Genomic DNA, 144,179 nt, shown 5'->3' on the forward strand with positions numbered 1-144,179 from the left:
TATATTGCATCTAGTCTTGCAACGTAAACACTGTTGCATGCAGGATACACAACATATGGAGTTAGTTTGTATGGCATAGTAAATGGTATGGTAATATACAGTATGTTTGTTTATTTATTAAATTCTTGTTTATGTTAGCAGTGTACCGTAACCAGTAAGTTATTATCTAGTAAACAGGGGTTTTATTTTGAAACTAGATACCGGAAGTTGTATAATTTTGTTTTGATATTATTGACACTTTGAATGATTTTCAACGGATATCCATACAGGTGCGCCAGGATATTTTTTGCGTAATTTGCGGGCGGCATAAAATGCGTGTTTACTGTTTGCATGCATGCTGTCTCTCGTTACAGGCAGTCATGCGCGTCCAAGGCGAAATGGCTCTGCACCTCACACACTGAAAACCGTGCAACTGGGGCATGCATTCACTTTGACAGAGCGGACCAACAAGCTGCTGTAGTCTGTAGATCCACGGGAATAAAACGACGTATTGGCTTTCTGCAATAACAGTGGATTACTGGAGCTGTAGGAGGTGGGTTTGAAGGAAGATTTCAGTTTAAATGATACGGGGAAACGTACAAATCACAGATGTGAAAAAGCAGGTGCGTTTCGAGATTTTGCACCTCGGTTTTTTTTCTTTTGCAATCTGATTTTCGGCCGGAGCCTGTGAAATGCAGCCTCTACCTGAGAGATGTGTGGCACCACAACTGCAGCCTACAGGTCTGTATCGCCAGAATCAAATCACACTGAAACAATTTGCATGCCATGAAAACATTCAGTATGATGAGTTATAGTAGTGAGAAGCAACATACCAGGCTTTGCATTTACTGCACTTGAAAAGCTTGTGTTGAAAACGTCTGAGTTCGATTCTGTCTGCTACGATCATGACAGCCTCTTGCTATTTTTGCACACTGCTTTGTCCCCTCTACACAAATCTGATGACAGTCACTATTATTTTGCTGCTGAAAAAGCTCGTATACATTTTTTTGTCAGCGCACTGTATGTAAACAGTATTGCCTAGAGGCGACTAATGGGACTATGTTACAGAACTGTTTCAGTTTTGTGTTATCTCCTATAAAGCAGTGACTGACTGTTAAGACATAACTCATGGGATTGATCACAGCATTTGTTTACCAGTGTGTTTCTGCTCCTTGTCTCTTGTTTAGAGAGCTTCTCCTGTCTACCTGCTGCTGATCTGCTATGGTCGGCTGTGGAGGACTAAGACTGTCACCAATGCAAATCTCATAATCATAACCATCATCATCACCATCATCATCATCCACGTCTGCCACTTCAAACACCAAGACACAAGAGGCCAGAGGCTGCTTTTGGCTGATCAAAGAGCCAGCAGTCACAAAGCACCTGTAGACCATGACTCCTGCAGAGCTGCCTTTCGTGAGAGCAGCATGAGATAATCGAGGAGTACCATACTAATAGCTGATTCAAGCCTTATCTGTTTGGCGGTGATGACAATGTTCCAGTGTGTCAGTTGACTGACAGTTGCAGTGCTGTTCTAGCGTGGGACATAGCCAGTAGCTGAAGCGCAGACACCACAAAGGAGATGGCTCGTCCAGGATCAGGGCTGCTGGTACCTGTCAATGGTCTGGGATACCCTCCTCAGAACCTTGCCAGGGTGGTGGTCTGGGAGTGGATGAACGAACATGGCCGCTGGAGGCCCTACAGTGCCGTGGTTTGCCACCATATTGAGAATGTACTGAAGGGGGATGCTCGGGGAACTGTAGTCCTGGGGCAGGTGGATGCCCAGCTCACTGCCTACATCATCGACCTGCAATCCATGCACCAGTTTCGACAGGACACGGGTAGGAGATGTGGCATTTAAAAGTCAATGTACATGGATGTCGCTAAAAGGGGTTTCAAACAAAGTACAGATAATAAACACAATAGTCATCAATAAATGTTTGGCCTGTTCATCAAGCAGATCAAATATAAAATAGGTAAATACATTTATTTTATTTCTGTGTGCTCACCACAAGTGATATAATATACTGTTAACATTGGAACTGATTGAAACAGAGCAACCCTTGTTTTGGTTGCTACACAGATCTTATGTAACTTTCAGGGGAATTAATGAGTCTTGAATGTCCCGTCTGATTTGGTGCTCTCGTGGATAAGCTACTGGTTGTGATTTGATGCGTTTCAACAAACTGGACACAAAAAGAACAAGTGTAGCAGTGATTTACTCATCCAGGAGTGTCTTTATGCGGCTGCTCTAATGACCTTCCCAAAGGTCACAATGTTGAAGGAGCTGTGCATCATTCATCAGGCAGATGAGCGCTGTTGCTCGGTGCGACACTCCTCACTCTTTCTAAGTGTGGCAATCACAATAGTGGTTAGTGATAAAGGGACTGTGCTCTTCAATCATCGATTCACCTCAATTTATTTCCCTCAACATAATGGAAAGAATATGCAGTTTATGGAAAAATCTAGATATATATTAGATATTGAACCCCTTCCACCACGCTATACTGAGTGGCGATTCAAAAGGGTTTTATGCCGAATATGGGTTCTGTAGTAGAGCATGGGACCAACATTATCTTGAGTGAGGGAACAATTACTTCTGGTAACGGTAGTAGTATATTACAAGTTATAATACCATGTCACTTTGGAGTAAAATCCTCCCAGCACAGCCTTTATTTGGTGGACTATAATTCTCTGTGATGACTGCTACCTTTTTTAAAACTAGACCAGATGTTTTTTTTGCCGTGCTCCACTGAAGCTAAACACACTTTCTGTTCGTCTTTGTGTGTGTATTAACCTCCCTGCTGTCTCAGTGTTTGAAGCAGAAGTATGGAGGAGGTTTAGACATCTGGAGGAAGCAGCATTGGACAAATCTCAACTGCCTGAATTATTCTTCTATGTCTGATTCAGCTATACATCACTGTGTAAGAGTCAGTTATAAATCAAGCTAATGATTGTTATCTCTGTTAGAGGCTTGATGAACAGGTGGGGTCTTCAATTAAAAAAACAATGTCTTATCACCTCATTGATTAAATCCACAATAATTGAGTCAAACTCTCTCTGTAAGTCAGATACAAGTCTATGTTTTTGAAGGCGTTCTGTAACATTAGAGCGTTACAAGAGGACACATAGGATATACAAAAGGTGACCTCACTATGCATTAATCTGCATTATGTCACGTTTGATTATTTTGCATTGCATCATTTACATTTGCATTTGTGATTTGTGAAATAACGGTCAAAATGTAATACATTGTTAAAATGAGCAAAAATCCCTACAATTGTAATAAGTTGTAGTCATCTATTTGCCTAGTTGTTACACTGCGTGTGTTTTTATATTAGCCCGGCAAGTACAGATGGGCGTTGCAAACTAGCTCACGCTATACATTCTGTGGTATGTGGCTTTGGGCGAAGCCATGTACTTGCTCCTTTTTAAAATAAATATGAACAAAAATTAATGGTCAGACTGTTTATAAAAAAAAAACATGACATTATTCAGTTCTCATGTAAGTTGGATTGCATTGCTGTTGAATTCATGCTGTAGAAAGAGAAAAACAGACACAATAAATGAGACCCCTTAATTATACATTATCAGAACAATCCCAACATGTAGAAAGTATTTTTGTATTATCCGAAGCCTACAATATTTATAAATAACAGAAGTGCTATATACTAAAAATCGTAACATGTGTGAAGGCAAATAAAGGCATTGGAAAGGCTTTGAAACCATATGTCAAGAAAATTGATTGACCAATTAATGAATGGGCTATAGACAGCATACAGTATAGCAATAGATATATTAGTGTTTTCAAGACATTTTTTTCCTTTTAATTTTTGAAATGATGTAGATGGGAGCGGTTTTATGTCTGCATGACTGTCAGGAGAGCTGTAGGTGTTTTCCCGTCTGATGGAACAAAACACAAAGCTTCAGTATGTCTGTGTTCGACTGGCTGTGAGATGAGCCACTGAGCCGTTTGTCAACCATTACCATGGCGCTGAGGCTAGGCCTGACGTTTATCGGTCCTCATTGTGCCGTTCAGTGTGTAACATTCCCCCTCGGCTGGGATAAACCTGTCACAGCATTGCCTGACAGACAACAGCCCGGACACCTGCTGCCTCCTCTTCATCCTTTTTCCTTTTTCCTGTCCCCCAAATATGGGCTGACCTCTACCAGGCCGCAGCCATCGATCCAAACTAGCCTAGCTTTCAGGCTCTAGGGATGTTTACCGCCTGTTTAAACAAAGGGCATCAGTGAGTTTGTTTAAACATGGATTGTGATGCATCTGTTTCACTTTGGATGTTTGTCGCCCACCATGTCACACTCTCTGTTGAAGGCCCATGGAGTGTCCCTGCAGGGAAACCCCATTTTGTTGCTGCGCCACTTATATCGTCCTCTGAGGCTTTTTATTGCTGGAAAGAGGGTTGAGTGTGCTTGCTGTCCCCTGAGTGTGGGTATCTGTCCTTGTTTGTGTACATCTGTGAGTTTGCTGATGACGGTGCTGTGGCAGCTGTGGTGTTTGTGTCCTGTCCCTGCAGGCTGTGTTGGGGTGCCCTGTTCCTCGTGTGGGTTTGGGAGGAGCTCCTGTGGGTGGGAACCTCGCAGACTCACTCCAACTAATGAGAACGGAGCAGTTACAGTTTATCTCCATGGCTCCCTCTAATCAAAGTATCATGACGACAACGCATGCACCACAAGGCGATGCGGCAGGGTCTCTGTGAAAAGCCACCTAAACAAATCTTTATTTAGTTGGCTCATAAACACAGGGCATGGGTTTCATAATACAGCTACTGGTGAAGCACAAAAGTATATGGCGAAATCCTGTACCCCAGTGCTTTATATATACAGTATGACTGAAGGCTTAGAGGCGTATATATAGTGTGGATGAATTTCTGGCTGAAGGCAGGGAGAAGATTGGCTCTGAGCCATGCAGGATCGATCTGTTTTCCTCCCCAGAGGGGCGTTTGAACCTCTAAACACTGCTGTGGACTGATCCCCTTTCACTACACCCACTCCCATAGCTAAACACATGGGCTTATCTGCCATCTCCATCATATACCAACACTTGTGGCCTGTCTGATGGATTCCACACCGCAGCTATTGCTTTTGCTGCTTGGCTTTTAAGCATTTACCTCTTATGTATTTTCTCTCATGATGGAGAGATGGCACAAAGCAGGGGGACCAGCAAGTAAGCATTCATGAAAGATACCTAACAGCTGCGTCATCCAAAACATGAGTATTATTCTTAAATGAAGACAGGTTCTGTTTGCTACTGATGTAGTTCTATAGTTATGTTAATGCTAGAAGACACAACCGAATAGAAGTGACATTAACTTACAGCGTAATGTGAACATACATGTGTAATTTGTGAATTGATTGACAGGTGAAAGAGACCAAATTTAGTTTTTTTTAATTGACCCTTTAATCGTTGCAAATGTGTGCATTGATGTTATATTAACTTAAAACTTAAACCTTTAATGTTTGACTGAAATTAAGATGTATTTTTGTTGAGAAATCTGGGTATGTCCTTGTATGTTGTTACTCATAAACGGATTTGGCTCAGAATTTTGATAGCAAAAAAGGAGTGTTTTTGGTACCAACAAACAATATTGGTTCTGTAATCTGATTGGTTCAATACTTGCGTGGGTGGGTACTAACAACATCAATTAAGTTTCAAACGCCAACATTGTTATCTATTTTCAAAGTCCTACCTTATATTTGTGAATGTGTTTTTTTTAAAACAATTTTTCAGGGGGAGTTTCAGTTTTGACAGACGGGTTTTTGCCGTTACAACTGGAAACATCATGGAGAGAAAGCAGGTTATCAGCAGCTTCTACACCAAATGTTGTTGCAAGTTAGGCTAAATGGCTTCCATTCGGCATAGCCTGTAAGCTTCTAATCGGGAATAGACTACAAATGTAAGATAATTGGTCCTCTTAGATGTTTATTGTTGTAAACAGACTGTGAGATTACTTCATTAAAAAAGTCCTGACTGCACGCTACATGCTCGGCGCCATACAGCAGACACAGCGTCATGAAGTATCAGTTATTGCAGGATTCAATTATTTGTGGTTAAGAGTAAATGCAATGTGGGCTTTATTTCCAGAGAACAACACCTCTTTGATCAATGTTTGTTAACTACAGAAGGTTTACTTAATGTTTTTGAGTAACGTTTGTTAGTAGATCTCAGTTTACTGCTGCCAAGGGAAACAACATCCCAAAGTGTATGGATGATTTGATTTCAGAAAACTATTTCATCCTTATTTGAAAAATGGAAAAGAAATAGTAGCAGTCTCATAACATTTTCTTACAGGAGACAATGGTACAGTTTAACTTAAAATCACAGAAACAGCATGTAGTGTGTCTTATACTTTCTTGTGTTTGTGTTCCGAGAGTTGCAGGGGCCATTACAGTTGCTCGGTGCTCAGTGTTGTGAAATGGCCCATGAGTGACTGCACAGATAACCCCTATCAGCGGCTGTTTGCTGCTGTGTTACCGGAGCAGGGCTTTGTTTGTTTTGGTTCCACAGGCGTGAGAACCTCCTCTCCTCTGGCCCATTTCCCTCGACTAACAGCCCTCCCTGACTAATTACATTGAAAAACCCCAGAAAACATAGAGTAGATGGTCATGTTCTCACGTCTGTTTTGTGTTAAGCTGAAAAGCAACAGTTGCTGTGGTTGTGGTTTGCATACTGCCTGGAAACTTGCAGAGCATAGAGAGTGAAATGCTGCACATTGTTGAAGAGGGGGGTGCTTTAGGTGTACTTGTTTAATGTGTGTGAGTATGTAGTAAATGCGTGTGGGAACTGTTTTGGTGGTCTGTGGGAGGAAGCTGTAAAAAGGATTCCCGCTATGTACGTGCTAGAGGTCAGGTGCTGTATGCATCAGCCCTCAATGTGAAATCCCACTTGCGTCAGAAGAAAGCCGAATGAGCAAAGAGTGTAGCCTGAAGGCTCTAAAGTGTAGATTTAGAATAGAAACGAGAAGGAATTCAAACGAGACGGAACCAGCCGCTTTGATATATGTCTACAAGTGATGCACATGTGCTCACATCGGCAGCACTGTGATGTTTGCTGACACACTGAGCAGTTATATGTTCTTTATTACTGGCTTAGATATTGTAGGACTGCTGTTTGTGATAAATATTTATATAGATTCAGAGGGGTAACTATTCTTGTATACTGTATATAGACATTTAGAAGTACAAAGGATGTTATGAAATCCAATTTGTTGGTATCTAGTAAGTGGCAAATTCTAAAAATATGACTGTACTGGACCGACAAGTGTTTTAGTCTGCTGTTAAAGGCCAGAGGAGGAGGAAGAAGAAGAACAGCTGCCAGCACAGAAAAACATCAACACTTTAAATGGGTGCACATTTTTTTGTCATAATTGTATTTTGTGCCCCTACTGAGACATGTTTACACCTCTTTTCGCCCTCTGTCTGAAACCAGCCTCTTCCAATTGGTTAGCTGGTCAGCTCTGTGGTGATTTGTTAACTGCTTAGAGATATCCCGCCCCTTAGCCAATCACATACAATGTGTTGGAGCTCTTGGGGTGGATTATGAGAGGTTAATAATAATACATTCACATAAATCCAGATTGCAGTTCAAACTGAAGTACATATTATTTGCTGTTTTTTGTCTTTTACAATGGTTTGTATTGAGAAATTGAGAATCATGGAATTTCCCCCTATTTGTTACATCGTAAATGTATTGTCTTTCCTAATTTTACTCAGTTACGCAGTTCACTTCCGGACCTTATCCTCAGTTACATGTTACAATGATAAACAGACATGGCGTATAACGACCAAGTCATTTTTCTCTTCTCTAGTCATTATCATAATTAGTTAGTGAAGGACAAACAGAATCACAGTGGTGCTGAACCGAGGCGGTGCTAAGGTGTCGCTGTTCACAGGGGTCCATTATAGCCACAAGCAGCTGGCTGGATTCCACTTGTCGGCAGGAAAGGGATTGGAGGGGCGCTGTGGAGAGGGAGGAGGGGGGGAGCTGACAGAGGTGAGGAGAGAAGGGGAACAGAGGGAGAGGTGGAGCGTTGTCCTGATGGAAAGTGACAGTCAGGGTGGAGGGAGGGATAATAACACTGAAAAGACCCTCAGCTGTGCACATTCCCCTGCACCAACAGCTTTTGTCTTTGTGCTGTGAAGCATCCCATCCAAGGCCTCAAAGTGTGCTTATTTAATTGTCTCTAGACATATTTGTGTCAATTATCTGACTAAATATATACATATAGTATATTTCACAAGCTACCAGAATAATAAGTCATTTAAATGGTCTGGCCAGCGGCCAATGCAATACCAGATTCCTACATTTCTATGCAATTTAGCAAGACAATAACATTTTACTCAAACAATTACTTAAATGTCTTGAGCTAAAAAAGAAAAAGCAGCATAATGACACTTTTCAAAAGTATATTTTTACCTATTTTGGTCATTTTCATCATTGTTCAACCTGTACATTATTTTGGAGACAAACAGCACAAGAACCAAACACTATTCGATTAATCAAACAGTCAAAAGCAATTTGATCCTTTTTAATCATCATCCTGGCTGCGACATTTGTTCTTATAGGGTTGTAGTGCTTTGGTCTGCTCTGTGCACATCCTTATTGCTTTACAGTGATCAGCAGGCCTCTGGCTGCCTCCGGCGTTGTTAGCAGAAGCGTCTCTCCACATTTCCTTTTAACTTCTGATCCAGCAAGTCACCACTTTTAACTTCTAAAGTGGATATCATACTCTTTTATCAGGAAAGCGGCTTTAAAGCTGCTCTCTGCGCCGCTTCCTTATCAGGCCGGTCTGGGAGGTCAGTGAGATCGTAAGCTGTCGTCTGCCTCAGGCGGCTGCTGCTGCTCGGATAGGAATGAGGCATCATCCCTCAACTGTTTGAGTAAACTATCTTTCGCCTCCCGGTTACTTGTATTCAAATGTATCTCACTATCTAGGATCAAATTGTCAAAGTATTCTCACACTTATCTCCTACTAATGTGATTTACTTGGGTTAGAAAAAATAAGCTTTATAGTGCACAGGCTTTTCGGTATACAAACCAGATGTAGCTGTCATTTTGAAATGGTACAAACTGTTCCCGCTGTAACAAATGGGGTGTATTTCATCTGCAGGAGTGTGTGGTCTAACATTTACAGAAAGCATGGTTTGACAGAGACCAGAGCTGCACTGACGCAACTCGGCTGCCTGCAGTTGCATCAACCAACATCTCCCTTGATCAGGCATAGCGAAACACAGAAATACAGCGCAAGACTTTCTGTTATGGTGTCAGCATTTTTTACTCATTTTATTAAAATAAATCCCCATAGCCCACTTTAGACCCATAGCAGCATGATAAATCGCGAAAGCCGAAACTTGGATATCTTTTTCAAAAGTGTCTTTGTGCTAAGTCTTCATTGTTCCAGTGTAAGACGCTGTGGTAAAAAATATCTTCATAAAGTCTGAAGACACAGGCAGGAGTCACATCTCTGCTATGAGCCAGTTACTGAAACACTCCAACAACCAAAACACAACTTTATTTATTGGCCCATTTATACATACTTTATTATATTACATGCAAAACAAATACTCAATTAGCTTGGGAAACAAATGTTTCAGCTTGAAAGACCTTTACTGCTTACTATGCAACGTTTTTAGCCATGCTAGTGTAACGGCTCAACAAAAAAATCAACAACTACTTAAAATCTGATACCTTTGGGCATGGGGAGCTACAATGCAACAGACGGCAGTAATATCGCCATGCGCCTCCTCACTAAGTGAAGTGATATCGTTACTTAATAAAATGTTTTATTTATGAATTTGTAATCTCAATGAGTTTTTTGCAAGTTCAACAGTTCATATGGATTACTTGATCATATCTAATTGTTGTTCTCAAAACCTCTTGAAGTTTCTTTTTGGAATAGTTCCTCCGTTGACAGCAGCTCTATTTTGTATGTATCTTACCTACAGTAAGCATCTGTCGCAGCCCTAGCATCAACTGAACTGTCATGGTTTATGGTTGGTTGCAGTTGTCAGATTGGCTTCTTGTGTTGAATTCATTGCGTTCTGAGTGCCAGGTTACAGGCTATTTGGTAAAAAAAGGAGAAGGAGAAATGGGACAACGCATGCATGTAACACTGGTGCACATTCCCTCACACACTCTGACTTTTAAGAACAATCACTTATTTGTATTGTTTTCTGCCAAAGCGCTCAGCAGAATATCAATATGAGTCTCACACCATCTTGTTCCTTTCCCTTTGTAACCTGTAAGTGCTTCTAAATCACAGCTCCTGGTGAGAGTCCAAGTCCTGTTACGGGTCAGCGTGAGGAACGTCCTGCAGTAGCCTGTGAGGTGAAAAATATTAAACAGATGCTCCTGGCAGACGCCCCACTGTTGCTCTCAGAGGAGCTGCTGACACACACCATCACTCTCAGATTTTTCTTTATTAATGAGTGCTCGCAAACTCCCCTAGGATTTAAAACACTTGTGTGTCAAGGTGAATTTTTATCAGACTTCAATGGTAATTACTTCTACTCTGTTCTGTCCTTCGTATGGCTGCATTGAGTTAGACATTATCAATACGAAATATAATACAGTGAATGTCACCTCAACAATGTCTTTAAGGTTAAACGGTACATTGTTCGGAGGTTGGAAGTATGAATCAATTAATAAAGAAAATCTTTAAACTTACCAGTGACATGTCACCAGGGAGCGTGATACCATTGTTATTATTCCAGAGAAGCGCTCAACAAGAAGTAATTGTAGGAGAAAACTGTGTTTCATCATAAGCAATAAAGCACACTTGAGCAAAGTACTCGCATATGAGGTGAATAAAGTAACCTTCCCATCACCAGGACAGCGTGTGTCCTCCTCACCACAGACTGTGGTCTTTGCTTGTTCTCATACCTCAGCTGCTGTCATGTGAGAAACAGTGCAGGAGTCTGGATACAACTGTCAGATCAGATGCATACTTTAGTGTTTCAAAATATAAATAAAAAGAAAACCAAAAGATCCCCTACATGCATAAAAGGTTTCCAGATAAGACAAGTTGTTGGTTTGGCTCATACTGTATACGTCCGTGTTAAACTTAGCACACTTTTCCTCCTTCTACAGATAAATGTGAAAACAAACAACAGCCTAGAGAAGCTGAAACATCCAAGAAAGGTGAAAATAAGGACTTTAAAGAAGCAACACTACAGTGTAAAAATAGTCAGTTACAGTTAATAATCTAAATCTGAAAAGTAACTTGGAACAACATTTCTAAAATAATTGTAGGGCACTAAGTATCGAGTAGCACAATGTAAAAATACAAAGTAATGTACAATTACCTTAATTTTCTACTCAAGTACAGTACTTGGGTAAATGTACTCAAGGCCGGCCCTCGGCATAGGCAGCATAGGTGAATGCGGGGGCGCCGGAAATTGGGGAGAAAAAAAAAAAAAAAGTTAGAAATTTAAAAAATATCTTTTGGGAAATTTCATGAGAACGCAATTTCCCGATTTTGGATCAACAAAGTACATCTTATTATCTTATACTAACAGAACTATGCCTATATTGCGTACAGCACCCATATGGTCGAAAACCAGAGGTTTATGTAAAGTAGTTCTTTTTTGAAATAATGGTTTTAGTGTGCAATTATTTGTGTTAATTTAAAAATAAATCAAGCGCCAGCCCTGAATGTACTTAGTAACATTCCACCACTGCTTTAAAGTCGCATATGGTTTACAATGGTTCCCAAGTGTGTACAGATTTAACAGCACATAACAGAAGAAGCACTACTTAAAATCCTTAATCTACTGCATTACGATCTACTTCCTTATATTCCAGTTTCATGGAGAAAATGTTCCACACTCTGATTGTTTCTTGAAAATATGGTTTGAAACGCTGCCTCGGGCTGAGCTTTAGATCTTTGATGCAGTCTTTTGGGTGGTGTTTCACTTTAGCACCAATAAGCCCATCCCTCCCACTGATGAATGCAACATAAATTGAATTTCAAAGTTGACCTTCCTCTGTTCTTCAGTAATTAAGCCTTCCCTGAAAGTTATTAATGATGTATTCACCATAGTTGCATATGCATTATGTATGTTTCTTGCAGCTATAATAGCTTCGAGAGCATGAAGTAATCCGCTTGAACTGATTCTACGACATAAACAACCCACAATTATGATTCATTATCAGTGACAAAAAGTAGAGGTGCATGGTTTCGCGTGACAATATCGTTCACATTTCAGCAGCTCTCTTTCACAGAACTGACGACGTCTGAAAAAAGGATTTGTGAAATTTGTTTCTCTACAGGCTTTGACCCCCAAAGTCACTGTACCGCTGCTATACCTCTGCAGGCTTTGATAAAGCTCATTGGACTCATGTTGAGGCTTTAAGCTCAATAAAAGCTTTTTTCCAACAAGGACAGGGCCCTGATTTTATTCCAACCTCTGACATTTAGCCTCAACAAGCACGGTTTCATGAATATCCTCTGTTCCTCTTAATAGATTCCATAGTCAAATGTACATCAAACAAATACATCATTCATAAATAATTGAATGTTGAGTTGTTAAGTGAGCTATTAAAGGGGTCCTAATATTCTCATTCTCATTTTCAGGTTCATATTTGTATTATGTGCCTCTACTGTGACATGTTTTCATGCTTTAAAAAAGGTCTTTATTTTTCTCATAATACCTGTGCTGCAGCACCTCTTTTCACCCTCTGTCTGAAACCAGAGTCCTGTCTGCTCTGATTGGTCAGCCGGCCGGCTCTGTTGTGATTGGTCATCCGTGTAGAGATGTCCCGCCCCTTATTCTATCACGCACAATGTGTTGGGGCGCTAGAGTGTTACATAGTCATGTCTCTATTTTGTGTGTGGGAGAGAAACTCTCTTGTCGGGAACTACGGGATTTTAGCCTTTGCAGACCATTTACATGCACACAAACCTATATCACACACTACAGGAAATGGAATACTTCCACGAAGCATAATAGGCCCGGCTAGCATAAAATAAAATGAATGTCTCTGAGTCCTTATGCATTTTGTAGTTCGGGAAAAAAGAAGAAGAATGATTACACTTGCAGGAAAAAGGTCTAGCCCTAATAAAAAAAAAAACGTCTAAGGAAAGTAGAACACAATTCAGGAGAAGCAGGTTTTTGGTACAATAAAATACATTACTCTGCAGGGTGGTCTGGTGTCCTCTGACCTCTCTCACATCCAGTCCACTTATTGCTGATCAAAGCTGACCAGTGTAGTCTGGCCCAGAGTCAGTTTACTGTAATGTAGCCAGACGTTTCCTCTGATAAGACCTGACTGCGTCTGACAGCTATGAATTGGTTAATGAAAGCCCGTCCCAGCAATCTCATATACTGCATGCTATTCATCTCAATGAGTCAGACTGCTTTTAATTGTCAAATGTAATATTTTTCCTTCTCTGTGCCACACACAAACAGCCTTGACATTGTGTTGTCAATTAGTCGACAATTTGTAACATTGATTTTAACTAATTATTCTGCTTTGTACAGAATATTCTTTAATACCTAATCCACATATGTTGTGTATGATTAGTATACAATATCCACCGAATCAGAATTGGTTTTATTAACAAGTAGGTTTTCACATACAGTATGAGGAATTTGCTTTGCTATACGGTATGTGGTGCATACAAAGACACAGAAAGAAGCATACATAGCTTCTAGGCCTACAGCTTGTATGGCTGCGAGTCAGAAATGAATGATGTCTAACCTCACAGTAAGAGTTTGGGATGGGGGGGTTGAAGCATAAAACCGTCCTCTTTATAGAATTGACCTCGTAACAACACTTTATGTAATATCACCGCAATAAAGGTATCTAATGGAATTTGGAAAACACATCTTATGGATGCTATAAGTTACACTTTCCCTGGCCTTTTTAAATGAGATAAGAATAAGATAAGAACTTTATTTAACTGGATTCCACCCCTTTTCCCTTCAACAACCAGAATCCATTACTGCCTTAACACTATATATTTCATCTAATATGCTATTTCTCGCACACTTAACCTAATTAATATCCTACTTTAAAAAACGTATAGCTGTAAATTGGCCCTTGTTTAGATGCTTCTGTGACAAAAAAACCTCCCAAATTGGTATCAATAAAGTAAATCTTATCTTACCTTATAAACCCTCACTGGGGAAAGATATATATTACACATTGCAGTGGTTCTTAAAAAATGTGGCCATTGCAATTCTTTTAGGATGTTGTTTTTGCTAATGAAAGATACTAGTAATAAACTTAATTCATCGTTTGTCTTGAATTAATTGGGTGTCAGAATTATTTATCACATGATTCATAAAACGATAATTGTGGTTCAAATGGAAGGATTTTTTCTGATTGAAGACATCCATTTTGGCTGGATTTATTAAATATTGCGTTCAGGCTGTGTATAACAAAATGCAGCAGATTATTACATACATAAGTGCTATTACATTATACTACTATCCATATATAACATCTTGTCTAGTTATCACATAATTAAACCTTAGTCTGTCGTCATTTGATAAATGTAGTTTGTGTTCAGTCATGGTGCATTAAACACACAGCTGACCGTGATTGATTCATGATTCAGTCATGTAGCGGTTAGCGTTAAATGTATGTGTGGCAGAGGTCATCTCATGAAGAACACGTGAGCTATTCCTCTCCTCTGACGGACATCAATCTGCTTTCCGCTAAGCCGGCAAAATGGTTTCACTGATGTTCTGTCATGTGACGTCTGACAAGATGTATCGTGTTGTTGTCACAGATGGTGTGTGTGTGTGTGTGTGTGTGTGTGTGTGTGTGTGTGTGTGTGTGTGTGTGTGTGTGTGTGTGTGTGTGTGTGTGTGTGTGTGTGTGTGTGTGTGTGTGTGTGTGTGTGTGTGTGTGTGTGTGTGTGTGTGTGTGTGTGTGTGTGTGTGTGTGTGTGTGTGTGTGTGTGTGTGTGTGTGTGTGTGTGTGTGTGTGTGTGTGTGTGTGTGTGTGTGTGTGTGTGTGTGTGTGTGTGTGTGTTGCAGTGTGTGTGTTGCAGTGCGTGTGTGTGTGTGTGTTGCAGTGCAAGGTCAGCTATAGTGATGTGTTGGGAGTCATTTGGAAACATCACAATAACAATATTGATTTTACATTAATGTCATACACTCATCATCTGCAACAGACTAATGAAAAGGTCAAGTAATACAAAAGCATTACTTTGTCTCCTTGTAGAAGTAAAAGCCAATTGTAAAACGGAAACATTTTGCCACAACAATTTCAGAAAGAATAATGGATTGGTGATGTAATGTATAACGTAAGTAAATACTCGAGCTCTGTAAAAAAATGGATATTAGTTTACTTTACTTTAGTACTTTCAAATGATGCTACTTTTAATCAACTACATTTTGTTGGCAAATTGCTTGCTTGCTTTTGGTACTTAAAGAGCATCTTGCAGGTTGTTTTTTTTCCTACATTTATGCTTAAACTTGCTTGAAAATTACAATTAAAAAAGTGAATGTAGGATTTGATATGTTTTACGAGACATAAGGGCAGGACTTCAGAGGGAAAGGAGCAATTTTGAGCTCTGCTCTTAAAAACGGCTTTTTTTTAAGGTCATACGTCAAACGCGTCATATTACATCACACAGGGGACACATCTCCGCTCTCTCACTGCGGGTATAGTTAGTAGTTGCGTTGTGTAGAGCGGTTGTGTTTTAAGGAGCTGGTATTTTTTGGTAGTTTTACATCGTATTTCACCATTTGTAATCATGGTGCAGTATTGTGTTTGTGCAGGTTGCACAAATACCAGCCTGTCAGGACATCGAGTCCACAGTTTCCCTCACGGGAAAAGGACCGGAGCTAGCGTTCGTTCCTGGGTGCGTTGTGCATCCACCTCCCTGCAGCACATACTCTCCACAGCTTTATCAGGAAACCATATTACTTCTCTCTCCCCCCCCCCCCTTCGCTGCTCTCTCTCTCTCTCCCCTCCGGTACACGGCACCGTAAGACGTAGTGTGGAGTTGCATTAAGTAACGCTGTGGTGGCTGTACTGCTCCAGCCGTCTCCTTTGTGTTTGTTTGTTTCCCCCTGTCTGTGTTGTTTGTGTGTGCGTGGTGGCTGTCACTCCTGGCTCCCGGCTCAACCTCCACTCACCTGCTGCAATCAGCTGTGCACCCTCCCCGACTACACACCTGCTTTCCATCGAGCCATTTATAACGACATATCAACGGAGGCTCCACAACCTTTCTCCGCCAGATCGTCAAGTATCAGCCGTATCTCGCGTTTCCCCTCCGGTACACAGCACCGTAGTGTGGAGTTGCATTAGGTAACGCGAGATACGGCTGATACTTGCGCATTAGTTTCTGTTATGGATCAGAATCAACAGTCCTGCCAGTAACGTTACTATATTATCAATGCTACTTTAGTTATAGCCTGATATATGATGGCTAACTTCACAATGTTGTGATGTGACGTTAGCTAACATTCTGTAGCTAACGCCGGTCACTCACCAAGACAGCTGCCCAGTTCTCCACTGGTTCTCCACACACCACAGCTCAATTTCTCTCCGATGGCCGTTATTTCTTCTAATCCTTGGCTGCTCCTGGTCTCATAATTATAAGGTTGTGGTCCGTCATATGCATTCGAATATTCATGTTCAACTTCTTCTGTGTCCAAACTAGCATTGGGATCCATGTTTATTAATACGTTACACCGGCCGCTCTCCCCCTTGTTTCCCCCATGTTACGTCACACGCGGGAGGTCACGTGCCGAGGCTTTTTTATGCGGATGTGAACATTTCTTACAAAAACGACGCCAGATGTCACTGTAGTGTATATTTCTGTATATATCTTTTTGAAAATCTAGTGTATTCATCATTTTCCTACACATTTATTCACAGGTGTCTTTAACCTGGAAGTTGCTCTTTAAAGTATATTTTTATTGTATCATTTTTTCTCTTTTACTTAATTACAATTTTGAATGCACTTCTTTTACTCATAACTGAGTATTTTAAAGACTAAATGAATACATATTTTTAAAAAACAGCAATCAGAACTCTTTTTCACTTTATGATTTCATATCATATTTCCGTTTTTCAGTCTTAATGTGGTCAAAGTCTGAAGAAAGGCACCAAACTGTAGCAAGTGTAATTATTGTTTTAAAAAAATCCAGTAATGAAAACGAGTCAAAGCTTTCTTCCTAAAGAAACAATATAGTTTGTACCAACCACATTCTGCTTCCTCTAATGGTCACCAACCTTTTTAAGCCCAAGATCACCGACCTCGGCCTAGGTGAAAGGCGAGATCTACCTATTGCAGAATTGAGTGAAAAAGACGGCCCAGACAATGCTTCCAATTTGAGGCCTTTTATATAGGCTAATTGCATCTGAATTACTGTTACAATGAAGGCTCCATAATCAGCTCACGGCATATAGGCAGTGGTAAAGTGCTATAGGCTAGTTGCACAAGATGGCGTCTATCAACTTCCGGCGGCTGGGTGTGATCCCGAGTACATCCGGTCTTCGCCATCACTCACTGTACGGAGGCTCAGTCATTGGTAAAGAGTTGCGTGATTTTCATTCAAGGCACATACAGAGGGTAAATTCAAAGTAGTACATTCACTGACATGGATATGGCGCCACCTTGTGTCATGTTTACAAAGAAGATTATTGGCATTAGGTCTGCAATACAGTCAATCATTATCCTGGTGATTATTTCGCTTATTTTCCCTTCAAAGAGCCATAATTCCCATCACTAATTGCTGCCCAGGCTTGCCCATGCTTTACCAGCGGTCCGTTCTGGTAGTTGACCAGGAAGCAAGCCACATTGAACAGCTCCTCAATGCTTCCACACGCAGACAGTGGTATGGCTTTGTCAAATAGTTTGTTCTCTTTGACTCTTCTGAAGCACCTCTCCACATGAACCCTAAGCCTGGGCAGCAATTATTGATGGGAATTATGGCTCTTTGAAGGGAAAATAAGCGAAATAATCACAAGGATAATGATTGACTGTATTGCCAGACCTAATGTCAATAATCTTCTTTGTAAACATGACACAAGGTGGCGCCATATCCATGTCAGTGAATGTACTACTTTGAATTTGCCCTTTGTATGTGTTAACTAAATAAAGTTGTCTTGCCTTGAATGAAATTCACGCAACTCTTTATATTAGATACTTTGTTTTTAAGTGGCGATGGAGATTATTGGTTGACCCTGCTTTAAAGGACTTGCTAGCCTACCACTAAACGACTGCAAATTATTAGCATTAAAAAACCCTGGACGTTTAATTTTCGTTTTAAGCATTGTTTTAAGGTGTAAACGTATAATTTTCAAATGCGCGTTCTCGTGACAAGGGGTGCATTTCACGCCGGGAGTGCATAATTTGGCACAACACCGGTGTTATGCATGCCCACTGCACCTCGCAGGAGCACGCAACAGCGTAAAGCAAAGACTCCCAGACATTTCAATGATTTGTATGGCAAAGTTAGGTCTGGAAACGACATAACGGCATAACACCGCAGCCCTGCTGCGGGGGAAACTTTGGCGCTGTTCTGTGTTTGTTCTAATCCGTCAAAAATGACGGCATGCTTTCAGATTTTTCCGTCATTGTTAAAAAAATCCGTCATAGACGGAATATATTCGGTTAACGCGACCTCTGTGTGTGGTACACTAATGTTTCATTTCATTTCAAACCTTTATTTATTCAGATTGGTCCCTTGAGATCATAGATCTCTTTTACAGGGAGACCTGCAGCAATTTAAGTTCAACATGAAACATAAAACAACATAAAAACAAACAAGAGGATATCATACAACATATTTACATACTTATTAATATTTACAAATACCCATAGTTTCAGAAAGCATTTCACTTAGACGTGCTTTAAAAACATTCAGAGAAATAAAATTGCTCAATTTCAATTTTAGCTGTAGACTGTTCCAAGCAAGTGGAGCTGCGCACATAAAAGCTGTCTTACCTAAGACAGTCCTTACTCTTGGCACATCTAACAAGACTACATCATGCGATCTCAGACAATAGCTGCTTGCAACTTTCTGCTTTATCAGTGAACAGATATAATACGGGAGTTTTCCCAACATAGCTTTATAAATAAATGTGTACCAATGACTGAGCCTCCGTAGAGTGAGTGATGGCGAAGACCGGAAGTACTCGGGCTCACACCCAGTCGCCGGAAGTTGATAGACGCCATCTTGTGCAACTAGCCTTCAAGGGGGGTCCGGGGGGATGCTCCCCCGCGAAGATTTTTTTTTTAAATATTGAAGTTGAAAGCATCAATCTGGTGCACTTTGATAGCAACATGAAGAGATCTATGGATACCTCTCTCAGCACCCATATGAAACAGAACTGTAAACAGATTTTCTTTTTCTTTATGGATATTTTACAAATCACATTAAACTGTATTCTTGTTTTACTGCCATATAGTAGGCTATTTCATACCTGTTTTTCATTTATTCTCTTATTGTTTGTATAACTATAATGATCATATGAAGGTGTGCCGCGGAAATAATCTTTTGAATAATTTGTGACAAAACTGTTCTAAACACTCAAGAGTCCTTTAGCTCACCTGAGCCCCTCAGTCTGACAGGAGAGGACTCTCCTCCAGCTTGTTGTGGAAACAGCTCCTTTTGTCCGTTAGTGCAGGTAGCTAACCAGATGCTAACATCATGGTCCCCGCTAGCACCGGTCCCTCTCTCCCTCACTCCCTCTCTCCCTCTCTATCACACTAAATGCGCTATCGCCACACACACACAGAGCCGAGCTTGAATGACACAAGCACACGTGTATTTCCATGCAACTCTCTGATTGGTCTGGTGTGTTGCCTCTGTTGCGTTCACTGAACACGGGAAATTACAGTCCTGCCGTCATCTCTTGTGTCATGATGAGGTTCACGTAAAGCACGGTTAATGTATTATATTATTGAGGTGTCTCAAATATACGTCAATCAAGTGGCACCTGCTAACGGGGTGGTAAATGATAGGTTTACATCTAAAAACGTATTTTTCAAACATTATTATTTTTATTTTATTTTTATTTCTTTTGTTACTTTTTTTTTAACGGTCCGCGATCTACCCGTACCACACTCGCGATCGACCGGTCGATCGCGATCGACTGGTTGGCGACCACTAACACAAGTGTGATCATAGCAGTTCTTCACCTTAATAACGTTGGTACTTATTACCCTCTCTACCTTTATAGTGAAAATGCTTTAAATTATTGATACATACATCATCCATTCATCATTCATCATCACATACATCAACTCTGTAACGCATGCATCTTATTTTTACATTTTCAAATCCAGGGACAATTCTTTTTAGTTTTTATATGTTGTGCAGTACATGTTCTGCAGTATTTATTGGCAGCGCTGTGTTCGAACTGGACTGCTGCCAGGATAAGAAACTCTGTAGCACCCAGGCATAAGAAGTCATCTCTTGGCAGCTGTCTGAAATTGGAAGAAATGTCGTGATAAAATAAAAAGCCTCTGTAGTGCACAGGGGAAATCGGGCAAGAATCCCAGGGAATTAGCAAATGTTATACCTCAGAAGGAAACGTTAAACATGTTGTCAAAGGCGGCATCAACCAAATAAGCTGTCAGTGATTTTAGCTTTGTCCGACAGCAACCCATATCTGCTGTCTTCAAGGCAAAAATTGCAGGGTTTAGTTTTTCCATGTGTGAAAGTGACTCCTCTGCTAACAAGAAACCTGTTTCCTTGTAACCCTGACACCTCTCCTTGGCAGAGCTGCCCTGTGGCATGTGAAGCCAAGGCGTGTGTGTGTTTGTGTGTGTGTTTGCGTGTGTGTTTGTGCCACCTACTCCCTTGCCCTGATGACAGCCCTGCATGGTGCTGACACACTAACGAGGCATACCTGCTGCACTTTATGAAGCTGAAGTGGTGTGAAGTGGATGCAATTGTGCTGCGAAACACGCAGAGGCAGACTCACCTATTCAGCCACTTCTGGTGTTCTCGCACATATACTCGTACACACACACACACACACACACACACACACACACACACACACACACACACACACACACACACACACACACAGTAATTACACACACAAAGTGAGTCAGAAAGCAGCCCTTGGCAGAGCTGCAGCTCCTCAGCTGAGCGCGGTCACGACAGCCAGCAGCGAGTCAGAAGGTTGTTTCAGGGTCTGTTGCTTCACTGCAGTGCAGGAGTTGGCAGGTGGACAGGACTAAAACTTCATTTTCTCAAGATTTCTTCCACTCTGACTTTTCTTTGTGACCCAAGTAACTGAATACTCTGCATAAGTGCACAGTGACTGGCCAGCTCCTATGTCCTGGGTGTGGGAGAGTTGTGTAGAGTTGAAGGGGCTGGGGGTGAGGATGGTTGCAGTGGGAGTTAAGCCACTTTCCCTCACCACCACTTTGTCTTGCTGGCAGCAAAACTGTATTAGCGGGGCTTGTTTTACTGCAGTGTTCACTTTTAAGCTCGGGCAGAAGTGAGACATCCTCTTTTTTTATTGTTATTTGGCAAAAAACCTCCACTCATCACATGCCTCCTTCAGTACTCCCTCCCTCCTTACTCTTGTACTCCTCCCAGTCTTTCTCCTTGATCCACTTCACCTTTTATTCTCTCATCCCTCGTCCCTTTCTTTTCCATTCCTTCTTCCCTTCATCCTTTCATCCTTATTTTTGTCAATTACTGTCCACCTTCTTAACTCCCATTCAATCCCCTTTTCACTTCCTTTAACTGCACCTTCCCTGTATACTTTCCTTTCCTCAATCAGTGTCCCCCCTGCCTTCCTACCCCCCCCCCCCCCCCCCCTTTGTTCATCCATCACAGATGCCGACAAAGAGATCGAAGACTTAAGGGAATCCAAGTCGCTATTCACTTGTGTAGCTCATTATAAAAACTGCATTATGGGAAAACCAGTCTCATCTCTGTATAGAAAATGAGCTTTAATGTGTTATTTTTTTGGAGTGGAGCAGGGGGGCCGCAATATTGTTACGTATAATGCTGTTAAACCAGCTTAATGCCAGCCTGTCATCCTCATTATTAGGGTCTGTGATCTCTGGGTATCTATTAATGAGCAGATAATGCTCTTACAGATCTCTCCGACTTTGATGTTCAGGTACAGTATGACAACGCCTTTTTGAGAGCTTTTCACATCTAAAGCCTCAGTGGTACAAACGTTAAAACGAAAAGTTCACTTCTTATCATATTCATATATGCTTTGTTATCAGATATGTTTTGAGCCAGATGTGTTCTCCGAGTCTGTGATACATTTTTAAACCGCTCTGCAGTATTCTGTCTCTTCATCATGTCTAATAGCCAGCTCGGGTGCATTGTTTGTGAAGGCCTTTTTGAGAGATGAAAGTCCTTTTTTCAAGCTATCCTCAGGGGTTTATGTGAAACATCAAACGCGCTTCAATTATTTTATTTCTTCCATACTGTAGAATGTATTAGCATATTCATCATGTGTTCACTATTCATTTGTAGCATATTGTGAAAGCTGTATGATGATCATTTATAGCCTGTGCCTTCTCTGATGCTGTGCTGCTCGGAGCTTTGTAGGTCTTTTGTTAGAACAAAAGTTGATCAACGTCAAAAAAAGGCATCTTGTCACAGAATTACTTGTTGGAAAGCCCGTTTTGTTTTTTTATGAATTATGAAGCTTGGCAGGAGTTGAGCCAAGATGTATGCATAATACTAAGAAATGATTTGACAAGAATTAGATGGGACCCTGAATTAAAACGGATCAAGGACATGCATTTGAGGAGAAGCTTGTTTTAGGTACAGAGACAACAAGGTCCTGTTTTGATGACAGATTAATTAATTTCTTTCTTTATGTCTTCAAAACAACAGTTTGTATTACTCAGATACTGAATAACAACTCTCGTAAGTTATCATTGCAATGATTGTGAGGTAAATTAATAAGCCTTCAAAAAATGTTTGCCTGCATGTTAATGACTGTCCTACGTAGCTCCTTGGGAACAGCGATGTTTGAATGCAGTACATAACGAGTCTCCTAGCCTGCTCACAATTACATACTGTAGCTGCATGATTTTGCTAAGCATTTATAAAGTTTATGACGCTCACCATCTCAGTTTAACTTGTTAGCATATGGTAATTGTGTATAGGTCTGTCAAAAATGAAGTTCTAAAATGCAAAATTAGGTTTGATGTCATTCAGAAACAGTGTCTCCTTTTAGATTACAGGCAAGTTGATTTTTACATATTAAAATGTCCTGCTCAGTTTGAATATTTGGCACAATTTCAAATCACTATTGTTTCTTTGTCATCGTTTCATTTAAAAAAAGAATATAATCCTCTTTAACAGGGGAGTGGGAGGACCTCTCTGCTTATGTTACTTGAGGAAGATCAGTGACAACATAAACAATAATAAAGTTATGAAAGTGAGAGTGAGAACAATGCTTTGGGTATACTGTGCCGTGTTGTTTGAATAACAGAGAGCCACTGAAAAAGGGAAATGTGTTTCACACAAACGACAATCTGTGTCTGACTCTACTGGGCTATAACTCAAGCAGGAATTGATGTTCCTGTCTCTGCTGTTATGAATCTCTCTTTGTTTGAATGGGTAAGAATTATTTATCATTAGTGAGTCTAGAAAGAAGCCCTTCACTTCAATAAAAATGTACTAGACATTCATGTCTAAAAATTACTGTTCTCGCATACTGAGAGTCGAATTCTCAAATGCGTTGCTTAGGTTTTATGGCCATGAGAAAACTGCACAAATGGAACAAACAGAATCTCTCGCAAATGGTGAGTTGTATTTAGCCTCTCGGTTCTCAGGGCTACTTGCACATGTTTAAAATAGGTAATATGCATATATTTAGTTTGTTTGATAGCTAAATAGATACATTGCATCCCCCTTAATTGCACTGTTGCAGTTCCGATTACAGCTGTTAATTTTTTTTGCATGTTTAGCCACTATGTCTCCACATATTCTCCCTCATCAAAATCAAACTTTCCACTAACAGTGATGCACCACTCATGATTTAAATAGCCGCAATTAATAAAGTGTGCATTGCAGCCATGCAGTAGTGCTGAAGTGACTGAGCATTGCACTTCCATAGTTGGGGCAATAGAGTGGTGCAGTGACGCGTCCTAAAACCCGGAAGTAAGTTAGCTTTTTACTACTTCCGGTTCCCTCGACAAAAAAGCAATGCAATTTCTCCATAGGATTTTGGAAAATAGCTCGAAATAAGTTCTGTGGTTGACACACATTTAAGACACGGATCACGTTTTGTCCTACGACATTAAATACATCAGCAGTGACCCCACTGGTGATTTTTGAAGAGTTTACGTGTCTGAAAAACGATGGTTGTTAACAAATGGCTGAATAGGACTACAGAAATTGTCGAGGCCGTTGTACGTCATTACACCGAACACGTAAACAGTAAACACTCCCGCTAAGTTTCTTTTTCCCCGTGTTCTTCTTGAAAGCAAGTACTCCTGCAAACTGTTAAAACAAACGCTTCAACTTGTACAATTTTGAATCTGTATTTTTGAATATGGATCTTAAGTTGGCGTGACGTTGAAGCAGCGACCCTGCTGTAGTTCGTTTAGCATAACGTTAGCATTTTGCTTCTGGCGATTAGATTTACGATTTAGAAAATTATAAAAGTAGGGTAGACATGTGGAGATTATCCGACTGAACAAAACGTGATCAGTCTCTTAAATGTGTGTCAACCAGACCTTATTTCCAGCTATTTTCCAAAATGCTATGGAGAAATTGCATTGCTTTTTTATCGAGGGAATCCATGCGCAGCTTACTTCCGGGTTTTAGGACGCGTCACTGCTCCACTCTATAGAAGAATTCCAAAATTCAAAGCAACAGACTTTGGGAGCAATCCTTCATTTCCCATGATGCAACTCTTGCATTACATCCTCCTAACCCTGGTCAGGGTATGTTCATTATTATACAACTGTGTTCATAGACTCCAAAGTACTCCTTGAGATGAGTTAACTGAACTTCTGCTGATAAATCTACTCAGTGCCCCTGTAATCTTATTTTTGATGAACAAAAAATGTAAGTACGTTTTAAAGCAATAATGTTAAGTATTCATATTCAAGCAGCTTCTTATGTTTTATTGCGGCTTTAAAGGTCACCTACTGTATTGTGCAAAATCCACTTTGTCATGTCTTTTATACATAAACATGTGTCCCCTCTGTGTAAAGAGATTCTGAAAGTTTCAGGAAAAAATATTTGCTCAGTTTTTGTCCTGATCCATTTATATAAAAACCTGTCTGATAATGAGCTGATCAGATTTTGGCCACTTTATGATATCATCATAACGATTTATTTGGCTTGTGTAACCATTAGTAACCCCAGGGCCATCCAACCCTACAGGCCGATCATGCAGGGCTCATCTCACAATGTCGCTTGGGGCCCCAAGTTGGCCAGGGACGGCCCTGAGTAACCCCCCCACTTTATCACCTGAATCTCCTCCTAGAGCACCATTGAGTTCTTTTGAACCAAATATCTCTCAGAGGGGCGTGGGGAGTGGCTCCTTATTTTCATCTAAAGTAACAGACAGAGAATCGGCACTTTTGAAACAGGGCTGAAACAGAGGGTTTTTTGGGATGCTACAATGGGCGATCTGTTCTGTATTTGGAGCCAAACACTTCAGAGACATGTTTTGTTTATATCTGAGACCTATAATAAAGTCATGAAAGACAGTATAATAGGGGACCTTTAAAGTCTTCACTCTTCAAACATCAAGTCTTTTTTTTTTTTTTCTGTTCTGTATATGCAGCATCATGTCAGACGTCTGCCCCTTCTCCATCAGAGACCACAGATTAGCTAGTTTTAAATACTGCTCAGACAGCATTGAGCCGTATAATGCTGGACCTGTTACTGGCCTCTCTAGTTCTGTAACGAAAAATGCAACACTAAGTTTTAATAACCTGAACGCATCCCAGGGGAAATTGATCAGGCTTGTTAATTATAAGGATATATTACAGATCTTGATGTGTCATTCTCCTCCTTCCTTTAGTGCAAGGTGATGTGGACCTCTTATTCAATGACGCAGTTTTCTGCTCTCTGTCCAAGTGTTGAGTGTTTTGTGAGCGCAGGATGGGGATCAGTGAGTGACAGAATGGAAAATGTGAAGAATAGCTCAGAGAGACAGTGCTGGTGAGGAGCCAGGAGACTGTGGAGAGCGAGGGGAAAGCTGGTGTCAGCAGCAGATGAGATGAGCGAGCGGAGGAGGAGTTGACTCTGATGGCGCTGTGCTCAGGGAAAGGAATAGTAGGAGCGTTCACATACAGTCAACCCCCCCCCCCCCCCTCTCTCTTCTACCCACCATCCTCCTCTCACTACTCCCAGCCCCAGGGACAGCTTCCATGACAACAAAACCTCCCCCCTGTGTTTCTGTGAGAAACAAAGGCTGTCTCTCACGCATTAGCAGTGGCTCAGGTATTACCTGTGGTGGACACACTACGCGGTATTCAACACTTTCCATTACGGGGGTTTCCATCACATTTTCCTGTGTGACCACAGAAGGGTTGGTGCAAGAGAAACACGCACATCAATAACCTCAGATTCAGACATGATTTACCGCTCACTGTGTGAAGTAGCTTCACTCCAAAGATGAGTTTTAGCTAGAGAGAAGTGGATTTATTCCATAAATGTTGATGCCACAGTTTGATTTCTATTTTCAAATCAGTTATTTTATTATTTAAATGTGCATACAAGAGAAGATAATATTACTCATGTGTAAAAAGAAGAGTGGCGTTGTTTTTTTTAAAGGTAAATTACTGATTTGAGATGTTGCCAATTAAACAAGACACAACATTTCAAAAATTTCAAACCATTCCTTTATCCTATTTTAGACAAATTGGCTAAGCTTTTAACAAATCAACCGTTTATCTCACTTTATTTTGGGAGTGTTGTTTTGTTCTCAGATCTAAGCACGTGTTTTACTGGATTTTAATATATAACGATAGAAATGAAATTCACAAAAAAATGCACAATTTTATTTCTATTTTCCTATCAGTTATTTTATTATTGTAATGCAACATAAAAATGAAGAGAAGATATTATAAATCATGTATAAGAAAGATGTGTTTAGAGTCTGGAGTTCCTTTTTAAAGTTAAATGACTTGGTCAGGAAACGCTCTGTATCTTGTTGAAAAAAATACAATATACTCTTTTATTGCCCCTTGTTAACAGTTCTTAGAAAAGCTTTCACCAGAATGAACTACAAAGCATCCATTTGTCAATCTGCTATCTTTCCCTCCAGCAGGCCTCTGAGGGCAGTCAAGGATGTTAAAAGTTAATGTTGCATGTCCTTCCATTTAACAGAGTGATTCAGACAGAGGAAAACAAAACTATCAAGGTTGGAGACTGGCACGGCTTCATGTGGAGAGCCGGCAGCAGGAAGTTTTACCCCCAGCTAAGATGGGAGAGGGCAGCCATGCTCACCCTGACCCCACCTGGCCCTGTGCGACAGCGGGGTCAGAGTCCCACTGTGAGACCTCTGACGGGCTGTACATCACACAGCTCAGCAGAGGGAAACACGCTGGAGTTGGGCAAAGACAGCTGGAGGACATCGTGGGATAGAGAGGACAAGGGAAATGAGGGGAGGGCAGGAAAGATGGCTGCTGAAGGCACACAGGGTCTGACAGGAAGTGGCCACTCTTGCTAAGTTTCCTGCTAGGAAGAGCGTTAAGGGTCACAGGGGGAACATGAACCACTCTGCCTTTTTGGCTGTGGCAGTATACAGCAGTAAATTACAGCAGAATGAGAGGCAGTGTGCAGCGTTTCAGGCTGAATGTTTTGAATATGACTTCCCACATGAGGCCCCAGGACACGTGTGTTGTTGTAGCCTTTGCCTTTTCCTCTCAAAGACCCTGATCCGCAACCTATACACTCCCTGCAGAAGAATGCATGTGTTTAGAGAAGAACTGTAGTTTGTTTGAATGTGGGTTTTACTTTGGACATCATTTCAATTGGTTACAATAGTTGTGTACTTGTGTTGAGATGGAAACCAGCACCACCCAAGTTAGCCAAAACATATTTAGAAGATGAAAACAAAGACTTAAAGTGACATTACTACCAAAACTGTACAATGTTAACATCCAGCTTATTTGGATGATAATAGGTGGGTTTGTTTGGTTTAATTTTCAAGGAATAGCTTGACTTGTAGGAATTGTGATAGGAGATGCTTAGTTTAAAATAAGGAGTGTGTGTGGGGGAGAAACTCCCTTTGGATAACAGAAACCTATAAAACACACTACAGGAAAACCCCAAAATCATGATGGTGCCCCTTTTTAAGAATTAGTTTGCTAGCACCTATCAACATGTTTATCTCATTTGTTTATTTGATACAAACACATACATGTAACAGACATTTAGCAGATTAAACAAGACACAAAATCAAACTATTCCTTTAACCTACTTCAGCAATGTCCATTTGTCGTACTTTATAGTAGGAAGTCACCTTGTTATCCGATCTCAGCAATTGTTTTAGTTAGTTAGAATTTATTAAAAATATACTAAACTAAAATTGTCGTTAACAAATACATTGCATTGTTGAGATATATCATATGAGCATTTACCTTTTATGCTTAGTCCTTGAAAGCCTCAGTTTGTGCCCTGCATGTATTATGAGCTAGAAAGCTGTGGATATTTGACGATCTTTGAAAAGCCCTATAAAAGCGTTGTTGGTTTCTCGCACAACAGATGTATTTTTAATCCAGATGGTCAGAGGAGTGTTTGAGGATTCTAGAAATACTTTTATAACGGCAGTAATTCTTATAAAATGACCTTCTAGGTTTTTCAAAAATTGCCGGGTATTTATTTTTTGGTGGAAAATTGGGTGCTTAGCTCTGTGACTCAAATTGAATAAGTAATATAGGGGAGTCACAAACCAGATTTTTTCTGTTAATGCAAAGCCCTGTCCTCGCCTCACTTTAACTACAGCGGAGAAATCTGGCTGCCAAACACCCATCCCTCCGAGCCCACTGAAAATCTTTCAGCTGAGCACATTTCATGCGTCAGGCTCCATCAGCACTCTCATGAACAATTACCAGTACTAATAGGCTTTCAAAGATAGAAACTGTTTATTTCTCACCACCAAAGTTAAGATGTATAAATTGACGCCTGGGAAAAACACATCTTCACATGTTGAAACATTTATGAAGCTTGTGTTAAACCTATTAGCAAGACTTTGTATGGCTGTGCCACCATTGATCACGTGGTCACAGAAACATGCAGCCATTCGGAAAGTGTTGCATCTAATGCATCCCTCAGGAGCTGCAGGGATAAAGGGTTCAGACGTGTGGCTAGCTCTCCAACGCTACGCTAAAAGCACAGACCACATCATTGACTATCAGGAAATCAATGATTTTGTGTTTTATTCTGAAATCCATTTAGGGAAATCATTATCATTTTCATTATCATCCTCCAAGAAATCATGCAAGCAAGCCATAAGCAGCCATGGCTCAGTGAGCAAAGGTGTGTGTGTGTGTGTGTGTGTGTGTGTGTGTGTGTGTGTGTGTGTGTGTGTGTGTGTGTGTGTGTGTGTGTGTGTGTGTGTGTGTGTGTGTGTGTGTGTGTGTGTGTGTGTGTGTGTGTGTGTGTGTGTGTGTGTGTGTGTGTGTGTGTGTGTGTGTGTGTGTGTGTGTGTGTAAAAATGAAATTAGTCGTCAAGCCGAGTCCTTTAGCGGCAGTCTGCACCACAGCCTCAAGGTCAGACTTACTGATTCTACTGATGCATTTTAATCTCCAGAGCAAGCAGCATGAGGGGTTACCGCTGCCCACAGACCCCTCTACTCTTTTCAAAATCCATTCACACACTCCCATCCCTCCATCATCACCCTGGTCCTCCCTGGCAGGAGAGTGTGCATTTACCCGTTAAATTAGGTGGGGGAAGGTGGGGGTCGGAGTGCCTGGATACCCTTGCGGTCTTGCCGCTGGGAGATGGATAGGCGAAGGCGTCCTGATTTCCCATGTGACTACGGTAATTGTGTTATAATGGAGGTGGGAGCTGAGTGGCCGTCAGCAGAGGGACAAAGGTACAACCCACTCCTTCATGTCGCCATACAGAACAGTTGACTGCAGACTGAGGCAGAAGGGGATTGTGGGCATGATGTCTGTGGCCGTCGCATGCAGCTTAATAGACACTCGGAGCGATTTTCCTAGCGTGTGCACACCAGCTTGTTGCTATGTATTTATCTTCTCTTTTTTTTGAGCCACTGACTTACTGCTACAGTTTGCAACTACATTCCCTCCGGCAGGTAGAGAAGTGTTACACCTTGTCTTCATCAGTTGGTCAATCTGCTGTCTCAACACTTGTTGGCTCAGTCATTGGCAAGTCAAATAAACCGAAGCAGCATTAAAACTGCATTTTGCCTCTGGCTAATATCAACAGAGTTTAATCTAATGATGCCTTTTTCCTAGTGATCATTTACACAATTATTCATTTACACAATTATTTGTCAAGTATAATGAAAAATTCTAAGCACGTTTACATTTGTTAGAGTTGTATGTTTTTTCATAGTTTCTTGTCCATGGATGTCTAAAGGGAACTGGACACAGCATCGGAGGCGGGACTTATTCATTCCTATGAAAATTGCTCAGTGGCACATGAAGCTTAAAATGGAACGACTGTAGATTCAAACCCAAATCATCCGGGGACTTTTGCCCATATGCGTGCGTACTTGAGCTTTCCTTATGCCCGCCTCCAATCTCCCGCTCTCAGCTCAAGTCAAATGAATGGAGAGTGAAAATAACTCTGGTAAACTTGTAAAACGTAATGATAAAGCAGCTCTAAAATTGTTCATACTGGGTGGTTAACAATGTTAGTCAATGGGAAAACGTTTTTTTGGGCCAAACTGACGTAATGTTCTAGAATGGAAGTGTAGAAACACCATTTGGCAACTACGACAATTTGCTTCAACGGCTTGCACTCTTCTTTGGGGCTTGATTTTGACTCATCAAATTAGAGTCATCTAATTTGCAACTAATAGAGAAATCAATACAATAAATGAAATGGGCATTACACTTATTTTACACGTGAAGTTACGCTTACTATTTCAGCTTGAGCTTGAGACTATTCATTTTACATTTTAAACAGATTTACAAACTGGAGGTTTGTCCAGTACCTTGTTTTGTTGTAGCTTGACCCACATAAGAGACTCAAAGTTCATTTAATTTTTTGGTCTGTCTCTTGAAAGTACTCAGACTTTACGAACGACAAACTAAATGGTTTAATTTAACTTATAATGAAACTCATAATGAACTTTCAAAATGAGAACCATTTCCTGTGGACGGATCAGTTAATTGACCTGAATCTGTAAAGCCAGCAGAGGTGTCAAAAGATGCAGAATAAAGAAAATCTGGTCTAAAAAATGATGTTTATTCCTCCTCACATTTATCATTTGTGATCTTCTGTCCTTGCAAAGTAGCTGACCATAACAAAAGCTTTTTTTTTAGATTGTCCTCATTTTTCACTCTCTCCCCTGTCTTTTGTTTTAGGCACGATGAGACCAGCGCAGAGAAACTTCTATGAGCCGTCGTCCGCCCCGGGGAAAGGCGTGGTGTGGGAGTGGGAGAACGACAGCGGTTCGTGGACGCCGTATGACATGGAGATCTGTGTGACCATCCAGAACGCCTACGAGAAGCAGCACCCCTGGCTGGACCTCACCTCTCTGGGCTTCAGCTACCTCATCGACTTCAACAGCATGTGTCAGACCAACAGGCAGAGTCAGCGTAAGAGACGCCTGCGGAGACGCATGGACCTGGCCTACCCGCTCATCATGGGCTCTATCCCCAAGTCCCAGTCATGGCCCGTGGGAGCAAACTCCGGCCAGCCCTGCTCCTGCCAGCAGTGCATCCTGGTCAACAGCACGAGAGCCGCCTCCAATGCAATTCTGGCCTCTCAACGGCGTAAGCACTACGGCGGGACAACAGGAAACACAGGCGCTATAGGAACTCTCACTGCAGTGCGGCAGAGCAACACCTTTGCTGGAACCACCCTCTGGTCCCCGACATCCGCCTCCTCGGGCCCCAACAACAATAACATAAGTACTGGAGGTGGGCATGCCAAAGCTGAACAGGTGCTGTTGCCACTGTCCTCTGCCAACTTCCCCTGTTCCCCCGTGATGCCCACTCTTTCATCCGCCCATGGCCACCACGCTCTCACCATCAACGGACAGAACAACCTGAACCGGCCGGGCACACAGCGCATTTCCATGAGCACTGCCAGAGGAGCCGTCCCACCAGGGTAATGACAAACAGAAGCATTCATACCCCTTATCTTCCACTTTGAATGGAGTATGCAGTGGCCTGTTACTTGTTATAGCACAGGCATAGTGTTCGGATTTGGTTGAATTTCCAGTTGAGCTGAGGCAATAGGAGGATATAAAAAGCAAAGACAATCTCTGTTTCTGCTTTTCTGCTTCACAAAGCTTTAGTCTCTTTGTGTCAGGAGTATTGTTCTCTGTCGTTTTCTACGTCTCTCTGCTGGTTTATGATACATTTCGTTAACATATGGATCATTACAGCTGCAGAAAAAGCCTTGGGTCCAGTTGATTTTAAAGAGGAAGAGCCCTTCTTTTCACATGTTCGTCTGCAATAGCGACTGCTCCATAATGAGCTTATGTTGGCCCCAATAGGCGTGAAATACTGCAGCTCTTCTATATTATTCCCTGGCCTCTGCTTACACATTTCTTATTATGACACCATGCTGTGGTGGTCATGAAGAAAATGACATTGTAGGTTGAATATCTGGATCTTTGTGTGTGTAACTGCGTCTTTTGTTTTGTGGTGTGGTTGTGTTCATGCACGGGCAGGCTCTGGTGTAGCTGTGGAAAGCTATTTGCCATGGAGGCAGAGCTACACTGGGGAAGAATGAATAATGGATCAAGGAAAAATGGGAGCTTCAGCTGAGCGCTGTGACCTCAGAGCGATCCAGCGAAAGGAGGAAAAGAAGTGTGTGTAGCGTTGTAACCGATACTTCAGTCCTTTATCCTGCTTTCTTTTACTAAAATAAACCACTCCTGATCTAATTTGATTCCATTTTGCTCGCACTGCTCATGGGGAGAGACACACTTACTGCGTGTTTGAATAATGCCGTCCTTCACCCAGGCACACATCCTTTTACTTTCTGTGGCCTCATTCTGCGACACTGAAAGGAAACGTATATGATTTTGCTCTTCGTAGCAGGCCATGACCTTGTTTTATACAGCAAGCAGGTGGGAAATGATGCAACTTTGTGCCTAAAGAAAACCAGCATGGGAGGTATATACATTTTCTTCTTTATTCTAAGAAATAAGTGAAAGCTTGAATGTCACTTTTTCACACAAAATGTTTTTTGCGGACACAGAAAAAGCGAGGCAGAGGAATAGACTGGGGGTGAGGTGGAGTGTGTCAGTTCCCAGGCGAGTGGCTCGACATACAGGATGAGTGTGGTTAACATTCACACACACAACAGAACATGAGCTCACACACACAAAATGAAGTGAGAAAAAAAAAAACACAAGTGTGCTCAGGGCCGATAACAGAGGAACCCACACAAAATGCAAAACATCAGATCTGTTTTTCACACACCAGAATAAAACGGGTGCTGGGTGCGAGAAAGGTATTTGGCATCTATGGCTTGTTTACAGGAGTTGATGTCACTGCTTTAGATACACAAACCACCATACCATTTACATTTCTTTCATAGGATTGATTTCATCTGCCCATAAGCACAATCCATATGTTTTTTTGACTGTATCGTTGGAGACTACATTTCAAATATTGATGTTTTTATTGTGTGAAGGAACCAAAGGGTTTCGGGCTATTAATGGTGTTTCATGCATCTGTCTTGCGTGAACTGATATTAGAAGTGGCACCATCTGCTGGTTTGTGTAAACACATCAGTTTATCTTAATAATGGGTTTGACACAGCCCACTATATAACACCTGCTTCTACAGGACACCTGCCATAAACCGAGGACCTGTGAAATAAGGTCATGTGTAGTCAGACAGATACAGGCTGCTATAGATTATTTTTGAATTATTCAGTTTACATTCTATTAACACTTGTGTGAAACAAAGGCTATGTTTAGTAGGGCTGCAACTTCAGATGTTTTTCAAAAAGCAGAATATTCTCGATGTTGATGATAACATTGAGTGATGAGGAGTTATTATATTCATTTATAAGACTGTTTGAAAGGTAAAGAAGCATATTATGAGGGTGGATTGAACAGAAATAATGTAACAAGATCTCTGAGCTGAGACGCTGCGCTGTGCTGTCTTCAGGCAACAGGGCACGAGTGTGTGTATGAATGTGCACGCTGTCATTGGATGTGTTTACGAGCTTCACTCTGCTTGTGTTAAGACAGCTCGCCTGAGTGTTGGCTGGAGGGCTGTGTGTGAAGTTCATTATCCCTCAGTGGGCAGCTCTGGGGCTTACCACCAGATACAATTAATATAAAAAATGAATTCATCAATCATGTCAGCTCATCAGGACCAAACTGATGTAATTTAGAATCATTGGTGTCATTATTGCTTAATTCTCGGGACATTTCAGGAGGTGAAAGAGCATTGGCCATGTTGTAAACCCCCCACAGTGCAGCACGTATAGGGCTTTCCTCTGCCTCCTGATACTCGCAGCAATATGCAATTAAGCCCTCCTGGAGTTCTCTGCCTCCATCCCCCCTCTTACTGTCTTTATGGTGCATAATAAACAGATGAGGAGATATAAGACCTCCGTCAGCACATTCCTAACTAGGCCTAATGTAGTCTCTATTTGGGGAATCACATCCCTCCCGGTCTGATTAATTCCTCAAGGCAGGCTGGAGGTTCCCCCAGGATAGGAAGGAGGAAATAACTGAAAAAGGACAGCAACCCTCGTGCCCTGACCTAGCATGGGCCACAATTAAGGTGGTTTTAATGAGTTAGGTGTGAAGGGGTTGGATTCAACACTTAATTTGCATTGGTTTTAGGTCAGAAATGGCAGCGTTTGACCTACAAAAAAGCGCCATAGCAAATGGTAATTCCTCAGAAGCACACTACTGTCCACTTGTATAGGTTTGATTGTGGCCAGGCTCGGAGAAGGAGAGACATTTGAGTTGGCAGAGCAAAATAAATGCAGAGAGGATGATGTTTAGTCTGGTTTTCCAAAGGAGCCCTGTCAACGCTTGGATACTGGAAAGGTCAAAAGGCCAAAGGTCTGCTCTTGTTTGCACTGACGTTTTGGTAATTACTCATGAGCTAATGCAGCCTGCTGTTTATGATCAGTGGAGACCTCCGGCAGCATACTTTTAGGAACTAGATGATAAGTAATGACAATGGATTTTGATGCACTCCCAATAATTATGACGGTATTTTTAGACAAGAATTATGTGCGGCAGACAGCGGAATAAGCAACAAGGGGGAGGAGTTTAACCGTTGAAATAATCCAGCATTAGGATTGTCAGTGTCAGAGTGTGTGAAGCTGCTTCAGGCACAGCCATGATGGAGAGGGTCATACCTCAAGGTGCACATTTCTAAAAGCAAATTAAGAGAAAAAGGTGCGCAGAATTAGATGGAGTGGAAGCTGCTTACAGGTTACAGGTCGACTGGCTGGTCATGTGTTTACAAATAATTCTGCACTGTAAAGATAGGTAATCACGCTCTTTACAGAAGTAATGAAGAACAGCCAAAAAGCAATTGCCTGCAAGATGGGGATGTATTTGTCTTCGTATTAAAATACACCATAAAAACAGAGTAGATAAGTATGTTAGTTTTTGCTTTTTTGGTGGATGTGTAATCAAACAGTGTGTAGCTGTTTCATTAACATTGCATATTTATTGTGCGATACACTTGCCGGCTCATGCCAAGATCTTTGCCAGAATTTGAAAGCAATAAAGATGAAAAGCATTTTCCTAATTAATGTAATGTTATGGAACTTTGACAAATCCTCCGTGCTGTGTGCCTATAGGAGTGTGTAGTTTGTGCAGTGTGCACACGGCACACAATGAGATGGTGTTAAGGGCTCTCATGGTGTGCTGTCTCATTTCTTCTCCTAATGAAAATTATTTTTGTTTGATCACAGCGCTCTCACTGAACAAGCTTAATTATACATGCGTTCATAGAGGGAGGCGTCATGTGTTTTGATTTGATTTAGGCCTAAGTGCATGTTTAAATGGAGGAGGGACTCTCCCACTGGGCTTCACCTAATTTGGTTTTAATGAGTATCAGATGCCGCTTTGGCCAATCCCATTCTACTTCTGATATTCAGGTTTGAAAAGGTGTTTGGCACTTGCTCTGCCTTAAAGGAGCCCTATTACGCTCATTTTCAGGTTCATATTTGTATTTTGTGCCTCTAGTGTGACATGTTTACACGCTTTAATGTTGAAATAGGTTTTTATTTATCATACTGCCTGTGCTGCAGCTCTTTTCACCCTCTGTCTGAAAACAGAGCCCAGTCTGCTCTGATTGGTTAGCTGGCCATCTGTGTTGTTATTGGTCAACCACTTAGGCTAAGGGGCAGGACATCTCTATCATGTACAATGTGTTGGAGCGCTAGCCAATAGAAGCGAGAGTGTATGTAGTGATAAGTAAATAAAGGAGTCCAATGGAGGCGTTTCAGGCAGGAAGGGGAAATGTGAGTGAGAGATATAGATTGGTAAATAGATATATTATATGCTTTGTTTATCTATCTTATATTGGTTTGTGTGCACACACCAGGAAAGAAAAATCCCCAAACAGCATAACAGTCCAGTGTAAAAATGTTCCTCTACTTTTAAAACCAATAAAAAAGGCAAAACTGTTTGTTTAACTTAGTAATGTATCGACTAGTTGGTTTGAGCTATAAGCAGTTACTGCAGTGGGGGAGTTCACAAGTGAATTCCTCTACTGCGGTTGAGGGTGTGAAATCACTTGCTTTTGTCACTAAAAATCAAACCTGTGTCAGTTTCACATCTTGAATTCAACATTTTGATATAAGGTGTTTGAAACAACAACAAATCACCGTGCTTTCATTTGTTTCCAGTCTGACACACGACAGGAGTCAGCTGATCTTGCTCTCTGGAGAAACAACGTGGAGAGTCCCTACCAAAGGGACGATAGGACACATCAGCCTCAGCTAGGCCTCGCGTACCTTTCCCTTATTGCTTGCACTCAGCTAATTGAAGGGCTTCCCCTGGCGCAGGAACAGAGGCTCCGAGGCTCTGGCTAATATCAAAGCAGTCTCTTGATGCGGATCTGTGAAACACCTGAGCGCTGCAGGGCCAAAGATCTCAGTCCCTTCATGGTCAGAGAGCAGAGAGATTTAGAAGTATATGTGGAGATTAGTTTGTGTGTGTGTGTGTGTGTGTGTGTGTGTGTGTGTGTGTGTGTGTGTGTGTGTGTGTGTGTGTGTGTGTGTGTGTGTGTGTGTGTGTGTGTGTGTGTGTGTGTGTGTGTGTGTGTGTGTGTGTGTGTGTGTGTGTGTGTGTGTGTGTGTGTGTGTGTGTGTGTGTGTGTGTGTGTGTGTGTGTGTGTGTGTGTGTGTGTGTGTGTGTGTGTGTGTGTGTGTGTGTGTGTGATATACTGAGATAAATTGCTCAGTGAGCAGTGCCCCATTTACACAGATAATTTCATTTAACTTTGTTCAAGTTATGTTTAAAAAACGTCTCAGACCATCTGCGTAAAGGAATTGTTTGGATGTTTTAAAGAGTGGTTGTATGAGGTACTTATCCACAGCCAGTGTATTCCCTACAGAAGATGGTGGTCTGCTAGCCAGATGTTAGTTTGCTATATTCTGTGACTTTGAGGAGGTCGAGATAACACTCTAAAACAGCAAAGTCACACAATAACACAAACTAATTGACTTGTAGTAGACCTGCAAGTTGTGGTTTCGTTTTCTTATACATATATGTTTTTAGATATTTACTTTATTGACCCCAACCCAACAGCTAATAAAGACTCATGAGAAAAGTGTATTGTTCTGATTAGCAGCTGAATGCTTCACTGTATTTACGAGACTTGATTTTGTGGGACTTTTTTTAGAACCAACTCGCATCTGGTGCAATTACGTGTTCAATTCTGGTTCTTTACTTGTTGCTTCTTAGCTGTGATTTAAAGCAAGATATTGATTGCAAATGCATAACTTGAGTTGGCTTGTCATGACACTGGGGCTTTCTCTTTACCTGAGGAAAGAATAATGGTCTGCAAACTCTACTGCTCCGAATGCTTTTCAGTAAACCACGGCCCTCTATAGCGACTCACTGATTGTGTGCCCATAATAATGCCTGAAGTGCTTTTGTCGGCGAGCTTCACAGATCTGTGAGAATGCGCAAGTCAACTGTCTTTGTCGTCTGTTTTCACCATGAACTCCGGCCTCTCCAAATGTCATCCTGAATCAGACTCTGCTGCAGTGCTTTGTACATGAGTCAAGCTGTCTCATCCCATTGCAGTTGTCTCTGTCTCTGTGGTGAAGCACATGTGACATTTTAACAGTTTTTTGTGGCATGTGGGGCAGAACGGGCTGCTGTTCTCACTTTTCTCAAGTGTGGCATTACAGGCAATGATGCATGATCAGGACAATTTAAATGTGTTTTTTGGTTTTTGAGAAAAGAACAAGAATGGACTGCCGCACAGAGAAGATGATTTGTGTTTACTGTGGAGCTTGATGTCTCCTAATGGCCACTAGAGGTGGTAGTATGACCCTGAATGAATGTATGATGCGAGCTAGACACTTTCTGTGGCCATGATGTACTTTAAAAACATTTTATTCTTTGCTTTTTGTAGGGTTCCTGCTCTCCCAGTAAAAAACCTGACTGGAACTGGACCAGTGCACCCAGCCCTAGCAGGTTAGTCGACATTCAGGCTACTGGGCAATATGTCCAAATACCTTAATCCTTGAATGTCATATCATGGCTTTACAGTATACATTTTTTTTGTCAATTTAATAAATAAATATATATATTTATGAACAAACTATGTTGTGAAATATATTTTGGATACACCTGTGTTAATTAATTACCTCACAAATGAGGTAATATATATATATATATATATATATATATATATATATATATATATATATATATATATATATATATATATATATATATGAAGTAGTATTTCCTCATTTTATAAGAAACTTATAAGGTGAGATTATAAAGACAAAATACATATATATATATTTCGAGCTACGCGCTGACTACATTTACATTGATGCACACACATACAGAATAGTCAGAGGAATTTGAGTTAATTCGTTTTTGTATTGATTAATTTCGGCATATGTCATTGTCAATATAAAAGATGCAAAATTGTCATATTTATTTATCGCCTAGCTCTTATTCATTGTATAGCATCTGCTAAAAATTAGATTTGAGTGCTGAAACTCTTATTGATCTTGAAAGACATTTACAATTAGTGTTTTTTTCCATTCTTCTTTGTGTGTATTTTTGTGTGTATGTGTGTGTGCTGTTCTTATGATTCAGGTATGACAGGTATCCTGATGTGCGCTGCAGGTCTGCCGGTTTGCCTGACCCGGGCCCCCAAGCCCATTCTGCATCCGCCCCCCATCAATAAGAGCGACATGAAGCCTGTTCAAGGGATCAATGGCATGCGCCGCAAAACCAAGAAAAAGCACCTGAGGAGAGGTAAGATGGAGCAAGTCAATGCGAAGAGAGGAGGAGGTGAATTGAGAACAAAGTGTAAATGCTACCATGGTATTTGTATATGGTGTTGGAACATTGGAAATGCACTGAGAAGAGAAATAGACCAACCACTGACTGTCAGCAGACTCTCTCTTTCCTTCCAAGCTTTACAGGATGTTTCCCCATCAGCTGTTCCTTTGTCTGTTGTTTACCATGCAAACAAAATCAAAGATGTTTACAAAATGATCCTTTAAATGCTTCCAATTTCAGCTGCATGAAGGTTTACAATAAATCCACACTCACCGTGGTCACTGATGATTAGTGAGGCGAGAATGCCTTTACCTTTTTTCAAAAGCTCCTATAAAATGTAATGATGATTGCTTGTTCAGATTAATGAGCAAACGCAGCGAAAGTGTTAATGTAACCTTTTTATTTGTGTTACACTACATGCAGATTGATAGAGGCAGTTGTAAGGAAAGTAATTAACAGGGGAAATGTTGTACGGAGCTGGTTTGAGAGGGGATCTGGTGCTCAGTTGGACGGCTTTGTGCTTGAATAAGTGCTGGTCGATGGAAGCCTTGGAAACCGCCCGCCTCCCACAGGAGTCTTTGTCCTTATTGATCAGTGAGGCTGTTGGGCTTCGGTTTCTGCACCGTGGTCATCCTCTTCAACCCTTAAGAGCAGATGATGCAGTGGGACATTATTTAACGGGTCCCATAGTTTAATCTAATTTACTAGGAAGGATCCTGATATGTGGCTGTAAATGTATAGGAAGGTTCCTGCTAGGGGAGACTATAATTCTAAATGAACGATGATTAAACATTTCTGGGGTGTTAAATGGAGGAATGAGGCAGCTGCCAAATGTGCATCCTGTATATGCCGAGTTTAAACTGATACTGGAGAGCTGTGAGGGGAATACAAAAGTGTTTTTTTTCTAAAGCAGGGAGATATGGGCTTATCCTTCTCTGCTTTCTGTACAGAAAAAGGTCAGACAGCTCTTGATCCGGGCTAATGAAGCCATCAAGTAGGCATTGCGTAAAACATTCTGTCTTTCTCCTCCTTTTTCCTGTTCTCACTCCTCCTTCTCTTCACAGCTCTCTGCCTCTTCCCTCTTTCCGCCTTTATACCTTTTTTTTCCTCAGTGTTCCTCTCTCCACTGCTCTCCCTCCCTCTGTTTTCGCTGGCTGTCCCTCAAATGAACAAACAAAGGCTCCCGGGGGAGAAGAGGTTGCCTGTAAGCGTATTAGAGGTGTAAGCTGTGGGTGTGCTCTCAGCCATGCTAGCCTGGTTGCACACAGGGATTATGAGAGTGTGGGGATGGCTGGGTTATGTTTGAGTTTTGAAGGTGACCTCCTCCTTAACACCACAGACATGTGAACTACATTCACATGGGAAAACATTCTTTCATCAGAAAAAAAGGTGTCGGCGTGACGACTGAAACTCATAAAAGTGTGTCATCCGTCAAGATCTTACTGTTATTATTCTCTTGTGTTTAAATGACAAATAAATGCCATTCAGTGGTCTTTCTTGCCCTTTTTCATATTTACTTGTGATGTGTGGGTGTAAACAAGTGGCTGGATTGGCTTTTCTTCACCGGTCAACTCATTTCTCTTATGCTTTATTTTATGACAAGGCAAAAACCCAGAGGATGTGGTGCGAAGATACACAGAGAAGATTAAAGTGGTGCCAGATGAGGTAAGAAAAAACACAAGCATGCACAGAAGATTGCCCACCACCAAGAGATGCTCTCTGCGACCGTTAGATGTCCTAACCATGTGTGAAAGTCTCATGATTACACAGTCACTTAGAATGACAGCTGAAGTCTTTTGTTTGTCTATTCCAGGACTGTACCATCTGCATGGAGAGGCTGGTCATGGCGTCAGGCTATGAAGGCATCCTGCAGCACAAAGGCATCAAGCCAGAGCTGGTGGGCAAACTTGGCAAGTGTGGCCACATGTACCATCTGCTGTGCCTGGTGGCCATGTACAACAATGGCAATAAGGTGGGTAAAAACTTGAGAGCCAGACGTTGTTATGATGTCACTCTAGTTGATCAAATTATAAACTCGTGAGGCCCTGACGGATTGTATGGCACTGGCAGATGATCAGGATTTAATATCATTGCACACCGATGGGAATTTGATGAAGTCCCATCAGATAAGTATTAATAGAAAAATACTTTAAAAAAATGTAAACTATGGCTCCCTTCGGTTCAGTTTACTCGCATTAATATGTTGTTCGTTAATGCAAATGTTGGCAAATTTAATTAGCAGCCATCAGTGTTACATTACCAATAATTGGTATAATCATGTGAAATATATGTATCAATTACTATTAAAAGGCCGGATTAGACTAATTTAATTTATTTTGTCACTTAGCTCTAGTGGTATCTAAAAGAGTAAAACGTTTTGGTTTTGTTTCTCTGAGTTTTTTTACATCCTTCTTTGAGATTTCTGCTTTCATCCTGTTCTGATTGTCGGAACATTTCAAACTACAATCAAATATTTTAACACAGTTTTTGTGGAAATGTACCAGCACGTTGTTTTACTGAAGAGACATGTTGCAGTTAAATATTTTTCAAAGCTGTATTCAAAGACTTTTTGGCCACTTGACATTAACCATAAAAAATGTCCATTAATGAGCATTAACATATTAGCAAACAGTTACTATTTAAAAATCCAGATGTAGATCTACCTTCAGCATTCATTTTGAGTTGTGTTTCTAGTGAACCAATACGTCTATTAGTTAACTGATTTAGCGCTTGTTTAGTCTCTTTCCTAATTGCTTCGTAGATCTAAGGGGAACTGCTAATTCTCTATGGGTTTCTCATCGCAAGGGTACCCTTTCAAATGATAGATTATCATTTAATCATGTTGAAGAGAAATGTTGAGAGGCTTTAAATATAAGTTTACTTCCAGCATTACGAACTAAATGGCATTCATGTTTGGGAGACCAAGCTGAAATATCAGAGACAAATATCTCAAAAAGCAAATAAAATACAAAATATCTACATGACTACAATCACAGGAGGTGAAGTAAAACATGTCTTTAATTTGGGTTCATTTACCACTTACCCTGCCAATATTTATATTTTTTTATCAAACAGGATGGCAGTCTTCAGTGCCCAACATGTAAAACCATCTATGGGGAGAAAACGGGCACCCAGCCCCCTGGGAAGATGGAGTATCACGTCATCCCCCACTGCCTGCCCGGCTACCCAGACTCCAAGAGCATCCGCATCGTCTACGACATTCCTGCTGGGATCCAGGTCAGAACCGTGCCACTTCACTAAATCCACCATGCGTCTTTTGTGTATCCTGATCCTTTGTTTCATATCTCTACATCTGTGTGCTTTTCTACAACTGCTACCTATCTGCTTGAGTCTGAAAGACGGTTATAAGTGCAGGAAAATTAGGTGTCGCCGCTATGCAAGTCCCATGGTGATCCCGCATAGAAGATGGATGTTTCTTCCATTGATTTTCAGCATTTAATTGATCATTTAAAATGAAATATAAATCCATTTTAGAGACGAGAATAAACGGATCCAATAAAGGTCATTTGGATTTTTCATTGCATTTGCAGTGGAGAGGAGAGCATGTTTTTGCAGCCTGCTTCTGTGTCGGTGAGATGAAAAGGTTGCGTATTTCATCCTGACTGCTTAAAGGAGCTTTAATAGAGTCAATAAACTGACCTTTTTCCACCAGAGGAACAGGCTTTGTGTCCCGGGGGACAGAGAATACTGGGGGTGACCTGACCGCTCAGGGAACATTTCTGTAGGTCTCCCGCCTCTCTTCTTTCTCCTCTCACTCCTCGGTCCACTATGTAACTCTGTAATGGAGCTAATGAAAAACAGCAAAATAATATTACAGTTCAAATCAATGAATTAATTAAAACTATCACAGGAATAAACGAAAGATAAAACGTATATCTCTAAAGGTGTACACTGTATTTCTTCTGCTTTGCAATCAGATTGATGTCTGTGATGATAGGTCTGTCTCATTGGTCTACATGTACTGAGGAGACAAGGAGACAACAAGAGGTGAAAGGACTCTCGAAACACAAAAAAGGCCTGGTATAACAAATGTTCAAACCTCGCTGGAAATAGGAAACATTTGTGGGAAAAGTACTCCGGTGTGAACGCGGCTATTATGTGACCAATTTACCACGACAAGGCAGCTGTAACTACAAATTCCTTTATTAATAAGTGTGGGTGGGGAAATTATTTAATCAAGTTTTTTTCACATTGGAGCTATGACAGCACAATTCTTAAATATGATATATCTACAAAAACAAAATGCTAAGGTTACTAGATAAGGTGTAAGGGATTATCTAAATATCGTGAAACAAAACAATTTCCTCAAATTCTATAACTTCTTCTTTTACTCTGATGCACGCTTGATATATAACAATTATTCATAACCTTGGTACCTATGGTAGCATCTACTAAGAGTGACTGGGTACCACAGTTCAGAATTACAGCCTTGTTGTCTTCTTCCAGACACGCAAACATGGAGTGTCAGGGAGCTTGGCAGTGTTTAAAATCCTACTGAATCTACTTATTATCTCGCACCGATGGACTTCTATGTACTGTGCTGTTTCATGTAGTGTTTTTATCATTATGCAGGGGGGTTTTGTCCACCTTACCATGCACAACAGATGCAAATTATCTCCGAGCTAACTCTGATGCAATTACTTTTAATTGTGTGCTGTCCCTGGAAAAATAAACAATACATAAAATAAATAATTGGATATTCACAATAGCATATCTCTTTTTTCTTTTTTTTTTACATTGTTATCTACGTATTGCTGTTGACATCTCCGACACAATAAAGTCGTAATTGGGAGAAGAGTTGTAACGTTTTTTTGCTTGACTTTTTTTTCACCAGACCAATGAGCACCCCAGCCCCGGGAAAAAATTCAGTGCCAGAGGGTTTCCTCGACACTGCTACCTCCCTGACAATGACAAAGGCAGGAAGGTAAGCACTGATGGTCCATGAAAACAATCAGACACAGACAACAACAGCTCAGAAGCATTAAATCCTTGCAAGTGTGCTTAGCTGCACATTATTTCTTTCTTAAGAAGGGGAAAGCATCTCTGCTTGTATATTGCAAGATCTTTCTTCACTAAAACTTGAAGTTACTTATTGTTTGGAAAATACTGAATGTACTCTTTCAGAGTAGTAGATGATAACAAAGGCCCAACTGTAACTGTGTACGTAACAGGATGTAAGATTACCTGGAAGAGCGTCAGGACACTCTGTTAGGCATATGATAGCTATGTGACAACGATTAACATGATGATTCAGCCTCTATGGAGATAGACATTATGACAAACATGATCATTTCTGACGTGGGTCTTAACTAATCTAAACTAAACATTGTATACTGCTTTGAACCGGTATTCATGCATCTTGTGACTGTGATACACCCTCTCTTGAAGGGCACTGTTCGGGGAACTTGTTGTACCATATGCTCTGTATGTGATGACTACTTCCATTCTTGCAAGGATAATAAATACATGTATCCTGATATTGAAGCTCGAGCCGGTGACGAGTGACGAATGATATTTTTTCTGAGTAGTATATGAAAGCTAAAAAATATTTTTAAAGAGGGATAACATCATAGCTACTTTCTTCTTGCTAAAGCAGGATAATGACATCCTTTTTTCTTCTCTCCAGGTCCTAAAGCTGCTGATCATGGCCTGGGACCGACGCCTCATCTTCACCATCGGCACGTCCAGCACCACGGGAGAATCGGACACGGTGGTGTGGAACGAGATTCACCACAAGACAGAATTTGGTTCCAACCTGACTGGTCACGGCTACCCGGACCACAAATACCTGGACAACGTCCTGACAGAGCTGTCGGCCCAGGGGGTCGGCGAGGCCAACCTGAAGGACTGATAGTTGCCTGAGATGGTACACAGGAACAGCGCACACCATGCCCCACCGTCTCCCAGGCAACAGGAAGCTTCATGACACGCCAAAAAGCAGCCGACAACTCTTTACTCCCCACAAACGAAAATACCCTGCAGAAGCAGTGGCACAAGAGCAACGCAAGCAAAAATAAATGACGTGGTTATGGTCGATATCTTGATTTGTATAACCTAAGATTTCCCCCCTGCTGTCTCTTGATCCATGCCTTGAGCAAGTTCTCAGAGGGTAACAAACGTAAAGACAAGGTGAGGATTGTGGCTTGGTGAATGGTATTTAACCCCTTTAGATTAAACTGAAGCTGTTCCTCTGCACTTGATGAGGGGACACACCTGGCATATTTTAAAATGCTAAACTCCAGAATGCATGGCCCAGACTAACGCTGCATAATGAAGGTTGGGCGATAACCTGCAACCTGATGAAATGTAGATAGATCAGCTGTTGCTTGATCTTGTGAAGATTATATCTAAGAGAATTTCAGCATATTGAATTAATCCAAAGGAATTAATTAATTGCATCCCCCGTTTTTTCATATATTTGATTATTGTCCTGTAACAAGTGGTGGTTTCGTGATTTTGAAAGAGAGGATTGTGGCGTGTTTTTGGTGACTGTACAGTTGTAATGGGCATTTCGGATATTTTCCACTTCAGATACTTTAAGTCAATTGTTTTCGACTATGAAAGTGTGTCCTGTTGTGCATGAAATAAATTCCAGAGGCTATAAAACATCAATGTTTGATATTAAACCTATGTTGTATGAGCGGAGACATGAAAGATAGATAAAACAAGCATCTTACCAGCCAGTTTGATGCCTGTTATGAGATGTTGTAAATTGACAGGCTGTGGTTGTGAAGCGGTTTTGGCTACGCTCCAAGGTTAAACTCATTTGTTTTGTTGACACACTGATGACGCTGACCTCTGTTTGTATAAAGCCTGCGTTATTTTTTTCCATGTTGGAGGCAACCCGGGCGTCGGCACCATCCATCATGCTGACCATACATGAGGGTCGAGTGTGTGGTTGCGTGCTCTCAGGCAATAATATGCTGGCTTGAGGTCCTTTAGGAGAAAAGCTGAACACACTCCTGGCAGATGGACATTCGTCTTTCAGCACCAACAGTTCTCTCTGTTGGAGATCCATCTTTGGCTCCTGCTCGCCTGCGATCCACAAGTCTCTTGTGAGCTTGTTAGCTTGTACAGCGAGCAATGAAACATCTCTTTTCCTGCGTGAGCTCACTCAGAGTTGTTAGGCAAGATGCTATGGCCTCGCCCCCATCTTTCCTCCTCAGCAGCAGCAGAGTACTTGCAACCATTGCAAATGTTGGTCTAGTATTTAGTTCTGCACTCTCCATTCCCCCCTCAGATGTTATGCCCGTGAGGTAAAGAGTTTTTCTGTAGACCCTTGGTGGAGTTGTGCTCTACTCAGAGATTAAAGATAACCCAGTGCTGCATAATTCTCCATAATTATATCTGATCAATTTTAATGAGTGGGGGTGTATATGCATGGTTTATCGTGTGGGCACCCAGCTGTGAGCTTAGTTTTGGAGTGAATCATAGTCTTCCATAGCACTTTGAGGCAACGGTTTTGTTTGATCAGTCCTTTTAGTTTTTAGGAAAATGTCTTAAATTGTGTTTTTTTTTTTTTATTGATGTTTATAAACTGGCTTGCGATGCTTTGAAAAATATATACGATATACATTTGCAGATGTGATATAGCCTACCTTTAAATTCAAGCTCAATTTGAGTCGGTGGTGTTGGTTTAATTTATTTTTATACTCTTCTATATAAAATATATAAAATTACCATCTGGCCCACATATCTATACACAGGCACATCTTAACATGAATACAGAAAATCTGGCAAAGATGAATTTGTCAGTATGTCAGGGACTGTTGAAAATGTACTACATGTTATGGGCGTCTTATATTACAAGTAGTCTTAGCGTATGCTGCTGTCGTTACCTTAATGTAGAATCTGTGTAATCGATCCTGTGGGATTCCAATAAATACAAGTGTATCTTTATTATTGATGGGGGAGCTTTAGCAGCATGAAGATGTCCGTTCCCCCACAATGGGCCATTTCTCTTTTTTTACTTTGACATGGGAATGGTTGCAGTCGGCAATCTCTGTTCAGTTTGGAGGTGAAAACGGCGCGCCTGGGTGAAATAAAAGAAACAAATAATGGTTGGGGTCTTTGCTTTAGTTACATGGAGCAACAGATTGGTAAAATTTGACCTCAGTCAGTTGTCAAGTTAGATATAACCTACTTTATTGAAAATTATAAAGACCCTGAAAACCCATTTTCTCAATCATCTTCTTACTTTATCGTACACAAACACACCAATACATGATCTGCCATTTCTTCGTATTTATGTCTTGGCATGTTAATACAAGAAGCCTATTTTTGCTAGGCAATATACTAAGTAATTCAACAACTGGACAATTTGACCACTCTGTTTTTATTTGTCTTAAAAAAAAAGACAGTGTAACAAGCCAAGGGCTCAAGTTCCCTCACAACTACTAGCTAGCTACAAAGGTTAGCTGTTAGCTAGATTTGTTATTGTTAAGCTAGGCACATTAGCTTTAAATTGCCGCTTACATGAGCGTTTTATGTTACAAAGAAACACACAGAGAAAAAACGTTTTCAGGGGCTTTGAACTACTTTTGTCTGTTTACATTGACACCTGCTAAACAAACCACTAAAGTTATTTGTGAGTGTGATATTTGACCCAGGTGTTGAAAACATATTCTTTTGGCCTGTTCTTTTTTTCCTTCACAACCTTTTTGACTCCCTTTATATGACGGGACAGCAAAAGAGAATGCTTCCAACCTTTCAGGGAATGTTTTCCATGTTGATTGAGGTTTCATTAACCAGAGAAATCCAAATGTTTGCTTCTTCTTTGACTTTTCCTTTCCATGTGTCGGCCTTGTAGTACGGCCCTTTAGACTTTTCAGGTGTGTACAGACTTATATGGCAATGATGAACAAAACATGGTTTGGTATATTATGTGTCTGATTAAGAAAGAGAGAGATGGTGTTTATGCAATTTACTATTTTTAAGATCTATTACATGATTTATGTAGCAAGAAGGCAGATCTTTTTGGTTTTAAATGTCAATGGATGTTTTCTTTATGGGGTTCCTACCTCCAGGAACAAAGGGGTTGCGATCCGAAGATTTTCACATGCTATGTACTAGAAAACATATATTTTTGATGTCTTTTTTTTTATTATGATTGTCTCTTAAAGAACTATAACACAACATTGTTGTATTACTCTTAAGATTCATTCCATGCTATGTTCACTTTGATTAGAGGTGGTAGTCACTTTTATTAGGCCTATATGAAGTATTTGCAGTTGTACCCTCTTATAACTGTACTTCTCTCTAAATTATACCTTAATATTTTTCAGTGGATATACTGTGTGTTTGTGTCTGATTGTTTGTGCGAGTGTGTGTGAATGTATGCCGAGTTTGCGTCTAGTAAACAGAAATTAGGTTCATGTCCTTTTAAAGATACTGTTCTCCGAGAGGTGCATGTTAACCAAACTGTGAGCAAGTGTATTGACAATGCATAGCTTTTGCGTATGAAAACATCATAGCTTCTTTAGAGATATCACCCAGGTCTTCTGGGGATTTAGCACTGTGGTTTTGCATCTTACTCCAGTTAGATAAAAGTTGATTTCCTCTACCGGGTTTGATTTCCGTAGATGGGGACGACTCGGCGTTTGGCTGCTCTCCTCAGTCTTTTAACATCTCAAACATCTGAATGTGTTGCATTTGAAGTGCACATTTTAATTGACATTTTGCAAATCATGATTTTTGTGGTTTGATTTCTCTGAAGCAGTGTCTACATTTTGCTATTTAAAATGGTTCACAAAGATGAACAGAGATCAATTCAAAGCAAGATATAAAGATACATTGATTCAACTATAAAGGGCTTCTTAATCTATCGGTCTTTATTGAATTGTGATGACATTGTTGCATGTTTGTGTGTTTCTTGTGGAAAAATAAATGTGCCCTGGATAAGGGTAGTTTGTTTGAACTTTTGTCACCTTGACTCCCCCCTCGTTATTTTCTCCACTCGGTGGCATGTCATTTAGCTCCACCATTTCGTTCTCTTCAGGCTACTCCCTGCTCTACACCTCTTTATATGGTTATAAATTAGCTTTGCTGGAGCTGAGGAGTGCAGCGGAAATGGTTTTCACTGGCAGTAAATTTGCTTTATGGTCCTTTTCTGTCACTGACTGCTGTATGTTGGTGCTGTGGTGAGGAGCTGTGGTTGATGCATACTAAAGCAGGCCTGTGGGAGGTCAACTTCCCCTTCAACACACAACCTCTTCCTCCCTTAAAATGACCCTGCAGATCAGGGATAAGTCTCCTCCTAACAGATCCTAAACCCCCGGCCCCACCTCCTCCCATCGCTCACCTCTCATGGCTAATGAGAGGGAGACTCTGCGGCATCACTGCAGGTAGGTCTGCTCTCATTAGCATTTAAACAAGGCCAGGAGGAGGAACGGCTGCAAACTAGAGCCTCATCCGGGGGAGCGTGCCTCCTGACCCCCCTAGAGGAGGTGAGGACCACCCCACTTATAAAATAGCGCTTTACCTCTGCGTACACCTATATGCCACTTTATATGATGTGAGCTGATTATCGAGCCTTCATTGTAAGAGTCGCGGGTACACTGTGTATGTGCGTATTCCACTGTAGCGCCCGGTACATTAATGAGAAACCCTAGTTTGTGCATGTTCAATACATTTGTAACACTGTACACATGAACGTTTCTTTTTGTTTCACCAAAAAGAAATCTCACTCCAAGCTGAACTCAAATGTTGGCAGCCCTGTGCAACAAACACATTAATGCAGCAGCAATATTAATAGAGAAACATCAGACATAATAGTAAAACACTGCAAGGGAACATTTTATTGCACCAGGAGCTATCTTGGGACTTTTACTGCGACAACGTTGACTTGCCTGTGAATAAAAAATAAACCATAGTGTTAGTGATCCACAGTGTTGTCATTCTTCTTTGAACACCAGCAAGACCGCTAACACCCTATTTCAACAATCACACTCCCTGTCATTGACATAATTAATAGATAGTTTAGCTTCTCACCATCATTTGCTGTGGCCAACTGATGTTAACGATCGTAACTGAAAGGCTGCCTGCCAAACGTAAACATTCAGCCACGTGACATTCAGCCAAACTCTCGCGAGAGTTTTACACAAGACGGATCCTTTCTAGCCATAACCGTGCGGGAGGAGACGAAAGGGAGGATACACGCGAGCAGACTACGCGGAAGTGTTTTCACTACTCGCGAATAAAAGCCCCGCCCCCACCTTCACAGCTGGTCGATTTCAACAGAGGAAAACCGACAACTGGAAGATGAGTGGAAAAGCGTCACATAAATGTATAAGTGCTCACAGCTCCGTGGGAATTATTATGTGCAATTCATTTCTAAAAGGCTTTCACATTACTATAATTATAGTTTTATTTAAATGTAGGCTACATTTTACACCAAAACGGAACACAAAGGCAGGACCAACCATCATACATTGAATTCCTTGACTAACAACAGAAAGATTCATTAATTTAAATAAATATTTAACAACAAATGGGCCGGTTCTAAGGGTTTATTCAGTTAAGCCCGATGAGAGGGGATACGGCTGTGCACATGTCATCATTAACAGACGTCGTTTAAAAGTGACGTTAGTGAACGAGGACCTCCCAATTAATACCTGAGGACTCCTCTGTCCTCGCGTCACCTCCTCGTGTCTCTCGCTCGCATCTTACGGAGGCGGAGCTAAGACGCAAGGAAGGGACGCGAGTGAGGGAAAGGAGGAGTCGAGGAGGGGTATTGGGATGAGGCTACTGTTTGTGTGGCATCATTTAAAATTAGATTCTGAGTCCTGTTGGATTGTGAGTCTGTGGGTGGGAAGGCTTGATTGAATATTTAATTTAAAAGGGGCTGTGTAGTGGCTATGATACTGTGAAGCAGCCCTGGGACCATAGTATCGTAAAAAAAAAGTTGAGGCTTGCAGTTAGACATGAACATAAGACAAAACATTAGATAATAAAAGAGGCCTCATTATGCTTTTGAGGGTTTTCCCTTTCCTGTAGTGTGTTATATATGTTTGTGTGCATGTAAATGGTCTGCAAAGGCTAAAATCCCATAGTTTCTCTCCTTAACCAATCATAGCAGACTGGGCTCTGGTTTCAGACAGAGGGTGAAAAGAGCTGCTGCGGTACAGGCGGTATGAGAAATGTTTTGAACACTAAAGCATGTAAATATGTCACAGTGTATAGGCATAGAAAATATAAATACAGTATGAACCTGAAAATTACAAAAATAAGTTTTCTTTTAAAATGAACATTTTCTGCCCTTAATTTTAACCCAACTTCAAGTAAACCTTTTAGTTTTCTGGGGTACAAATTAGACACTAGACGTATTAGCTGAAATAATAGTTTACTTAATAATACAGTTGTGTTTAATTCACAGTAACAATCCACTTGGAACAAACCATCATTTACAAAAATAAAGTACAACCAGTAATGTTTTTCAGAATAAAAGCCCTCATTCAGGGAATACCAAGTTCACAAGCGACATCTGATGTTCCTCTGGTTTAGTCTAGATAAAGAATATTGATTGTCATGTCTGGCATGAGTACTAACATGTCACATTTAATGTTTACTCCACAAGTAAATATTGCACTGTCCCTCCTATAAAAGAAAGACAGACACTACAGTAGCTAGACTACCAGAATATAATGTAAACAGCTCCAGGGGCAGGGTGGCCTGTTTATGACTCTCTGGTAGATCACAGATATGATCTTCATTATACTCACAGACCTCTGTCCCTCTACGGGAAATGGCTTTACAACTCACAGATATCCTAAGACAATTACGTTATTTGAGTAGTTCAAATATTATTATTTTACAAATTTGGCATCTCAGCGAATCCTGACCGATGTGAGCCATTTATAGTGGCGCCAACATCTCAAGAAATGTAAACTTATCAAATGGTATCATCTCACTTAATTGTTATTTCTTTCGTCTCAGTCATATGTATGGACATTATATTGTAGATAATACCCCTGTGACATCAGGAATGGCTACATCAAGGTATGGACATTTTAAATATGCAATGTAAATCTGACCATAGCACCAAACAGAAGCACATTGTTTTGTGTAAAGGGACCACAGCAACGATTGAAATAATATTATTTTGTACAGGCAGTGTAATGTGCGCCGGCATTTCATATACTCAAGGTGGGATTAGATAAATGTCACTGCCATTGAAGTGAGAAATTGCCTCAATATAATACAAAACGTTGATAAAAGCAATATCAAAACACATTACATTCAGGTACTGTAGATAACAAAACAACAAGCTTTTTGCATAAAAATGTGCGACCCTGACTGAGGTCCTGTACAGTATCTCAAAATATAAAAGCTTCTTTTCACATTTCACAACAAGTGGATGCAGGCAGGCCATGCAAGAGATTGCTTGTTATCTACATGAAAAATAATCAGATCATGCTCAAAATCCCCCCTCCCCTCTATTGTCAAGTATCATAATCTCTCCCCGGCGCTGTTATAGTTGGTGGCACTCAGAAAACTAAAAAGATTCAAAGTGGCTGAATTTTTTCTGCAGGACAAGTACTACAAATCTGGAAGAGATTGCAGCCTCTGGCCACTTGTACTCCCTGACAAACAAGGGGGAATATTTTATGTTCACAGGTATTTTTACAGGATGCTTGCTGCCCCCCCCCCCATTTCAAAGATTAGTAGTGGATCCCAGTGTTTGTTGAGTCTAGGGATTCAGAATGACACTGGTGCTGTCCTCTGTCTCTCTGCGCTGGAAGGTGGCGTGAGCCTGCTCTAGGTCGTCTATCACCGCCAACAGCCGAGCAGCGGCGCTCTGACCTGGCTTCATCAGCTGCACGTTGCACTCTGCACCATCTGTGAGGCAGAGAGGGTATGATGCTCATGATGATAACACAAGGACATAGACATTTATAAAAATCCTTTCACCACGGCAGAATAATGTAAGGTTTTGATGCAGCCTCACCTGGGTGAATGTCAGGGCTGATGTTTTCTTTACTGCTGGACGTCTGATGAGAGTCTGGCATCTCCAAATGTTTTTTCCTGCAGAATTCACCAAAGATGATATAAGCTGGAGCTGACTAGTGTTTTCATAGAGTTACAGCAGTGGTTCTCAAAATGTTTATTAAAAAAAAAAAAAAAAATCATATTTTGAAAAAGTATTGATTCTAAAATAATATGATACAGTACTATTACGTCTGGCTCTCAAGTGTTTCATTAAAGCTCGGCTCTGTGTGTGTGTGGAATGAGCCATTTTGTGTGTGTGTGCGCGAGCGAGAGAGAGAGAGAGCACTGGTACCGGAGATCGTTGTTGTTAACTTCTGGTGCTAGCGAGCTACGCTAACGGATATAAGGAGTTTTTTCAACAACAAAGTGGAGGAGAGTCCTCTCCTGAGAGACTGAGATGCTCAGTGAAGTAAAGGACTCTCTCAGTGTTATCTCAGTGGGTCTCAAACGTTTTGGTCACCATTAATGTAAACAATTATTTCCGAGGCACACGATTATATGATCATTATAGTTATAAAAAAATAAGAGAATAAATGAAAAACAGGTATGAAATACTATATGACAGTAAAACAAGAATAAAGTTTAAAAGGGAGTGATTTGTAAAATATCCATAAAGAAAAAGTAAATCTGTTTACAGTTCTGTTTCAAATGGGTGTTGAGAGATGTATCCATAGATCACTTCATTTTGCTCTCAAAGTTCACCAGATTGATGCTTTTAACTTCAATATTTAAAAATAAATCTTCCCTGGGGAGCTTAACCCCGGACCCCCTATGTGAGGTCCACACACCACCTATAAAAATAGCACTTTACCCCTGCTTACACCTATATGCCGTGAGCTGATTATCGAGCCTTCATGCTAACAGTTGCGGGTACGTTGTGTATTTGCGTGGGGAGTGTTGCAGTAGAAAATTCAACTGTAGCACCTGGTACATTAATGGGAAACCGTACATTTTTGAGCACCCTCTATGAAACGTCAAGCTACCCCACAGCACCCCCAAAATAAATCTCTGGCGCCGCCACTGAGCCTGACTATTTGTGTTGGGGGGGGCCCGACTTTTTTTTTCTCCAAAGAAAAAGTTTGAGAACCACTGAGTTACAGTAATGCATTTGAATGTTTTGTTAAGCAGCAGCAGGGCACTCTTGTGCAACATTGACCTCTAGTGTACAGTAAGAGAAGTGCACCCAGGCTAAGGATGTTTCCAGAGCGTTTTCTGCACCGACCTGAGTTTGTCTCTGCCCTGCAGCAGCTGCTTGTATATGGTCTGCGTCTCTACGTCTGGATCCAGAGGGTCACTCCAGTCCCCCAGAGTCACAGCGGAGTGGGTTTTACTGCAGCCTGTAACTGAGAGCCAGCATTTTATTCAACAGTGATGCACTACATATGAACTCCCCTTAGTACATCATTTATATTATTATTATTATTATTATTATTATTATTATTATTATTATTATTATTTATAGTCATATTGCTTGCTATGGACACTGATCCTACAAAGCAAGTCAATGTATACTTTTTTTTAAGCATCATTTTTGTTTTATCTTGATTTTGAAATTGGCAAGTTTAGATGAATAGAGAATTGTATTTGAATCGAATGTCCCGAAGAATCAAAATCGAGATACCAAAAGATTGACATCCCATGTGTCACAGTACAACAAGTTTGTACATTTTTAATGTTAATAGCCTTTGTCAAAAACATGGCAGCTACAAATTGAGGGTTTACTCATTAAAACTAGATCACCAGGAGCTCATTGGACTCTGAAACCAGATGCAAAACAGGAATCATGTGTGAAGCTCCTTGGTGCATATTGATGGGCTGCACTGAGATGATGTTAATTCCTGAAAATCCTTTTGGGGGCATCTTGGGTATTATTCATAAATGGGTTAGATAGTTACACTACATCCTAAATCCTACAGTAAGGATTAAAAAGTGTGTGCGGCTTTAAGAAGTAATGAAAGCAGGATTACCAGCGCGGTCCGCCTGCAGGCAGCAGGTCCACTTGCCGCTGCGATGAGCCCCCGGGTGGAAGGAGGGCAGCATGCGCTCGTTGTAGATGCTGACCTTCCTGATGGCCGACAGCCACTGGTTCAGCTCATTCACATTCTACACAGACACAAATATAGCATTAACTTGGTGGTCTATTAAAGTCATACTGAAATCAAAGCAGGAAAAGGTGGCTATCCAAAAGTAATTAACTTATAATCCTTAAACAACTACAGTAAAGTGTCAATAAATAGATGTTCATGATTATACCTTAAACTAGAAATTAAAGAGCAAGATTATTCAATTTTTTACAGAAAATACATTATTAGCAACATTGTATTTGATCTGAAGGGTTACTGTGACACAGCCACATGTTAACAAAGTAGTGTAAAAACACAATTATTTCAAAAGGCCCTATTATGCTTTCTAGGGATTCCCCTTTCCTGTAGTGTGTTATTTAGGTTTGTGTGCATGTAAATGGTCTGCAAAGGTTAAAATCCCAAAGTTCACACCAGAGGGAGTTTCTCTCCAACACACTCCTGCCTGAAATGCCTCCATTGGACTCCTTTGATTGCGTCTGTGAAATAGTGATGTCACTATGTTACAGAAGTAATCAAAGGAGTCAAATGACACTTGCGCTTTTATTGGCTAGTGCTCCAACACATCACAACAGGGCCGGCCATTTAACGAATCAGAGCAGATTGGGCTCTGGTTTCAGGCAGAGGTCGAAAAGAGAAAACTTTTTTGTCACAGAAGAGGCACAAAATACGAAGCATAATTGGGCCCCTTTAAATCTGTGCCAAATCTTTTCTTTATTTTTTAAACATTTTCACAAACAACTGAGAATGGTCAAGAACTTTGTTGGCGTCTGACTTGTGTCAGTACCAATACACCTTGCTCTGGATGTACATGGTGTGAAGCTGTCCCTCGTTGTCCTGGGTGATGACCTGCATTACATTCTGCTGCTGAAAGGCATTTTCATCCACCCTCTCCACGGCACACACGCACTGAATGGGGATTGAAGAGCGCACCTGCAACAATTCAGCAACAAACCACCACACCAATTAACGTAAGTATGCAGCAGGGTATGGATGGATCTTGCTTTCGCCTTGTGGTGTACACGTGAAATAAAAGTGACATTTGATCAAAGGGCAGTGTCTAATAAAGGGGATCTTTTGCACACATTACACTAAGGGAAACAGAGTGATACGAGGAGGAAGATGAGATGAGCGTCGCAGGGAAGGCCACTTTAAAGTGTAAATCAGCCACTTCCAATGGGAGCTTGTTTCACTTAGACTGGAGTGCTCCAACGTTGAGGAAAGGGGCCAGGACATTGTCCTCAATCTGATTTGCAATGTTAGCATGAATATCCACAGCCTTCAATTACCCCTCGCCTTTATTCTGGTCACACAAAGCCGAGACTGGCTCAAAGAGAGAGCTTTTTACTGGGCTAGAGAGAGCCTGCTCCCTCTCTGGCTGGTGAATAAGAGGAGATCATTATCACAAGGTTAGGCCCCACATGGTAATAACACTAATGATGTTCTCACAAAGAGATGAACACAAATACAATAAAGCAACCCGGGGATGTTTCCTCTTTTTCTATTAGCCTTGTTGATAAACATCCTTCAAAAAGGGAAGACACAGGGACTAATACATCATCAGAGTGCATATCAGTCTCTAATAATGGATGGGCCACTTTCACATGACTTTAACTCAAAGTTGACTTTATATTTGTTCAGCTTATGTCTCGGACAAGAAGAATAAATAGGCATTCATTAGGCAGACTTCACTTGTGTTTTGATCCAGGTGTAACAGAAGTAGACACATTTAAGAACACTACTTAGCCAAATGATTTTAAATACTTTTTGCTGTGGCTGTTTGCCAAAATATCTAATGAAGTTTATACAAACATATAGAAACACAATATAATGTTATACTAGCTTAGTACCTACCTGCCACTCAGGCGTCTTGGCGTAGGACAGCGTCTCACTGGTTAACCAGAAGTAGCGTTTCTTATAAGCAAAGCGGGAAAGCAGTTGAGGTCCCTCTGCCTTGTGTTTGTGGAGGAACCCCTCTTTAACTGTGACCGAGGGCATGAATACAGCCCTCTGTGGCACCTCAGACACTGTGGGATCAAGTAAACAGTGTTATAAATGCAGAGGAACACTTTGCAATGTAATGGCATGTTCATCCACACAAGGTGGTGCTGCGTCAATAAACAAACAGAGCCTGTTTCATACAGTACAAGACTTCATTTTGTTCTGAAGTCGCCTCCTGCTCCTTCATCGCCACATGAAAGAGGGCTTCAAAGAGGCGTGACAAGCGTCCACTTCTGTCCAACAAATCCACCTGAAGAGCATTAAATGTCAAACTGGCCTTTAAGAGAAAAGAGTGGGTGTGATGTGCCGGAGGCGGCTGAAACACGATACATCAGAGGGGGGAGAAGTTTCACAACAACAGCTTGACTGACAGAAGAAAGCCGCCCAGACATGTCGGGTAACCAGTGTGGCGTGTACAAACACCTGCCGGCGTCTCCCTCCAGCTCCCTGCCAGCTCACTAACCATGTCATCTCTTGTCTTCCAGCTAGTTATGAATATTTCACCACTACAGTTTTGTTTTTCTTAATCTTAATATCAGCTGTGAGCGGCTACGCTAGCAGCTGGCCTGCGGCTGATCAGCCCAACAGCATGACATGCTTTCCTTTTAGGTTTAGTGTTGTGTTCACTATCGTCAGCCTTACCGATGTCATGATCTATGTCGATCAACTTGTCGAGGAAGTCTTTGACGGAGGCCACACTGCGGAGGATTATGGGATGTAGAGGCGCCATCCACTGCTCCTTTCCGTGACCCAGCTGAAGGCCCAAATTCCCGACACTTTGCAATGCCTGGCGACCACAGAGACACAGTCAACACTCGCATCTTCAGCACATCAAATCCGTTCTAACCGTCAGAACTCAGTATGAGTGACTGCATTTCTCAAAGTGGGAGATCAAAAGGGTGCCTGGGGGCCAAGCATGCTGTGAGGCCCTTTGTCCGGCCCACACCTGGCCCCGGGCGAGGAGGAGGTTCCTCTCTGATGCTGGGCTTTGAACCGCAGACTGGTTGTAGCACACACAGTGGTAAAAATAGCCTGTTCCCTTTTTACTGTAGAGGACCCATGGCAACAGCACTTCAGCACCATGGACAGCAACCACAGAACCCACACATGTGAGAAAAGGTTTCACTTTCCTTCTAATATGTGACCATGGTGACGCAGCGATTTTCAATAAATTATGTTAGCGACAATTGTGGAAAAGGAACAAGGAAATACATTTTTTTTGTAATTTGATCTATTTCAACATGAAACGGGATTTTAGAGTGGGGCATAATGTGAGAAGCTATTGTTCAACGTTTTCTGTCACTCAACGACACTGAAACACGCCGCACACTTAGTGTAGTAATGAAGCAATCCACTGTAAGATGTGCTGTGTTTTATATTGAGTTGTCACAAATCTAATTCTGTGAAAAATCAATTGCATCCTCTGGGATACTAGAACAATGTTATAGGAATAGAAAACAGGGTATTTTTAGAGCATTCTTGCCTCTATATGTTCCTAGTTCACCAATTCAATCTCCAGGAAGTACAGTTTTTATATTAAACTAAAAGTAACTGACGAATAACTGCGTGATGTAATTAGCTCACAAGATAAACAGTAGTTCAGCGCTTTATCTCCTGTTTTTGCCATGCTGACTGCGTGCACAGTACAAACATCTTTGCATTCCTGCTTCATATTTATTTGTTTAACACTTGCAAATCTAAATCCCTCACTGTTCGCTTACAGCATGTGGCCTCGCTTCCAGTGCATCCACCACTTTACGACTTGTTTTTTTCAGTGATTAAGTGCGAAGTTTGGAATAAATGATTCATAGCCATGTCAGTGCGTATGTCTGCGTTGTGAATCGTACCTTGGCCAGCAGTAGCAGCGTTCTGCTTGTACGCGTATCAGCGTGCTGATCCCTCAGCTGGAACAGTTTAGGTGTGAGGATTGCAGGGGCAAAAAATCGCAGGAAAAAGAACCCACTGATGGCCAGATACTTCACATCCTGTTAGAAAATAAAGTTAACAGCTGTGTCTGAAAACAAAACATGAAATAGTCATTTAAAGAGGCCCTGTTACGGCCCTGTGTTATATAGATATTTGTGCATAAAGTGACATCACTATGTAACACTCTCGCTTCTATTGTGTAGCGCTCCAACAAATTGTACGTGCTAAGGGGCGGGACATCTCTAAGCGATTGACCAATCACAAGAGATCTAACCAATCAGAGCAGACTGGGCTCTGGTTTCAGACAGAGGGTGAGAAGGGGTGCTGCGGCACAGGCAGGATGAGAAAAATAAAGACCCTTTTTGAACATTTAATGTAAACATGTCCCATTAGGGGCACAATAACAAAACCTGAATATGAGCTTAATAGAGTGCCACAGTGACGCGTCCTAAATCCCGGAAGTAAACTCCATCCGGTTCCATCGACAAAAAGCAATGCAATTTCTCCATAGGATTTTAGAAAATAGCTGGAAATAAGGTCTGAGGTTGACACAAATTGAAGAGACAGATCACGCTTTGTTCAGCCGGATAATCTCCACATATCTACCCTACTTTTATAATTTTCTAATCATAAATGTATCGATCATAAATTTATCGATCATAAATCTATCGATTAGATTTATGATTAAAAGATTATAAAAAGTACCCTTACTTCCGGGTTTTAGGACGTGTCACTGTGGCACTCTATAGGGCCCCTTTAAATGTTTAGATGGCAAATACATCAACAATGCAGATACATTAAAATACCAACAGCTGTTTTTGTTTTTGTTTTGTTTTGCTCCAAACTGACCTCGTTCTCAGGTTCAGCAAATTGCTCCTCCACTCTCTTGTGTAGCTGTTTGAAGGCCACTCTCATCACAGGAGGACACTGATCGACTGAGCCCACGATTGATTCAATGATGCTGGTTAAGTAGCTCTGAAGCATCTCCACGCTGCTGTCCCGCACCTCTGCCTCTGACACTGCACCCTTAAATGAGATCCGTCTTCAGGGAGAAAGAAAGATAGTGTAAATGACTGAAATCCTGTGTCACAAAATGATAGAGTAGGATCAATCCAAACACCCTGTAGTGTGTATAGCTATGGCTAGATAACAATGCCTATAACTGTTATCGCCTCTGTTCCTTATGATGTCATTATAGTGAGAGCTTGCTGTATATAGCGCTGAATTGAATATGTACGGGGAGATATATAAACATGGAGTGGAAAAAACAAACAAGGTGATAGCAGGCAGGTCCGCTGCAGACAAGGAGCACATTAGAACCTCGATCTCCCTCCATGTCGGAGATAGACATCTCAGGGGGCTCGAAGCAGTTGCCAAGCAACAGCCTTCCCCCCCTTTTTACATTCCTCTCTTTTCCAATTTCTCACATTGATGTCTTCCTCCCTGGGGAGAAGTGTAAAGTAGTGGGCAGTCTCCTGTGGCAGCTTTTCTATTTGATCATTTTAACACATAGATTGTAAACTACGCGCATGTGTTTAAAACAATCCCATGTGAAGCAGATCTGGAGTATGTTTAGGTCTTTCTTACCTCGTGCGGTTCAGGTCGATCTTACATGGGTCCAGCTCAATGTACTTCTTCTCGTCAAAGATGCGGTTGATGATGGGCTTCAGCACCTCGTGCAGATACAGCATGCCAACAGCCTGACAGCAGAAACACACCACATGTCGAGTAACATCTCATCTGCATCTGTGCTTCCATATGTGTAAAGGTGCATCGTACAAAGAGTAAACAAAGTACAGTGTGATGCAGCAAGGGGACCATTAGAGATGTAACTACTCAGTGTGCATGTTAAGGGATAGGGAATGTTGAGGAAGGAAATAGCAAAGATGTATTAAAAGGTTAGAAATAATTAACAGCCAGATTATGATTGCACTCACATAAGAGACAGAATAAATCAATCACGTAAAGGTCCTGAATTAAATAGAGTATAAAAAAGTGATATGTTAAAACAATTTGATGAGAGATACACACCTTCATGAACTGTTCCATGGCTTTGGAGGAAAGTGAGTTGGAGCGAAATAAAGTGTTTGGATCACCTAAAAGAACCAAACAGAAAAAGAGATAATAAAAAAACAATTAACCATTGTTTTTGTTGCTGCTACTACATTCATTTTTATGCAAATTAAATCAGTGCACTGCCATTAGTACTATTGTTTTGTTCTGGGTAGCATAACTTGACTAGATTACAACAACAACATTGCTTTGTGTAAGCCTTTGTTGCAGACTGTCAATACATGATCCTTAATTCTCTCTTTTGTTGGCTGTCTAATAGCCTAATGCTTGATGTATATTTAGAAACAGAAAGAAGGATCCCACCACTGTATTTATAGCTCCTAGTGAGTGCAATGAAGCAACTTGTAAGCTTTCACGGAGATACTCATTAGGGACATAATCATGCTTGATTGAAATCACTAGCAGTGCTTCATTTAATTCACTAAAAACTATAAATACATTACGTGGATCAATTCGCTATCAGGCTTTTAATGAGGCATGTTCATGCTTTCTTTTCTTTGTGTACATTACCAGGAATTGATCTAGTTTAGAAACAGAGAGCCCACTTATATCCTTTCAAGAGGCCTTATTATGCTTAGGGGGGTTTTCCCTTTCCTGTAGTGTGTTGTATAGGTTTTTTGTTTAAGGGGCGGGACATCTAACCAATCAGAGCAGACTGTTCTGCAGCACAGTTAGTATGAGAAAAATAAAGAGCTTTTTGAGCATTATTTTTCTTTACCCCAGAGCCAAACTTTAATGTCTGGCTGCGTGTGCCATCTATTCCTGATCAAGCAGTTACCAACCGGATCATGTGGAGTTGCTATGGAAACATGGGCAATATGCTTATTACCTCAAACTACACAAACTAAGCAGAACCCCAAAGACTGGAGAACAAATATGTGAGAATTAGCGACAGGAATTTGGTGCGGAGGCAAAAACATGACTAATACAGACCACACAGAGAAGCCATGAAAAGACTGTAGGGTGGGTAAATAATTGGCTTCAGGGTAGTAAATACAGTGCTGGTAGACATGACCTGCCCACACACACAACATGAATGTTCTGAGACCTTAATGTCAATTCAGAGTTTAAATAGAAGCAGCCCTCAGAAGGTTGCTGGAGAGCGCAGCAATAACTCTGCCAAAGACAAATACTGGCTAATAGAGATAAACTTCTTACGCACACTGGGTATTATCTAATCCTTTTTCTGACATGAGAAAGGATTTGAACAAATATTTGCAGGCATTACAAATGTTTCATCTTTGTGATAAGAGTACTTTACTGTTTACACACTGGAGCCATTAGAGCTGCCACCTCTGAATAGTCGTCTAATTGGTCGTTTTGGTCTTAGTCGACTAAGATTAAGAAATGTTTTATGCTTTCTTCACACTGAATTAATTATTTTTAAAAAGTACATATCTCTGGTAAACACAACATTTTAAGTGGAGCTTTTGCATGATTCTTTTGGGAGTATTTCAATTTACAAATCTTTCAATTAAATCTACTATATACGGCTCTGATAAGTGCAGTCACAATACCAGACTTTAACTACACAACAATCGTGGCCAAAAGATAACCATAGTGTCGCGATATCTATAAAAAGTAAAAAAATATATATTATGTATTGTGGTTAAATCCATCTTTAACTTTGATTTGTGTGCATTTTCTCTCTTATTTGGCAAATTAATTACACATTTCTTTGTGGTGCGTTGGGGTAGGAATGCAAAGCAAGAACAGAAAGAAACCGAAGTAGTTCAACAGCTACCTGTTGTTTATTTACATAATATTCACATGTGTAGCATTAGTTTATATTACAAAATCCTTCGTTCTGACCGTCAATAACCTAACATTTTCAATAGTTCTGATGTTGTGCCTTTAATCTTACTGGTGTTGTTGACCTCCCGGGTGTTGAGGTAATCCAGGAATGGCACCACCAGGCCCTGGCCCAGGTAGATCTTCACCAGAGTCATCGCCACATCCTGACGGCTTTCCACCGTGTTCACCTCCTCCAGCATGGTCAGAGCGCTGCTGTCCTCCACCTGGAGAGAGAGGACTCAGGTCACGATACTACTGACATCAACCAAGAGTCTGAAAGCCAACACTGATTTAGGTGGAGTAAAATGCATATCAGAATAAATGTTACAGCAGCAGCAAATGGACAGTGCAGATAAAAAGGCAAACATAAGTATGCTAACATATTCAATAATAGAGCCAAGCACACACGATAGAAAACCAAATAAGTGTAAGGAGCAGCCTTATAAAAGTAAGGGAACTAGCAGTGGGTAGTTACAATAATAAACGGTAAGAGATATTTGTAGAAACATGGCGACGTTGACCTCTGTAGGGGAGATGACTGACTCCACCAGAAGGTCAATCAGGGGCTGGTAGTACACAGATGGAAGGATCCGATCCTCCACCAGACGCACCTTCAGACGCAGCGCTCCCAGCTTGCCACTGGCAACAGAGCATAGATACCACAGAATTAAAAAAAGATATTTCCTGCACGCGCTGATCTTATTATGAAGTCAGCTAAATATATTCTCAAAAAGAATGTGCTATGTGATATGAGCGGTGAAAACCACAGATTTGAGTATAATTTCATATAATTCCTTTCTAATTGTAGTTATTATTGTAGGTTAAAGCACTGATATAAGAAAATAAATAGTTAATAGCGATACTGAGGGTGTGGTAAATGTCTGATGTCTGGTACATCTTTTAACAGTGTCACCGATGGAGGAATCACATTGTAAGAAACAATATTAAGGAGTTAAAGAAAGCTTTTAAAAAGGCATAGCTTTAACAGATAATGCCAGGGAATAGCTCTTGCATTCACATTACTTATTTAACTGCTGTGAAAGTAAATCTATATCCATCTTCCACTCAGCAGTGTTCTCCACTCAATAAAAACCCTCTAACTCTGAGTCATTTTCAAATGAACCTCTCTGACAGTTTGGTAGTTCACTCAGCTTTCTTTGTTCTAAAATTATCTCAAAGGACAAATGCTGTCAGAGTCCTGGCTGTACACCTGTGAAAGCTCATTTAAAATGCATGAAAGAAAGCACAGAGGGGGAACCAACACTTTCCTTGAGTGCATTTCAAAAAACGTATTAGTTGTTGCTCAGTTCGAGTGTTAAAAAATTCCAAAAGCTTGTCTCAGTTATACAAACATAAAATGTAAACCACATTGGACAAACGAACACACCCATATTTCTCACCCAGTATCAACCTCATTGTTTCCCAAGGGAAGCAATCGAAACCAGCCCTCTAATGGAGGTGTTTTGTGCAAACAAGCAAAAGGGATTTCCACCTGGAGAAAGAAGGGAAAAACAAGGATAAAATAATATGGGAAAGACGATGAAGTTATCATAATATAAAATCTATGAATATGCAATACTATGATAATAACAGCAGTCTCACCTTTCCTAGGAAGTCATTCCTGCCCACCATGTCCCAGTCCCAGACCTCCACAGTGACCGTCCCCTCCTCCCTCAGCTCCTCCGGATCCAACTCCAGCTCCAGGGTCTCACCCCAGTGAGGGAAACGGGTCTTCTTGATAATCTAAATCCCATCAGGTTGTGGTGTTAGAGAACCTTTCAACCTTACATGTGAATACCAGTTTGAAATCAAATGGCAATGACAATCAAATAACCATCAATTACAATAGCAGATAATGTGGCTCCATTAAAACCAATACATTAGAAACACACAAACATGTAGAACTCACCGAGGTCTCTGCACTGTGGTTGTTGAAAATAACTCTTGTAAATGGATCCGAGGTTCCAGAAATGTCTCTTGGAGCCAAGTCTCTGCGGAAAAAAACAGACCAATTACAACAGAGCTGATCAATACACTCAGATGACATGTGAAAAAGAAACAGCTTTCCCACTTGACCTTATTCCTTCAAACTATTCACATTCATCTGAGCATGTTTGATTAACACAGTGTCGGGCTCTGATTGACATGTTCATTAGCGCCCGGCCTGAGAGGAGGAGATTGTAGCCGGGGACACACAGATGGGGCAGTGAGGGGTGTGATAGTGGCAGTATGACTCAGGAAGGGAGTGTGGAGGCCTGCGGGGTGATCATGATAAGATTTCAGCACAGAAGCAGCGATGACACTAACAGGTTTCAGCTCCAGTAATGTAACTTCTGATGACCAGTTTATTCAACATTAAACTACATTAGTTCTTGCTCAGAGTCTTTCCTTCTGGTCAAACGCATGCTACTCTGATGTTTAGCCTGTCGCTTGTTTTCATCACGGCAGTGGTAGTATTTTACAGTTACCGGGCTTCAATGACTTGACATCGCAGGCTGATCTTCTCCGTATCTTTCAGGAGCTCTAGACTCAGATGGATCTCTCCCTGGACTTCTTCATCAGGGTCCACCCTCGTCAGGTTCAGCCAGCAATCTAGTCCTGAGCAAGGAGAATGATTTCATTAATACAACACTTCCCACAACATGAAGAAAGCATCATAAACACAGAAACTAAGGATGCAAGTGTATGCAAGTCGTTTTGGATATAAGTGTCTTAAGGACATGTAAAATGCACATTTTTATTAACAAATAATAGTTTTTTTCTGTTCTGAAAAATGTATTGATCAACCATTGCTTTAGAGCCAAGTCAAAATAGTGACAAACATCATTTTACTATGCTTTCAAATCCCCTGGTGTGGCTGATTTTTGTATCTTTCTTTTGATAATGCAATACTAAAGTGAGCATTTTAAAGACTCAAGAGTGTTGATGGAGGGAACGACTTGAACTGAACTGAATGCACAAGGAAACCATAAAAGAATATAGATTCTTACATTTTAAAGAGTATTTTGCGGTCCTTGATGGTCTGTAAATTATGTGATATTGTTTTGTAGGTCCTGTCACTTTCATGTTCTTTTTTATTATTTCAGAAATATCTCACATACGGGATGGAACAATGTCAAAGCCGGACAGTGAGAGCATTGCTGTGAGGGAGTATCTGACTCAGTGTAGGAGTGAATCATGGCCGCGCCAGGTGGCTCTCAGGAGGACGCATCAGTATGCAGCTCACGTACCATGGTAAACACTTCAAGCTATTTCATACAAAAACAAACAACATCTCGACATACCATATTTTAAATGCCGTATGTCTTTAAGAAAGTGCTAGGGTTCATGCTGAGGTAAACACTGACTAATTCCTTGAATGAAAGAGCCTCTGTGAGAGAGCACATTCAAGTGTTTGAAGTCATTTGAAATGCTTTGGTTGTTTTCCTCATTTCACAGCGCTGCAGGATTTTGCACAAAAGGATGGCTTGTAATTCACAATTTAAAAAAAAAACAGAGTTCATGTTGACAAGCACCTGGAGAGCCATTAAAATATTTTATGCATCAATTTGAATGCTGATTGTATTGCCTGGGAGCTTACACAACCCCACTCTCATATAAATGTAAGCAAATCACATTAAATGTGTGAGAAAGCACTGAGACACCGATTCCCAGAGTCTCCGTTTTAAAATGTCTCCTCAATCACTCTGACCTCTGATCAGGTCATGTGAAGCCGTGTGCGTATAACCTACGAGCTTGGGTCATGCACCCCTCCATATACAGATCTGTTAAGTCATACCTTTAGCTTGAGATCCAATGGCTTCTTTGCTCAACGTTATTTTTCCAATAACATCATCGTGGCTGCAGGGAAAACAAGAGATTATCAGATAGAAGATATTGGAAATACTATCAAAGTTGTATGAGGTGAATTTGAGGACAGACGGTAGAGTACTGACAGTCATAAGAGGAGAAGAGAAAAAAACAACCTTTAATCACTCAATCTGGATGGCCATCTGCCTGATGATGTTTGTTTATGCAAAGCTTTGGATTTTTTTTCCCAAAACATTACACTGTACATGAGGTTAATGCTGGCTCATTCATGCCAAGTTAAGCAAACAGACATGGCTTGGAGGATCATAAATCTCCTCGCAAACTGAAGAGTAACAGTTAAATATGGGAACATTTTGATAAAGCTTTGGATGGCAGTGTTACCCAATCGTGTCCTCGTCCATGACATGAAAGGAGAGCGAGTGGAAGCCCATGGGGAGGTGCAGCGTGTACTCCTCCCCCCAGAAAGGACTGAGGTTCTTCCACACTGTGGCGGTCCTGAAAAGAGAGGTTCCACATGCTTGTTAACCAGACCCTAAGGCAGAGAGTATCACATGAATGTATGCAAAAATAGAAAGCAGTAAATACAGGAGAAAATAAATGGTGGCAGCATCATAAGCCCTAGTTTACGACTTCATAAGTAACCTGAGAACAAACAGTTGTGCTTTCAAGTAATATGTTAAAGAAAATACTGGGATTTGAAGATGATAAAACTGCAAGGAGAAAAATGAATAACATGTCTGCCTTTTATGTATCGGTCAACATTTTCAATTTTTTATGATATAATAGGTCGTTTTAGTTGTTTAAGCCCCTTAATGATAAGTAACATAAAAAGTCTGCTGGATCTGCTCACAATTTAGTGATACATGCTTTGTGCAAACAGGCATTGCTCGTCTTTGAGGTATTTTAGAGTAAAAAGGTTAGGATTCCCTGCATCAAGCTTCATATTTTGTTGATGGGCTCCAGGTAGGATTCAGTAAGCGTTCTGGGTAGCCCTTTATGTTTTTTTTTACAAGGGCTCTTAAAGCAACGATTCTCCTATGAAGACAAAGCAGGACTCTGTTAAACTTTAATACAGTTTGATTTCAATTTAAATGTGTCCATAACACGAAGTATCAAAAAAGGTTCATTACTGAAGGTTTGAAAAGTTACCATTTAAGATTATGATTTTATTTTTTATTTTTTTCAAATTAGTAAAACAGGTTTCATTACACTTAGGAAAGGGATCAAAAAGGTAACGCTTTAGTATTGTACCATTCATACATCTTATTGTTAATAGTTTCGAAAGATTTCAAAGAATACTCCTAAGAACAGTTTCCTTATAATAAACCTTTCTGTCTCTAAGCGTGAAGTGAACCCATTATTGCCCACCACAATTTCCCAGCTACGTCAGCCATGGACATCACACTGGAGGAGTCAGTTGGCCAGTAACACTACAAGTACCAGATAATTAGTGAGAGTGTCTGCAGTGAATCATTGTGCCGTTCTCCCTAACATACCAGATGGAACAATAGCCACTGAATTCCGACTCACCATTAGTCACCACTGGGTCACCAGTCCCACCGTTCACCCACGCACTAACCTCCTTTACCCCTCTCTCTCCAAGTGAGTTTCTTACCCTCATTACCTCTGCCCGCCCTACCACCTGTCCTCTGGACCCTATCCCCTCAAACCTCTTTCAGACTATTGCTCCTGATATTCTACCATTTCTCACCCATCTCGATACTTCTCTAACTTCTGGTCACTTTCCAAACAGTCTCAAGGAGCCAAGAGTAAACCCTCTCCTAAAGAGAGCCACTCTCAACCCGTCTGATGTTATAAACTAAAGGCCTGTCTCTCTCCTCACGTTCCTGTCTAAAACACTTGAACGCGCTGTCTTTAAACAACTCTCCTGTTATCTCCATCAGAACAACCTTCTGGATCCGCACCAGTCTGGTTTCAAGGCAGGTCACTCCACAGAAACTGCTCTCCTTGCTGTATCTGAGGAACTGCGACCAGAGACCCAAGTCGTCGCACGCATCTCTGCTTGTCTAGCAGACATCTCTCAGTGGATGTCTGCTCACCACCTCAAGCTCAACCTTGACAAGAATGAACTGCTTTTTCTTCCGGGAACTGATTGTCCCACTCTTGACCTAACAATCAACATCGGCCCCTCTGTTGTTTCCCCGACTGTTGTTTCAGGCTCTCGTCATCTCACGCCTAGACTACTGCAACTCCCTCCTGGCTGGTCTACCTGCATGTGCCATCCGACCTCTGCAGCTCATCCAGAATGCAGCAGCTCGTCTGGTCTTCAACCTTCCTAAATTCTCCCACACCACACCTCTCCTCCGCTCCCTTCACTGGCTTCCAGTAACTGCTAAAATCCACTTCAAGACACTGGTACTGCGTACCATGCTGTGAATGGTTCGGGCCCTTCCTACATCCAGGACATGGTTAAACCATACACCCCAGCACGTGCACTCCGCTCTGCATCAGCCAAACGACTGGCTGCACCCGCACTGCGAGGGGGACCCAAGTTCCCATCAGCAAAAACACGTGGGTTTGCTATCCTGGCTCCAAAATGGTGGAATGAGCTCTCCATTGACATCAGGACAGCAGAAAGCCTACACAGCTTCCGGCACAGACTGAAAACTCATCTCTTTCGACTCCACTTCGAGCAATACAATTCAAAATGTTTTTTAAAAAAGAATAATTAACTTAGATACTAACAAAGCACTTATAATAACTAAGCACTTACATACTAACAAAGCACTTATATACTAACAAAGGACTGGCTTATCTAAAGCCAGTTGAGTAGCACTTGAAATGTTTTAGCTCTATGAAACCTGATGTACTTATATGATTCTGTTTTCTTCAAGTTTGTATCTTCTTGGTCGAATGCACTTATTGTAAGTCGCTTTGGATAAAAGCGTCAGTTAAATGAAATATAATGTAATGTAATGAATTCATCCCATGGTCTTGCACACAGCAAACATTTAAAAAAATAACAAAAAAAGGCAAATAGCACCAGTTAGAAATATTCTACTGTACTATAAAACAGGCAATAATAATCATTTTCTCTACTTTGGAGGATTAAATCATCTGTATTTTTGCGCTCACACTGAGGATCACCTCTGAACCAGCTCCCAGCATTCTCCTTGCTTACAGGAGCTCCCTGCAATAATTGATGCAGCCTCTCCATGGTTACCTGCGGGTGTTTTAAAGGCCACACCAGTATCAGGTTCTCTGTGATGGAGGAGTAACGCTGTGGGCACCACCACCCTGATCATACACACTGCACCCGGGTTTACATATTCAGAGTAGCACGAGACCAGACAAAAATTAACAACTGCACATATCCCAACTGTGATGAAAGATATTCAAATATGAACACATAAACTGTAGGTAATATAGTTCCTCCAGCTGTGGCTCTGTATCAAAGTTTATTTGTCATGCACATCTTTATTTATAATCAAAGAGAACTCACCTGGCCACAACTTCATTATCTACTTTTACAATGCAGTATGGATCACTGGTTCCAGAGCTTAAAATGACAAGAAAAAGATCATGACAACATGAGATAATTTGCTTAATTTCATTTTACTTTGTCTTTACTTCCTTCAACGTATCAAATGTACAGCAGACAATATAACAGAAACTGGCAATTTAGATCTAGGTTGAACTTTTTTTCTTGTCCAATTAAAATGATACGTTTCTGTTAGACAATGTTAAAGCTGTATATTGTGAGAGATAAGACTTGACCACAGAAGCACATGCCATTCAGAAATTACTTACACGTCTTTGGCCGGAAGGTTCCTGCCCTCGACAATTCTAAAATAGAGAGATGTGTTTCTGGCCATTTTCAGTCGAGTGGTCTAATGGTCCAATCTCCCCTATGTTCCCATACGAGCTCTTATAAATACTGCTCTTCCCCTCCGCAAGTGAGATTTCTTCATTTCACGGCACCTTCGGCGCGTGACAGCGCACAGCCCACCAGTAGCGCGCGACCCAGGCGCGCATGCAGCAACCAGTCAGTCAGTCAGTCAGTCAGTCAGTCAGTGAGCACAGCAGGTTGGACAGTCTGTGGTTGAACCCTTTACAGTCTGTGGTTGAACCCTTTACAGTCTGTGGTTGAGCACAGTGGCCACAGTGTGGGCAGCTGGACTGTTTTCCTACTGGTTGCCTTTCAAACCAGCCACATGGTTGAATCGTCGGAAATGTCCATTCTGAAATAAACATGAAAGAATAAACTGCAGTTCTAGAAATTACGTTATTATACCTCACCTCGTTCACAATCATATTTTAATTGAGGTCATTGCATTTAAAGATGCGCTGTCGTGCTAATTTGTAATATCTGTAAATGTATGGTCTCACCTTGAAGGTGTATGTCCTCATGAGCGTCCCTTCTGTGATACAATGAGCCACCTGGTGGACACATTGAGCTACTGCAGGCGTCTTTACAGACAGGCATCTTGATAGACAGCAATTGGGGTCCTCTTCTAAATTTGAAAGGAAGCTACATGAGCTACATCCATGCTAATACAAACACTCACTTTTCCTATTTTTTGGGTAACTTTAACCGTTTTTTGTTAACGTACGAACATAGTCATATGTGCGTTAGTCTCCTAAAGACAACTTACATACCGGTTTCTGTGATAAAATAGTTAAATTAACCCAAACTGGTAGGATAAATTCAGCCGGCTTTTACATTAGCTGAATGTGTGTACATGTTCATCCATGCAGTTAAGGAGATGGATGTTTATCCCGGGGTCACTGACGGCGATCCTGCAAACCACCAAGAAAGACATTACTACCTGTTATCTGAACTGCAAACCTTAGTTAAAGATTTACCAAGGTAACTTACCTTCAAGGGAGATTTCTTTCAATCAACTCAGATGTCACTTTCAGTCTGAGGGGCGATATAACTACATCTTGATGTTTGTATTTTTTTTCCTCCTTGGCTAGCTCCTTCCAGCAGCGGCTGTCCTACAGCACGCTGGGTGACCTGGCTCTGGCTCTCATCGATGGGACGGTCTATGAGATTGTTCAGGGGCTGCTGGATATTCAGCACCTTACAGAGAAAAATCTGTACACCCAGAGGCAAAAGCTGCACAGTGAACGCCAAGGTGAGTGCTCTACCTTTCTCTCTAGGAAAACATGCTGTAACTGATGATGCCTGCTCCAAGAAGCAAGTGTATGCCTGTACCCTGGATAATAAAATGTATACAAAACGCTGTTCTCCAAATGTAGCTTTATATAATAACAAACATATTTCAGGCTAAAATAATAATCTTATTTTTTTTCATCCAGGCAATTTGATTATTTAAAAGCAGTTTAAGCATTGATTTGTAAATCCTTGATAAAGTTATCATGGGGAGAAGTGTGGTCTTATTTTGAAATAAAGGCGAAATGACTGAAGAGTTGTAATCATGATTGGCTGAGTGCCAATGTTGGTGCGTGATTGGTGAGGTTGAGCCAAACACTTTTTAATAAGTCAGCTTTGAAATTGAAATTATGCTTGTATCTCCTTTTTAAGATATTCTTCAATTGCATAAACACATTTCATGAGTTCTGCAGTTGTTCAATTTAGTGACAGATTCTTATTTTTTCTCGGTAAACTGAAGGACAAACAGTATGTTCTTGCTCCATTGTTGTTTTTAACAGCTGATCTTTGTTTGAGTTTTTGACTTTTTAGGTCCTCTTGCAGGTTTTGGCTAAAGGACTAGTTTTTCGATAGATATATAAATTAATTTCGAGATTAAACCAGCTTGGAATTTAGTGAAAATCACGAGATGCATGTCAAATTGTGTACCCTCAAATCAAGAACTATGTCAAGTACAAACATGCTTCAATGAACTGGTCCTAAGTGTATCATTTTAATAGTAAATGTTAGTTTTTGTTTCTTTTCGTTTGTAGCATTCAAACAAGACCTTCTACGAAAACACAAGGATGCTCTGCAGACATGCAAGTCTCACAATCTCACGCTTCTGAAATCTAACCAGCAAGCAGAGCTAGAGGTAAGGCATTACCCTGATTCCTCTGAGTACTGAAAGGACTATGATATTAGCTATTTTATGATTGTTTTACTTAGTTTTGTGTTTTGTTATCAGGCTCTGGAAATTCGGGTCCGAGAGGAACAACGGGTGATGGATAAAAAGATTGTAGCAGAAATGGATCAGAAAGTGATAGACCAGCAGAACACCTTGGAGAAGGCGGGAGTCCCTGGATTTTTTATCACCACCAATCCTCAGGTTAATGTCTATACTCAATGCAGATAAAAATTATACTACAGTAGTGTAGCATTGAAAACTTGCTCTTTATGATGCAGCAAATGTCCAGCAGATGGTGATACTGTATATGTCCTGACTTACTCTTTTCAACTCTTATGTGTTATTTCAGGAGCTGACAATGCAGATGAATCTACTTGAATTGATCCTCAAGCTTCAACAAAAGGAGTCCCAATATTGAACCCCTTGAAAAAGAGGCCTAATTTTGCTAAAAGAGGTTGCTGAAAATGTCATGCAAAGGCCACTGACTACATATGCTCACAGTCCAGTAATTGTGAGATTTAACAATGGCCGACAAATTGCATTGTGCTTTTTAACAACATGTTTATCACTTGTTGTTATAAGAATTGTAATCACCATCAGAACCTGTAGAAGACGACTGGTTCTCGAGGGTGAGATGATTGCGCACCTGGGAAGAGAGCAGTAGCAGGTGGTGAAGAACATCAAATTGTTAAGCACTTATCTGCCATGTCACACATTGTGAAATTAGGAAGTTGGTGTGTTGCAATTCCTTTACAGACCTAGTGTATACATATTAAAGCCAAATGTTTATGAAGCAGACTGCCAGAAATGATATAGTTGAGCATCAATGTGTAACTTAAGGACACAGAAATGGCGGCACCTGGGATAATTGATTTGACCTTTCCACAGTGAAACGCTCCATAAGGGCCGGCTGATACCTTTGTATCAAGTGACAGTGTTTTGAACACTTTATTGTTTATTTATTTGAACAGTATTGTAATACAGTTCCTTCATTTTGTTTCTGATATTTTTACAATGTTGCTACCTTATTTCACATAATATATTTGTTTTAATGTTTCTCTTTTTTAAGTTGCGTTGTTACTGAGTTAACCCCCTTCTTATTTATATAGTTTTTTTTAAGGTCAGTGTTGGCTAAATGATATGATATGCTTATGAACAAGAACAGTATGGATGGTATCAGTAAACACATGTGAGTGTTCATTTGTCCTTACTTAAGTATTTTTTCATAAAACAAATATTTTAAAAGTCACTCAAATTGTATTTTGTCTTCTTCTGTAAACATTTCAACAGAGTCAAAGTCTGTTATCGTCAATCTCTTTCAGTAATTTGTGTACAACTGGGTTCCAAATTATTTAACTGGCACCCTGCCACTGCTCACTAATTAATGTAGAGACAATTAAAACGTGCACCTGTTCACCTAGGGAGAAACAGGAAAAAAAGAAAAAAAACTGACATAAAACAAGGCCCGGTCTATCCAACTGAGATGGATTCAATCAAATGTGTTGATTTCATCCCACCTGGACTATAATTTCTTCATTATATCCATTAACATCATATGTGAACCATAGGAGGCCCTGCTTGCTGCTGCTAAGGTGACCAGGTCCAACAGCAGGACTCCATTTATACCCTAATGTTCATTTTCTTTATTCTAGTACCTACCAAGTTGAAGATACTTATGATACCATATACAGGCTCCTTTTTTGGTTAAAATACGTTTCTATACTAATGTGTCTTTATTGTAGGGCTCCTAGATTTTAATTTGTGTAAATAATCTTTCTTATTATGTTTATGTTATGCACTATGCTTGTATATCAGAATCAGAAACAGGTTTATTACCAGGTAGGTTTACACATACGAGGAATTTGACTTGGTGTTGTGGTGCATACATAAAAGTAAAACAAGAATTAAAAGCACAGGTAGAGAAATATGAAAAATATTTAAAATAGTCAAATATATAGTAAAATATAAAATAGTATTTACATTGTAATGGAATAGAATGAAATATGGAATACAAATCATGAAAATAAAAACCTACTTGGCAATAAACCTGATTCCTGGTCACTTAAAGTAGGTAAATACAGTTAACAGTTATTACCTATGCTGCCTGACCGTTACATAATTACAGCATAGGATAAACGTGTTTAATATATCTACTGCACATTCGTAGTCAGGGTCCGGGAAACCCCTCTGGGCGGATGTGCTCCCATGCTGCTGTAACACGGGTGGGGCGCAGTGGGGAAGCCCTTTGAGTATAAAGGTGACTGTGCCTTTAAGAAGAGCCCAGGCGGTGCATGTTGGGTTTATTCCTCGTCGCACCTTCTGCTCCATCATCAGGCGATGCACCCCGGCAACTTCTCACAGCTCCGGACCTGCAGCACAGATGACAGAGCCTGAACAACAACGGTAAAGTGATGAAAGCATTTCCTATTTTATTAATGACTGTTTTCTTCTTGTAAATGAAATAATTAAGATAATGACACCTGCTCATGGGTGAATTCAGAGTGCGATGTCCCATATCTAAAGCATCCAGGATAGAGGAAGTCTACCGATCCTCTTTAGCGTCCGTTTCCATTTTGTTTTAAATTATTAATTTGGCTTTATAACGACGCCTATTATATTCGTCTGCTATTCTCTCCACAGTACATAATGTGGTCATGGACATACTGCAGAGTGTAGACGATTAATGTTGTTTATGACGGGGGGGATTTATTTCTAGTGGGGAATAAAGCGTTACGTAATTGTAGAGGAGGCGTCCTGTTGTCGCCATATGCCTATCCAGGGCAGGAGTCGGATGATACACCGCTCAGAACAAGAGGATGAATGTGTGGAGTCACTGATACAAATACAACCCAAAGACATTGTTGGCAGTCAAACAAGAACCAAACATTACCTGCATCTTCCATTGATTCAGTATTTTAGGCTTTGTCTTTACACATCAGCTCACGGGAAGATGACGTGGACTGGCCTCAGTGATGGCCCTTGCCACGCATGCACCTGCAGGCCACAGTGCCAACATCTAGTTAAGATCGATCATCTATTCTAAAGTGTGGTGAACAGCCTGATAGACTAGCCTATGTGTTGGGTTGTAGGATTTGTTTCCTTTTACTTTATTTCATAGCAAAAAGCAATAAACTTCATATGTGAATGAAACACCTAAAGTGGAAGGATTATATTTCTGTGTTTCCTTAAGTGATCTCAAATGTGTAGAATGCACAGTATGTAGGTTAACACAAACACCTGCAGATGTTTTTTCTGTTCTTCTACAAATCGTTGTGCTTTGTGTTGCAGGTACGCTTGATGGACAGGTCCCAGATCTAATCTGACTGTTTCAAAAACCTTCCCGCCCAACTGGCCTCCCTAACTCTGTAGCTATGGCAACTTTTCCGAGAGGCTGCTCCCCAGCAGTGCGCCTTTGTCAGAAACTGAACCGACTCAAGACACTGGATGATGACATGATGGCCACGTCGCTGAAACGCTGCCTCTCCACCCTGGACCTGACTCTGTTGGGAGTCGGGGGCATGGTGGGCTCTGGGCTGTATGTCCTGACAGGAACTGTGGCTAAAGACATGGTTGGGCCCGCTGTCATCATATCCTTCATTTTTGCAGGTTTTGCTTCACTACTGGCCGCATTTTGCTACGCAGAGTTTGGAGCACGCATTCCCAAAACAGGATCTGCCTACATGTTTACCTATGTGTCCGTGGGAGAGATCTGGGCCTTTCTCATTGGTTGGAATGTGATTTTGGAGAACATGATTGGTGGTGCTGCTGTGGCACGTGCCTGGAGTGGCTATCTGGACTCCATTTTTAACCACTCCATCCAGAACTTCACAGAGACACACATCATGCAGTGGAACGTGCCCTTCCTGGCCCATTACCCGGACCTCCTTGCAGCAGGGATTCTCATACTTGCCTCGTTCTTCATTTCCTTTGGAGTTAAAGTGTCCTCTTACTTAAACCATATATTTTCCGTTATTAGCATGGCTGTCATCATTTTCATCCTGGTATTTGGCTTTATGCTGGCTGAACCAGCCAATTGGAGCGCGAAAGAAGGAGGGTTTGCACCTTTCGGGCTATCTGGAATACTGGCAGGCTCGGCTACGTGCTTCTATGCATTTGTGGGCTTCGATGTAATTGCATCTTCAAGTGAGGAGGCCAAGAACCCACAGAAAGCAGTTCCCATTGCCACTGCCATCTCCCTGGGACTGGCAGCAGCAGCTTACATCCTGGTCTCCACAGTGCTCACACTAATGGTACCCTGGCATTCACTGGACCCAAACTCAGCTCTGGCAGATGCCTTCTTCCGCCGGGGTTACAGTTGGGCTGGAATTATCGTGGCAATTGGTTCCATCTGCGGTGAGTGTCAACTTTTAACGGAGAGGGTAAATTGCTTTTCGATTAGGTGTAATAACCAGTAATAACACATAGAGGGCTCAAGTCTTGCTTTTAAAACTGCAACCAGGCCTTAGCTAGTGGTCGGAAACAGTGGTCAAGTTGTAAAAAAAAGCTAGGGGGGATGGTGGATCTGCATGCCCCCCCCCCCCCGGAGATTAAAAACAAAAACTAACCTGCAATTCAGGGTAGTTGAGTAGACTGGATATATGTTTGGTGCTGACTGCCTTAAGGGCCCTTAATTTGATCTGATGACAGCGTATTTGGTGGGAGACCAACGTTGTACCCTTTTACCCTTTTGATTAGTGTTTAAGCACAAAGATAATTATTATATTCTATTACTGTAAAACAACTTGCATGCTATGGATATATTACGTGTCAGATACTCCTGTCATTGATCTTGACCAAGGCACCTCAGAATTAGAGTTGGTCCCATGGCTACCACTGCTCCTACATAGTTAAGGTAAATGCAGAGGACACATTTTCCCACTGGGTGCAAGTGCAACTTCAACTTCAACTTCACACTCACAATACCTATAAATCTACTGGGAATTCATCCATTAAATGTTGAAACAAAACCTCACAAAACATTGAACATGAATCCTCTCTAGTCAAGTCCATTTTAATTCAAGTGCAAGAACATGGATTAAACAAATATACTATTTACAAAATCTGAAAATAATACATATAATATGATATACAAATACAAATAAACAGTTTTATTCAATGGCTACCAACCCAATTCTCCCCTATACTGTAGTATCTCATAGGATCTTCCAAAGAGTTTCATAATCATGTTTTTTAATGACAACTTTCCGGGCTCTTGCTCTCAGATCATTAGCCAAGCTACGACTTTGAAGCCAAGACTTGACATAAACTTATGGTTTGAACATTTGTAGTGGAGGGCCAACACACTTGATGAAAAGCAAGGCTGACATACTTTTTACCTCTAGCGTGCTTCTAGTTGTGGTTAAAATGTTCATCTGACTGAACCCACGCTCAAACTCAGCTGTGGAGATGACCAGTGTGTTCACTGCTTGAAGGAGGGGCTTTAGCTCTTCTGGTGCTTGTGGTGTCATTTCATCAACAGTTTTGAGTTTCACCATATCAACATATTCCCTCATTCCTCTCTGAATTTGTCTGCCATCATCAAGCTTGAAAAAGTAGCAGAGTTCCTGTATTTCCTTTTCGGCATAACGAACACCACACACATCTGGCCAGTTTGATGGCTGCAGCACTTTGACATTGTCAAGAAAGCTCTGGTACTCTTCTTTGCTTCTCTGTTTTCCAGGCAGTGATCCCATTCTTGTCTCAATTTTAGCAGCCAAAGCATGAAAACAATTTTGGTGGTTTATTTCTCTGCTGTGTCTTAAATTATTTGTTAGTGGCACCCCTTTGAATAGCTTCAAACCGATTGCAGTCTGAGCCACTTCTGCCGCTGGTCCAGGCTGCTCTGCCATGGACTTCAACACACGGACCTGCCGACTGAGTATTGCTAAAGCCTTGGGGAGCGTCATGTTTCTGTCTTGAAGAGAGAGAGAGAATTCAGACAACTCTTCTAAAGCATCATACATGATTCCAAGATTGTGCACAAAGGTGACATTAGAAAGGCGATCTATTAAACCACTGAACATGCATTTCTCTGTTGAACTTCTTTTAGGATCAACTGAGGCATTGGAAAAGTGCTTGTGGATTGCAGGGTACTGCTGCCATACAGCTTTAATGGTCCTGTAACTGGATGCCACCCATCTAGTGCTGAGAATTCTCCCTATGTTCAGACACTGTAAAGCAAGTTCCTCACAACATTCAGTGAGCTCACGGCGGTTTTTGGCCGATGCATGATAGAGACTGTACACTTTGTCAAAGAAAAACTGGAAGTCATTCATCCCTACAGTTTCTTCAACAGCATCTCCAACACTCAGCTCAAGACGGTGGTTCATGCAGTGCCACACCATTACGTTTGGAAACTTTTCTACGATTTTGGTTGCAACACCTGCTTTACTTCCAAGCATTACAGAAGCTCCATCTGATGCAAAGCAAACAAAGCGTTCACTCAGAATAGCTTCAGAGAAGCCATGATGTGACAGATTTTTCATTAGAGCTTGATAGATTTCACCTGCATTGGTAGCAGAAAGCTCAACTAGATCCAAGAAGAATGTTAGGGGCTCTTCACTCATCCCTAAGCTCGCTCTAATATAAATGATCAATACTGATTTTTTACTGTCAGTTGTAGCTTCATCTATCATAACAGAAAGTTTTGTTCCACTTTGAAGGACCTTTCCAACTACTCTCTTTCGCATTTCATTTGCTATGTGTTGGCTGATTGTTGCACAGGAATAGTCTGAATGTAAAGTTCTTCCCATGTCTAGTCCATTCAAGACTTGCAGATCAATATCGGACGGTAGATCTGTGAAAGGCCTTCCAGATTTCACAATCTTGTAAACTGTACGAAATACCCTATCAGTAGTTAAGAAGTGATCCCTTTGCATTTCAGAAGTCAATGTTTCCAATGTCTTTTCTTTTGCTTTTTCCATGGTTTTCTCAGCTGCTTGGTGATAGTCTGACATTTTATGCTTGTGTATTTTCTTACGAAGAGACTGCAGCTGTGCTGCTCGGTTTGTACCATAGGCTGTAACCTTAACGTTGGACCACTCCTCAGCAATATGCAACTGGCTGCTCCCACCTGTATTTGACCCAACCACTTTCATTTTCTGGCAGGTTAGGCAGCCAAGTTTTTTGCTTTGACATATTAGCCATGGATAATACTTTTTTTTCTCCCTGAACTTGGTAGAGGTCCAGCATTCAGGGATATCTTGCTCATTATCTCCCTGGTTATTTTGGTCAGAATCATCGACACTATCTCGCCCTGCTTCTGCCTCCTCCTCTCTTCTTTTTTCTACCACAAAAACATAAAATCTATGTTAAAACCCCACTTGGTAAGATACATTTCCCCTCTTCGAAAAAGAAAAGTGTCTATTTAGAATTATCAAACCTGTTCCTTCTCCAGCTCTAGGCTCCTCTGCTCTCCTTCCTGCTTCCTCACCATGATTATCCTCTATATGAAGAAAACAACGGCATTATGGTTTTGTTAGAATGAGCAGACAGTGAAGTAGGCCTACTGTCAAGTTGTGTTTTTTTTTCATATACAATAAGAGCGATGACATTCAACCACCAGAAGCCGCTATCACACGATTCGGAGGCATGCATCACATTTAAAGCTTTTTAAGTAATACATTTTGGTCGCTCACAGTGACTAAAGGTGCAATTTTCACACTTAATTTATATTATATGATCTCACTAAAATGAATGGAAAGCTTATCAAACAAAGTGCTTAAATCACTAGTGGATACATGATCATCGAATTGATACACAAAATCAGCCTAAAGATCCTCCAGGAACCTTAATTCAAATGGGTTCTTTCGGAACCAGTTTTCATACTGAAGAATCCCAAACTTGGACTATCTACCATCCTTAACTGAACTTCACCGGCTGTTTCAGGAACCGTCAACGACACCTGTTCTTCTCTGTGTTCTTCTGCCCCTGTCGTCTCTGCTTGTACACTAGCTTGCTCTGCCTCATCCTAAATTACATTTAACTTTTTTCCCCGACTGAACATCTCTAGGCTAGTTAAGTGTGTTGCTTATGCGGCCGCCTAAGCAGTAAAGAGCTGTGGGAAACCCTGCGAGATATTCCATGTGAAAAAGAAATCAAATCTGACATTAACTTTGTGAATATAAGAAAGGTCTAACCTGACGTTGGTTATTATAGCAGCTAGTACTAGCTGCCTGGCGTTAGGCTAGTTAACAAGAAAAAAAACGTAAGCTCCCAAACTATAACTCTGTTGTTATCGCCTCTGTCCAGAGATTACACATTTGGTGACATATCAAAAGTATTCTTGACTTACCTTCAGTGGTACTTTTTGTCCTCTTAAAGCCGAAGTAGTCCCTCAGGTCAAGCTGTCCTTGTCGCTTACTGGCCATGATGCTTGCACAGGCTGCGCTGCTATCGTTGACGCTGACTGACTTGACATCAATTTCGTGATCGTGATATGTGCACGAGCCCCTCGTCAACAGTATTTTAGCGGCTAAAATAATGTGGACGAGGGGCACGTGACGTGCACATATAAAATGTAGAATGTTGAAAATTAAACATTGGCAATATTTCCACATTAATTGATCAAATAACAGGGGATGGGAAGGGGGACAAGGGGGATGGTTTTGACCATTTTAATACCTAAGGGGGATGCCATCCCCCCCCATCCCCCCTCAACTCGACTACTGGTCGGAAATGAATGAATGGTTGCCATTTTAGTCAACTCATATATTGAGTAACAGTTTACAGTTTGACTCACAGTTCCTGGTATACAAAAGCAGAGCAGCTTAGCCGTGTCATTTTCAGTGAAGCTCCAACATGCCGGGATACTTTCTTTGCCAAGACTTCACATATTTCCTTTTTGTTTTTTATTCACTTAAATCTGGTTGTTCTTGAGTTTAACTTATTTACACATTGCCTAGTTAGACATTTCATTCCACAACAGACAACAACATTTTCTTTGCCATTGTCGCTCAAACAAATGCCTGTGCACAAACGAGTGAATTCCGCATGAAGCATTGTCTGGTATAAGGTCTCACTGGGTTGCTTGTTTTGCTGTTGGCTGTCCCTATTTCTACCCTTACCATTAAGACCTGGTAAAAATGATGATTCATTTCTGGAAGTAGTATAGCCTGAACAGTGCTATATTTTGACTACAGTTCTGACATTGACTCTCTCTTTCTATTTCTAGCCATGAATACTGTGCTGCTCTGTAATCTCTTCTCCCTCCCTCGGATTGTGTACGCCATGGCAGACGACGGGTTGTTCTTCTCCTTCTTCGCACGGGTCAATCCTGTCACCAAAGTCCCCGTCAATGCTATCCTGGTGTTCGGGATCCTCATGTCCACCATGGCTCTCATCTTTGACTTGGAGGCCTTGGTTCAGTTCCTGTCCATCGGCACCCTCCTAGCATACACCTTTGTGGCAGCGAGTGTTATTGTGCTGCGCTTCCAGCCCGACAGAATCAGCTCTAAAGGAACCGCTTCCATATCTCCCAACCCAAATTCTGAGACCTCCCCTGCCCCCACAGAGTCTCAGACCATCAGGGAGGACAGCGGGGAGCTAAAGCAATACGAGTCCTTCTCTGACAAACTGCAGCTGGTGGAGAGACAGGTGTCAAGTGAGAAGCGTGAACCGGGTCAGCTGAAGGCTTACTGGGAACCGTACCTCGGCAAGCTGCTGGGGGACTGTGAGCCGGGCGAGGTGGTGGCCTTTTGTGTCCTCACACTGATCGTGAGCTCAGTCTCCCTCTGTATTGTGTTAGAGTTTGGAACCAATCAGCTGCAGCTGCCAACCTGGAGCTTCTCAATGCTGCTGGTGATTTTTATTTTAGCATATCTTCTCAGCCTGACGCTCATCTGGCTTCACGAGCCACAAAGCAAGAGCAAAACATTCCAGGTGAGCTTCCTAGTGGATTTTTCAAAATAAGTTGTGATTAAATACTGTTTTCTTACACTCTGTTTGGTCACAAATAGATTTTATTCAAAGCCAAATTTCATGAAAACTACATAATAAATAATTGGATTATTAATGGTGCTCATTGTTGCACAGGTACCTTTGGTTCCATTGACTCCAGCTGCCAGTATCCTCATCAATGTGTTCCTCATGATGAAGCTCAGCTATCTGACCTGGATACGATTCACAGTATGGATCGCTGTAGGTAAGAAAACACAAAAGATCCGGCAGTGAATGTAGCGGCTGAAGAGAAACATAATCTCCTCAATTGCTTTGTCTCTCAAACACATTCCGCAAAACAAGTATATTTTTTTCTGAACTGAGAACATGACGGATTGATGTGACACTCTATAAACAACATCCTATTTACACAAGCACTGCCTTGCATGTTGCTTACTTAAGGGTCCTTGGCCTATTACGTACAATGTGTTGGTTCACTAGCCAATAGAAGCGATGTCACTATGTTACAGAAGTTAACAAAGGAGTTCAATGGATGGTGTTACAGGTAGGGGGGGAGTGTGTGGTGGGGAAACTCCCTCTGGAGTCAAAGATCCTCTGATGTAGATGGTGGTCAGGCAGTGTTAATGCCCTGTCAGTAAGGGGGATCACTGGGGAAACATGATCAGCTGCATTAGCTTAAGCCTTCTCTGGATCAGTAAACCACTTCAAGACTATTGTCAGAAGTCGCAGCAAGTTAATCAGATGCACACGCATGGAAAATTACACTTGACAGGGTCTCAGGCTATGCTCCATCTCTCACAGCGTTTCCCTAGAGAAAGTTGTGGCCACTGAAGGAAAACACAACTTGGGATTTCTTAATTTGACTTTAGGTAGGGTTAAAAACAAATCCTCAATATTTCACTAAAGAGTAAATACAAATTGATATATGTACTGGGTTTTATTGGCTAAGGTAAACATAAAGCCTTTGGCAAACATTGAGGGCTCCAAATACTTGTTTTTATCGTGGGATGGTTGCCCCCTTAAAATGAAATGTTTTAACATTTGTGATGGTATGACTTTTTAAATAGGGACTTATTCTGTTCAGAATCATTGTCTAATACTTTGTTTATGACAACAACACAAGAAACTGTTATATTCCCTTCAGCCTCATGCAGTTTTTTACTTTTTTTATTCGAAAAGCAATGTGTTGTATTCAAGCAGTATACTGGAAGCAGCAGTAAAGCAGACTACTGATGCATCACAAGTAATATAATTATTGAATTGCATTTTTCCTCAGATCGTGCAGCCCTAATTGTGACATTAAAGTTCTGTTAAAATCGTTTTTTTATTACACCAATATATATATTTTTGCACAATTGAAATATGAAAGCCATCAACATTTCATAAACCAAATCTTGTATCTCAAGTGGCATAACTTTTTCTCCCTTCTCACCTGTGTACAGTGTGCCCTTGTTACTCATTATGTTTCCTGCTGTTCTTTCCACAGGTCTGTTTGTGTATTTTGGCTATGGGATCTGGCACAGTAAGGAGGGCAAGCGGGAGCAGCAGCCCGAAGACATGGCCGCCCGGTACGTGGTGCTTCCCAGCGGCAGCCTAGTAGAGACGGTGCAGCCTGTCCAGCCCGAAGGACAAATGGACACCTCTGCACACGACTTCATCAGCCCCACTGCCTCCACAGCTGAGGAGAACGCAGGGAAGAGATGATGTGTGACCAAAACAAAGTCGTTACGTGCTGCCTGGTATTTTCCGTTCGACTCATACGCTTTACTGTACTCGTGTCCTCTCTGTATCTCACTCCCGTGTGACTGGCCCGCCACAGTCTGTACTCGTTGCTTTGCAAATGTAAGCACACCACCGGATGGGATGCACGCTCTCCATGTCTTTGTGAAGCCTATTTGTATATCTTGTAATACTGGAATGTATAATTGAGAGCTTTATTATTCCTGTAAACTATTAGCATCAAATTTGTGTTGTATACATATATCCTTTTAAGATCAGCTGTATTCTAGCAACCATGTCAGTTTGTCAGAATCCACACAGTAATAGGTTATATATGGTGCTTTCTTTGTGACAAACTTTTAGTTAAGTATACTCAGTGGACGATTTTTACAATTGCTAACACGGATCCGAAGCTGGAAAATCAACACACAACAAAACTGTAATTTAGATATAATTTGAAGCATATTAAGAGTTCATGTGTTGCATGATTTGTTTTCAAGTTAAGCAGAGGAATGCACAGACTTGTGAGATTACATTTTTGCCTTTTTACTCACACTCTAATCCCCAAAGCCTCAGAGAAATGACAGGCTCTTGAGTTTTGGATCCTCTCTGTCCATCTCCTCCTTTTGGTACTCATTAACTCCCCTTTGTATAGTGATTTCTTGCAGATCATTTAATCCTATACCCTCAAATATGTATTTATTTTTCTATTATTACTATTCTATTATTGCTTTTTTTACAAATCTTATTCTGAGTTTTCCTCTTTCTGTGTTTGTTCTATATGTTTTGCATGTACCCCTATTAGTTTCCATCAGTAATGTGTGCTCGCCTCTAAGTGCTTCACTTAATCTCCTAAATCTCGTCCCATGACCCTGCCCGTTCTTGTGTCACTGATATTGTGCAGTCTTTTCTCACGCACATTTGGTTAGCATACCTTTTCCTGACTTTCTCCCATTGGTATGAGATTAGAATTCAAAGCACATATTTATTAAGGTTTGTATTTTTAGATTTTATAACGATTTCCTGAAATAACCTGAAAGATATTAAGATTATTGGATATACAAGGCAAGCACAAACCTACTGAATGAGAATCTTCACAAACAGGGTATAATATTGGTGATCGGGCAGATATTGGTTGTTATTTTATGGGATGGGCTTCTTGTGTCTGAGGCCTATGTAATCCCAGCAGATTTGCATTAGTCCCTGTTGCCAGTCTGCAGTTTGACCTAGATTAGAGAAAGGCACACATGTGAGGACAATATACAGAAAACATTCCCACAGCGTACACTGTCGACATGTGAACGTGAAGCTCTCTTCTTTATCACATTGGTAAAAGTACCTTAAAAGATCCCTAGCAGATGTTATGTTTCTATTCATTCTAGTTTGTGTTTGCATGTGTTGCATAAGAAACCAATGGCCTTAAATGTGTTGTAACCAATGCAGACTGATTTCCAAAGTTAAAGCAATCCCTTGTACTGATTTATTTATTACATTTTTTTGGATAAAAACTGTTAAACATGACTTCATACTTTTTATCAAACCAAAACACAAACTTGGAAGAGAATGTAAAGCAGAAGGCATTTTGACATCATTTCAAAGACTTTTGTACAACTTTGCACACTGAAAACTATTGTCTAGTAATTTTAGGTTTTACATTTGCTTTCAATGTCGGGGCCAGTGAAAGATATTGATACTGTGGTGCTTCTTTGAGCTTAACGTTCCCTCACCTCTTTTCTCTGTCTTTTTTGTGTCTGTATAAAAATGCAAAGAAATAAATGTTTTGAAGCAGCATTTACAAAAAATCAGTATTGTGGAATAATCTCACTGCAGTATCACCTCAGGGAATCGCATTATACAAATGAATACAGACAATTAATTCTGAAAAACTTTAAGGACACAGTGAAACTAAAAGTTTAGTCAAATGTATTTTAGAATAGACATGATTCTTATCAAAGTCAATCAAAGTGTTGAAGTCTTGATTGACCCTTAACCCTTGTGTTATGTTCTCATTTACAGTAGCACCCTTTGGTAATGTTCGGGTCAAATTGACCCAGGACATATTTCAGGGTTTTAAAAAAATACAGAACTAAATTCAACATGCACAATTCCTTATATATATTGTCTTTAACTCATTCTCCAACAACATAAATAAAATATGTTATTAGTTTTTGAAAATACTCTTTGCTAGATCAAATTTAACAATGGAAGTGTCCATCGTTTTTTGTGATAAAAATGTAATTTATGTTAAAAAAAAATACATTGCATTTAGCTGACGCTTTTATCCAAAGCGACTTACAATAAGTGCATTCGACCAGGAAGATACAACCTTTAAGAAAACAGAATCATATAAGTACATCAGGTTTCATAGAGCCAAACATTTCAAGTGCTACTCAACTGGCATTTAGAAAGCCAGCCCTTTATTAGTATATAAGTGCTTTGTTACACCGTAATAAAAGCTAGGTTTACATTTTGCTCATGCTTTTCTAGGACAAATGTAAATGAAACATCATATAATAATCAAAGCCCTGAAGGAAATAAAGCAATTTAGGAGCAATTGGAACACAAGAACCACACATCCAAAAGTATTTGGCAGTGAAATATATAGAGAGAATGAAACATCCATATAAATGACATAGAACAGATATAAACACAAAGCAAATAAAAACAATTAACAGTCACTATTCATAAAATCCAGTATATCCGAAAAATATATTGATGAAGTGACGCTGCAGAACATCATGTGAGTCAATGGGCAAGTCCGTTTAGGAAACACATGATGTACAGAACTTCTTTGTGTGTATAGCACATGTACTTGTTGCAGTTGCATGTATTCTGTGTCTTGGAGTCTTTTGAGGGTCCACAGACCTCACAGCTGGCTGTGGGGGTCTTCCAGAAGCTGACTGTGGGGGTCTTCTTGCGGCTGGCTGTGGGGGTCATCCAACAGCTGGCTCTGAGTCAAGTTCATCTTCCAATTTGCTGTCAAATTCTGAGTTTACCTCCACATTGTCCTCATCTTCAGAAATGTCTTCCTGTTCCACCTCACTCATTCTTCCAATGCATTCCACTCACTCTCATCCATTATTAGCTCCAAGGCTCTCTGAGCAGTTTATCTTTTGGCCATTTTGTTGGTAGATCATTGTAGTTCTGCACTACACTGTTACTACACTGAGGTTATGTCTCTTTTCAGTCCCTCCTCCGGCGTGCAGGTGCGAGGGGGACAGTGCGAGAAAATGTAAAATGTTTATACATTTCTGGAAGATCTAAAATGTTTATAATGGTCTAGGACAGTTTTGTGTACACACTACAAAGGGTAGAGATCAAGGGAAGACAGGATCAAACTCTATGCATACAAGTGTGTGTGTGTGTGTGTGTGTGTGTGTGTGTGTGTGTGTGTGTGTGTGTGTGTGTGTGTGTGTGTGTGTGTGTGTGTGTGTGTGTGTGTGTGTGTGTGTGTGTGTGTGTGTGTGTGTATGTGTGTGTGTGTTTAGTTTGTGTGTTTCTGTGTGTTTTTCTCTGTCTGTCTTTCCTGGTATTGTATCCGGGTCAGATTGACCCGAACCTCTTATGAAGGACATAAATGCGGGTGGACATTTTTTCATAAGTGGAAAAAAATAAAAACAATTCCACATGTCCTTCACAATAAATAAGCCCCGGCCATTGAGTTTCAGGTTGAACGAAAATATCCGTATATATTTTTTTATTCATTGAAAATGAAAATCGGGTCAATTTGACCCGAACACCACACAAGGGTTGGGGTTTCTGTATCATTGGGGATAGTCATTTGACAGACTGTCCATTTGTAAAATGGGTGCAATAACAATTAGGATGTAATATGGGTGTAATATAGGTGACATATTCAAATCAAATCAAGTTTTATTTATAAAGCACATTTAAAAGCGATTTTTGGTCGAGCCAAAGTGCTGTACATGTAATAAAAACACATTACTACAATCACAATAATAAACACAGGGAATAGTCAGGAGTCATGCTCCGCTCTGACTAGAAGGCCAGGGAGAAGAAGTGTGTCTTAAGTGTAGATTTAAAAAACCCCAGTGTCTCGGCCGACCTCGCATGGAGGGGCAGAGTGTTCCAGAGCCTGGATATTGATATTGATGTTACATGGGTGGATTCTGGGTCTAATAATAGTGTCATATGGGTATAATTAAAGTGTTACATGGTTATAATATAGGTGAAATACGGTTGTAATAATAGTGCAACATGGGTGTAATACGAGTGTAATACCAATATAATTGGGGTGTAATGTAGAAAATAGCAATACATTTTCCAAAATATGTATGTGAATGCCCATTTAAGGATTAACTTGACCAAATGCCATAGTTCATATCAATTAATCGCTTTGTCAACTTCAATTACATGCTTGATGACACAACTGTAAAGTTAACCCAATTTAAGGATTAACCCTCAGGTCTTGAGCTGTCTTTTAAGGGAATTAGGAGTTAGATCAGGTGCTGGTTCAGGTAATATTGGTGAGAGATATACAGAGGATTTGTATTGTTGATCAGGTGTTTGAGGTTAGTTACTAACACTTGTGTCGCTATCTGTCAGGTTTATAAAAACACAGATACATGATGTGTTTGACTAATACTGGTCTGACAAAATCGTCTGTGGCTCTGTACTCAGATAACACAACTGAATTCATCTCAAATTACCGCTGCAAAGCAAGCCTCATGAAGCGTGAGGCGATAATATTACAGACCGTTAGCGTCATCTCATATTGACCTACAGTATGTGTGGCGTGATCTCGGAGCACTAATGAGGAATACCTCAGATTATCTTGGAGGAACTGAAATAAAAGATCTGTATTGAACCAGCAGAGATTGAATCCTTTCGAACACTTGCATTTCCATGGAAACAACCCACATCTGACCTTTGTCAGAAAGCACTTAGAAGCTATCAACACATCTGTCTCTGTGGTGTTTGTTTGTGTGAATCGCTCAGAGTGAGTCATCTGCTGAAGGCTACCTATTCAGATACAGGGTCTGTATCATATGTATATCATATATCAGGAAGCATAATATACAAAAGACATCAATACCCTATTAAAGGGGCCCTATAATGCTCATATTAATAATCTTATCATTATGTTATACAACTAAAATGATATGACCACTGATAAACAGTAGGGCTGCAAGCAATGATTTTTTCTCATCATAGAATAATATGCCAATTATTTTATATGAACCAAGGAATATTTATAATTATTGTTTATTTTTTGAGAAGCATTCAATATCTTAAAATATAAGACTAAGAAATCTGAGGAGCTGGGATATTTTTTCCTTTTTTAAGTCACAGATAATAGGAAATATACTCAATCATTCAACCCAAGGTAGCAGTAATATCTCTGACTCTTAGTGAAAGCGGTAATTGGTTGATGTTACAAATCAATGAGGTTAGGAGTTATAAAAGCTTTATGGCAATATCGGATTACTAGATTTTCAACGTGATAAAGAACCTTGATTAGTCAGGAATGTGATTTTCTCTGAAATAGCCAAAACACAATTTCTCAAATAAATATCTAAAAAATAAACATTATAATAATGTACCTTTTTTTTTTAAGTTGCAGCAATACAAAAATCTGCTGATAAAGAGTTCATTTTTCCATACTTGCATATATATAATAATAATAATAATAATAATAATAATAATAATATAATCCACATTAAGTTTATTACATAAATTAATCTTTACATAATAATAAAAGTAGTGGTAACAGACAGTGCTCATCCGCTGTCATAATTATACAAAATAAAAAAATGTAATTACAAAAGCATTAGTGTTAGTATGGTATGATATTCATTTTGAAATATTTATGATGGGAAGGTGCCCTTACGATACATGACACCTTATACAAAGCTGTGTTCTTTTCTCTGTCTTTTTGACTGCATTTTCACATTTTAGGGTTTAATTTTCTTCCTCTGATTGGAGCCTCTGGAGTGAGAGAGTAGAGCACTACTGGGTGTCTTTGTTTGGCTTTTAGCAGCGGTGGAGCCCGTGTCGAGTTGGAGAGTTTGAAGGTGAAGATGCAGGGACGAGGGGGAGGCGGGGGACACACGATCCTCTGACCCGGCTGACTCCAGACCACTTTCCCCTCGCTGTGCATCCTTCTCTCTGTTGCCGTATCCCAGCCGCGCTGCACTGCTGCTCTGCCTGTGGCACAAAGGAGAAATAAGGCCACACCACAAACGCAGCGAGGTGATTAATCATTTATAGTAATGTAGGGATAATGCTCACTGTGTTAAAAGGAGAAACATTTAAACTAATATAACTTACCTCTTCTGCATTTGTGTAAGGGGATGATGTTGCTTTTCTAATGAAGGGCCTGATGGAGGGAAGACACGTGTCTGCTGAGCTGAGGCTTCCTGTTCAGGAAAAGGCACAGTTTTAATGTCATTTTCTAAATCCAAAAAACAGCTGAATTTTCGTTTTTTTATTCAAGTTTGTTCATGTGTTACACATCAATTCACATGTTTTCATCAGTCTTACCCCGGTGGCGTTATGTTGCGCTCTTTCTCTCAGTTTCACCAGGCTGGTGTACAGGCTCAGGTTCTCCTGCTCTAGAAGGTTTATACGAATATTATTTGCCTGCAATTGTTGCTCCATATCCAAAAGCACATTTCCTGTACCTGGAAAATATGAAGTGAACAAGTTTATACTTACAACATGATTCATCAACTCACCAAAAAAAGAAGCAAATGGAAACAATGACTGGATACAATAATATTATGCATGCTAACGAAACAGAAGCTCGTAGGTGCGGTTCAGGAGTGTACATAGCCCTGAGCTCGTTTTATACACAATGAGTATGAGGTAAGGCCAATAGGTGTGATTCGTGCAAGACGTTCATAATTATGGAGAAGTAATGCAAATAATTGCCTACTCTGTGGTTGGGCTGTAGGGTTGAGCTCTGGGAAAGCGACTAACAGCCTCTCTCTTTCCCTTAAAGCTCGCACGTATTCCTTCAGCTCAGCCACACTGTTCTTCAGCTCGCCTGCGTGTGTTTCCTGCGTCTGCTTCTCCCTTCTGAGCTCCGAACACAGGTCCTGTTGGAAAGAACATCCCAGCGTGAGGCACTATAGCTTTATAAAGTCTTCAATATGTAATGCTTGATAATGCTGCACTATAGATATCAAATATACCTGCTGCTGAGTGAGCTGACCCTGCATTTGTTCCTTCTCCTCGGACATCTGTAGCAGCTGATTGTGAAGGACGATCTGTCTCTCCTCCCTCTCTCCCACCTGCCCCTGCAGCTCTTCACACTCTTCATCGAGAGCGTTCACTCTCTCCAGCAAAGACTTCTGCTTTGCCTGCATTGACTAGACGCAACAACACAAAACTATCCTTTATAAATCTATACAAACCATGTAATGCTCTCCAGCCTAGATAACAAATCATATTGTGTCAGTGATGATGACACTGACCTCTTGCTGGCGACAAGCGCTTTGGTACTTGGCGTTCTCCTTGTCAAGGCGGAGTTGAGTTTCACAGATTTGACTCTCTAACTCCTGGATCCTTTGCTGGAGTTTACCACAGGCCTCTTGCTCTATGTGCAAAGCCCTCACTTTCTCCTGCAGGCCATTATTTTCAAACTCTACCCCATGAGAAAACGATCCATCATACAGCATTTCAGGTTATTTAATATGTGTCAGACAAGTGCAATTGATACAATATGCAAAATGTTAATATTATATCCTTACCAAGTGTCTGTAATGCATCTTGCTGCAGTGCTTCTTTCTCTTTCAGTCTGGAATGACTTTCCTCCATGCTCAAGGTTTCTGGTACAAAAATATTAAATATTAATATTAATATTAATTATATTAAACATAAAGTCCTCAATGTGATATTTTGAAAACCTTTATGTTTATTTTTGACTAATCCGCACCTCTCTTGAGTTGTCGTTGCTCCTCTTGTAGCCTTTGCTCTGTTTCTTTGACACATCTCTGTGCTTTACTCAGTGAAAACTCCAGCTGGACTATGTTGGCTTGGTGTTTTTCCATCTCTTGCTTGAACGTTTTCTGTTTTATTTCCAGCTGAGACTTAAATCTATCCCGCTCTGCCTCTGCTGCCGCTAGTCTTTCTTTCAGAGGCTGCAAAGTACTCCGCACTTCTTGAAGATGTTTCATCAGCCGCCGCATGTCTCTGAGCTGCTCATTGGCCCACTGGGCAACATCGACTGCTGTCATATGTCCCAGCTCCAGAGTGTCCTCCACAGCGACTAAGAGCGGCTGCAGAGAGGAGGGCAGGCTCTCACTCTGAAGTAGTTCCACAAAAGCATGTCCCGTTTTGATTAAAGTGGATTGCACTTGGTGGCATGCATTGCAGGGAACAAGGGATGATTCAACAGTCTGTGAGCTCACATGGTGGCTGTCAACCTTATGATAGCATGGGGTGTTGTGGGTAGAACTTGAGGGTGCATGGCTCTGTGGCAAAAACTTAAAGGAGCTTGATGAAGACCAGGGAGATAAGTAATCTCTACTTTGGCTCATTTGGGGGGAGACCAATGACACTGTCTCTGTCCCATCACAGTCAAGTGTCTTTACTTTGCTCTGCTTTTTTGTGTCTTTGTAACTCTCCTAATAGAAGGAAAAAAACATAATACATAATGAGAATTCTAAGTATATATTTTGCCATACTTTTTCTTCTTGTATCTTTACAAATAAAATAATTTGCATACCTTAAGATTGGCAAATTGAACTAAATTACTCCAATAGTTTCTGACAACAAGGCCAACTGACAGGCAGCCTTTCTGCTGGGTTTGGTCTCTCCTGTGGCTGCACCTTATTTTCTCAACATATGCATTAAGGCTCTGTAGAAGAAGCAGTAGCCTGGTACAGAGAGATGAGAGAAAAAAGACACGTTCTTTTTTAGTCCTTAAGAAATATTTGTAAATGTGATATGATAACTTGAGTGTGTGATGATCCTGAGGTGGAAAAAGTACTTAGAACTTGTACTTGAGTAAAAGTATAACTACTAGAGTGTAGGAATACAAGTAAAGGTCCTGCAATAAAAATGTTCTCCAAGTACAAGTACAAAAGTATTAGCATCAAAATGTACTCAAAGTACAGATAGAAGAAGTACTAATTTTTCAGATTTGCCCATTGGTTGTAATTAATGATGCATTAAAGTGTTTTCAAAGCTGGTAAAGGTGCTGCTAGTTTTTATCACTTTGTATGCTGCAGTGTAGCTTGGGAATTTTAATTGAGGTATATTTCACATTATTAATCCGAATCTGCAAAGTAACGAAAGGTATGAAATAAGTACAAGATAAAAGTACAAGAAAAAAGTACAAGATTTACCTCTGATTTGTAGTGGGGCAGAAGTAAAAAGTAGCATAATATTGAAATACTCTAGGAAAGTACAAGTACAAAATTGTGCTTAAGTACGGTACTTGGGTAAATGTACTTAGTTACTTCACAACACTGGTATTACCTGTCAACCAACAGCTCCAGTAACACAATGTGCGAGTGCTGATTGTACGCATCCTCCCCATCCACAAAATCGTATTTCTCCAGCAGAGCTACCATGTCTAGGTTACATGAGAGTTTATCGGGGAATTTCCAGGAAGTGAAGCGAACTGGTCCGGTTCTGGAAAAAACGTCCAATAGAGCACCTTGGAGGTCGACGACGTCTTTTCTCAGGCTTTCAATAGAGTCCTGGCGACCCAGAAACTGACTCATGTCTGAAAGGCTAGCTTATATTTCGTGTGTGTGTCTGAAAGAGGCTTGTTGGCATCACATATCCATAGCAACCTGCAAAAGAAGTACTACTAGTCCCATAATGCTTTGCGGCCGGTGTCCGGAAGTAATACGTCTCCATTGAGTCCACGAAAGCGCTACGAGGTAAGTGCTGAAATATAGCAAATGTAGAGCTGTAGCTTTTATAGCGTGTGTTTGCAGTATAATATCTGGTATAATAAAGGTATTTCCTAGTAAATAAACTATTTTCGTTGGTTGGGTTTCTGCAGGCTACTTCAATTTCCACAAAAGGACATCGCCATGCCGCCTGGGCCTGTACAGATCGTTCAGCCGGAGCCAAACAACAAGGTGAATACACCGCTGCTAGTTGGCTAATGTTAGCATTTAGCTGACGTACTTTTTCTGTAAGGGAAACTAAATACAATTTCCTTCACTGGCAAACGACTACCATACATTTGAATTTCAGGGCAGGTAGTCTATTGTGGATAATCCCCTCAAGGATTCACTCGGTTTAGCTTGTTGTTAGCCTCCAGGCTCCATTCACAAGAAAGATCCTTCAAAATGTCTGCAAAACTTTTCTATACTTTCAATACAACGGAGGAGCAGCATACTTAAGTTTGTTTAGTAATTATATTGATATTTTGTCGTTTAAAAATCTGCTACTTTACTCTCAAGGAACACCGATGTGTTTAACGTTACCAAAGATAATTTGGGGACCGTCCCCCATTTGTATTGGCCAGTTTTTTTAATATACGTTAAAAACACATAGCAAGGTGAAATAAAACGTTTCATGTCAGGAAACACTGGGTAAACAGACTTTCGTCAAGACAGCCCCTACTTCGGAAAACACAGTCAAGCCAGCCTGCACGTTGTATTGCGGTGCGCCAATATCCTATGCATTACGGTAGAGGCCTGTAAAAACTGCCTTCAAAATAAAAGCGTTTACTCGGTCAATAACAAATAAAAAACACACCAAACATATTCTTATATACTGGAGCTTAAATTAAGAAATATGTACTATATAATGTGATCAATAATAATTTAAAACAAACTATGTTTAACTACCACATTATAACTGAGTGAATGTAAAATGTAAGGATACAGTTATGAAGAGATATCGGACATTTCCACTGGGTGACTATTTAAAATGTATGCTGTTTAAAATCTCAAATTAGACCTATTGTCGATCTATATTTTGATTATTATTTAATGGAAACCGTCCATAATTAAAAAGTCATTCGAAGTCAATCAAATACTCATTTCACTCCAGGTTGATAGCAGGACACCCCATCTAGTCACTCAGAAAGAATCAGGACAATCTGATGTAGAGTTTCAAAATAAAAGACCTCTGAAGCCTCATATGAGCTATCATCCCTCTGTTTTTAGATAAGAATAAAACAAAAACTATCCAGTATCAAAGACGTATTTCACTCCAGGGTGATAGCAGGACACCCCATCTAGTCACTCAGAGAGAATCAGGACAATCTGATGTAGAGTTTAAAAATAAAAGATCTCTGAAGCCTCATATGAGCTATCATCCCTCTGTTTTTAGATAAGAATGAAACAAAAACTATCCAGTATCAAAGACGTATTTCACTCCAGGGTGATAGCAGGACACCCCATCTAGTCACTCAGAGAGAATCTGGACAATCTGATGTAAAGTTTCAAAATAAAAGACCTTTAAAGTCTCATATATGAGCTATCGTTCTTCTGTTTGTATCCAACAGTTCAAATGTTCGAATTACATTGAACCAGAATTGTCCCCCTTTTTTATTTAACAGCAAAGAAAATTTGACATGTTAATGATATATTGACCGCAAAACTCAAAATGTCCCCGGTTTTAATTTTGTAAATCTGGTCACCTTACGTTATAACTTTTTACAATAAGTCGACAGCGAAATCTATGAATTATCATTGCATACTCAGATATTATTTATTGGAAAGGTTTAGAAAGAGACTGTGCTACAAAGTCCATTCTCCTATCTCTATTTTGAGTTTGTAGTGGTAGCATTATTATCATGTAGCTCAAAACACCTCTAAATAAAACTAAACCCATATGCATGGCGTTTTATCAAGTTGTATGGGGGTTATTATTGCTATTTGGAAAACACAGACATTTTAAATCAGTTGAATCTTGTGTCAGAATTCCTTTATTCGTCCCACAAAGGGGACATTTCCATTGGTAGTTAGTCAGGTTTAATTCATGTAAATGTGATTTGTATTTTTACATTTGTTTTGCATTTGTTGCACTTTTCAGCCTAACATGTACCCTTTGCCAACAGAATGATGCACCAGTAGAAGAAACCCCTGCTACAAAACCCATTGTTGGGATCATTTATCCACCTCCTGAGGTCCGAAACATAGTTGACAAGACAGCCAGCTTTGTGGCCAGGTTGGTAACTCGTGTATAATGGAATTTTTTGTACAGCTGCAAATCTTACCTGGATACAAGGTCCTATGATTCACAAATTCTTTGTCATTTCACAGAAACGGCCCAGAGTTCGAAGCAAGAATCCGTCAGAATGAGATCAACAATCCAAAGTTTAATTTCCTCAACCCTAACGACCCCTACCATGCCTACTATCGTCACAAGGTCAATGAATTCAAGGAGGGTAGAGGGCAGGAACCGTCTGCAGCCGTGCCTAAAGTCATGCAGCAGGCCATGCTGCAGGCTCAGCTTCCACAAAAAGTAAGACATTTCAGTCTGCTCTTCTTTTTATTTTCTAATGATTGGTATTATTTTCATCTTGACAATTAATACTTTCCATTTGTCAAAAGGCGGTGATTCAAGAGACAGTTGTCCCCAAAGAACCACCCCCTGAGTATGAGTTCATCGCAGATCCCCCCTCAATCTCAGCGTTTGATCTGGATGTTGTCAAGCTCACTGCCCAGTTTGTCGCTCGCAACGGCCGCCAGTTTCTTACCCAGCTCATGCAGAAAGAACAGAGGAACTACCAGTTTGACTTTCTGCGACCACAGCACAGCCTTTTCAACTACTTCACCAAACTGGTTGAACAGTACACTAAGGTAAACCAACAACTTTCTCCTCTAAGTTGTTCTTCATCTTTGTTTTGGTGGTGATGCTAATCTGTATCTCAATCTTTTCCCGCATCGTGTAGATTCTGATCCCTCCCAAAGGCCTTCTGACCAAGCTGAAGAGAGAATCTGAGAATCCAAGAGAGGTTATGGATCAGGTAATGCCCTTAAACTGTGGATGTTTTTCAGATGAAGAATTTAATCAAATGTCGCCCATGTTAATCCGCTGTCTTTTTTTTACAACCATCAGGTGAGGTACCGTGTTGAATGGGCAAAGTTCCAGGAGCGCGAGAGAAAGAAGGAGGAGGAGGAAAGAGAGAAAGAGCGGGTGGCATATGCCCAAATCGACTGGCATGACTTTGTAGTGGTTGAGACGGTGGATTTCCAGCCCAACGAACAAGGTAATACAACGACAATTATTATAATCTTTAAACCTGTGAGCCTCATGATGTAGCTCGAATCATTTATCATTAATTGGCATCTCTTTTCCTTTTTTTCAGGCCACTTCCCCCCGCCCACCACACCAGAGGAGCTTGGCGCTCGCATCCTGATCCAAGAGCGCTACGAGAAGTATGGAGAGAGCGAGGAGGTGGAGATGGAGGTTGAGAGTGAGGATGAAGATGATGAAAGGGAGAGTCGGGCCCCGGGTCAGCCCTCACAACCTGATCAAGACACACAGCTGCAGGATATGGATGAGGTAAGAACTGATTAAGTTATTTATCACTGCGCCTTGTATACTATTTATCTTTTTCTAATTGCAGCTGCTCTCATGGATTTGTCATTCAACTTATTTAAGTACATTTGTGATTTTCATCCAAATTCTTTCAGACCCTCAAATGTAGACATTTCTTGATTTTTTTTCTTCTTCTCAGTTTTAATATCTTAAAAAATGAATACATTTGGGTTTTGGACTGACAAAGCAAGATATTTAAAGACATCATCTTGGATAAAAGGAAAAGTTACTTGCAGCCAAGGCTGGTTCTTTGCCCCCTTTTGGTTTTACCAATCACCCTTTATTGACAACCTATGTTTTCTTACCTCTGCTTGAAAAGAGAACATAATAACAATAAGTGCTGGTAACAATGTTTCATTCTCCCATTCCTGCTCTCTCCAGGGATCTGATGATGACGATGATAAAGCTCCACTGCCACCAGATAACCCCATGCCACCGCCTCTGCCCCCAACTCCAGACCAGGTTATCATCAGGAAAGACTACGATCCCAAAGGTAACGGATGCTTCCTTAGATGAAGGAATAGTAAGTGCAAGCAATTTTCTCTGTGCGGTGTGTTTATCTCATTCTATATTTTCCTTACAGCTTCCAAGCCTCCGCCCTCCATTGTTACTCCAGATGAGTACCTCATCTCACCAATTACTGGTGAGAAGATCCAAGCCAGTAAAATGCAAGAGCACATGCGCATTGGTCTGCTTGATCCGCGCTGGCTGGAGCAAAGAGACCGCAGCATCAGAGAAAGGCAGACTGAAGACGAAGTCTATGCCCCTGGTTTGGATATCGAGAGCAGCTTGAAACAACTGGCTGAGAGGCGTACAGATATCTTCGGTGTGGAAGAGACGGCCATCGGTAAGAAGATTGGTGAAGAAGAGATCCAGAAGCCCGAAGAGAAGGTGAGTTAAGTTGTGGGTTTATACTACAGTGTAAGGTCCAAATAATTCCTGAGTTGAATCAAAAATGTTTTTGATCTTTTCATGTTACAAGGTTACTTGGGATGGCCACTCTGGAAGCATGGCTCGTACCCAGCAGGCAGCTCAGGCCAACATCACCCTGCAGGAGCAGATTGAAGCCATTCACAAGGCCAAAGGGCTGGTGGGAGAGGACGACTCTAAGGAGAAAATTGGCCCAAGCAAGCCCAGTGATATTCATCATCATCACCATCAGCCTCCAATGCCCCAAATGAATATGCCGAGACCCCCAATGTCAATGGCTCGCCCACCCCATTCGGTGAGTAACTTAAAAAAACTGTGAATTGTTAATGAAAATAAATGATTCAAATAAAAATAACCCACTAATTTGTTGTTTCCAAACAGATGCCAGTGCGCACCACTCTCCTGTCTGCTGTTCCTGTAATGCAGAGACCTATGGCTCCTGTGGTCCGCCTTGCATCTGGACAAGTCATCTCCTCAATGCCTCCCATGATTCCTGCTCCCCGCCTCAATGTGGTCCCCATGCCTCCATCACCTCACATGATGGTCCCGAGACCACCCCACATGGTGGTTCCAACCGGTAAGATGAAGACACGTAAATAAATAACTAACAACCTAAATAAATATGCCTTGTTGAAGTAATTAGATTAACCTTTCTCACATAGGACACTGGATTTGATCAATTGAATACAAATACACTTTTTCTTCCAGCATTCGTCCCGGCCCCTCCAGTACCACAACCCCCGAGCTCTGGTCCTGCACAGTCATCCCACCCACTCCCACCTCATGATGATGAACCAGCCAACAAGAAGATGAAGACAGAGGACAACCTTATGCCAGAGGAGGAGTTCCTTCGTAGAAATAAGGTTTGTGAGAGCACCGACATGTTGTTGATCTATTTGTATTCATCGATCTGCAGGAAGACACAGTTTGAACTGTTATTAGATTTAAATGTATTGGCAGGTCTTCAAAATATACAAACCAACAATCAGATCAAAGTTCTGAGTTGTTCTGGGTTTTTTTTATGGGTAATGTTTCGGAATGCAAAGTATAGATTTCCCATGTATGTTTTCAATTGTGATGACTGAGAAAGGCACAGTGTTTCATTTCATAACTTGATTTATTTTTCATTCCTCTCTAGGGTCCTGTTGCAGTTAAAGTACAGGTCCCCAACATGCAGGACAAGACCGAATGGAAGCTAAATGGCCAAGTGCTGAATTTCACTGTCCCGCTCACAGATCAGGTATGCAAATCTTGCCTTATTGTTATTGTCTTTTTTTAATTGAGTGTAAAGCATTGCACTGTACTGCATTTTTATGCATCTCAAATGTCTCCGCAGGTATCTGTTATTAAAGTCAAAATCCACGAAGCTACAGGCATGGCAGCAGGGAAACAGAAGTTACAGTATGAGGTATGCTTAACCGTAAACCTTCATTTTTACCTTTTTAACCAGCTGATAATATTCTTTGTACTAATATTTGATATTGTTTTGTTCCTTTTCAGGGCATGTTCATTAAGGATTCCAATTCCCTGGCTTATTACAACATGAACAACGGTTCAGTGATTCACTTGGCACTGAAGGAGAGAGGTGGAAGAAAGAAGTGAGCCATGCTGCAAGAAGGAAACTATTTTTCTTCTGGATGTTTTGTCCCTTGATCGTGCGATGTCATTTTAGTTTATTAAAAATGGTCACAATTATAAAGTGCTTTTCTTAGTTTTGTCCGAAAAGTATGATGTTTTTGTTGTTTTATGTCATTTTGGAATGCTAACTGAATTATGCTGTACACTGGCTGGCAAGCCTTGCATACTATTGGTTCAACTCTTGATTTTTTTCCTGATATATGCTATTTAGTAACTTCAAATTGTAACATGTTGGAGCCCCATAATACTAAATAAATTTAAAAATGAAAGGTGTTATCGCTTCATGATTATGTGTAATGTTAACAACTGGCGCATATGGAATTAATCAAGGCCTCTTGCTCTGTACAAGAATTATCAGTTGTTTTTTATTTAGGTGATTGGAAATTAGCTGCTCACTGCTCCTAATACTTCATCAGATCCCTGGAGAGAGCAGGAGGGGAAAGAAGGATACATTGATACAAACTCTTCGTTATTTTAGTCCCTTTTCAAGCTAAAGAAAACCTCAGTTGTCAATTAAGGTTGATGGTAAAAAAAAAAAGGGGCAAGGAAGCATGGGTCGAATGCCAAATCAGGTTATGTGTGTGTAAACTGTGGAATTTCAGAATTTCACTTCAGGTATCCATAACGGTTCATCTTAATCTTAGACACTATCTGTACAACTGGTTACTAGACAATGTCTGTGGCGTGTAAATGGGTTTGTATATAAGGGCTCTTAAATGGGCATATGTGCTGCAATCGTGAGTCAATTGTGCTTATGTGTTGGGTTACAATTATGCTCATGTGCTTTTGCATATGTGCTGTTTGCTTTTAATGCCATCAATCTACCAGGACTGCATATGAAAATGATCCTCTAAATCTGGCACATTTACATAATGGACCCAAGTGCTCATGTTGATTAATGTGCATCATCATTGTCCATTGTTCTTAAATAAAATAAAAAATAAGATTTTCTTCCTAAGGCAACCACAAGAGGTAACCGTGGCATCAAGAAGGTAAAAGTAACTAACCCAGGACAAGGTTGAGGCACAAATCTGCCCAACACACTCGGAAGGACAGGAGAGCTAAACCATACACCTTTGGGTCAGAAACATGATAAACTCGTCTGTTTACCAGCTCACAAAGTTGGCGAATGACTAACTATGAAACACACGCTGACGACACAGCGTTAGTTTGCTTTAAGGTAGCGCAGGAATAGTTTTGGATTGTGTTGGCACCGAGCCCTAGGAAGTGTGCCGGACATTGAAGCACAATTTGTTAGGGTCCAAACGGTAGTACTACAACTTCCGTGTCCATACGTGACGTCTACCTAGCACGAGCACTTTCATATAACTTATTTAAATCATTAGGGTATAAAAGTTGTAAAATGCGCTAAAAGCTTATTTTCCTCGACATTCATTTGACTCAACCGAGAGCGGGAGATCGGAGGCGGGGCTTAAGGGAAACTAAAGTGCGCGTGCTCTATGGGCCAACATACGGGTACTTGGCTCTCGAGAGGCAGGGCATTTTGGCTTCATGCGCCACTGAGCAACTCTCATAGGAATGAACGGGTCCCGCCTCCAACGCTGTATCCAGTTCTCTTTATACATCCATGGTTGGCAATTAGCACTAGCAGTTACGGCTAACTTTAGGTTAGTAACATCAGCTAGCTTATTTTAAATCTAAATACGCATTCACGTTTACATAGTTAGCTATTACCTGTGTTATGTTTCCTGGCAGTTAAAGTTAGATAACATTTACAGAGAGTTGGGAAGTTTAACTCCCTTCAAAAAAAAATCATGGCGTCGCTGCGGTTCAGTTCATATGCAGAGGAGCAGTTCTGACTTTGGGCTGTCAACAAGCGAGCTGACCCTAGCTAACCAGCTAGCTGTCCTGCTAACATGGCCCACATAGAAAACGGCCGGCAATCCTTCGACACAATGAGTATCCGGACTATTAGCAGCAGTCGTATGGACGATGAAAGCTCTCTGGGATCGGATTCAGAGATCAATGGATTCACCAGCGACAGACAGACCGACAAATATGGATTCATTGGTGGGGCACAGCAGACGGACGGCTCGTAAGTTTGTCTCTACAGTGATTCATTGCCACTCACTGTCTGTGTTGTCTTAACAGTGTAATTCAGCTAACTAAAATATGGTCAGTAGTTGTTTCTGATCCTTTTGAGCCAAAATTGAGTATAACGTGTTTCAGTTAATGTAGTTATGGTTTCATACCACAAGTTGTATTGTTGTCTTGGTCTCTATTTACAAAGCTCTCCACCAGATGCGTGGCACAATGTGTTTGTTAGGTTTGCCTCACCAAATATTCCAAATATAAAAGCCAGAATATTGGTTGATAACATGCTCAGAGGTGGGAGAGGTACTCAGATCTTTTACTTAAGTAAAAGTAGAAGTATCAGAGTGTAGTAATACTCTGGTACAAGTAAAAGTCCTGCAATCAAATGTGCCTACTCAAGTAAAAGTACACAAGTATTGGCATCAAAATATAGTAGTAGTACCAAAGTACTCGTTATGCTGGCCCATTTCAGAAAAAAAAATATATTATTTGTTTTCATTATGATTATTGATGTATTAAAGTGTTATCAAAAGCTGGTAAAGGAAGTTCCTTAAAATGGTATGGTAATTGGAAATATATTTAGTTACTTTCCACCACTGATCATGCAGCATGATTGTTCTTCATTAAGTCATGTCAACTATTTCCCCATAGGTCTATTGGGTTTTGTGTGGGGGGGAACAGGCAATCCATGCTGTCTCGTTTGTTGTTAACATCTGAATAAATGTATTCATAGCTTTTGTGTTGTTTTCTAAGAAGGCCTTTCTTCCTTCCCTTTTTTTACTGGGGGGCCTTGAGCCCTCATTATAACGCTGAAATAGTGGAAGCAGTGAGTGGAAGTTGTGCCAAGCACTGGCTGGGAGCTTCCTGTTTCTGGAGTTTTGGCAGACTTGGAGCCAAAGCTCTGGTGCCCTGCTACTAGAGGGCCTCTTTTGGCTCCAATCTTTATAGGTGGTCACAAACCAATGGATTTACTTGCACTGTTTGGCAGTGATTGAAAGACTATCATCAGTGCTGAAAGCTTTTAAGAAGCTGAAGCTGGAATATAACACATTGTTTCAATGATTTCCAACTTATAGGCTATAGCCTGCACTTTTTTGTAACTAAAAGGGCTGTCCCAAGTTTTAAAAAGAGGTCTTAGAAGGCGTTTGAACCCTATGATTACAGGCTTGTGTTGATGAGAAAATGACATACCTTAGTCAAGCATCAGACCTCATTCATAATGTAGGTTGGACTACAATTTATTTTTCTGCTTGGGAGTATGATATCCACTCCCTATTTTTTCTTTCCCCTTTTTAAAATAAGTCGAATTACATCATGATACAGTCAAATCCTCCCTGCAGCTCATTGAGGTTGAACAGACTTTGCTATTAAATCTGCTACATCTGAGTTTATGTCTTTTATAGTCTCCTCAAAACCAGGTTGGTGGTAGTTGTTATTTTGGTCTCATTGCACAGTTTACTGTCTGCATAGGAGCGAATGGCCACCCACGCAGATCTGTTGGCACACACAGAAAGACGAGCAGCCCTTCTGAGGATGTTTTTCTTATTGTTGTCACACCCTCCTGCCTCAACATACTGCCACACAAATATACTTTACATTTCTATCCAATGAATAGCTTTTTTTCAGACGTACTTATTTAAAAATATACACCCCGTTTAGGATGTTCATTCACATTTGTTTCAATGTTGATTTAATTAAGTTTATCTTTCTCCATTGTGTCCACAGAGCGCAAGATCTGCCTCCACAGGTGCTCCGGCAAAGGGAGGTGAAGTGGCTTGACATGCTCAGCCACTGGGACAAGTGGATGATCAAGAGATTCAATAAGGTCAGCCGCCATTACTAACTCAATAACACTAAATTGGCTTGTTTGTATGTTTTGAACAATGCTAGCCAGGTATATTGGCCTGATCTGTAAGTGTTAGTAAATGTTTTGTTTTCCACCATGGTCTCCAGGTAGCACTTATTCAGTCCTGAGTACTTTGTATACATGATCAGACATGGTAAATAACATTGTTCAAATATTTGATTGCACCAAGACTTTATTATTTGCAGCTTCACTTGTCTGGCTAGTTCTGTGTAACGACGCTCTCAGCAATTCAGCACAGAGGTGCAACTTCACCTCTTTTCCATGAGTCAGCAATACGGCAGGACACAACCAATCCCTATATTGCCTGGTGCACCATGTGACCAATTGACACTCTGAGACTCAGGGCGTGGCTGTTGTGACTTCCCTTGAGGCACAGAACCATGTAATAAAGGTGTTGTGAGTTTAAAGTATAGCTGTACTTAAACGCAAGACAGATTGTCAGAATCAAATGCAACCATGAGAAGAATATACAGTTTGTTGGAGCAGCAAGACTCTGTCAAATACCTGGGTTTCTTTACTCTGCTCCTTTGGTTCACAATAATATAACAGCAGACTCTCCTTGGAGAAGCATGCCAGTTTCAGAAGAGAAAAACAAACGCTCAAAATAATCCAGAACCTCTAATGCAACAAACCAATATCACTATCAGTACAGTATGTTTTAATAGTCGCTTGTGACTCTGTAAGCAAGATTATAGCATGAGGTATTCCAAGGTGATATGTACGTGTTTACCACTGTGTACACAGTTACTACACACAGTTTGGCTCCTCTAGGCCAATGTCTATTCAGATTCAATGCCAAGCAAAGAACCCAGGAAGTATTTTCGTAGACTTAAAGTAATTTGAATGAATGAGTCAGTGTCAGGGTATCTTTGACCAACACTGTAGGCAAAAGCCAGATAGGAGTCAGATGCTGAAGGATATGTTTCTTGTAATGTATTTTGAACTGACAGTAGTGAAAGTTTCAAAGACAACATTTCCTCCGCAACAACTGTGAAGTCACGTAGACACACCCTGCTTGTCTTATTATATACAACTCTCTCTTTGTTGCTCATGCAGCTGATCTGGAACCTGTAGGAGGTTTGTTGCAGCAGCTCCGGTTGCATATAGCATGCACACATCTACATGCCATGTTTTAGATAATGACCCCTGCATCGAAGCATTGCACTCCTAACTATTATCAAGATAAAATAAAGACTTGCACTGCTTTTACCGGTAGGCCCTGCCGTTTTAAAATCCATATTGCGGAGTAGAAGCGTATGTTGTATGACTGGTGAGAGATGTAGCAGGTCTTTGATCAAACACTGGCCACATGAATGTCACATACATTTCGAGTTAGCCTGGGTCAACATTTTTAAAAGGCGTTTTTCACAGCTGAGAGTGAGCTATTACTCGGAGGTTTGAACAGATAGCTGTATTGCACGTGTTCAAGAGAAGGAACCAATACCAAGTGAGGGGTACCGAGCTGTTACCGCTGACTGGTATTACCGTACCTTGACTTGAGGAAAGCCATTGTGTGACTAGCTTTGCCCTGCTTACTTTAGTGATCTTCCTCTCTTCCTCAGGTAAGACTGCGGTGCCAGAAAGGAATTCCTCCTGCCCTCAGAGGTCGTGCATGGCTCTACCTGTCGGGGGGGAAGGTGAAGAAGGAGCAGAACCACGGAAAGTTTCAGGTCAGAGAGATCTCTCTTTCACTTCCTCCTTGCAGCTTCTTTTATGTTGTATTTTGCATTTCATGTTTTTACATTTCATGAGAAATGTTAGTGAAACTGGCAAAGCCACTAGTTACTTCTCTTCTTGAGAATCCCAATGTGTTTTTAAACAGGAGTGGAGCCATTTCAGATTATTTCAATAAACTCAAAATCAAAAATAGTGATTTTAAACAGCTAATTACACAAAAAGTATTTGTTGTGGGAATGTTATGGTAATTTATGTTTTTAATCATTTTCTTTACATATTATCATTTTTACATTCATAAGACTCATACATATCTTACATTATCAGTAATATACAAGTCAACTTTTCCAGGCAAGCATACCCAAAAAAGGAGAGAGAATCAAATTTAAGAAAGAAATACAGTTTTAAACACAGCACTTAAAACACTTTACAAATGCATCCATATAACGACAGCATACAGTTCTGTCCATGATCATACCTAGCCTTTCATTTGCTCACAGCCTCTTAATTCAGTGAGCCCATAAATAACAGAAATAAAGGATCCGAGACAGACTTTATCTTCCCCTTTTGTATCGTTCATTCCAGCTGTCAAGTATTCAAAGAAATCAGTTTAGGTGTTGAGTGAATTGTAGAGACTCTACACTTCCTAGATTGTTTATTTGTAAACGCACTCTGCCCTGAATGTTGTTAGTCTTTAGTCAAGAGATCTCACAGCCGCCTTCATGTGTTTGGTTTTCAGGAGTTGGATAGCCAGCCTGGAGACCCTAAATGGGTAGATGTGATTGAGAAAGACCTCCATCGGCAGTTTCCTTTCCATGAGATGTTTGTGTCTCGGGGGGGACACGGGTACGCTCTCAGACATTACACACTGGGTTTCATGACAACGTTCTTTTTTGACAATAAATATGTCTTTTTAACTGTTCTGTGTAATGTTTTTGACGCTCCGCAGGCAGCAGGACCTGTTCCGTGTTCTTAAGGCCTACACTCTGTACCGACCAGAGGAGGGATACTGCCAGGCTCAGGCTCCCATCGCTGCTGTTCTGCTTATGCACATGCCTGCCGAGGTACGTGCCTCAGCCACAAAGCCAATATAAACTGCCGTGTGCGGTGTGAGTGTAACAACGCCATATGTTGGTAGGCTTTGTAGAGCTGTTTTCTGTACCAGTTCTAAAAGGCTTGTTAATATTTTGGCTCTTTTAAAAGTGAGATCCACTCATAAAATAGAAATCACACAGGCGCTTTCTCACACATTTCAAAGCTCTGTTTTAATACCTGACCTTGGACAAGTGTATTTTTAATCCAAACAGCCTAGAGACAGACTCCACAGATGATGTCATCGGGAGATTAATCCTGGAGCGGATCCAGAGGCTGAATAATAGTTGAAGCATTACAGACTGCAACCATGGTGACGCTTTTAGGGTGTAGATGTTTGTTTCCAAATTCACAGCGGTAAAACTTGAACTCAATCGGAATGATAAGAACTCATTCTGTTAGTCATTCCCGGCTAAGTTCATTTGGTTTGCAAACGTCCTATCATTTGTGTCAATCATTACTTGGATATGGGACTTTTTGAAGTAACAACAGAAAACCAACAGAGCTCTAAGAGGCAATTTATTAAACAAATAAAAAAAATGCAAAACTATTTAATATATCAAGGGGAATATTCCCTTCCATCCGGTTGATTATTCAAACAAACGGCATTGTTAAAGACAATCAGCAGTCACATGTTAACATTGGCATATGATGAACATTAAAGGTGGGGTAGGTAAGTTTCAGAAACCGGCTCGAGTGCACTCAAATTTGAAAGTACACAGCCAAAAAGAATCCGCCCCTTCCTTCAGACTTCCTTACAGAGCACCTCCTCCGCGAGAGCAGGCTGCAGTAACGTTACATATCAGGCAAAGCTAAACACATCTAGGTTAGCAATACTACACAGCCAAAGCAACTCCGATATTGACTCTGGTTTGACTTCTCCTAGTTTCCACTTTCTTTTTGTTCTTAATTTGCTCCGTTACATTTTTTCTTTTGCGACCAGTAGACGATGTTGAACCTAACTCTGCCATGGTGAAAGTGGCCGCCTGTTGCTGGCGAGTCATTGAAGTACGGCTGCAATGCACGCCCAATGAGGGCACGAGATACATTTGTGCTTGCACGAGATGGAAGGCTGACAGACAGGGCGGCAATCCAATCCGATTGGTTGTAGTTTTTACAGTATTACGGGTTCCACAGATGGAATTTTTTTAATGGATTTTTTGTCAAAGCACTTCAGATATTCATTGCTATCGGGATGTTAAGAGCATTCCATGGAATATAACAAAAAGTGTTTCTCAAGCCGGTTTCTGAAACTTGCATACCCCACCTTTAAGAGTATTTAGATGTGTCTACGTTTCTTTGTGTCCTAACATAACCCACCTTAGTGGAAGAGTTTGTAGTGGTGATTTAGTTCATTAAAGTGACTTCTTTCTCATCCACTCAGGATGAACCTGCCTCTCCTGTGAACACGTGGAAATATCCTGTAAAACGATCCGGTCCACAGTGTTTTTCTGACTTCATGTGTTTGTGTTTCCACAGGATGCCTTCTGGGGACTGCTCCAAATTTGTGAGAAGTACCTTCCTGGCTACTACAGTCCAGGCCTGGTGAGACGGAGACATATACAAGCATGCATGATCACATCAGCAAGCGTTGGAAATAAACATAGAGAGAGAGAGAGAGAACATTGATCTGATTTTGCTGTGACACAGCTACGATCCATATGAACTAACCAGGCTTTGGCTGCAATTACAGTCAAACTGGAATGCATTGTTGTTGTTTTTGTTGTTGCTGCGTAGCGCTCAGTGTGAGTGTAATAAGTCACTGATGAAAGCAATGGGGCGTTGTCAATCTTGCCAAACCATAATTCATCATTGGATTACATACTTGTTTAATCTTGAGTTATTCATATTGCTTGGTGGTTACTGTTCATTGTTTTCAGATGAGGTCATCAATTGTTAATGAAAATATGACTTGCTAATGAAATGTTTCCCTGGAAAAAAAGCAACATGATGCATTTAGACTAGTTTTCTTTGAATGGATGAACATGCATATCAGGTTTCAGTCATGTCAATACAGAGGACAATGGCCTTTGTCTCCCCCTAATGCCTTCCTACCTGTGTCTCTTTCAGGAAGCGATACAGTTGGATGGAGAGATCCTGTTTGCTCTGCTGCGACGTGTCTCCCCGCTAGCTTACCGCCATCTGGAGAAACACAAGATCGACCCCATCCTCTACATGACTGAGTGGTTCATGTGTGCCTTCTCCAGGACGCTGCCCTGGGCCTCGGTGCTGCGTGTCTGGGACATGTTCCTCTGTGACGGTAGCCCTGGCTTATAGCACTGCGGTGCCAGATGTTGTTACAACTTTTTCACACTGCTGCTCAACCACCTGGCTCTTCTCCCTCTCACAGGAGTGAAGATAATCTTTCGTGTGGGTTTGGTGCTGCTGAAGTGCATGCTGGGAACCCGGGAGAAGCTGAAAGCCTACCAGGGACAGTATGAGACCATGGAGCTCCTCAGGGCCATAGAGCCTCGATACATGCAGGAAGGCTTCCTGGTCCGAGAGGTAACAGCAGCAACATGGTGTAGTGAGAACCTGAAATTCCCTACAGCAATCAAAAAAGGGTTACTATGTTATTATATGGCGCATTTCCACTACAGCGCGGTTTAAGCGTGCCGTGCCCGGCCTGATTTTGGTTGCATTACCTCTAGGCGTAGTTCTGGCTAGCGGGTACCTTTTCACAGTTTTCTGGCTCTCCAAAATCGAGGTTCTTTCCGGGCCAACAACCGGGCTGAGTATGCTAATCTAGAGAGAGAATTGCTGGCAACTAGAACAAAATGAACATATTTTACCGTGATTTAATTGTAATACACGTTTCAAAATGATGCCGAAGTAACAACATACTGATACCGGTTAGTAAAAACCATGAATTAATGCTTTGACAAGTCGGCAGACAAGACAGCAGGCGAAAAACCTTTTAAAATGCGTGTTTTATGAATGGAGATCTGCTAAGCTAACGCAGCTATGCTCCGACCGTCCACACTCACAACAACGGCCTATACAGACATAAATAAAGCAGCGACTGTGTTCGCCATGACACAGACAGTCTGTGGTTTGTACTTGTTTAACTTTTGTCTAGTTTCTGAACAGATATGAGGAGCTGTGAGCTCTGAGGGCTAACAGCTAATGGCTGATGTTGGTTTTGTGTTTCGCATTGAAGAGGATGTCACGGCTCCGCCTACACTGACTGCGTTACTATAGTTCAGGGGTCGGCAACCTTTTTGATATGAAGTGCCATTTAAAAAAAATATAGTTATCAGCGTGCCAACTATAGGTGTCAACGATCGAGAATTATCAACGGGAGGGGGGGGGGGGGGTTGAGGTGTTGGACGCTCGTGAACTATCAGCAGGAGGGCGGGGAAGCAGTGTGTGGACCTGTCAGCGCAACTTACATGATGCCGAATTTAACAAACACCTTTAAATAATTGGTTTAAACGGCATAATAATAATAAGGACGATCGTCCGTTCTGTGATTCTCCAGAGCACACATGTTATGATATTAGGGTCATGGAAGTGAAACGAGGAAGCGGAAAAACAGAGGTCTGTGATGTATTTTGTGAAACAGGAGAACAGCTAAATAAATGCAACGGCCTCCCAAGAAGAGCTCGCCTCTCTCCAGTCATTTAAGTTAAAGTTGGTTATTGAACCTGAAGCTTGTTGCTTCTGCCCTCCTCGACTACAGTCTGGGAGCCGACAAGAAAGTTCAACACACAGATGGCCAGTCCGCCCCTTTGTAGCATATTATTTCGATAACAGATGAGCAGATCGCCACTGGGCTTTCAACTAAATACACAGCCACGCAAAAACTGCTGCATTTTTGGTTGCCGACCCCTGCTATAGTTACTACCCCAGTTCCTAAACTGTAATGGAAACGCAGCATAAAGTGAGCCTGGCCTACCAAGGCCTAACTATACCATACTAAGCCGTGCGAGGTCCTGCAGTGGAAATGCGCCATTAGTGACAAGTAGGCCTGGGTATGGGTACTACCTAAATAACCCAGTACAGAGTTATTAGGACACAGGATAGATGGATAGATAGATAAATAGAAGTACTTTATTGATCCCAATTTGGGAAATGTTTGCGTTGCAACAGCATAAAAAACAAGGCAATTTACATAAGAGAAATTAAGACACTAGAAATAAACAGAAAAATATTTCTGAAATAGAAATAAAAAAGCATTTAAAAAATAAATAAAAAGGAGTTTGACTTAATTTACCGCTCAGGCCACCTTTACTCCACTTCATCTGTGCATAGCAAATGGTTCTTTGCTTCTATATTAATGCTCTGAATGCAGAAATAAAAGGTCTTTGTGTCTGACCAGAAGTCCTCTGGCATAGTCCTTTTTAAAGATGTAGTGTAGTGTAGTGAAGTGTAGCTCATGAACAGTGGGTGCTTAGAAATGCAGCTGAGAAAAAGGCAGAGAGTCTCAGTGGGAATTAAAGTGATACAGAGACAAATTGACCAGAGCGCTGGCTGGTCAGTGTCTGCTTCCTGTGCCTGGCTTTGTGTGGGTCTCTGTCCAGGCTAACAATACCGCCTCTTATATGAAGGGTTGTCTTGACTGTGTATCCCCATGAAGCCCTGAGGCCCTTTGGCATTTAATGATGAGTTCACATTTTTAACACAATGGCCAAATGTGGAAGGAAGACACTGTATTTTCCAGCGAATGCTAGTCTCCCACACTATTCCTTTGAAAATGAACTAAATGTTGACTCCAGCTGTGACCTAATGCCGTGTCTCTTCCTGTTGCAGATTCTGGAGGTGCCAGTGACAGCGCGGGACGTGGAAAGGGAGAATTACACCCAGCTGAAGCGCTGGAAGAAGAACCGCGGAGAGCTGAATTTTAAATCCCCTCCCAGGTTGCACGGTGCCCGGATCATCCTGTTGGCCGAGCCTCCGAGGCGCCAGGACCTGCAGCAGAACCCCACCATCGTACTGGATGTGCCTGAGCCCACCCCGCAGCTGAAGAAGGGAAAGGAGGAAAAGAAAAGCATGAAGAAGAGGAGAAGCATAAAGAAGTCCCTGCCCAAGTTGAATATCCCGAATCCTTACTCTCTTCCCAGTGACCCTCCTCCTCCACCAGCCTCATATCCACCCGCTCCACCTCCAGTCATCATCGAGACGCCAGAGACTGTGCCGGAGACTGTGCCGGAGACTGTGCCGGAGACTGTGCCACAGACTGTGCCGGAGACTGTGCAGGAATCTGTGCCGGAGACTCTGCCGGAGACTGTGCCGGAGACTGTGCCGGAGACTGTGCCACAGACTGTGCCAGAAACTGTGCCGGAGACTCTGCCAGAAACTGTGCCGGAGACTGTGCCGGAGACTGTTCCGGAGACTATTCTGGAGACTGTTCTGGAGACTGTGCCACAGACGGTGCCAGAGACTGAAACTGACCCCCTTCAGTATCAGGAAGAGCCTCCTACATATGTTCCCCCTGCCAAAGAAACTCCACTTCAGCGATCCACACAAAGCCTTAGCAGCACAGATCAGGACACATACCTGTAGATCCACAGAAGTGTGTTTGTGTGTGTGTGTGTGGAAGCACCAGCACGCTTCAGCCAACAACCAGCCAGCCTTGCCAAGGTTTATTATTCTCATGTTGGACTGTTAGTTATCATTTATTCATTTTAGACACCATTTTGCCTATGATATTATTGATATACACTAAAGCGGCATTGCTAGGTGTAAAACTACTTTATTGCTTACGCTGTACATGAAGCTGATGTTACCTGTAGGGCTGCAACTAACATTTTTTTTTTTTTGGATCAATTAATGTGCAGATTATTTCAAGATTAAAGGAATCATCGTTTGGAGTCAAAAATGTCAGAAATGTTGTAGTTTCTCAAAATCCAGAAGAAATGACTTGCTTTTTCGGTCCAAAACCCAAAGACATCCAGTTTTTAATTTTAAATTTAGAAAAGAGAAAGGAAATATCCATGTTTGAGAGGTTGCAAAACTACTTTTTCTGACATTTTTACATCAAAAACATCTAGATGATTAATTGATTTACAATTAAATGGGAAATGATTTTTCTGTCGTTCAGCTAATCGACTAGTCTAATAAGCGTTGCAGCTCGAGTCCCTTCCTGTTCTCCGATTCATGATGCTCTTATTCAGTACATAAGTCTTAGTTTTCTGTTTGTAAGGGAGACATGTTACAGTTTTTGGGAGCAAAATCATTTCTTCAGAGAGAAATGAAACTTAAAGAACTATGTGCCACAGTGTATGTAGTTTTTCGTACATTTCCATTCAAATTCAACACTAGAGTTCATGTGAGTGTAAGAACTCCATGCTTGTTAATGTCATACGGGGATTCGTCCACTAGAGGGCAGCCTCTTAGAGGTTTCAGCTGTTACATTTCCTCTCAGTAAAATACATCACAGCAGGAGGATGGGATTTATTTTTGGGAGGTATTATTCTAAGATTGAGCTTCATTCTGTTCTTTTTCAGTTTAGCATGTGCTTGTGCATTTCATGTTTTTGGATTCCTGCATTTGGATTGAAATTCATCTTCATGAATCTATGGGTCACACCACACTGTGCAAAATATTTTCTTACAAGCGCTATTTATTTTACAATCTAAAAGTGAAGTGTGTTGTTTGTGCATGCCTTGCTATTGTCACTTTTTTAAGAGTTAGTTGGATTGATGTGGTTTAACTCCTAATATTCCCTGTGCCAGGCACTTCCAGCCACTTTAACGGAGCAGCAATTACTTTACTTTGGCATCAGAGAGACCACAGGACATTCCTCGCTGTATGACACATTCCTTCTGCCTTGTTAAAAGCTTCTCAGTCCGAAAGTTGTCTCTTGCCAAACGCAAATGTCCATAATGTATGATTTTGTGCATGTGTTTCCTGTGACCTCTTGGGACAGTGAGTGAGTGAAAATCACCTAATGGTGCTGACCCTTTCTCTTGGTCTGCTCAGAAAACCGATTGGAGCAGATTTAGCTAATCTTGTAGTGTGTTTGATCTTTTTTTGAATATTATTGCTAGAATTTCCAAAGCAGATCAAGACTGTGTTGTTTTGAAATGACTCACGACTGCTACCTGTGACCAGGCATATTCTGTTACATGCAAAATAAGTGATTTCTAAATTTCTTTGGGATATTTGTAGCATCTCATTTTGGAGAACTGGGCCTATTTCTTTGGGAAATATATTGTTACATGCAGGGGTTGTTTTTCAAAGCATATTGAACAATCTTTTTTTGTGAGGCTCTAACTTTCGTCACAAGCGTAAAGGGAGTTTTGACAAGCATGAGCACACGTGTATGATGTGTTTGCATCTATGATTAATATAAAAAAGTGTCTGCCTAAAAAAAGAGCATGTGTTGGGTCAGTTCTAAAAAGCAATGATGTTTTAATTGATAACACTTTTTCAAACAGCCCTGTATGCCATGTTTTTTTGTAGTTGCTTATATTACACAACTCACATTTCGCTGATGTTTTATTTTTAATTTAATCCTGTTGTGTAGATAAGACATGTAAAATAACAATTGTTTTGTAAGGAAATCTATTTTTCAATGTGTAATGCTATATTTTATTGAGCAGTTCCTGAAACTGCAGAGGAGACATCATCAAATAATTTGAAGTTCAAGACAATATATATATATTTTTTGTAACATTTGTAACAGTAGAAGAAAAACAATACTTTCAAGTTAACTTTTAGAGCATGTCAGATGTTTTTGTTGCTCTAAATAAGATTGGTATTGTTTTACAATTATTGTGCTACATTCGGATTATAAAAGTGAGATTTGACAACCCTAAAGTTTGCATCATCACAAATAAATGTTTCTTTAAAGCCAAAGTAAAGTCTTTTTGTGAACAGTTATTTGATAACCATAAGTTGGATACATGTCTTGTTTTCACCACCAGATGGAGCGCCAGAGTCATCACTTTGAAATGAAGCAGAAGTTTTCTTGCTTTGTACTGTGACATCCCGCGGCATCTTAACGAAAGGCCAGAGGTAAACATATTTCACCAAGTTAAACATTTATCAACTGTTACATCAGTTACATTTTACAAACCCACCGAGGTAGAACTTATATGCAATGGCTTTTAAAAGCAAAGCAAGCTGTATATCTATAGGTAAGATTGTTGACAATAAGCAAAATAGGCTACTAGAAATATATATATACCAATTACCATACTTAACTTAGGTCCATTGTTGATGTTAACTGTCATCTCTAACTGCACAGCAACATAGGTTAAAACTATATTTTTAGATATACAAAGAATAAATCAATTGTTATATGAATCGCCTATTAACACACACATGTTGACACATTTAACACCAATGTGATTTTGATAGTATTGCACGTGTGTGGGCATAGGGGGAGTAATGGTCTTTAAAAGGGTTAGGTTTACGTCTGAAATGCACGACTCTTCACCACTTATTTGTGGATGTTAGATGTGAAGGTGCAGCTAGTTAGCTTAGCATAATGACAGGAAATGCCAGTCTACTTAAAACCACCTTGGTTGTATTTTGCCTTTGAATACAAATGCAATATGTGTTGGAACATTTCTATGCCTTACTTAGTAAGGTTCAGAGGTGCTGGTATGTGCATTGTGTTTCCTTTTGACAAAGTCAAGCTAGCTTGTTTCCAGTGGTTTTATTTAGCATAGCTAACAACAGGCTAAAAAGAAGAGAGGTGGTATCAATCTCTTCTAACTCACAACAAAATAAACAACTCAGGATATTTCACAAAGACTTTTCCCTGTGGTGTGGTGGAATATTTTAGGGCTTCATAAAGACAAGTGTAGATAAATCTGCACTATCACTTATGACTCAAGTCAGCAGTGATGCATTTTCTTATCTTCCACTGTGAAAGGGTTTAAAGAAAATCTTCTGAAATGGGAGTTCATGGTCTGGGGCATAGCTGTCTTGTTATCCTACAAATGAAAAAAACGATAGTGACGCCACTGTAGGAGTGTATCCATTCATGACACAAATATTTGACCTTTCTCCTCTTAGGCTCGCAGCTTCAACAACTCCCCACCCATCTTAAAGAGGTCATTCCTGGTCTCTCCTCGTTTAGACTAATAATAGGTTGCTATTCTTTTCTTAATTCACTGTTTGAACTGCCAAATGCCTGTTTCTCCACCTTAAGGTGTGGGATATTTTAAGGTTTTGCCTTAGGCTTGAAAGAGTTCATTTTAAATTGCTACCTTGATGACCTCAGTAAGCCCGCTAACTCGTTTCTAATCGTCCAGCAAGGCGTGAGCTGCAGCTGCCGACCTCTGGTCATGACGGGGCTCGGAGTAGTGATTACAAGAGAAGGCAGCAAATTGAACGTGATCCAGGAATCAATGTCTTAAAAATACTTATTTTATATAACCAGTGAAACGACAGGTAGCCTAGGTTTGATGTGTGTAGATATATCATATGAAAGAGAATACCTGTCAATAACTATTAATCATACTTACACATTTTGTCATTCCACCTATAGGCCATTAGGAACCATTAAGGGATCTGTTGATGTTTGCCCACATGAGGCACAGCAACAGTTAATGTTCTAGGTCCCAGAGGAATGCATGCACCGTAACGCTTTCCCACTTTGCATCGGACACCTGGCCCTCTTTCAGTGCCACCGTGCCATTTACATCTCAAAGGGGGACGACCAAGAAGGCTCTCTCTGTGCTCCCTTCCTCACTCCAGAAATGATCTGATTTATCTCTTCATCAACGGAAATATATGCCTTTAGAGGGCCATCCCGCCTCTCTCATCCCCAAGCTAACCGAGATAGGAGAGGGAGCAGTAAAAAGAGAGACTTGTGATCCTCCGTGTGATCCCAGCCCTAACGGACCCCTGTCACAGTGCTTGATTCATGTGATGCGGGTGACTTTCTCCCTGCTCCCAGGCTCAATGTGTTAAGGCACAGGGGGGGTGGATGGCATAACGCAAAGCAAAGGCGCCTGTGTTCCTGAGGTATCCGATTCCCACGTTTGATGGAGCATGACAGGTTGGCTCAGGTCAAATTTAAAAAGGCCGAAGTAACAAATATGAGGACAGACATTGTGATCGTGTGTGCAGGTGAACTTTCCATGGTAGTGGGGGTAAAAGGTTATTTATTGCAGCGAGGAAAAACATTAGTCTTTGTAGCACTCAGAGGGGGGAATCCGTGTGCCTGAGCCAAGGTGGATAATTGAAACATCACTGACTGTTTTGTTCTGTCAGTGTGGATCTCTTATGTTCATCTACCAGGGAAAAGCCCTCACTTCAATCATCCTTTTGTAGCATTACGGATTGGTTTTTTCACATCACACCTTAAGAAATAATCATTTATAGCCTCCTTTTCTACAGCATTGTAGTAATATGTGTCCTGAATACTTCTCATCTCCAGTCTCATGCCCTGCAGGTTTCTTATTAAATGAATACATGACTTTCCAGATATAGTTTTGTAAATATTCTCCATCCTCTGGCTCCTTTCAGCTATGTCTGACCACCCTAAAAGAGGACTACTGTTAAAACATTAGCAGACATTTATAACATTATTGAAGTCTGGAGCAGTGCCCACAGGCTCAGATATTCCATCAGGGGATATACAAGGCTCTGTGTACCTTGGAAATGTAGTTTTGGCACCTATGCTCTTTCCACATGCTGTTATACTCTGCTTCCATTTATGGTCCACTTATGTACATGGTTAATACTTAGCTGTTCAATTTAACAAAGAATAACAACTAAAAATCCTCTTGGGTGCATTTAGAAAAATACTCACAATGTCATCAGGGGTCTCATACCCGCTACTCCCAGTGGATACAAGTCCCACTTTAGGGACCATAGGATAATTATTCAGGGCTCAACTTTATTTTTGACTTTGACCCTCCCCAGGGTTACTATAGTTTGGCCCTCTCCTTAATAGTAAATTATTGCAACCCACTCCCTTCTTATTACTCAACCCAAGCCTGATTTTAAGTTTTTCTTGTTGATGAAACAATTCTTTTTACAGAGCCCAAATCAAAAATAAATCTTAATGATGGCAACACAAATGTGTACTGTTGCAGCGTACTGTAAACATGCGTTATAGTATAGAAACACAATATATTTAATTTGAACAGTTTTTTTTATAATAAAGAGATCATGTTCATTCACTGTTTACTACAAGCATCCACATTGACTATTTAGAAACGTATATATGTGTCCAACTAACAACTAGACATTAAAGGCCTGATTCAGAGACATGACTGCTCATACCGCAATCATTAAATAAAATACAAATCTGGGAGATGGAGAATAAAAAAACTTGTATGCCTTAAGATTTTAGGCCATACTTCCTTCAGCAAAAATCCTCCTAATGAATTTTCTTACGGTGCCTTAGCAGAAATTAACTAACCATTTACTGGTTTTAGGGGGTCAAATTTAATGAAGTAGGTCTGTCTCTGTTAAGTGAGATTCAAACATAGGGTGAGTGGTAAACATGCAAGTGAGGCATAGTAATTCTGTCTGCTAATCACCTGCCTGCTGTTACGCCTACAGGATATTCTAGCTCCAAACGATGGGTGTGTGGGGTTATGTGGGGGTAAGTGCTGCACACCTGCATGGCGGTCATACACCTTGAGGAGTTTTAGGCGTTTCATTTAATCTCCAGGAGTCCCCCCCCACCCTTGCACCCATCATCCTGACCTCTTAACCTTCTACATCCCCTGGCTCAGTAGAGCCAGAGGCAAGCACAATTATGGCTGTGAAGTCTCGTCAAGTAAATGAAGCATATAAGCAGCAGCTACATTTAACTGACACACATGAAGTATTTTGACTTGACTCAGGCTTCATTCCCTCCTGGTGCTAATTAAACTTGTCACAATCGTTTTTATCATATGAGCTATTTTTCCCTAATTCCCTCCATAATGAGGACAATGAAACAACCTTAAGTTCCTGGGCCCCCATTCACAGCTGGCTTCTCATTATCCAATCTTACCTCCCTCCAATGGCTCCTGTCCTTTGCATTTTGGGTGGCACTGATAATCAGTAATTAAGAGCCAGGTAGAGCATTGGCTGTTAAATGGCTCTCTCTAGGTGTTTGTTTACTTGTGTGTGTGCCTGTGGAGGCTCCTGGCTGGTGGGTGATGAGTTACAGACACAGATGGTGGGCATCAGCAGGCCGGCTGGGGGCAGATTAGCAGCCCTCCATGTCTGAGCAGCCCCGCTCCCACTCCCACTGAGCCCCAGAGGACTGCCCGTCTGTAACTCTACTCGCTTTGGCAAGCCTTATGTGTTGATGGAGGCCGACCACGGGCTTATCTCGTCTCATTCCACCATCAGTGGGCCTAGCTGGCTCGGGGCTCCCAGGGAGAAGGGGGCGGGGGTGTCTGCTGGGGATGTCTGTATGAAAACAGCCTTGTTTTGAAAAGGTAATGCTGTTGCAGTTTAAAACTGGCACAGATTTTGTAATTAGAAGTAACTTTAAACCACTAAATGGGGCCTTATCTAAATGCATACTCATCTGCACTTTTATAGCATGGCGTGTAGGTGGTAAACCTTCTTTATTCAGTTACTAGTAAGCCATGGTGACTTTTTATGATTCATAATCAAAGGCTGTAGCCCTCTTTGTGCTCATGTGTGTGGGATGGCGGCTGCCACATGTGCCACCTCCATGGGGATGCGTTGGTAATCCTCGCTTCCGCTGCATAAAAAATGCCTACAGTGCAAATTTTGCCATGATGCCATATGTATGTTACACTGGACAGGAAGCACAGTTCAAACAGTCCAGGTCAAAGGTCATCCAGATGTGATGTAGGGTGCGCAGGAGGGGGGAAACTGGGCAGCCTGTAGGTTAGCGTTCGGGGGCCTGTTTATTTTATAAACAGTGGGAGCAGATTAGTATTGGAGCCAGGCTCCCTCCGCCATATGGGGAGGATGTCCTCTCTGTGAGGAGGCTCTTAACAAACCATTGTGTTGTAGTTGGAGGCACACAGTCATTGGCATCATTTCTGGTCACCACTAATGATGAGATGATGTTGTTACCAATACACACGTGTGGACCCTAAGGATGCATGGTCTGCACAGAATAATAGAGTATTGAATGATCGAGTTAGTCGCAACTCACAAGGTTTGAGTCATTTGTGGTGTTGGCACATGCATGCCCTCGTCATCGCTTTGCTGGGAGGTAAAAACAGGAAGTGGATGGACCCCTTCCCCACCCTCAGCGCCAGTCTGATGAATCCTGCTTGAAGATGTTTGTGTGTGGCTCATCTCCTGAAGACTTGCAGCCCCTTCCTGCCATTGTTTGGGGGTTTTGTGAGATGCAGTGGTAGTAAAGTCTCTTTGATGACTCCAACTGTCATCGCTTGGCGGGACTGATGGGTCTCTTTCAACACTTAAGGATTTTACACAAACACCCCGTTGTTTGATGGTTTAATCGCTCACACCCAAAGCATCTAACTGTACCACATACATATAGTTTAGGATTGAAAGCCCCAGTGGGAAAGCAAACCCAAAACATGGAGACATTTTATTTGTGCATAATCACCAACAGTGCTTAGCACCCCTGCCTCCCAATCAAAATTCAAATAAAAGCAACAATTTCAACAAGCCATTCACAAAGTTTATCAGCTGAGAAATGTTTTTTTGGCTGGATGCGTTAAACATCTCCGAATTGCTGCTGGCTGCCAGATGATGTATTTCACTGTGCCAGGAGACAGCAGTGCTGCTGACAAGTCTGCCGCAAAGAAACAGCTGTGTGTGTGTGTGTGTGTGTGTGTGTGTGTGTGTGTGTGTGTGTGTGTGTGTGTGTGTGTGTGTGTGTGTGTGTGTGTGTGTGTGTGTGTGTGTGTGTGTGTGTGTGTGTGTGTGTGTGTGTGTGTGTGTGTGTGTGTGTGTGTGTGTGTGTGTGTGTGTGTGTGTGTGTGTGTGTGTGTGTGTGTGTGTGTGTGTGTGTGTGTGTGTGTGTGTGAGATCTTCTGTAGTAGCAGAATCATTTAAACTCCTTGTTAAAGCATCTGCCTGCCCCAACCTTTATCTTCTGCTGCACGCCCACAGAGTAGATCAGATGAACTCAAGTGCCCTCCTTATGACATTAAATTTGTTTACTTTCAGTCAGTTCCGGTTTATTCACAAAACAAGTACAATCCTGAAACAGAGATATACGAAATGGGACACCCTATCTATCTGTAACTTGAGAGTAGTAGCTCAGACACTAAACAGATTATATTTAAACATTTCTAGATTTGGAAAAACTGCATGTGTAATACAGTAGCATTTACGAACCCACTTCTAGACAAACCAAAAACCCTAGAAACTGACTTTGTTTATTCCACCAGTTTAAACATCGGTTAAAAAGGTATAACAACCTCATCACATACCTGTCTTCCTCTGCAAACTATACCAACCACATTTAACTTAGCATTTGGAAGTGTTGGAAGAAATACTGAGATCCTTTACTTGAGTCGAAGTACAAATACTATGGTCCTAAAACACTCAACTACAAATAAAAGTCCTGATTTCAAAAAGTTACGTGACGGATTATTGGCAACAAAATACACTTAAAGTACCAAAAGTAAAGGTGATCATTCTGCACAATAGCCCATTTCAGAATGATATAAAGTACAGAAGTATTATTAGCCATAGTACTTGAAGTATCAAAAGTACTAATTTTGCAGAATGGATCTTTTCACAATATTATTTTATTATGGTTATTTTATTATCCTGCTGTTATATGTAAGAGCCTTTAAGTATTGTAGTTTGTTGACGAGGACCACATTTAGATACTAGAAATACTTCAGATTAATACTACAGTACTGCATTATACTATCAGCATATCATATGTTTTTATATCCACAGTAACTGAGTGTTAAATAAAATGAGTGAAGGCAACGTTGCTGCCATCTTGGCCAGGTCAGCATTGTAAATGAGATTTTATCTCAATGCTTTTTATCTGGTTAAATAAAGGTTAAAAAAAACAATAAATGTGTATGATACTTGCCTCGTAGTGTAGCACAAAGTATAAAGTAAAGTACAAATACTGTATGTCAAAAACATACTTAAGTACACTACTTGAGTAAATGTAATATTATTCACCACCACTGGTTGTGGGGCATAATGCAACATAATACATAAAGGCATTGAAAGCTTCAGAAAACTGTAGCTGGGAAAGAGAGGATTGTGGGAGCATTTACCCTTGACCATATGGTGCTTATGATTTTTTTCCATAATATTTCCCCAAAAGTACAGTAGGAAAAGTATTGCATCATATACCATTCCTATATGGGACTCTAAATGCCCCCGGTGGATTGAAAGAATCAGTAATCATCAGGGACTGCTACATGTGGAGATGTGTTGTAATAGTTATGGAGCTACTCTTTAGTTTCTCCTAAATCAGACAGTACAGATTCCCAAGTTGGAGCCGAGGATTAACCCTCACAGCTCGTGTGTTATACACACCAGATGAGCAGAAACCCGAGCAGGAACCATAAACCTAACCAATAATTGTGATGATCAGCTCCATACAGGGGGCCTCTCTAAATAAATGGCCTGTGCAGTGAGGAAGACAGGCATACAGCACTCAAGCGGGGTACATATACACATTGAGGAACACAAAGCAGGTTTGTTTCCCATGGAAAGAGCTCGAGTTTGGCTTTTCTGATATTTACAATGAGCTGTGGGGATGAAACAGCAGCTCATGTATCAGCACACAGGCTGTTGTGTCTTCAGAGCTGCGTAGACAAAGCCCCTTCATCTTCAGGCTGGGGTATGATTGAGGAGGATCAGGACACAGTGGTGGGACTTGTTAACACTGCTGTTATGGACCGCTGGCCTAAGGTTTCAGTTTTAGCCAGCGAGCTGGATCCAGTCGCTAAATATTGATGGTTTATTTATACTGGATTCGACACACAAGGATAGATTGTTGATTACTTCTGCTATGCCAGCTCTTTTCTCGAGGGTTCAGCTGCCGGACAATTCCCAACTCTTTATACTCCTAATCCTAGATGTATGCACAAGTCTTGCATGTGCACGCTATAGGCAACACAGGTTTCTTTATCCAGCACATAAAGCTTCAGTTGAGATGCTGGTACAGAAAAGGATGAAGCTGAAAAAGCAATAATTGCAGGGATTTAACAAGAGTAAAAGTTCATTCAGCTAGCCTCAAACAAAGTGGACATAATCACAGTGACGTCAACCATTTGTTTGTTGACAACCATTTGGAAGCCTTGAGTTTAGCATTTAGCCGTTGCCATCTTGTTTTTTTTAAAGTAACATAGCAGATATCATAGCTCTAGCTAGCTTGGCTAGCAAGGTGAATCCATACATGTTAACTGTGTTATTAATCGAACATGTCAAATATGGCTAGCAACAAGCAGGCTTGTTTGTTATGTATATCAGTCAATCAATGTTTATTTATATAGCCCAATATCACAAATGTTACATTTATCTCAGTGGACTTCACAGTTTGCACAGCATATCAGTATGACAATACGACACCCTCTGTCCTTAGACCCTCACATCGTACAAGGAAAAGCTTCCGGAGAAAACCCACAGTTTAAAGGGGAAAATGGGAGAAACCTCAGGGAGAGCAACAGAGGAGGGATCCCTCTCCCAGGACGGACAGACGTGCAATAGATGCCGGCCCGTGTGTAAATTGAAAAGATAATTACAACATAGGTAGTCCAAATGTTTGGAAATGCGTGTGTCTATAATAAGAAGATGAATCCATGAGGATATCCATCCAGGACTCATGATCCAGGACCACATCAACAGGCACAGCCACGACTCAAGATCCAGGGCTCGCGATCCAGGACACAGGACCACAGCAACAGGATCCGCCACGACTCAGGATGCCGGCGTAGATAGACACCAAAAAGACATTTGGGGAAGCTGGGTCAATCGGAACATGAGAGTACACAGGTACAGACAGAGAGAAGGAAGAAGTAAGATGTCCCCCGACAAACTAAGCCTATATCAGCAAAACTAGGGGCTGAATCTAATCAGCCCTAACTATAAGCTTTATCAAAAAGGAAGGTCTTAAACGTACTCTTAAAAACGGATAGGCTGTCTGCCGCCCGAACACAAACTGGAAGCTGATTCCACAAAAGTGGAGCTTGATAAGAAAAGGCTCTGGCTCCCATTGTACTTTTAGAGACTCTAGGAACAACCAACAACCCTGCATTCTTGGAACGCAATGCCCTAGTAGGACAGTAGGGTATAATGAGTTCTTTAAGGTAAGATGGCGCCTGCCCATTAAGTGCTTTGTAGGCGAGAAGAAGAATTTAAAATTCTATCCTGTGTTCTATAGGGAGCCAGTGTAAGGCAGCCAGAACAGGAGTAATGTGGTCCCTTTTCCTAACTCTGGTTAGTACACGAGCTGCAGCATTTTGAATCAGCTGAAGCAACTTAACTGACTTCTTGGTACACCCTGATAATAAGGAGTTACAATAATCCAGCCTTGAAGTAACAAATGCATGGACTAGTTTCTCTGCATCGTTTTGAGGCAAGATATGCCTGATTTTTGCAATGTTACGTAGATGAAAGAAGGCGGTCCTTGAAATTGATTTTATGTGGGCGTTAAAGGATAAATCCTGATCGAATATAACACCAAGATTCCTTACAGTCTCACCGGAGGCCAAATTCACGCCATCCATAGTTAGTATATCTTTAGATAATTTGTTTCTTTGATTCTTTGGGCCGAGTACAATAACTTCAGTTTTGGCCGTGTTTAACATCAAAAAGTGTAAAGTCATCCACGTTTTTAAGTCCTTGAGGCAGTCTTGAACTTCATTTAGATGATTAGTTTCCTCAGGCTATGCTTTTAGGAACAGCCATCTCTTAAGGGTGTTTTTAAGTTCAACCAAACACTGAGTAACGCTGTGATGGCAGCTTATCAATCACAAGCTAGACATTTCTGCACTAGTTTTGCTTTTCAGACAGTAAGGTTGCTTCTTCGTTAACCCTGACTTTTAAATTTAAAAAAGTAGTTGTATGGTCTCTTATGTTGACATGTATTCGTAAGCAGTGGTGGAGTGTCACAAAGTACTATACTTACTTACTATACTTGTGTATTTTCATTTTATGCTACTTTATGCTTCTAGTCCATTTTGGAAGCCAATATTGTTTTTTTACTGCACTACATTTATTTGACAGCTTTAGTTACTTATTTAGATTATTAGCTCAAACTAAATAAGAGCTGCAACAAGAGGAGACTGTGTTGTTCCATTCAGGAAGAGCTCATTCAGCCAATCTTCTTTTTCTTTTAAAGCTGCACAACAGTGGAACTCAATCCCAGTAAAGATTAGAGAACAAAACACCTGCAGTTCATTCAAATCTAACTTAAAAACATGGTTAGTGGAAAGTCAGCTCTGTCAACACTGACACAATCTGCACTTTACAACGCTCTGTTTGTACATGTGCCTTGACCTGTTGCTATCGGTCTGCTTTGTGAATATGTATTTTAGTTTTGTTTTTATGTTTTTATGTTTTTATATATGCTTTTATAATAATATAAGCATCTCTGTTGAAGTACATTTTTGTTTTTAGGATGACTTTCAACATCTGTCCAGGGACTACAGACGAAAAATAGCCTGTTGGCTAACTCTGGCGCATTTACAGAAATGTCAATCGACGTGCACTGTCCCTGTCAAATAAATATATAAATAAAATAAAATAAATAAATAGAAATCAATGTATAAATAAACGTTGACATATAGTTGTGTATATTGGTATATTTATGATAAAATTATCCAGCAGCTGTATATAATGCACTTCAAATTAGCTCTACAGTTACCAGCTGTGACAAACACATTAGCAATAATCATAATCCAATAATTAAAAATAAACCATTCTGAAATCAACCATTACACATACGAACCCTCAAGATTAAGTATTGCTGATACAAACATTTTATTTCAGAAGGAATAAAAAATAAAATGATTAATATGAATGAGCTGATGTCGACTGTTTATCTAATTAGTGAAACTTTGTGTAGCTAATATTTTATTTCCCTTTGATACAGTAATTTGCTGATTTGGAGTCATAGTTCAATCGTTTTTTTAATGTAATTTTAATGCACTGCATCGATAACTTTTGAACTTTACTTTAATGAAAATAAAAAGCCTTCACAAGAAAAATAGCTTAGATGTAACTGGAGTCAGTCAAGCCACATAAGAGCACATCTGGAGTCTGGGCTTCAGCTAAGGTTTATTTTGTGCATTAATATGAACTCATTATGCCATATCATAAATCTTGTTGCGGCCGTGATTGCATGTGTGTGCTCTTGTCACCTAAACTCAACCCCAGACCTACATCTGCTCTGGGCCCAAGATCATGATAGATGTAAGAACATGATTGCTGCAGATGAGAAGAAAGCACTGATGCTTAATCACTGAGAAGCACATGGACAGCTGAGTGATTCGGAGAGGCTTTATTGGGGTTGCCCTCTGCATTTAACATGCAATTATTAGGAGGCCTAACAAGAAGATACAGTGCTTTGCTTTTATTAACTAGCAGCTGAGCGGGGTCACATGTGATTGCACTTTTTCACCATACAGAGTCCTTCATTTCTGCTATCTGGTCTCTTTGCTTTTGAATGAAGGTTATATGAGTAGGTTGGCCCTGAAAAGAGGATGCATCAGGGAGAGGGGCCCTGAGAAAGAGGAGTAATGCCGAGATGGCGTGCAGGCCCCGCCGGCCAAGGAGATTAAAAGGAGAGGAGAGAGCAAGCCGGCGCTGCCAGCGATAACAGCAGGAAAGATAATAAAGCAGAAGGTGTTTCCTGTGAGTGTCCCCTCAGGAAAAGTTCTCCTCCATCCACTACTTAGAGTTTATTGTGGACTAGATGGAGGCTAAATCCTTGGTCTCCATCTTGAACTGATTTGCTGTAGCCTTGCAAATCAAATAAAACTTCTTTGCTATCACAGGAAGTGAGGGGGTTACAGTTAGAGTACTTACTAGATGGACATGTAAGCATATACACACACACACACACACACACACACACACACACACACACACACACACACACACACCCACCCACACACACACACACACACACACACACACACACACACACACACACACACATCTAAGCTCTCAAGATCCTATTGTGTATGCTATCCTTCACCCGAGTCAAGACAAACAATGGTCTTGGCTAAAAACACATGGCCTCATTGACTCAGATGGTAGCTGTCCCTCTCCTGATGCTATTAGCCATTGTCCTGATGTCCCGTTCTGAAGATGAACTCATGTGTGATTCAGCTTTGGCCTCTCCAGATGTCGCAGGTGCTCTCAATTTGATCACAAATTGATGCTCAATCACCAACTTTTGTGAACCCCCATCACAGAGAAATGTCAAAACTAAGAGTCTTTAAAAGTTCAGCCATGACCAGAGCGTGCAGAAGAAAGGAGTGCCGTATTTCCAGGCTGTTGGTCCCAGTTGAAAGAGCCGCTAGGAACCGAAGTACGCCCCAGCTGACTTTTAATCACACTCACCCAACCACTGGCTCAGTCATAGGGAGTAGTAGGCCTGTAATTAGCTGACAATGGGCCCCTCTCTGGTGCACATATTGATGGCTGACCACAGAATTATTGATCAAAGACATAGGCACAGGAAGAGTAGGGGGAGCAACAGGCCTGGTATAGATGTTTGGCTGTGTGAACAACAGGTGACATCTAGCAGACCCATATCTAGCTCTGGCCTGCTGTAAATAATTATATCTTAAAGAGAGTCGGCCACACAGGAAAAGCTGCTGGAAGAAGGGAGTCTAGCAAAGGTCTTTTGGGATTAGATGAAGATAAGATGATTAGATTTGATGGGACTGATGGTACAAAGCCAATACTGAAAGTAAGCTGTTAATACTGGATAGCATAGCCTGAATTGAACTGTAAACCCTGTCACCCTTTATTACTGTTGTTATGCCTGACAGTTCTCTGTTCTAATTCAGTAGCCTATACAGTAAAAGTGCAAGATTTACCACTCGAAATTCTTAGTATTTAAAAATAATAATATGGCATCTTCTTTTGGGAAGAGACAAAGCAGGCAATTTATAGATGGCTAAATGACATCAAAAAGTTAGCTATATAAATACACACATGAACAAACAGGATCTACACATGCATTCATGGATTGGTGTCAGAGTTGGAGGTTTGGTGCCTTGCTCAACGTAAACCTTGGCAATGCCCAGCAGCTGAACTGGCAACTCTCCAGCTACCAGTCCACACTTTGAATTTAGTCCGATCAGGACTTGAACCGGCAACCCTTCAGTTCCCAAGCCTCAGACTGAGCTACTGTATATCTTACTAGCATATATTGGTAATGAAAGTCATGGTAATTACCAGGTTAAAAACCCATAAGCAAGGAATGGAGTTCGAGGTGAGAGATGTCTTTATCATTGGATTGTTTCCAGCTGGTTGACAATTTATTTAACTAATTCAAAGTTAAATCATTGCTAGATGATAGCCGATAGCTGATGTGTTCCAAAATGTCACACTAATGTAAGGGTTTTGGAAAGGCTAAAAGAAGACTGCACCCTCCAAACGCTAATGTCACTTCAGTCTCTGACGTGTAATTCTGCTGGGAAATCCAAAGCTTTACTTTGTCATGGATGCTAAGCTATGATTGGAAAATCTCTGTGCTGCCGAGGGGTGTAGCAAACTGTCAGTCACTAGTAATAGATGAAGTTCCTTCTTGAATAATATTAACTGCAGAGAGAGCAATAACATTGAGCTGTATGTTATCTGATACTTGAAGGGATTAACGAAATTGGCCACAGTTAAGTTTCCTTTAACTATTATAAATCCTACTTAGAGTTACATCAACATGAACTGTGACCTGTCTAGCAATCATCAGTTAGCGCTTGTTCCGCAGTCTTACATACATGGGCCAGAATGTGTCAAATACAGTAGCTCATTCAAGTATGAATAATCCAGTGTTGGTTGGATGGATCCAGCGGCGGCTGCAGCAGTCATGTGTTAATGAGCCCGCAGCCTGGCGAGGTGGATGTGGTCCAGCTGGGGCTCACCTCTGTCCTCCCCTGGCATGCTTCAGATATCACTCTGATGTCAAGGGAGAGGCCGCGGTGGTCCGAGCGGGAGGCCCTCCTCACGAACATGTCACAGGTTGCAGATAGTTCAGTGGGGGAGAAATAAATATACTCTTTTTTCTTTTCTTTTTTAACCATTTTCATTTATTAGCAATCATTAAACAAAAGGGGTCCAGGTTATAAAACTATAACAATTTTTGTTTCTTCCTTTCCCTGTATCATCTTGTTACATTCCCTAAGGATGTCTTTAAAGCCATGTGTAGATTCAGTCTCATCATGAATTGCATCATATGGGAGCTTATACTGTGTGTCTGGTGGGTTTACGTTCAGCTAAACGTTTAATAATGACTGCTTGTATTCAGTGCAGCCCTGTTCCTCAGACCCGGGGGCCCCTCACAGGAAGTCATAGGAACTGGGAATCCACTCCAGCCTGACCGCTCACACTGTACTCCACTTATTACTGCTATGATCTGAGCATCAGCACAGTAGTAAAAACAGTAGTGACTTTTCTCAAGGTTTTTTTTTTTTTCCTGATAGACTGGCAACACAGATAGCTGCATCTCACATAAAAAGGCTTTTGAACCCTTCAACTCAAATACTATGTGGCATTAAGACATACTGTGTGTATGCCCTCTCATATATGTACTTCAATTTGCAGGGCCTTCCATGCTGACACAATTATCCCCCAGTAATTCCCCTGCTTTGTAAAATACTTGATGTTTTGGTTGCTGTCTGCACGCCTCGTGCCTGTGGATAAAAGCCAGTGGTTTCTTCTTCTTTCGCTGCTTTTATGTGGGAAAAACACATGCTTAGAACGTCTAACCGCTGGCTTAAGTCTATTAGGACCATTACTCATGCATTACGTTGTGTGTTTTGCTCGTGAATGGTAACGCCCTATAAATGTACGCACACGTGATTGTGGTTTACACATCCATCCCCTGCTTCCTCTTATCCTTAAGGTCTTTTTGGTGCATTTAAAAAAAACATCTCCACACAGAACTATTTTACATTTGTTTAAGCCTTATTATTATTTTTTCATATTATCATTATATTGGCAAAAGATGGTTTTGTGATAAGTATTGAGGATTATGTTGATGTCCTGTATTATTGTACTAGAAGCCCAAATACAAAAAAGAACATTTAGAAACGCTGGAACTTTTGGGTGCATTTTTGTTTAAAAACAACTAAAACAATGAATCGCTTATTAAATTAGTTATAGATTATTTTTATTATTATCTTAATTTATCTTATTGATATTTCTCCTTAATTTAATTATTGTGTCAGCTCTAAACTGATATAATGCATAACAAAGGTTTCTGTCGTGATTGTTGAGTAATGACGCTACAGTCTACACTTCACCCTGCTGTGTCTCTCCTCTCTTCCTCTCCATTGCTGCTCCCATTTACTCCTTATGAAAACAGGAAAAGGGTGTGTTTGGAGAACCAGAGCCTGAGGAGTCAAGCCGTTCACCACTGACTGACCGTAGTCTTTGTGTGTGTGTGTGTGTGTGTGTGTGTGTGTGTGTGTGTGTGTGTGTGTGTGTGTGTGTGTGTGTGTGTGTGTGTGTGTGTGTGTGTGTGTGTGTGTGTGTGTGTGTGCGTGCGTGCGTGCGTGCGTGCGTGCGTGCGTGCGTGCGTGCGTGCGTGCGTGCGTGCGTACACATGTGTGTGTTCATGCCAGGATAATTACTTTCAGGGAGCCCCTGAATGCCTTACTCTTGTTTCTTCAACTCTTCAGAGATCTGCAGTATTTGCTTTAGGCATTGTGCCCCAAAGGCAACATCTCAAGCATGTGGATGTGACATGCTACCTGAAACATGCCACAGCATGTGGGGCTTACACACATGACCGTATTACCAACTCACACGCAAAGTGTGAGCAAATATCTCCTGCTAACATAGAAATGTTTCACTCTAGTCTCATTATTTGTATGAGGCTCAACAGGTGCTTTCCTGTGGTGTAGCAGGGCCTTGTGCACTGTTAGGATGTGCAGAAATGTGAGTGCAGCACTGCAGGCAGGGTTCAGTCTGGTGAAGCCTGATTTGGTAGGGATTAGAGGTGAGCAGTGCCTCGCCCGTTCCCCTCCCAGCAGGAGCTGTCATGTCAGCCGCTGAGCTTTGCTCCCACTGGGTGCAGATCAGGGGCCAGCGTCGGGTCACACTGCTGCCGTCTGCAGCTTTCACTGAGCATGCCCTCCTCTTACACCATGTACGACAGCCAGCATACATGCGATCTGACAACCCACGCCTGAGCAACAAAAGAAAAGAGGAAGGCCGAGGCTGAGGGCATTCTTGGCATGTACAGTGCGGTTAGCCTGTATCAGTCAGGCCCTTTAATTAGAATCTCGAACGTTTTTTATCACCAGATGTCTTTGTGTGATTCTGAAATACTTACATTTAGCACTAAGGAGTTGCTGCAAAGTTGCACAACATTTCCATGTGCATGAGTTGTGTTATCACAGAAAATGTACTTTGTACCAACATCATTTTGTGTTCAAATGACCTAGCCTGCTAGATAATTGCATGCTGGTGGTATTTTTTATGATAAGATGTTCCCCTGTGGAAAGTCAACAGGCCTCCCTCCTTGTCTGCCCCATGGTGCTTGTTAGCTGTGGAATTTGGTGGGCCTGTGCGTGAACTATCCAGGTCAGATAGACGCTGGAATGAGAGATATGTGGAAACTTAGAGTTATGCATGGGAATGAATCATGCATGGAGAGTCAATGTACAACATGAGGACATTCACCGTATTTTATGATAATTTATTACCATGCACTCCCTCCAAACAGTAGGCTAACGTGGAGCATGAAAACTTCATTGACAAATATTGTCTTTTTTCATATCCAGCTGTACAGAGGGCTGTAGTGGGAATGAGTTGATCTGCAGGGGCAGCTGGATGTAACTTCAGAGGCTCTCCGTCACAAAAACAGCAGCTGGATGGCAGAAAGGAAATCTCAGCGTCTGCCATTGAGACTTGCTGAATCTGATCTAAAGAGCAGTCTGCCTGGCGTAGCGTCTCTTGAACAATAACAGCAGCGGTGGCCAAGCTATTAACAGAATAACCGTCCCGGACAGAGACAAGTCCTCCCTGCTCCTCCTTCACTATATCCACACTTACAATGTAATGCTGTAATCCTTCCTGAGTAATGTATTATAAAGACTATAAATCTTTCCAAGCCTGCCTCTCACTTCCCCATTTAGCAGGGCAGCTGCGAAGACCTGAGTTCCTCCTTCCCTTATTCCTCTGCCAGCAATATGTTTTTTCGGATGCCTGTAGTGGCCTTTGTCGCTCTTCTGCTGATCATCAACTCTGAGTCAAAGGAGCCAACGTACTGGGTCACACTTTGACCCATATTGTTGCTGTATTCCCACCAGAAAGTCAACTTTAATCAAGACGCTGATGGGGTTAGACGTCTGGCTAGTTAGCGCTGATGTGCATGTAGATAGCAATTAAACCAAGATTGGAAACTGATCAAATGTATCCTGCCGTACTTAAAGTACTTTTCGAAACTTTTCAGTCATGCTAGCAAAACATTTCTGGGAATGTCAATTGGCTGGTCGGCCACTTTGGTCCAGACTCCAGACTAAAATATATCAACAATTATTAGTTTGATTGCCATGATATTTTGAACCAAAATTCATGACCCCCAGAGCACAGTCCTAATGACTTAAGTTAGCTCTTCACTTTTCTGTAGTGCATCAGTAGCTCTAAGTTTTTACTTAAAATATGTCAATATCTACTGAATGATGAATTGGCGCTAAATCTTGTACAGACTTTCATTGTTCGCAAACTATGAATTCTCGTGACTGTTTCATAGAGTCATCAACAGTACATTTACAATTTTCAACTGCAAAACTAAATATATTAACATTGGTTTTATTGACAACTTCCACTCTTTAATTTGTCCTTTGAATTCAGTTTTTGGCGCTGTTTCCACTTTTTTAATTGATCTTGTTTTGACACTCCCCCAAAGGTCGGAGGTCAACCTGAGTAATAGAATCTATTGCCTGTAGTGATTGCAATGTGGACCTGTTGACCCTTTGCATTGTCTACGTCAGCCTCAGGTTCAATAGCCTGACAGGTAGAGGTGAGTACGGTCAGTGGTCTTCTGTCACTTACCGCTCTCTGAGGAATGTAACATCCGCACAACCGCATGCCTGGAAGGGGCCCTTAAAAGCTATAGATTCTAAAGTCAAAGTGTGGCATAAATTTGACCAAATTCCTTCGCCTGACATGGTCAATTATGTCGTACTACAAAATAATTTGTGTTACAACAAGTGTGATGACACGGTCAGCTTTACCGTGAGTAACCCTCTCCATGTCTGCGTTTTTAAACAGTAATATCTGCTGATTTAGAAAGTACTAAAAGAAAAGCCATAAAAGGAAAGCATTATTTCTTCTCACGTATGTAAGCCTAATTTATCACTTCTGGGATTTCTTTTTGGGAGGGAAGTTCCTCCAGTTGTAAGACAGCAGCAGCAGCTGAGGCGTTCACTGCTCTTGTGTAAACTTCTTAATTAAATTTTTTCCTGTTTGTGTTTTGATGCCTTGAACTTTCTTTTATGAACGGCTCTTCAACAGCGCCAACAGACTAGCGTTTTTTTCACATGCAAGGTCACACCGTTTTTGACAGCCACCCACAAACAATGTCCAACACAATAGGCTGTAGTTATAACACAGTTTCTCAGACAGCAGGAGGTCACATAGATGCCTTCCAGTTGACTGGCTGACCACTGGAGAGTTCAATCTCCAGACTCTTTGGGGTTTCCTCTGCCAGGCAGGCAAGAATACATCACTTCCTCCTGTTTACACTCTTCACTGGAGGCCAAAGAAAGTGATGGGGACTGGGGAGAAAAAATGCCTTAACACAGCAGGGGGCCCCGCACTGCAGCCTGTTTTTAGACTGGAGTCATCCTGCTATTGTGGGTGCTTGAGGAGTGGTACAGAGGCGCACAGAGGAAGAAATCAAGCTCACTGCTGCACAGAGCAATCAGCGCCTGCAGACCAGAGCCGATGAAGGATCTCGTCTGCAAGAAAAAGAAACCGACTCTGACCTCTTCGAGTCTGGAGGCAGCCGCTCTAAACTGTATAACATTACCAGCAAGGTTACCTTTATTTTAGCAGGAACATTCCCATTGAGATTTAGAAAAACGTCCTGAGCAAGCCTGAAGCATAAAATATTTCACATAGTGTACATAAACTTGCTTGAATCAAAACTTTAAAAAGAGTTAGGAGTGCTCAATAAGGACATGTGCATTTATTAGTCAAATATTGTTTAATCCTGTTTTTAAATCATCCATCCAGGATGAGTTGGAAAACAATTATTTAAAACGCGTTTTCCAAAAACAGTGTGAGGTAGAGAAATTACGTATGGTCATTCTATGAAAACGTGCCATTTTGTGTCCCTGACACAAAAACTACCCCATTAAGCTGTACAAAAGCTGTATTAACATCAGAAAATAAACAAATGTAGTTGTTATTATATGGTAAACAAATAAAGTTCATTTAAAAGATGTATACATTTATATATTTTTTTATTTTAAAGATTTTTGTATTGTATATCTGTTAAATATGGTCAAAATGTCTTGTCCCTCGGTAAAACTTTTACATTACAACTGGCTTTTTAAGAGGATAAAACCAAATTATCTTAAAAAAACTTTTATATATGAAAAGCCTCAATTGTTAGTTAACCTATGACGCATGTATTTTATTCTTCACTTTTTTGAAATATTGAAAAAAATTCAATTTTATAACTGTCCCTACGTTTTACGTCAAATGCGTTACTTTGAATAAACACTTCCCCCTGAGGGGCAATGAGCATCCCAGAAGTGACATCATTTTCAGGAAGTGACATCATATGCATTTTCTCAAGACTGACAAACAGACAAGTAAGTGCTCCTATTTTTTAATGAATTTTCAATGAGTTGTGTTTAGTTTGACTGAAGGGGACGGTCATAGTGTGTCAACCCGCGTTACCATAATATCATGTATTAAAAAGTTAAACACTTTAAATTAAAATGTACATATAAAAATGCATTTTGGCCTCTTTAGAATGCACACCATGTGGTGTCATTGTGTGAACCACATGGCAAGTAATGGCTGCCAAAAACGTATTTTGTCAAACCTGTTACTGTCAAACCTGTTACTATTAACCCTTTCCCTGCCATGTTCCAATATTTATTCTGTGTCCAAAACCAGAATTATTAATACAATACATAATTATTACCTCCGCCCAGGAGGTTATGTGATCGCCTGATTTCTGTGTTTGTGTGTTTGTTTTGTGGAGTTGTTGGAAATGACAAAAGGAATAAGTGATTCAATTTTGGTGGTCATCTGAATCAGCGTGTAGATGTTATGGCGTGTAGATGTTATGGCATCAGTGACATGGTCATGGCGGAGGTTTGCGCTCTCTGAGTGCTTCTAGTTATTATTAATGTTTTTTATATGATATAATATGAAATAACTTATTTTGAACAAGAAAGGTGATTTAATATGCATTTGTATTTTTACATGCTTTTGTTAGGATTCCTCTATCTGCAGCAGAAAAACAGCGCCGATACAGGCAGCGTAGGGATGCTGATCCTGAGGAAAGAAAAAGTCATTTAGAAAAAGAGAAGGATAGATCGAGGAGGGACAAGGCTGCCGGCAAAAGGCCATCTATTAGGGAACTCGATGAAAGGGAGAGGAAATCCAAGCAGAACTACTGGAGAGAAGCACAGGCAAGATCCAGAAGAGCCAAGGCACAACATACAAGACTGGCAGATCAGCTTGTGTGTCATGGGCGTGACATACCAGACCCTGCCACACTTTATCGTGCTTTGATCACAACAGGCACCACAGTGAAGCTCTTTTACGTGGAGGCTGAGAGAGTTGAGGAAGCTCACTCTCTCATGCCAGAGAACATTCCACCGGTCCCAGGGACCATGAGAATTCACCAGGTGGTCACCAACCAAAAAGGCCACTTGATCACCAGGGATGCAAGTTGCATGTGTATCACACATAAAAACATGTCCTGTAATTGTTACAATGCTCGGCAGTTCATCTTCCCCACTCTGTCGAGGGGATGCCAGATTATCCAGGCTGAGGAACCTGGACCCTCAAACCCTCAACCAGTCATCTCTGAGAGGCCCCAAAAAGAGCCACACAAAGGAACCCAGGACATTGACTGGAGTCAAAATGACATGGTTGGAAGCTGGTGCGTCATTACATATGATCAAGAGCTGTACCCTGGAATCATTTTGGCAAAATATGAAGCCAATGTACAAGTGAAGTGCATGCACCATGCAGGTCTGGGAAAAAACAGGTTTTACTGGCCCACCCGCGACGATCAAATTTGGTACCTACTGGATGATATTGTGAGGCTCATTCCTGCACCCCAGAACGTCACATGTCGGCATGTCGAAATTCAGAAAGACATCTGGGCAGAACTAACTAAGTCTAATTAAATCATTACTTATGTGTTTATTTACCTGTTATGATCCTGTGTTTCTTCCTGTTTGTTAAGTTTGATGTTATCAGTTTGTTAAGTTTGTTGTTATCTGTTTTTCATCAGATATCCTGTTTATTTACCTGTTATTGTTCCTGTGTTACTTCTTATTTGCAGCTATTTGCTTAAGGAGAGGCTGCTCTGCTGTTTTTCGTCAGATATTCCTGAGATGAAATGTTATCTACATGATCCTGTGATTAAATAACATTTTTTACATGTATGGATTCAATAATTTCCCCTGCCAAATCCACCTACATACAGTCTTAAAATAAGCACGTCTCCTGAAAAAATGTTCTATTGTCAAACCTGTTACTCTTAGAATACTCTAAATATATAATAAATAAAAAAAGCCAAATATAAATATCTTATTTTAAGGTTAAGTAAAATATAACAATACTCCCCATTAGGAGGATTTTGGATAAGATTTTAAACATATTACCTTTTTCATGAATTTCCTAAAAAATTATTTACAGTGGCTTGGCCAATATGCGTTTGAGCATATCCATCCATGTAAAAAAAATATATTCCTTGTTATTTTCATTTATACACACTCTGAATGTGAACAGGGATGATGTATCTTTCATAATACACCAGATTTAATTTGAAATGTCACTTCAAATACTTTACAATACAATTTGGTGTTGGTAACGCGATTGACAAAACACATATTTGTATGTTGATTATTTTCAGAAAATAATTAAATAATAAGATAGCCTGAGATGGCACCACATATTTTTCTGACAGGTAAGAGTCTACTCAAACCAAACAAGTCCTTAAAGACAATAAAAGTAATACTTTGAAAATCTGATTTTCAGAATGGAAAATGGCACGTTTTCATAGAATGACTCTACATCATGTGTCCGTGTGACTGAAGTTTGCAGGTGAGTTTCAATGTCTTTGATCCAAGCTGATAAGAGTCAACTGGAGATCTATCAAATTGCACTTAAAAGAGAACTCTTGGCTGAGGTTCACACATTGTTTATTGTTTGCACTTCCAAATTTGAATCAGCGAGTGCCTACTGAGCGGCTTATCTGGCCGTGCAGCCGTGATGTCTTTGGTAGAGTCAGGGCGTGGACCTGTCGTAACCTTGTACCTAGTTTGTGAGTGGCTTCTCTGGACTGGGAGACAGATTTGACCAGTGCCCTCCTCTCCGCTCAAAGGAGGTCCGGCTGATGGATGGACTCTAATCAGCAGCAGACAGACCTGCCACAGGAAACATCTCCCCATCACGTTCACGGAAACCAGCACTTCTCCAGAGACCTGCTGATAGCCACAGAGGGAGAGGGAGAGGGGGAGGGAGCCGAAAAACAATTGGATTCTCCCTCATTTTCTGCAAAGAAAAACAGCAGACGGTCGACTGCTCACTGAAAAGAATGATTCACTGCCAATTAGCATGGATGTACAAATATATGTACAAATGCCAAAAGCTTGTTTTGGGAATGCGTGACTTGTTGATTTCCCAAGGCATTCTTCTGCAAAGTTTTGGGAAATTGTTTTTACTTTTTGCAAAGAATTAGATGAGAAGATTAATACCACTATCCAGTCTGGGGTTACTATGACAATACAGATAGCAGCCAGTTGGCTTAGCCTAGCACAGAGATGGGAAACAGGGAAAAACAGCTAGCCAACAAATTTAACCCTTAAATTAATGAACTTTAGAGGTGGTGAGGGCTGATTTTGTTTAACTTTGGACAGAGCTTAGCTAGCTGTATCCCCTGCTTCCACTATTTATGCTAAGCTAACTACTGGGTGGCTGTGACTGACTTTCTGCAAGAAAGCAAATATGCATAGCCTATTATCCAAAAATATCTAACACATTTTTATCTGATAGAGTTAATGCAAATATCAGACCAAATAAAGGTCCATTATAAGTACATTTACACACCAGGTCCTAATGCATAATGCAGGCAGGATGTTAAAGCCAAGATAAAGATCAGTGAGAGGCTTTCGCATGTTTTGGGATTTCTCTAATATGAATACAGCAGTGCTTCTCAGTAGCTAGATGTTTTCTGCCTCAGTTCATATCCTGTTTGCTTGCTGACAAATGTATAAAATGAGCAATAGTTTAATATGTAGCAAGTGTTACTTTAGGTAAGGTTTAAGTGTATTTTTCTCAATAAGCCCCTCCTCTGCTTCTTCAGGAAGCACCTTATCTGTCAGATTTTGTTAGGCGCTTTGTGTCCTGGCCAAAGGGCTTTTCTACCTCTGACAGGTGAGACTTCTCTCCTGCGAGACAATTCCCCCCCTGCATGTCAGGATGAGCGAGACGACTCATCGCCATTCGCTTTACGTATGAATAGACCGTTCAGTCTGCCTTGTTGGAATGCTGAGAGCTGTTTGCCTTTTGGGCCAGTGAAAGCCTGTCACGTTTTGTGGTAGCAGAGATTATCCCTGAAAAGAGCCTGGGTGTCCTCCTGTCTCTTCTCTCTTTTCAAACTCTCTGACCTTGATCTTGCTGTGAAGCGGACACCTGCCCTCTGCATGGACCCGTGCAGTTACACTTGTGAATAATATAACTTCCAGCTCCGCAATTAGGAGTGTACATCCTTACCGAGTTTGGTGTTTATTGGTTTGTTCATTAACACCTTTATTTCCCATTGCATGGATGTGTTTTTGTAGTTAAGTCAGGGGTCTGTCGGAGGCTCATGAAATGAAGGTAAGAGAGCAGGTTTGGGCTTGTCCTCTCAGCCCCAATCCTAAAGGCCCTCAGGGTTGTACCCTCCTCAGCCATCTGTTTAAAAAACCCTCAGTTTCTATGATACTCATAAAAACGAAAGTTCTCCCTTGTGCTCCATTTACAAATGAAATACCTCAAACTTGAACAGAAATGCAATATAAAGTGTGATCTTTCAGGAGGAACCTGTAGAGCAAGGGTCACGCACAAGGGCACCCCTCGTTGATGAAGGCGCACCACCCTAAACAAAGAGCAACAAAGGCAGGAAGGGCTGAGCTGTTGAACCCTACACCCATAGCATCAATTGCATGCATAGTGTCAGTGTAGTTTGATGCTGAATGTTTTTCCTGTTTTAGTGTTCCCTCTCAAAATATTCTCACTGAGAGCAAAAACTCACCTAGGGTCGACAGTTCAATGTAAACACTCTCAAGTCTTTGCTCTGATGTGGATGTTTTGACATCAGAAATGTATTGGTGTGAATACGTTGTTGTGGAAGGCTGCCAATTGGATAGAGGCCATTTTGTTCTTCTTGCCTGCAAATTGAGGAAGACATTTGTTGAATACAGGTGGGAGCTGGGAGGGACCGGATTTTTGCCAAGCTAGCGGCTTAGCTTTATGGATGGTAATATTGCTATTCACCACCACTATTCACCACTTCGGTTCAGTCTAAAAAAACGTCAACAGCAATCGGATGGATTCTCATTAAGGTTTGCAGATACAATCGGTGACCCTAGACTTTGCTGATCCTGGGACTTTTCATCCCGCCGCACCATTAGGATGACACATTATGTTTTTAATAAATGTATCTCAACCATTGCAAGAAATTACTAGGATGGGTCTGGCAGTCACCTGGCTTTTCATCTGGCACCACCATCACATCAACATTTTCCTTGATTGGAATAATTTCATGACATAATGCTTGAAAACTAATCACATCAGCTGCAGTTGTACTTTGTCTTTAATTATAATAAGCATATAACATGCAAACAAACTAAGCTAAGATAGTGAACTTGCTACCATTTTTAAAGATACTTAGTCTTCAAGTGTTTCCACATGAAGACACATACAGTAAGTATAAGTGATCAGTTGCACATCATGATAAATAAAACCATTCCACTTTTTATTAGTGTGGATGGTTGTGTCACAGTTGAATAGAAGAGATCATATTTCAAGATGCTTCTTCAAGATTGAAGTGTATTACAACATATGGAAGCCATGCATATAACCATAAAGCTTCAAAGATTTGTGAGGAGGCATGACATCCAATCATATTTTATATCCAAGTGAGCATTAGCCACAAACTCTAAAAAGTCATTCAGGGGACCTTTTACCACCACTTAATTAAATGCATGGTTGCAAGATACAAATTTTGATTAATTGATTTAGATAAACATTTTAAGTTGCAAACATTAATTTATAAGTTGTGTTGACGTAATAATGTTGGTAATTACATCAACTTAATATTGTGTGTAATTTAAACTCGGATTTATGCGTTAATTGACTTAAAACTAAATTCAAGTTGTAGTAAGTAATGCAATTGGCTTGATAACTTAATTGTTCTACACCTTGAGTTAAGGATTTCAAGTGCACTCCCACTTAACATGCCTGGACAAGTTCCGACAGTTAAGAAAAATAGAAATACTACACAAAGGACATTTTAAGGTGAGTGTCATCTTTTGTCATTCAAATACAATAGCCTTGTAGTTGCACTGTATAGGCCAATTGCTGTTTGACCAAAATTAGCAGCCTTTGAACCGTGAATAGTTCTGTTAGAGGGTACATAGGAGTAGAGGCTACTGTGAGAGTAAAAATACTTTGGTTACTATTGTGATATAACTTTTTATTAAAAGAAAATCTTGGTGAAGCAGATCAAGGACATGTTTCTTGAGGTAGGATCGTTATTTAGAGTTGTTGTTCAGAATATATTAATTTAGGTAATTTCTCTTTTTTTCCCTTTTCAAAAATAGCACAATACAATTGAAGTACGCAGAGAACTATAGCCATCCGCTGCCTTGTCGTGTACCTTGGAGAAAAGGAAGAGGACTTTTTCAATGAGTTTAGCGACGCAATTACAAATCTTGAAATAAAATAAAATCCATGGGCACAGTGTCAAAACACAGGACAAAAGCACTGCTCTCTGTCAGTTACATTTTGAAGCATATTGCACTTTTGGCCACACCCCAATCAATAATATCTTAGCAACATTCAGCATGGATAGGTGTTGACAGCAATGGCATGGGAAAAGGATTGTGTACAATTTGAAAAGTGGCTTCTGCTCTTCACTTAACCAGTTCAAATATTGTATGGAACCTGCAAAAAAGATGAGAAGATACAGTAAAACTTGCACGGTTGTGATTGACAAAATCTGTCCACATGCATTTAAACACTAGCAAAGTACTCAAAACCACCTCTGTGTGTCTTCAGGACCACATTGCCATGATGACACACACATGCAGACTCAATAGGTGAAAACAATACCAGCATTGCTTTAGCAGCTGGTAATAATGGCTCTGAATTAGCTTAGAGTGACAGTTTAAAAAGTATTCAATTACCTAATTCATTATCTCTTATGCGCTAACCTATTATCTAATGTGCTTCAAATGGACATGAATATCGCCTTCATCAGTGACCGGTCCACCCCACGATCTGACCATACGATGGCAACCATCGTGGTCGAGGGAAACAAATGAATGAGCAAGCATTCTGCGTTAAATGTGTTCATACTGTTTGAAATAATGACTGTCGGCAGTGTAAACATCTTTGTTCCATCTTTTGTAAAATTGATATGTGTGATCTGCAGATTGGTGCCATTGAGAGTTTGTTACTGTAGTTTTACAAAAACCTTACAGATTTTACATATTTGGCACTGGTTTTAAATATGTAAAGGCCTCTAACTTCGATGTGATGGCAGCATTTATTTGCTGTGTCCCTATTTCCCACCATAATATGGCTAATGTGTTTATTTATTATTTGTGGGGCAATTTAAATGTGTGTTATTTATCTTTTTTTTCAAGATTTAAATGAAGCTCAGGAAGACTGGGTATACATTCACTCCGCAGCTGCCTATAATCAGCTCATCACAGGCGTTCTCTTTAACCTATTACATTTCACCTCATTCTCCAGCAGCCAATCAACGTGCTCCAGCCAAACTTTAAAATGGTTCCCCTCTCTCCTGCAGTCAGCTGTGATTTCAGGTGTTCATGCACCTTATCATATGGCATGTGTCAATAAATGTTCAAACAAAATTAATTCTCTCCTGATTGAAACATCATGTCTTGAAATAAACAACTGCAGTTCAAAATAAAAAGTGAATTGCCTAATATTTTTGTTGTGGAATTAATTTATTTATTTCTTTAAAGGCAAAAACATGAAAAAGCTAAAAAAACAAACAATTGAATACAATATATTTGAAGCAACTTAATTTATAAATGGTTGTCAACTTAAAAACGTGTGTTCACAATGAGGGTAATTAAGTACATAAAACTGAAAATTCCTTTTAAATCATGCGGTAAAACTAGTTGGAACAACTTAATTTTTTGGGTAATCAACTTAAAAACTTGTGTTTATGCCACCAATTATTAAGTAAGTGGTAATTAAAAACACCTCTGATTGTAGAGGAAAAGCCTTCTCCCCTAACTCAAATAAGTTTGTTGGTTTAACACAATTTCATTAGAAGTTGTCATAACTCAATAAACATTGATGCAAACAATGATTTTCTTTGTTGAGCCAAAGTATTTGTTTTTAGAGTGCAGCTAAAAGACCTTATATTTAATAAACGCTGACTCATGCAGTATCATATTTCAGGTCACCCTTGAAAAGAGATCAATGATCTCAATGGAATTCACCTGCATAAATAAAGGTTTGAAATATTTTGATAATGTATATGGATTAGTACTCCATGTGTGTTTTGTTTAGTGTGTTAGCAGTCAATTAAAGTAGGGAAGCTGTTGGGGTGGGCGGGAGGCAACTGTTTATTTTTTAACTACATCATAGTTGGTTAGTGTCGGGATGCAAACATTTGGCTTTGTGCAGCCAGACAACACATATGCTGGCATCATGGCCACCATGACACCCAGGTCGCAGACATGGCGGCCTATGATGGGCCTCTGGGTACAGACCATTGTGGTCTTAATGTATCCCTTTGTAATTGTTTTGTTTTAAATAATTGGTCCATTTTGTAGGCACTAAGTGTCTCCTTGTGTGTGTTTTGCCCCTTTTCATGGCCGTTGTGACTATTTTTAGTTGCTTTATGGCCTCGTTTATGTTGGCTTACATCTTCTTGTAGGTGTTTTGTGTCTCTTTTAGTTTGTTATTCTTCTTTTTTTTGTCGTGAATCTTTCTGTAAAGCACTTTGAATCGCCACGTGCTGAAAAGTGCTATATAAATAAAATGGCCTTGCCTTGCCTTGCCTTGATGGTTTTATGTCATCTTTGCAGCAGTTTTT

General features: G+C 40.9%; 7 protein-coding genes across 11 annotated transcripts; 5 read left to right on the forward strand and 2 right to left on the reverse strand.

Moving 5' to 3' along the window:
* Positions 1–239: 239 nt before the first annotated feature.
* On the forward strand, positions 240–47,626 carry dtx1 (deltex 1, E3 ubiquitin ligase). 3 transcript variants are annotated; one of them, XM_079687577.1, is made up of 10 exons: positions 240–720; positions 1,167–1,820; positions 31,432–32,179; positions 38,656–38,717; positions 39,357–39,518; positions 41,149–41,210; positions 41,359–41,517; positions 42,621–42,782; positions 44,401–44,490; positions 45,193–47,626. In XM_079687577.1, exons 2-10 carry the CDS (start codon positions 1,562–1,564, stop codon positions 45,415–45,417), a joined length of 1,929 nt encoding a protein of 642 aa, XP_079543703.1. In that variant the 5' UTR covers positions 240–720; positions 1,167–1,561; the 3' UTR covers positions 45,418–47,626. The 3 variants fall into 3 exon arrangements, with proteins under 3 accessions (XP_079543703.1, XP_079543705.1, XP_079543704.1); XM_079687579.1 differs by having other exon boundaries at positions 39,387–39,518; XM_079687578.1 differs by having other exon boundaries at positions 240–532.
* Positions 47,627–51,897: 4,271 nt separating this feature from the next.
* rasal1 (RAS protein activator like 1) lies at positions 51,898–71,713 on the reverse strand. Of its 2 annotated transcripts, XM_079690180.1 has the most exons (22): positions 71,588–71,713; positions 71,009–71,439; positions 70,701–70,757; positions 67,619–67,732; positions 67,206–67,267; positions 65,896–66,025; positions 65,337–65,418; positions 65,030–65,170; positions 64,828–64,919; positions 63,949–64,066; positions 63,498–63,651; positions 61,592–61,656; positions 61,148–61,260; positions 60,410–60,602; positions 59,482–59,619; positions 58,277–58,421; positions 57,488–57,660; positions 56,429–56,566; positions 55,520–55,655; positions 54,775–54,895; positions 53,512–53,588; positions 51,898–53,402 (listed from the first exon to the last, which is right to left on the reverse strand). In XM_079690180.1, exons 2-22 carry the CDS (start codon positions 71,071–71,073, stop codon positions 53,254–53,256), a joined length of 2,463 nt encoding a protein of 820 aa, XP_079546306.1. In that variant the 5' UTR covers positions 71,074–71,439; positions 71,588–71,713; the 3' UTR covers positions 51,898–53,253. The 2 variants fall into 2 exon arrangements, with proteins under 2 accessions (XP_079546306.1, XP_079546307.1); XM_079690181.1 differs by lacking the exons at positions 51,898–53,402; positions 53,512–53,588; positions 54,775–54,895 and having other exon boundaries at positions 56,445–56,566.
* Positions 71,714–71,726: 13 nt separating this feature from the next.
* dgcr6 (DiGeorge syndrome critical region gene 6) lies at positions 71,727–74,512 on the forward strand. The gene is made up of 5 exons (XM_079690182.1): positions 71,727–72,068; positions 72,179–72,339; positions 73,130–73,230; positions 73,324–73,464; positions 73,613–74,512. Exons 1-5 carry the CDS (start codon positions 71,941–71,943, stop codon positions 73,679–73,681), a joined length of 600 nt encoding a protein of 199 aa, XP_079546308.1. The 5' UTR covers positions 71,727–71,940; the 3' UTR covers positions 73,682–74,512.
* Positions 74,513–75,546: 1,034 nt separating this feature from the next.
* On the forward strand, positions 75,547–86,670 carry slc7a4 (solute carrier family 7 member 4). 2 transcript variants are annotated; one of them, XM_079690515.1, is made up of 5 exons: positions 75,547–75,666; positions 76,552–77,616; positions 82,436–83,142; positions 83,296–83,404; positions 84,647–86,670. In XM_079690515.1, exons 2-5 carry the CDS (start codon positions 76,635–76,637, stop codon positions 84,862–84,864), a joined length of 2,016 nt encoding a protein of 671 aa, XP_079546641.1. In that variant the 5' UTR covers positions 75,547–75,666; positions 76,552–76,634; the 3' UTR covers positions 84,865–86,670. The 2 variants fall into 2 exon arrangements, with proteins under 2 accessions (XP_079546641.1, XP_079546642.1); XM_079690516.1 differs by lacking the exon at positions 75,547–75,666 and having other exon boundaries at positions 75,675–77,616.
* A 3,889-nt stretch (positions 86,671–90,559) lies between these two features.
* Positions 90,560–94,680, reverse strand: ccdc157 (coiled-coil domain containing 157). Its single transcript, XM_079686401.1, has 10 exons — positions 94,327–94,680; positions 93,572–93,722; positions 92,780–93,470; positions 92,595–92,672; positions 92,319–92,488; positions 92,037–92,213; positions 91,778–91,940; positions 91,384–91,523; positions 91,171–91,259; positions 90,560–91,047 (listed from the first exon to the last, which is right to left on the reverse strand). The coding sequence occupies exons 1-10, from the start codon at positions 94,572–94,574 to the stop codon at positions 90,795–90,797; spliced, it is 2,160 nt and encodes a 719-aa protein (XP_079542527.1). The 5' UTR covers positions 94,575–94,680; the 3' UTR covers positions 90,560–90,794.
* sf3a1 (splicing factor 3a, subunit 1) lies at positions 94,624–101,202 on the forward strand. The gene is made up of 16 exons (XM_079686400.1): positions 94,624–94,736; positions 94,862–94,940; positions 96,875–96,984; positions 97,080–97,281; positions 97,371–97,619; positions 97,712–97,786; positions 97,879–98,029; positions 98,129–98,325; positions 98,743–98,854; positions 98,945–99,252; positions 99,344–99,586; positions 99,673–99,868; positions 100,000–100,154; positions 100,430–100,531; positions 100,628–100,699; positions 100,792–101,202. Exons 2-16 carry the CDS (start codon positions 94,893–94,895, stop codon positions 100,891–100,893), a joined length of 2,322 nt encoding a protein of 773 aa, XP_079542526.1. The 5' UTR covers positions 94,624–94,736; positions 94,862–94,892; the 3' UTR covers positions 100,894–101,202.
* Positions 101,203–102,426: 1,224 nt separating this feature from the next.
* Positions 102,427–115,419, forward strand: LOC307042714 (TBC1 domain family member 10A-like). The gene is made up of 9 exons (XM_079686767.1): positions 102,427–102,985; positions 104,710–104,809; positions 106,414–106,521; positions 107,265–107,371; positions 107,475–107,589; positions 109,097–109,162; positions 109,688–109,877; positions 109,968–110,122; positions 112,370–115,419. The coding sequence occupies exons 1-9, from the start codon at positions 102,807–102,809 to the stop codon at positions 113,120–113,122; spliced, it is 1,773 nt and encodes a 590-aa protein (XP_079542893.1). The 5' UTR covers positions 102,427–102,806; the 3' UTR covers positions 113,123–115,419.
* The last annotated feature ends 28,760 nt before the right edge of the window (positions 115,420–144,179 follow it).

This window comes from Notothenia rossii (assembly GCF_949606895.1).
Source record: "Notothenia rossii genome assembly, chromosome: 6".
Lineage (NCBI taxonomy): Eukaryota > Metazoa > Chordata > Actinopteri > Perciformes > Nototheniidae > Notothenia > Notothenia rossii.

Bases quoted from the DNA above. Each gene is read 5' to 3' on its own strand.
- dtx1 (XM_079687577.1), top strand. From the start codon at position 1,562: ATGGCTCGTCCAGGATCAGGGCTGCTGGTACCTGTCAATGGTCTGGGA. The intron at 1,821-31,431 runs GTAGGAGATGTG...CTTTTGTTTTAG, and splicing joins CCAGTTTCGACAGGACACGG to GCACGATGAGACCAGCGCAG. The intron at 39,519-41,148 runs GTAAGATGGAGC...TTTTATGACAAG, and splicing joins GAAAAAGCACCTGAGGAGAG to GCAAAAACCCAGAGGATGTG.
- rasal1 (XM_079690180.1), bottom strand. From the start codon at position 71,073: ATGGCCAGAAACACATCTCTCTATTTTAGAATTGTCGAGGGCAGGAAC. The intron at 66,026-67,205 runs GTATGACTTAAC...CTCCTTGCTCAG, and splicing joins CATTGGATCTCAAGCTAAAG to GACTAGATTGCTGGCTGAAC. The intron at 54,896-55,519 runs GTAATCCTGCTT...GCTGGCTCTCAG, and splicing joins CCTGCAGGCGGACCGCGCTG to TTACAGGCTGCAGTAAAACC.
- dgcr6 (XM_079690182.1), top strand. From the start codon at position 71,941: ATGTTCATCCATGCAGTTAAGGAGATGGATGTTTATCCCGGGGTCACT. The intron at 72,340-73,129 runs GTGAGTGCTCTA...TTTCGTTTGTAG, and splicing joins GCTGCACAGTGAACGCCAAG to CATTCAAACAAGACCTTCTA. The intron at 73,231-73,323 runs GTAAGGCATTAC...TTTTGTTATCAG, and splicing joins ACCAGCAAGCAGAGCTAGAG to GCTCTGGAAATTCGGGTCCG.
- slc7a4 (XM_079690515.1), top strand. From the start codon at position 76,635: ATGGCAACTTTTCCGAGAGGCTGCTCCCCAGCAGTGCGCCTTTGTCAG. The intron at 77,617-82,435 runs GTGAGTGTCAAC...TTCTATTTCTAG, and splicing joins GGCAATTGGTTCCATCTGCG to CCATGAATACTGTGCTGCTC. The intron at 83,405-84,646 runs GTAAGAAAACAC...TTCTTTCCACAG, and splicing joins CACAGTATGGATCGCTGTAG to GTCTGTTTGTGTATTTTGGC.
- ccdc157 (XM_079686401.1), bottom strand. From the start codon at position 94,574: ATGAGTCAGTTTCTGGGTCGCCAGGACTCTATTGAAAGCCTGAGAAAA. The intron at 92,489-92,594 runs GTAAGGATATAA...CTCATGGGGTAG, and splicing joins AGATGCATTACAGACACTTG to AGTTTGAAAATAATGGCCTG. The intron at 92,214-92,318 runs GTCAGTGTCATC...TGTTGCGTCTAG, and splicing joins GCGCTTGTCGCCAGCAAGAG to TCAATGCAGGCAAAGCAGAA.
- sf3a1 (XM_079686400.1), top strand. From the start codon at position 94,893: ATGCCGCCTGGGCCTGTACAGATCGTTCAGCCGGAGCCAAACAACAAG. The intron at 97,620-97,711 runs GTAAACCAACAA...CGCATCGTGTAG, and splicing joins TGGTTGAACAGTACACTAAG to ATTCTGATCCCTCCCAAAGG. The intron at 99,587-99,672 runs GTGAGTAACTTA...GTTTCCAAACAG, and splicing joins TGGCTCGCCCACCCCATTCG to ATGCCAGTGCGCACCACTCT.
- LOC307042714 (XM_079686767.1), top strand. From the start codon at position 102,807: ATGGCCCACATAGAAAACGGCCGGCAATCCTTCGACACAATGAGTATC. The intron at 107,590-109,096 runs GTACGTGCCTCA...GTGTTTCCACAG, and splicing joins TTATGCACATGCCTGCCGAG to GATGCCTTCTGGGGACTGCT. The intron at 109,878-109,967 runs GTAGCCCTGGCT...TCCCTCTCACAG, and splicing joins GGACATGTTCCTCTGTGACG to GAGTGAAGATAATCTTTCGT.